Below are 144,179 nucleotides of genomic sequence, written 5' to 3'. Positions count from 1 at the left end.
GTTTGTACCAGACCCCCATACAGAATTGTGGGAGTGGACTGCCAAGCGGGAGGTAACAATGAGGAAAAGGTTGAGGAATCAAGGAAGGGATAACGTTCTACGAGTCGGGGCGTGGAATGTCAGAAGCTTGAACGTGGTAGGGAAACTACAAAATCTCTCAAGGGAAATGCAAAGGCTCAAGCTAGATATAGTAGGGGTCTGTTAAGTGAAGTGGAAAGAAGACAATGATTTCAGGTCAGATGAGTGTAGGATAATTTCAACAGCAGCAGAAAATATTATAACTGGAGTAGAATTCCTTACGAACAGCAAGGTAGGGTAGAAAGTGAGTTGCGAGTTTAACACTTCAATAACAGGGTTGTTCTTATCAGAATCGACAGCAAACCAACACCGACAACGATAATTCAGGTATACATGCCGACGTTGCAACCTGAAGATGAAGAAATAGGGAAAGTGTGTTAGAATATTGAAAGGATAGTACCGTATGTAAAGGGGGATGAGAATCTAATAGTAATGAGGGACTGGAATGCAGTTGTAAGGGAAGGAGTAGGAGAAAAGGTTACAGGAGAATGTGAGCGTGGGACTAGGAATGAGAGAGTAACTGAGTTCTGTAACAAGTTTCTCCTAGTAATAGCGAATACTCTGTTCAAGAATCACAAGAGAAGGAGGTATACTTGGAAAAGACCGGGTGATACGGGAAGATTTCAGTTAGATTAAATCGTGGTCAGACAGAGATTTCGAAATCAGATACGGTATTGTAAGGTGTGCCCAGGAGCTGATATAGACACAGACTGTTTAACCTTTATGCACAGGTGCGCATCTTAACGGCAATTCAGCTTTCAAATTAGAAGTTACATTATTTGTTTTGATTAATTGAATCGCTCTTGTGATTAATTGTGCTTATATAGTTTTCCTGTGTTGCAAAAGGGCATTTAATAAGACAGGCTGTGTCCAGAACGTTAGTAAACACCGTTGTTTCACCTGATAACGGGTCGGGCTGCAGGTTCTTCCGTCTTATAATCATTGTCATAGTGTCTGCTGTTTTGCAATACAGCATTTCAGATCTCTTTCGCAAAGATTAAAATCTTACTCAACTTAAGGTTTAGGGTCAAAAGCATTTTGTAAATTTGTTCATTTTGTTAAAGAAAATTTTATGGTTATATATTATTAAGAGAAACTGATTGTGTGAAAAGAAAGTTATACTGGTTGGTCCTCCCTTCCAAGTTTTTCCTTAATTCCAGTAAGTACCACGTCTCACTGTCCCTTCTTCTTGTGTTTTCCACGTATTTGTATTCCTGTTCTGCGAAGAACTTCATTATTCACTACCTTAACAGTCCACTTAATTTCCAACATTCGTACGTGGCAACACATCTCAAATGCTTCGATTCTCTTCTGTCCTGCGTTTCCCATAGTCCATGTTTCACTCCCAAAGAATGCTGTCCTCAAAACGTTCATTCTCAGAAAATTCTTCCTCAAATTAAGGCATATGTTTGATACCAGTAGACTTCTCTTCGCCAGGAATGCCCTTTTTCGGCGGTACTAGACCGCTGTTGATTTACTTTCAATCCGTACGCTGTACAGATTAAACTGTTCATTCCCTTCAGGAGATCTGAATGGAGAACTATTCCGGAATCTTTTGCCAATGGAGATTTCCTCATGACAGTTTCTCAGTTACAGGCCACATGTGCTGTGGATACGCATTATGTGATTTTAATGCAGTGGTTTCCATTGCCTTCTGCATCCTCATGCCGTTGATCATTTTTCATTTCTCCACCTTTGGGGCAGTTTCACATCTCAAGGACAAGAGAGTGCCCTGAACCTACGTCTACCCCTCCGCCCTCTTTGACAAGGCCGTTGGTTGAATGAAGGTGACTTCTTACGCCGGAAGTCTTCGGGCGCCAATTCCGATCAATAACGGAACCTGGGACCGAAGACGTCTTGATCACTAATCTAATACGCTGTCACTAGACCACGGGACCCACAAAACCAAATACGATAAAATCCCCGTATGAAGCAAAACGAACAAAAACTTTCTTTAGGAATCACTTTGTTAGATTAATTACAATGTAAAATATGTTCTTTTTTTACAGTTTTGAAATAAACAAAAGCCTCTGACGAGGGAGCAGAGGTGCTGAAACATGTTTGGATAGAAAGAAAGAACAATATGCTTACGAAAAGGCGGAACTTGTATCCTACAATTTAACTGCAAACTCGGAAAGAAAGACAAGAGCTGCAGATCTAAGAGATGAATTTATGAAGACCTGTATTATTTATTGCAGTACGAAACTTCGAGAGGACTTCTGTGCAAGATTGTATTAATTGTTTCCACAACGAAACTCTGTCTCGGATTCCGTCAGAAAATCGAAGAGATTCTGGGCGCGTGTTAAGCAAACTAGCGGCCGTATACCTTCAAGATTCATTACGCTACAAAATGGCAGTGTTAACGTAGAGAATTCCACTATAGTTTAATTAATGAAGGTTTTCCGAAATTCCTTCAACAAAGAAGACGAAGCAAATAGTCCAGAATTCGAATGAAAAGCGGCTGATAGCATTAGGAAAGTAGAAATTGATATCCTAGATGTAACGAAGCAGCTTAAATTACTAAACAAAAGACCTCCGGTCCAGACTGTATACCATTCAAGTTCCTTCCAGAGTATGCTGATATAAAAAGTAACGCACATGGCTTAGGAATCAGAAATAATCTGCTGAATTACACACCCATATCATTGAGTCCGATATGCCGTAGGATTCTGGTACGTATCGGTTTTTAAAACATTAGCAATGACCTCGAAGAAAACAAATGATATATTGATACATAGTCATCACGGATTCATAAAATACCGTTCTTGTGAAACACAACAAGCTCACTATCCACACGTAATGCGTCCTACCCACAGTCCTCTTAGACTGCTTGCACTACGCTTTTCCATCCTCTCCTAGAGATCTGCTGTGCGGTATGGCATCACTATCACGTGGGATTCACGGAGGGTATCGAAGTCCATTCAAGATCATACCGTTTTGTATCGTCACAAATTTGAGGAAAGAGTGTCCCGGATATGATATATGAGTTGGGGTAGCAATCAATAAAACAAAGGCGCTTCAGTCTGGAACCGCGCGACCGCTACGGTCGCAGGTTCGAATCCTGCCTCGGGTATGGGTGTGTGTGATGTCCTTTGGTTTAAGTAGTTCTAAGTTCTAGGTGACTGACGACCTGAGATGTTAAGTGCCATAGTGCTCAGAGCCATTTGAACCATTTGAAAGGCGTATTTAGTTGTCGTGAGATGTCTTCACGAAATTTCAGTCGCCCACTTTCTCCACTGACTGATAAAAATTTTTGTTGGAGCTCACCTAAGTAGGGAGAGAGGATCATTGTAATGAAACAAGAGAAATCAGAGCTCGCACGGAGAGATTTAAGAGTTCGTGTTTCCTGCATACTGTTCAGGAGTGGAACAGCAGGGAAATAGTTTGAAGGTGGTTCGATGTCAGGCACTTGCTAGTTAATTGCAGATTAATGGTGTAGATATAGATGCAGGTGTCTTCTGCTTCAACACCCAGTCTTCTGCGGCAACACCCATACTTACCACACATGTCTGATCAAATTTGTAAAGCCCTAACATTAGATACAACGGAAGAAATTAATAAATAGAAATTTACGTTACTCTTTTATAAGATTCCCGCATCTAAAATAAATCGTGTTTGTGTGAGAGGAAAAATACACATCTTACACTATTTTACCTTACGTAGCACTACACTAATGTAAACACACTTATATTTGTAACAAGAGACGTCTGAATGTTGCTTCGAATCTCATCTTTGCGTAGTTATTTTCATCATCAAAATTGACAACCATATCGTGGGAGCAGTGTTGCCAAGGTTAGACTAGTTACAGCGCGTACAGCGAAGTTTAAGCTAATATGAGACGTGATTCGGAACTATTTCTGTCTGTTAGTGACACTATTTTGGTGGTCTTGGATGTTGAGTGTAGCTTAGACAACGTACGGCATAGCGCAGTTCAAGAGATAAGTTCATGGTCTGTAGATGTTAAATCACAGTAAGGTTCAGTTTTTACATTTTATAATACACTTTTCAACTAAAAATGACATTCTGACTGGGCAGAGCGGGCGTATAATTAGTGAGTCTGAATTAGGTGTTCAGATAGACAGTAGGCTGTCAGGGAGAGCCCAAGTTCACGATCTTGTTAAAAAACCAGATGCTGGAATATTTTATTTTAGAACAATACTTGCAATGAATGATAGTCCAGTAATAAAATTAATCTACTTTGCTCATATACGAGGGCGGTTCAGAAAGTAACCTCCGATTGGTCACAGTGCGGGTTGTGGGGGGAGTAGCGACGCCATCTGTGCGTTCACGCACTCAACAGGTCAGTCGGCATCAAGCCGTGGTCGAGTGAACGTCGAACCTGCGCTAGTTTAGTTTTTGTGGCAGTTTGAAATGTGTGCTGCAATAGAAAACCCCGCCAAATGTGATGTGCGTGCTGTCATAAGGTTTTTTACAGCCAAAGGATATTCTGCAGCAGCTATTCATCGTGAGCTTTGTGCCGTGTACGGACCAAGAGTTATGAGTGAAGGAGTTGTCTGTGAATGGGTATGTTTAATTAAAAGTGGACGAGAAAACGTTCATGATGAAGAGAGGAGTGGTAGACCATCATTGGAGACTGACGAACTCGTTCAGACAGTTGATGCAAAAGTTCCTGAAAATCGACGTTTCTCAATGTCGGAGTTGTCTACTGGTTTTCCACAGATTTCTAAGACTCTCTTGTACGAGATAGTGACAGCAAGATTGGGTTACCGTAAGTTCTGTGCACGATGGGTGCCCAAAATTCTTACCGACCACCACAAAACTCAAAGAATGGCCTCTGCATTACTTTCTGTCACGTTATGAGGACGAAGGAGAACCATTGTTAAACAGAATCGTGACCGGTGACGAAACCTGGATTAAGTACGTGAACCCTGAGACAAAAGACCAATCAAAGATGTGGGCACATTCAAATTCGCCTACCAAACCAAGAAAAGCCTCGCAAGATTTTTCTGCCAGAAAACTGATGGCAATGGTGTTTTGGGATGCCAAAGGGGTGTTGTTGGTTGAATTCATGGAACGTGGTACGACCATTAATCAAGACGTGTACTGTGAAACAATAAAAAAGTTACGACGGGCTATACAGAACAAACGCCGTGGTATGCTGACTTCCGGTATCGTTTTTTGCACGATAACGCCCGTCGTCACTCTGCTCGCAGCACAACGGCCCTTCTTGAGTCCTTCAAGTGGGACGTTATCAACCATCCACCTTACAGCCCAGACCTGGCGCCAAGTGATTATCACCTCTTCATGCATTTGAAGAAATGGCTCGGGTCACAGCGGTTTGATGACGACGAAGAGCTCAAAGATGCGGTCACAGGCTGGCTCCAGGCACAAGCGGGTGATTTTTATGCAGAAGGAATTTAAAAGCTTGTGAAGAGATACGATAAGTGCCTCAATCGCTATGGAGACTATGTAGAAAAATAGTGCAAAGATGTAGTTGTAAGATGTATATATTAAAATATTTTTATTTAACTTGGTGTATTTTTTAAAATCAACCGGAGGTTACTTTCTGAACGGCCCTCATATTTTCGCTTATGACACATGGCAGTATATTCCGCTGTTACTCTTCCGAGTCGCAAAGGGCATTTATGGCCCAAAAACGGGCATTTGGTGTGATATGTGGTGTAACGTCCTGAAACCATTGTCGACCCCTCTCCTGGACTCTGTGAATTATGGCACTGTCATCTTAATATGTATTTTGTTTAATGTCGTTTTTTATTATCAGTATGGATCTCTTCCCAAGTATCAGTAGCTTCCACTCAGTTAATACTAGAAAGAGATCCGACCCTCATTTAGAGCGGATCTATTTGACCCTTGTGCCAAAAGGCCTGCAGTATTCTGTTGCATCCATTTGCAGTAAGTCACCAGAGCTCTTTTAAAAAAAAGCTAGCAGTCATTGTCGCACTTTCAAGTCCAAACTGACGATTTTCCTCATTGCTACCTCCTATTCTGTCGTTGAGTTTCTCGACAAGAAATTAAGCTAAATCCTGTGCTATATTGTTGACTGTGGTAATGGATACGCTGCAGCTTGTCTGCTGCATAGGATTCGTTCGAATTTTATTTTGTCTATGAGTAGCTTTCTGATGTCAAATCCAAGCGCTGCGTCGTTCCATGAGCATGTACAGTAGATTTGCTCGTCACTGCTGTCCTATATATGAATAAAACGGACAGAATTCCAAGTAAATGACACAAGAGGAAGCACCCTCTGTTATACATTTCACAATGGTCCGCGGTGAACAGATAGAGATGAAAGCTAACCCAGTAGGTACACTGTGTTATGAAATACTACGAGTAGCAACGTAGGCCAGGAATACTAAGCATGATTTCAGCTTCTTGGAAAAATAGTGCTTTTTGGATTTCAGTTGGTTCCTGTAAACACGGCCTAGTTTCCATATTTTGTCTTCTACTCTAAATGAGAGCTGTCGTCTTAAAGTGGGTAGTGAGGCACGGTAAGATTTATGCCATGGCCTGTATTACTTTTTCAGGTGTCCATCATGCCTTTTGTTTCAGTTTTATTTTGTAGTCAAGCTGGTTCATGACAGCATAATATAATTTCAATTTTTTCCGTGAAGTCTAAATAAGTTTGAAAATACACGTATTTAGCACATTCGATATCTGGTTTTATTATTTCAAATTGACCACTTTCGACGAATTGCCGCTTAGCATCGTATCGTTCCTTCTTGTTAATAGTAATCAGTCTCATCAGACCAATGTCACTTCGTCCCGACTGATAAATACGTCCAGCTTGGATAGCTAGGTAATCCCCTCTAGGGTTCCATATCTCAGTTTGTAACAACGAAGCACGTACAAGATCCCTTTGTTCTCTGTCTGTGTGTCCAACTGTTACGACAGGAACGAGTAGTGGTATGAAGTCAAAATTTATGTCAAATTCTACAGTCTACAGTAGTTTGGGGGTATAAAAATTTAAACATCTAAGTTTATTCAATCACATATTTTGATACTCGCAGACAAAGTCAAAAAAACCTATGGAGGAACTGTCTGTATGTATGATTAAATCCGTAAGAAACCCTCAGATACCGACTCCTATAAGCACTCGTCCAATTTTTGTTCAAGAAAAGATCAAAAATACATAAGCCATTAGCTGCAACGCATACTGTCTATGTTGATACATCAGTTCTGGTATTGTCTTCAACTCTGAACGGGTCTTGGAAGGCCCAGCGTTACCAATGGACTGCCATGTCATCCTCAGCCAATAGGATACTGATGCGGTTATGACAGGGCATGTGGTCAGCAAACCGCTCTCCCAGCAATCGTTAGTTTTTGTGACAGGAGCCACTACATCCCAATCAAGCTGCTCCTCAATTGGCCTCGCAAGAGCTTCGTGCACCCCACATACCAACAATGTTCTGCAGACATGGACAGTCACCAGGTGCTAGCCCACCCCATCAGCGCCTAACTTCGGTGTTCTGAAAGGAACCAGTGTTAGAGTCCGCATACAATGCCGTGTTCGGCAGAGGCCCAGACGGCAGGGCATGCGTGGAGAGAGCGGCAGTGGTGGGGGTTGCGGGAAGGCAATGTAGGGCAAATACCAACAGCTGGCAGGAAAGTGCCATTCTAAACGGAAGCCTACATTCACCTATTTGTAAATATTTAGATACGTCCCTCTCGCCCACACTTTCATGGGACCATTCAAAAAAAATTTGTCCCTTCTGCTTAATTTAGTATTTAAAAATAAATTCAGCCGGAAATGCAGCGATTTCATTTTGCCTTGATTGTTAACCATTTGTAACTTTCAAACAAGCGTTATTAGTGCGAATTGCGAGTACATCCAACACATTTCTATTGTTACCATGTTAAAATTTGCTTCTTTAGCCAAAACAATGTGGAATTACACAACCTCACCTCACTAACAGATTGTGCAGAAGCAATTGCGAGAGAGTTCTGAAACAGCGACTTATTAAGTTTATCGAGAGAGAAACTGAGGTAAAGTAAGGTCAGTAGCTTAAGAAAAATCACATGCTCAGTATAAAGTAGATCTGTAATGTATTTACTTAAGTTGTTTCTAAGTCATAGCAAATCTCGCTTTACCAGCTATCGACAGCCTTTAAAAATTACATTCTATCCTCGAAAAAGTATGTCGTCACTGGAATAACACAGCAGATAATGAAGTTATAATCATATGTCAAAATACTCTCCTCTTTGTGTGCTACCACTTGCCAAAATCTCATTTCGTTACCTCAAACCGTTTATGAAATGTAAGGATTGTTGTGGATATTTCACTCTGGCTTTATCGTTGGTGCTGCGCGATCTCAAAAAGGGTGCTACGCCAGATCAATTTTCTCACGATTGGTTACAGATAAAGACCTCCAACCAAGTCTAAATTCAGTATGTTACGTAAATTTCATATGCACCAAACGCAAAATCATAAAGACCCCTACATTTGGCTGAAAACTTTTTCGAATTTCACGTGTGTCTTACTTCAAGGTAAATATCACAATAACGCTGACCTTTAACAAAATGATGGGCACATCATCGTGAATCTGACATATAAAGATACAAGTACAGCAAAATCTATTTTTTTTTTCTACAGTAGTTTCTGTAAAATCGTTTGACGAAGACTGTAGGGCATGCCCCTCGATTTTGTCATCACCCATCGACGGGTGCTGCCGCCCTCCCTTTCCGAGCAAACGAGTAAACTTGCCCAGGCTTTGGACTAAAATTGCTCACTGCGCATTGGTCAAATGATCCTGCCAGGACTCTACCACTGTGACAAGGCCGGCGCCAATACAATTTTAGGTGGTGATGAAAACACCAATTATCATATCGAATCTGGCCCTGGAACGCACCTAGACAGCGTGTAGAGACGTGACAACTGCGGAGACAATGCGTGAGTCTCCAGACGGTGTCTCAGCACGGAGAGAGACGTGCGGCCCTGGGCGGCGAGTCGGCAGCTGGTTCGATGCTCGTGTGAGCGCCGCAGATTGCGTCACCGGGATGGGCGCTCCCCTTGTTTACAAACTCCACGTGGCGGCCGGTTGCGCGGGTGTGGGCACCGTGGGACGGGTCGGTCGGGCGATACCGGCACACCTGGGGAAGGAGACAAATGCCGTCTGCCGCTGCGTCGGCCGAATACGTTTCGTCACCGCGTGGGGAAAGGGCTATAGAGGACGGGAGTGGCCTTGTGCGCTGGTCAAAAAACAATCGCTCTGAGCACTATGGGACTTAACATCTGAGGCCATCAGTCCCCTAGATCTTAGAACTAATTAAACCTAACTAACCTAAGGACATCACACATATCCATGCCCGAGGCAGGATTCGAACCTGCGACCGTAGCGGTCGCGCGGTTACAGACTGAAACGCCTAGAACCGCTCGGCCACACCGGCCAGCCTGCGCTGGTCAGTATATTGTTATGTTTAAACACTATACTACGACGCATTAAGAACTGAATCGGACGGAATTGTTTGTCATCAGAAGTTTTAAGAAATATGCTTATTTTGGTAGGTATATAACAATTCGAGATTCTCGTTTTATTAGACTGCACTCTGTACCACTTTACGAACAAACGTTCTGCATGCAGACAAACATGAAGCCACTTGTTTGAGCTACATCTCAGTGAGGTAGGAAACGACGGCTGTCGGTCAAGAGTATTATACTCTATATGATCGAAACTATGACATCTATTTGTCCAGATCGCAAGATTACAAGTTGACGTCATCTGGTTCGATTGTGCTAGCAACCAACTTCAGATCTAAAATGGACACAAGAAGTTTTTGTTGTCGTTGTGGTTTTCAGTCCAGAGACTGGTTTGACTCAGCTCTCCATCCTATTCTATCCTGTGCAAGTTTCTTCATCTCCAAGTACCTACAGCAATCTACATCGTTCTGAATCTGCTTAGTGTATTCATCTCTTGGTCTCCCCCTATGATGTTCACCCTCCTCGCTGCCCTCCAATACTAAACTGGTGATCCCTTGATGCCTCATAACATGTCCTACAAACCGATCCCTCCTTCCAGTTGTGCCACAAATTTCTCTTCTCTCCAATTCTATTCAGTATCTCTTCATTGGTTAGGTGATCTACGCATCTAATCTTCAGCATTCTTCTGTAGCACCAAATTTCGAAAGCTTCTATTCTCTTCTTGTCCAAACTGTTTATCGTCCAAGTTTCACTTCCATACATGGCTACACTCCATACAAATAATTTCAGAAACGACTTCCTGACCATTGCTAGTCTACATTTTATATCCTCTGTATTTCGACCATCATCAGTTATTTTGCTCCACAAACAGCAAAATTCATTTACTATCTTAAGTGTCTCATTTCCTAATCTAATTCCTTCTGCATCACCTGATTTAATTCGACTACATTCCATTATCCTCGATTTGCTTTTCTTGATGTTCATTTTATATCCTCCTTTCAAGACACTGTCCATACCGTTCAACTGCTCTTCCAGATCCTTTGCTGTCTCTGACAGATTTACAATGTCGTCGGCGAATCTGAAAGTTCTTATTTCTTCTCCCTGGATTTTAATTCCTACTTGGAATTTTTCTTTTGTTTCCTTTACTGCTTGCTCAATATACACATTGAATAACATTCAGGATAGACTAGAACCCTGTTTCACTCCCTTCCCAACCACTGCTTCAGTTTCATACACCTCGACTCTTATAACCGCCATCTGGTTTCTGTATAAATTGTAAATAGCCTTTCGCGCCCTGTATTTTGCCCCCGCCACCTTCGGAATTTGAGAGTATTACAGTCAATATTGTCAAACGCTTTCTCTAAGTCTGCAAATGCTAGAAACGCAGGTTTGCCTTTCCTTAATCTATCTTCTAAGATAAGTTGCAGGGTCAGTATTGCCTCACGTGTTGCTAAATTTTATGGAATCCAAACTGATCTTCCCCGATGTCGGCTTCTACCAGTTTTTCCCTTCGTCTGTAAAGAATTTGTGATAATATTTGGCACCGGTGACTCATTCAAGTGATAGTTACATAATTTTCAGATCTGTCAACATCTGCTTTCTTTGGGATTGGAATTATTATATTGTTCTTGAAGTACGAGGGTATTTCGCCTGTCTTATATATCTTGCTCACCAGATGGTAGAGTTTTCTCAGGGTTGGCTCTCCCAAGGCTATCAGTAGTTCTAATGGAATGTTGTCTACTCTCGGGGCCTTGTTTCGATTTAGATCTTACAGTGCTCTGTCAACTCTTCACGCAGTATCATATCTACCACTTCATCTTCCATTTATATAATATTATCCTCAAATACATCGCCCTCTCTATACTCCTCCTACCTTTCTGCTTTTCCTTCTTTGCTTAGAACTGGGTTTCCATCTGAGCTCTTGATATTCATACACGTGGTTCTCTTTTCTCCAAAGTTCTCTATAATTTTTTTGTAGGCAGTATCTATCTTATCCCTAGTGAGTTATACCTCTACATCCTTACATTTGTCCTCTAGCCATCCCTGCTTAGCCATTTCGCACTTCCTGTCGATCTCATTTTGAGACGTTTTTATTCCATTTTGCCTGCTTCATTTATTGCATTTTTATATTTTCTCCTTTCATCAATTAAATTCAGTTTCTTCAGTTACCCAAGGATTTCTACTGGCCCACGTCTTTTTATCTACTTGATCCTCTGCTGCATTCACTATTTCATCTCTGAAAGCTACCTATTCTTCATCTACTGTCTTTCCCCCATTCATGTCAATCGTTCCCTCATTCTATCCTTCAAACCCTCCACAAACTCTGGTTCTGTCAGTTTATCCAGGTCCCATCTCCCACTTTGTTCACGAAACGTTCTATCTACTTACAATGTTCATACAAGTTATAAAAATATATATGTACGTATATGTTAAATTGGCTATATATTTTCAGTGGTTTGGAAAGGAAACTAAATCCCAGAAGTCCGGGAATCATCATCCCTCTGTTCAAAAAAGGCAATCGACGAAATTGTGGAAATTACAGAGACATCACGCTGCTGTCACACATCTTGAAGCTGCTAGAAAAGATTATAGAAATGAGAATTAGAAAGTTAGTGGAACCTTCGCTTGAGGAAGAACAACATGGATTCAGAAAAGACCGAGGTCCTATCTATTTTATTTTCGCATTAAGCATGTTGATGGAAAAGTACTGGAAATATGGAAGAAATCTTCCGACTGGATACACATCAGAAAAAGTTTTGCATCATCTCGGTTCTGAGAGTTCCAGAACTTGTGCAGAAAATTGGAATAGAGATCAACATAAAAAATAATTTCTGCCCTATTTATTGCTCATGAAAACCACACATTGGATATTGTACCACCATACAGCGAGACTTTTAGAGGTGGTGTTGCAGATTGCTGTACACCATGGTACCTCTAATACCCAGGAGCAACTCCTATTGCATAGGTGCATGCCTTTATTCGTCGTGGCATACTATCCACAAGTTCGTCATGGCAATGTTGGTCCAGATTGTCCCAATCCTCAACGGCGATTCGGCTTAGATCCTCCAGAGTGGTTGGTGGGTCACGTCGTCCATAAACAGCCCTTTTCAGTCTACCCCAGGCGTCTTCGAGAGGGTTCACAAGATGTGCGCGATTGGAACGCCAATTGTCGTCCATGAAGACGAATGCCTCGCCAATATGCTGCCGGAATGGTAGCACAATCAGTCGGAGGATGGCATTCACGTATCGTACACACATAACGGCGCCTTCCTTGACCACCAGCGGCGTACGTCTGCTCCACATAATGCCACCACAAAACAGCAGGATACTGCTACCTTGCAGCACTCACTAGTATGTGTGTCTAAGCCATTCGTCCTGACCGGGTTGCCTCCAAACACGTATTCGACGATTGTCTCGTTGAAGGCATATGCTCATCGGTGAAGAGAACGTGATGGCAATCCCGAGCGGTCCATTCGGCATGTTGTTGGACCCATCTGTACCGGTACCGCGCTGCATAGTGTCGTGGTTGCAAATATGGACCTCGCCATGGACGTCGGGAGTGAAGTTGTGCCTCATGAAGCCTATTGCGCACAGTTTGAGACGTAGCAGGACGTCTTGTGGCTGGACGGAAACCATTATTCAATATAGTGGGGTTTCTGTCAGGGTGCCTCCGAACCATAATCCATAGGTAGCGGTCTTCCACAACAGTAGTAGCCCTTGGGCGGCCCGAGCGAGACATGTCATCGACAGATCCTGTCTCTCTGTATCTCTTCCATGTGAGAACAACACCGCTTAATTCACTCAGAGACGCTTGGACACTTCCCTTGTTGAGGGCCTTTCCTGGCACAAAGTAACAATGCGGACCTGATCGAACAGCGGTATTGATCGTCTAGGCATAGTTGATCTACAGACAACATGAGCTGTGTACCTCCTCCCTTGTGGAATGACTCGAAATGGTCGGCTGTCAGACCCCCTCCGTGCACAGGCTCTGCTTATGCATGGTTGTTTACATCTTTGGGAGGGTTAGTGACATCTCTGAATAGTCAAAGGGACTGTGTCCGAGATACAATATCCACAGTCAACGTTTATCTTCAGGAGTTCTTGGAACCGGAGTTGATGCAAAACTTTTTTTGATGTATGTATTTGCAAACAATGAAAAAACGTATGACAGTGATCCTCGAAACAAGATATGGGAATGTCTGGAAGACTTAAAGGTGCCAAAATACCTAATTGACAAAATCAAGATACTATACCAGAAGTGTTACAGCTGTGTCCAGTTAGGCTACGGACGATCATAATGGTTTGAAACACAGAAAGGTGTCCAACAAAGAAGTGCTCTGTCACCACTCCTGTTTGAAATAGAAATGGACGAGTTCATGAAAACTATCAAACAAATAGACAGCAAACCAAATTCCCTGGTTTTTGCTGATGATTTGATACTATGGGGAGAGACAGAAGCAGAAACACAGAAGAAGATAAATGATTGACACAACACATTCAAAAATTTCTGACTACAAATGAGTAAAACAAAGACAGTAGAAATGACTATCAATAGGCAATGAACAACCTCAAATATATGTCTGGTAGGAGTCAAAGTAGAATCGGTTTCAGATTTCAAGTACCTAGAAAGTATGATTTCGAAAGACAACATCATTAAGCAGGAAATACTCAGAGGAACACGGAAACATCCAGTTTTTACAGTAAGAACAGGAATCTTCTCTGGGATGATAAAATGCCACAAAATGCAAAAGCAACCATATACAACACCTTTTTTGTACCAGTCCTAACATATGGTTTAGAAAGTTGTACCCTACTAAACAATGATCTCAACAGAATTCAGGCAAAGTAAATGAGAAAGGACAAAATTAGGAATCAGGTGAACAGAAAAGTAGCTGGTATTGAGGTTACTGTTACCATTGTCATAAAGAAACGCAGGCTTCAGTGGTATGGGCACATAATGAGAATCAACAACCAAAGACCTGCCAAAAGATATTTCAATCTGAGCCTCTCAGGAAGAAGACTATGGGGAAGACCAAGAGAACACTGGATGGAGACTGAAATATCAGATGTAGAGGAGAAAGGACACAAATGGGAAGGTGTCGTGGCACAGAAGATGTGTGAAGACAGAACGATATGGCGAGCGCATGTACACCACACCAGGGAAACTGGAGCTGGAAAACAATGATTATGATGTGTGGAACACATCTCCTCCCAAACTAAAGACGATTTCAGCCAGACTTCGTTCCTATATCATATTTTTCCTGGGAAGATACGCTTGGGGGTAGATAAGTGGGAGGTTGGGGGGAGAGGGAATGAGGAACACCACCCTATTAAAGGGGTGCTGGAGAAAAAAACAGGGAAGACGAAGGCCAGCGAACACGCTTACTTTAGTCATCCAGTATTAGACAACGAGAGAACTTAGTGACTTACGACAAACTTTACAAGTAATTTCAACCTTCTATGAAATTGTTTTTGCTGACAACCCAACAAAATGACGAAATGAAACAAAGTTCATCGCTTACTACAATTTCGCCGTTCATGCAATAAAACTGCCCCACTGGCATGGTCTTTTATTACTTCTTTACTGCTAACTGTACTCACGGAGATTTTACAGACAGCATTCACACGTATCACTAAATGTATTAGCGAAATAATATTATTGTACGACACAAAGCTCAGAAAATATGACGTCGTAAACCAAGAGATGACTGGGAAACAGCCGCAGAATGCCTCACGTTTTAATATATTACTTCTTTTCCATTGCATGTACCCGCAAAATTTTACGGTTGTATGACGCACAGTTTGCGAGATACGACATCATAAAAACTGAGCTGTGTGGAAACAAAACTACTTGGCGAAAGTTGCTAGAGGTACATATCAAATACGTGTGCACATGCATGTGGAATATGTTAAATATACCAGAAAAATGTTTTACATTTGTGTGTGTGTATGCGGGCAAAACCACGAATAAATGGCTCATCAGATGTTCAAATGTTGGTGAATTCCTAAGGGACCAAACTACTGAGGTCCTCGGTCCCTAGACTTTCACACTAACTCAACTAACTTATACTAATAACAACACACACACCCATACCCGAGGGAGGACTCGAAACTCCGGCTGGAGACACCGCGCAATCCGTAACATGGCACCTTCAAACGCGCGGTCACTCCGTACGGTAAATGGCTCATCCTAAACCAGTGGAACGATATATAATTTGGTGCACATACGTTCTGGAAGGAAGTGCTGTTGGGGGTAATAACCTCCAGCTGGGGTGAGGAAGAGAATGTGAATAAAGGAGGGGGAGGAGGAGATTGACTGACAGAGAGAGGGAAGGAGGGGAGGGCCTAGATAGCGGGAGGAGGAAATGCAGGAGATGTGGGAGGTGGAACTGGACAAAGAGATGCAAAAGGAGGAGATGGAAAGGAAAGAGAAAGAAAAGGACAGAGAGGGAGAAAGAGAGAGGCAGTGAGAGGGAGGTGAAGGAGATGAACAGAGAGAGGGGCAGAAGGAAATGGACAGAGATGAAAAAGGGGGAGGTAGACAGGTAGGCGAGGAGATGGAAAGTGGGAAAAAATAGGTGGAGATTGATAGGAAGAGGGTTGAGGAGGAGACAGACAGAGGTTAGGGAGGGAGGAGATCGACCGAGAAAGGGGCAATAGGAGATCGAGAGTGTAGGAAGGGTGGAAGAAGTGTAGAGAGAGGGAATGAGTAGCAGATGGAGACTGAGAGGGTGGTGAAAGAGGAGACGGACAGAGAGAAGAGTAGGAGGGGATGGACTAATAGAGACTTGAACATATGCAGTAGATAACTGGGCAAGGGCGGGTACTCATCTGGCGTTCAATATAAGAAACGAAAGTGATGAAGAACGTATCATATAACATTGTGAGACACCACATGTTCTGTAATCAAGTACTGAGCCATTAAAACTTTGTGCGTTTCGTGATTTTACTATTAGAGCCTAAAGATAGAAAGAGTACTGCTTTCTATAGAGGGCACCACACTATGCCAAATTACAAAATATAATTAATCATAATGAAACAAAGGTGAACAAAATAAAAAGAAGTATTGGCTAGGTAGCTTATCTTAATGGAAAACTTCAAGACGATAAAAAAAATAATTCTAATGAGCATTCTGCTAATTGATAAGGAAGACGCTCATTAGTTGCGAATTAATTTACAAATAAAGTGCAAGGCACAAAAAGGAATGCTATAACTTCAAAAATTTCAGTTCACATCAGTAAATTCCGAAATAATTTAAGAAATAAAAAGTAAAAAACAAAAAGGCCGAAAGGGAACATTGCTTCACTGATAAATTTATTGCAGCATTCGCTTCCTTCACGCGTTCTAAGTCGTTGTCGCCGCCAATTCCCATATACTGTGCACGAGTGCAAAAGAGACCACTCTGGTTTTTGCATATCTCTGTATCACAATTTAGCACATTGGTACACGCATCGCCAAAAATAAAACGTCTGCAATGAACATAGGACGGGGGTGTTGTGTGCTGTCCTTAGGTTAGTTAGGTTTAAGTAGTTCTAAGTTCTAGGGAACTGATGACCATAGATGTTGAGTCCCATAGTGCTCAGAGCCATTTGAACCATTTGAACATAGGACGGAGCAGATTAAAGTTGTATTATCTACAGCAACTAAAGATGACTACTCAGTGTGCTCTAGGAAATTGCAATAATTAGTTGCAAAAAGTGTTATTCAGTCTCCGGAACAGATTTTAAATGAACAGTACGAATTTAGCCAGAACCAGTAGTTTCACATTTTTGAGGAGACGCTTTAGTGGTGCGATACTTTGACATGGTGTGTTAAATTAATGCAGGGATATACAGAAAACAATGAGTTATTATAGAGCATACCACCTCGTGTGAAGAAGAGAAGACGGTCGTATCGTTTCATAAACTCGCGATCTAGACAAATAAACAATGATATCGTTGTTCACGTTCTCGACCATGTGCAGACTTACAAAAATTTGACCAGACTATGGGTAGGCCTCTGTGTAATGCGGAAATAACCACTAGATGTCACTAGAGGCGGGGTGACAGTACAACATTTACCTGTTGAGGAACAGTAACAGCGATATGGCTCGGTCAGGTGAGCATAGAGGCTTCGAACGTGAACTAGTCATTGGATGTCAACTGAGAAACAAATCCATCAGCGACATTTCAACCCTTCTAATGCTGCACAAGTCGACTGTTTGAAACGTCACTGTAAATTGGAGACTCGAAGGAACAACCACAGCGAAACGAAAACCTGGCGGACATCATGTACTGGCGGTCGGGGACAGTCGTGCATTGCGTAAGGTGGCCGTAACAAACTGCATGAAATCAGCGGAAAGAAAACTCGCGAGTTCTGACGTTCTATTACCAGCCCATGTAGCAGAATGCGTTTGCGTAGGGAAAATAAAGGAATGCATTAGAGTAGTCGAACAGCGCCTCGAAAACCATACATTTCTGTGCTCAGTGCTAAGCGACGCTTGAGATGGTGGGAAGAGCAACACCAGTGGACAATGGATGACTGCAAACAAGTGTTTAGGAGCGATACTTGCGCTATATCCTGTGGGTATCCAATAGAGGAGTCGATGACTGAACCAGCATGACAATACACTTCGTCATAAACATTATCTGTGAGGGAATAGTTTGTGGGCAAGAACATTCCTGAGATGGACTGACCTGCCAGTTGTCTCGACCTGTTGCCTAGGGAACACTTTTGAAATGAGTTAGAACTTCGGTTTCGCTCCAGACATTAGCATCCAAAATCACTACCTTATTTGGCTTCAGCTCCTGAGTAATAACGGTTGTCATTCCTTCACAGACATTCAGACGCATCATTTAAAGCGTCGCAGGCAGAGGTTAAAACATCGTAATGGAATAGGGTGAACACATGCCACATTAACGTCCACTTACAAATGCCCGGATGCTTTCGATCATGTAATGTAAGTGGCTTGTGTTTACATTGTGTAAACAAAATTTTTTAGCCTGATTGTTGTTGTAAAAATGTTACTCAATCTGAAAACTGTGCGCATTATAATAAAACGAATCCCTTACAATAGTGGTCTATGATACATGCACAACCTCGTAGCTGGAAGCGTCTAAGACTACCTTTCGGAAATGTAAAATAATTGTGAATGCGGCGGTAAAAAATAACGACTTGTTTACAATTTATTAACGATGCAGGCTCCAGAGTGCAGAGGTCATACACATCTGATATTTCTAGAACCTGCTGACCACATTCTTGAGTCTCTTTTCCCTGCCACTAGCAGCCCAGCAATTCCTGGATACCACGGCTAGTTACCTACAAGCTTTCCAGTCAAATAGAAAAAGAAGTCCACGAAGAAACCAGCCTGGAAGAGCTTCTTTATTCCTTAATTCACTCGTTCGTGAAATACTTCCGCGAATCTATGACAATTTCGGGGATACCTTACCAGTATAATTATTTAAAGTTATAACGCGCTTCTACGGCGGAAACTTGTAGAAACCTTTGGAAGCATTTCTTCTCGCTGTCTGTTGATAAACGCAGACATTAATTCAGCAGTTTCCTTGGCGTCTGCTTGAGCACATCATTTCACGTTTAACGGCATTTTGCATTCAAGGTGTAATAGAACCCTGAGATTGCATCGCTTCCTCTTCTAGATTTATCATATCTCAACTCTCCGATGACTCGGGCGGTCTGGCCTTACAGACATTTATATAATAGAGTGTCCTGCGAAAGGGGCACTGTGTCATGGGAGTTGCAGTCACTCACTTGGCAACTAAATGCATTACGTGGACACGGTTACAAGTTAGGACACTGTATCTAATCTTCACTTTGCTCGTACATTTAATTACTTACTTAGAGATAATTACGAGGGTGGAATGAAAAGTAATGCTTCCACCTTCGTTAATTGGGTTTGGATGGGAATATTTTAATAAATCAAACACAGAAATGATCCTTAGAATGTGAACTTTAATTACTAATATTCAGTTTTCCACATAATCACCAGCCAATTGGATACATTTCTGCCAATGATGAACAAGTTTTCTGAAGCCGTCACGGAAGAAGTCGACACTCTGTTTCCGCAACCACAGTCCCACAGTTCTCTCAACGCCTTCATCAGAAGCATAATGATGTCCCTGCAGATCATCTTTCATTATCGGCAACAGATGGAAGTCAGACGGTGCTAAATCTGGACTGTATGGAGGATGCTGTACGGTGGTGAGATACAGTCTCTGAAGTTCTGCATCCTGGGTACCCATCTTTCACGGATCTTCCGATAGCTAAGCTAAGCAATAATGTGCCCCTCTCGTTCTTGTGAAATGTCGAATGTGCTTGCAATATCCCTCTGAGTGATACGACGATCGTCCTGAATCAATCTGTCAACATTTTGCTTGTGAAACTCGGTGGTTGCTGTCACAGGACGTCCAATTCTTTGTTTGTCACGCAGCTTTGATTTTCCCGCCTCAACGACGCACACAACTCACATCAACACAATCATCGTAAACTACTTCGATTCTCTGATGAGACACCTTCTGGTGCCAAGTATTCAATGACTGCACGTTGCTCAAATCGCACTGACCAACCGTCTGCGCAGGATTCCATACTTCACACCGCAACAACCCAACCGTTCACTGCTAAGGCTTCCCACCAACTGGAGTTGTAGAGAAGAGGCTACGGAACAAGCCAGTACCTGCCGCATACAATGCTGTCAACTGTTGAAGAGTTACGAAGGTGGAGGTATTACTTTTCAGTTAACCCTCGTACATTTTCCGTAAATCATTTGACCGATTCTTTTATACAAATGATGTTGAACGAATCGGTTTACATGATGTATATGCAAGATTAGATGTTTTACATTAACAAAAACATTATTTTTTAGTTCTTTCCATGCAACTAAATTTGAGGAAATGCAAAGTTTGATTTTAGACTTGCTTAGCCATCGGGCATACATTTTATCAAAATGATCAAACGCATTCTGAGCCACTACGGTTTTAACAATGGGCAATTAAAGTCATTTCTCCCTGTAGCCTTGTAGTTATTGACATCGCATTTCTTCTCAAATTTTGGTAGAGTTTCTTATGACGAATTTCATTAGTGAATATATGCATTGTGACGCTGCAAGACTTACTCCTTGAAGAGCGAACAAAACGACTGCGGGTGGGCAACACATATGCCTACTGCTTACTTTTATGCACTTCTAAGTGGCGATCTACCCAAGGAAATTATTCCATAAGACATCATTCAGCGGAAATATGCAAAATATGTCACGAGGTTGATTTGTTTGTTTACACAGTTAGCGGTTATACGAAAGCAGAAGTAGTTGAACTCAACTGTTTGAGAAGTTCGGTAAATCGCTCCTTCCACATCAAGTTTCATTAAAAAGTACACTAGAGGTTTCTATCATACCGCTAAGTTCACTGATTCCTGTTTATATGCTACATCAATCATTGGTACGACTCTATTCGGTGTATAGAAGTGAATATAGTGTGTTTTCTCGAAATTTAGGTCTATTTTCAGAGAACCACTTAATAATCCTTCGAAAAGCGTCATCAGCAATACGTTGTATGGCTTTGTCTCTAAAGGGTTTAATTATTACGCTAGTGTCGTCTGCAAAAATGATCAATTCTGTATGTTGGATGTTAAGTGGTAGGTCATTCACCTATGAAAGGTATCTGAATGGACCCAAAATTGAACCCTGTTGGACTCCCCTTGTGATTTCACCCAAGTCGCTGATATTTAAACATGATTCAAACTGAAACTTTCTGGCAGATTAAAACTGTGTGCCTGACAGAGGCTCGAACTCGGGACCTTTGTCTTTCGCGGGCAAGTGCTCTACCATCTGAGCTACCCAAGCACGACTAACGCCCCGTCCTCACAGCTTCACGTCTGCCAGTATCCCGTCTCCTGCCTTCCAAACTTTACAGAAGCTCTTACTTTAGTATAAGTTCTTACTAGGGTTTACATCACCGCAACTGAAACCATTCGCGAAAAATGAAGTAATCTAGCCAGAGGAGATAATACGTTAGTTTGTTCGACGTCATTAACTCTCGGCAATTGTGCACACATCAAGTTCAGAGCACTGTATACCTTAAATTGACAAATCGGGCAGCTGCCTTTAGCTTCTGCTATGTCAACTATAATATGAAAATAAAAAATATCACAGTTCAATGCCGAAGATGTGTGTTAACCAAGTTTCAATTTAAAAGTTGACATTAGATGATATTCAATGGCCACGATTTCGATTCACTGCGCACGACTTCAGTACAAGCAAACACATAAGCGCGGAGGCTGTTTCACGACTCTCAACATTTCATCCCGCGACAGGATAATTGGACTTTCTTCGGGGCTATAGCGTGATGGTAGGTCGTTATTAAGTGACCACGTCAACGAGTGGCATTCTACGTGGAGATTCACGTCGGCAACGCAACCGGCACACTTGGCTGTAGTAGCGTTGGAAAGTTTCATTAAATGGCACGCGAACCGACAGCGGATGCCCTTGGCGTTACATCTCACGGTAATTTAGAAATGAAATGCAAAATCACCAATAACTGTGTGCTGCAACCGCCGCCAACACGTTGTTACTAAGGTCGTAGTAGGAGTACAAATAAGGCCTCGCAGTATCTCGTATATCTCTAATTTAGAAAATGGCAGGTGTTTGTACCTGTTGGTGATAAAGGAATGAAATAGTGGATAATGGGCACCTTGCTGTTTCTACGTAAGTGAGGCAATACACGATTTGTCACAGCAAACGCCAATATGTTATTGAGTTTTATAACTCAATAGATGACATTTTTATGGACACAAAATTTATTAAGTGATTACGGTCCACACCCTGTCTTTTAAAGAATTCTTGTGAAGAATATCATGTATTTATGAACTAATTTCCAACGTTTTTCCTCATGGATGAGTTGATTTTATTTCAGAAGATTAGCATTTTACCGTCCAAATTACAATCCGTTGCTGTAAATTCCTAATCCCAGAAAACTAACTTCACTCCATGTAGTGGAATATATCATTAATAAGGACACAAAGTTCTACTGAAATAAGAATTTAGATGTGTAGGACATGCGTCTAATAAACTCTGCGTTAAAGCAAATGTAGTCCATAAATGAACACTACACTGATATTTTACTCGAGTCACTGTTGTTACAATCTCTACTTATTAGATATCATCAAAAGCTTTCCTTTTTCGTTCCCATACGGAATTTCCCGTCAGGTCACATACGCTGTTTCTTCTGAACTTCAGTTTACTTGCTTCGCGCGACTGCTACGGTCACAGGTTCGAATCCTGCCTCGGGCATGGATGTGTGTGATGTCCTTAGGTTAGTTAGGTTTAAGTAGTTCTAAGTTCTAGGGGACTGATGACCACAGCTGTTAAGTCCCATAGTACTCAGAGCCATTTGAACCATTTTTTTACTTGCTTCGTACCATTGGGCAATCTTTACTTGCTTCATACCACTGGGCAATCCCTTTTACTACTTACCATCAAATAATGTAATTCATGTATTCCGAGGGCCCATTTAGCCAATGGAGGTTAGTGTCGGTCTCTGTGCTAAATAACAAGTTACTGAGGTCACTGACAGCATCGGCTGCAAACAATGTAAGAAGGCTGGTCAGATTATCTCCTAAATCACTTATGTAGATTAGGAACAGCAGGGGTTCTTCTTGTACCGAATAATGTGACTAAGTTTGTTCCCATGGCTATGTGTAATATCTGTTTGATACATGACTGGAATGCACACATATGTACATCGGTAGCTTAGTGCATCCGTACTGAGAAAAACTTTCTATTATTAATATCTTCTTTCAATGATAAAAATGCCAAGTTACGTTGCATCGTGTTTTGCAGTACATGGTGAATTGTAGATTCCCTTTTATCTGGTTGTATAAATCGTTGCAGTGTTGAAAGTAGGTTAAGGGTACACCACTGTAGTGTTGAAACCAAACTTAAGGTTCAACACACCTTTATATGTATTACAGCGTAACAGGTGCAACACAAAAATGCTTCACAGACTTAAGTTTCACTTCCGACGCAGCCGAATTCAACTGATTCTGTTCTTGACAGTCCTTCCCCGTCTCGCAGTTAACATGCAAAAGTACTCCACGTAAGTAGTCAAAGATGAAAGTGCAGCCTATAGAAACTCTGAATCCGCAGCCCTTTCCTTCATTTTTTCCAAGATACAATGTGATATATGTACCTCACTGACATAATTACGCAATTTGCTTGTTTTTGCCGTGCTGCAAAATGAGTGAAAAAAGGTAGAACTCAATTGCTGACGACTAACAGCAACAGTTCTTAAATTTAAAGAAAGCCTAAAACGTTTGTGGAATTCAGCTGGACGTCCAAAGTCATCCTTCTCTCTCTCAGTCAATATGCTCCTCCTCTCTCTGTCCATTTGCTCCTTCCCTCTCCATCCATCTTCTTCTCTCCATCATTAACAACACCTCCTCCTCCTCCACCTCTCTTTGTCCACCTCCTCCTCTGATTCCGTGTCCTCCTCTCCCATCTAGCTGCCAAGCGCCTCTTCGCCCCCCCTTCTGTCTATCTCTTCTCCGAAATCTCTCTGTCCATCTATTCTTTCTCCCTACCTCTATTTCCTCCTCTTTCCTTACTCTGCCAATCTCCTCCACTCTCTCTCTTCTCCTTCCCTCCCTTCTCCTCCTTACTCCTAGTCTGTGTTCATCTGCTATTTCCCCCTCGTTGTATGTATATCTCATCCTCCCCTCTCTGTTCATGTCGTCACCCTCCTAACCAATAGGAGGCAAATTGTTCTTATACCCACAGTATTTATTTCTACAGCGTAACCAATATGTATACTAAATTTGGTGGTTGTTCTTCCATAGCTGTAGGATGAGCTTCTTAACCGTGTATTTGCACCCTAAGCACTCCTCAGATGTATTTCACGTTTGTTTCACATACTTCACAAGTATTTACAGTATATATAGCGAATTTCACCCCACATTTTATTTCCATGGAGCCCTAAGTTAAAGATGTATCTTCTGAACTCTGTGTCATACATATACACTCCTGGAAATTGAAATAAGAACACCGTGAATTCATTGTCCCAGGAAGGGGAAACTTTATTGACACATTCCTGGGGTCAGATACATCACATGATCACACTGACAGAACCACAGGCACATAGACACAGGCAACAGAGCATGCACAATGTCGGCACTAGTACAGTGTATATCCACCTTTCGCAGCAATGCAGGCTGCTATTCTCCCATGGAGACGATCGTAGAGATGCTGGATGTAGTCCTGTGGAACGGCTTGCCATGCCATTTCCACCTGGCGCCTCAGTTGGACCAGCGTTCGTGCTGGACGTGCAGACCGCGTGAGACGACGCTTCATCCAGTCCCAAACATGCTCAATGGGGGACAGATCCGGAGATCTTGCTGGCCAGGGTAGTTGACTTACACCTTCTAGAGCACGTTGGGTGGCACGGGATACATGCGGACGTGCATTGTCCTGTTGGAACAGCAAGTTCCCTTGCCGGTCTAGGAATGGTAGAACGATGGGTTCGATGATGGTTTGGATGTACCGTGCACTATTCAGTGTCCCCTCGACGATCACCAGTGGTGTACGGCCAGTGTAGGAGATCGCTCCCCACACCATGATGCCGGGTGTTGGCCCTGTGTGCCTCGGTCGTATGCAGTCCTGATTGTGGCGCTCACCTGCACGGCGCCAAACACGCATACGACCATCATTGGCACCAAGGCAGAAGCGACTCACATCGCTGAAGACGACACGTCTCCATTCGTCCCTCCATTCACGCCTGTTGCGACACCACTGGAGGCGGGCTGCACGATGTTGGGGCGTGAGCGGAAGACGGCCTAACGGTGTGCGGGACCGTAGCCCAGCTTCATGGAGACGGTTGCGAATGGTCCTCGCCGATACCCCAGGAGCAACAGCGTCCCTAATTTGCTGGGAAGTGGCGGTGCGGTCCCCTACGGCACTGCGTAGGATCCTACGGTGTTGGCGTGCATCCGTGCGTCGCTGCGGTCCGGTCCCAGGTCGACGGGCACGTGCACCTTCCGCCGACCACTGGCGACAACATCGATGTACTGTGGAGACCTCACGCCCCACGTGTTGAGCAATTCGGCGGTACGTCCACCCGGCCTCCCGCATGCCCACTATACGCCCTCGCTCAAAGTCCGTCAACTGCACATACGGTTCACGTCCACGCTGTCGCGGCATGCTACCAGTGTTAAAGACTGCGATGGAGCTCCGTATGCCACGGCAAACTGGCTGACACTGACGGCGGCGGTGCACAAATGCTGCGCAGCTAGCGCCATTCGACGGCCAACACCGCGGGTCCTGGTGTGTCCGCTGTGCCGTGCGTGTGATCATTGCTTGTACAGCCCTCTCGCAGTGTCCGGAGCAAGTATGGTGGGTCTGACACACCGGTGTCAATGTGTTGTTTTTTCCATTTCCAGGAGTGTAATTGAGTAGGTTTCTGGGACCAGAGTCAGTTGACATAAATGGACTCTGCTTACCGTAACGTGTCATAGTGAAAAACATTGTACTGGTGACACGTTACAGTGGCCTTCTTCTGGGTCTTCTGAGGTGTTTTAGCCATATGGAGTTGCTTATACTTTGTTATTGCTACTCACTGAGCATGACGTTATACATCATAATCTTAAAAGGTCATCAGTAGAGGCGGAATTATAATAGGTTGTGAGCCATGCTGCAGCTTGCATTGGTGCCGTATGTAGGTTTGTACCAGACAGTATTGTTTAGTTGGCATGGTTGCGTTGTGTGTCTTCTTCTCGTGTTCACTGGCGCCACTCGGTTTCGTAAGCGTTGCCTGTCTGATTGTGGCAGCAACGGCGCTTAACGGAATGTAGTTCTGTTGCCCTATCCTTGGGGTGACCTGGTGCTTCTTCCCTGTGGTGTGAGAGTGGCAGTTCATTTGGGGACGCAGGAGCAGCGAGGTCCGCGCAGAGCGACAACACGCCGGAACTGCTGGCGGCGCGTATGGACTGCCGGATCGAAGGGCGGTGGTCACGAGGGAGGCCGACCTCGACGAAACCGGATCATTCATGTTTAAGTTGAGTGCATTGCAATTCGCGTAGAGAAACCTCCACCACTATGAAAGCTCGCTATTCTCCAGTGATTTAGGTTTGTGTTGCTGTTCGTAGTGTCGCCCAGGGGAAAAGCAGTGACTGGAGTACCTGGGGATGGCGGATCTCATTAACATTTCTGAGCTTCTAATTGCTATTTCTATTTGCAGCTTCTTACATTTTTAAATTCAACCAGCGGTATTTTTCTGTGTTGTGGCGCTAACGCCCCAGTTACCTGCCCTGGGGGTCAGTGTGTGTAACGGCAGTGTACATTTCCTCGCCTTGCCGCCGCTTTCCGGTGAGGCGTGTGAAAATTTGACAGCTTCTTGATTGTATGTTGGTTGGCGTTCTTCTACCTTCCTTCTTGTTCCAGGTGCTCTAAGCACAGTGTTCTGTGGGCGGCGCCCAGAGCACCAGTTCCTGCTTTACCGTAATTTTACATCTTGCATTTGTTTAGTTGGATGTCAGGTAGCCTCACCAAGATTATCATCACTCGCTCGTTAGACTGCCACTAGTCCATCTTATGACCTGAAGTGCTACTCTTGGCTGCCTTTCTCTTCACTCGCGAAACTGTTTATGATGTGACCGACTCAGAGGTCGATTCATGGAGCACCGTCTTTTACTGGCCCCCTGTGTGTTATTATTGTGTTAGTATTTTGTTATTGTATTATGAAGTTACCATCATTTGTCTTGCCTGTTTGGTGATCTGTTGTTTGCTTTTCTTTAAATTAACTTTTGCTATTCCATTTGTCATTTGGCACCATACTTGTGAAATTTTTTTAATAATTGCCATTTTGGGCGTTAAAGGCCTTCAGCTGTGATTGTGGTTACTTGCCTTAAAATTCTATTTACTATCTGTATTTTATGTATGTTTCTTTGGTTTTTTTATAACTGTCATTTGGGTGTTAAAGGCCTTCACCGGTGATTTGCGTTACTTGCTTTAAAATTCTGGTTGCGACCACATTGGTTTGTTTACAAAAATTGCCGGCCAGTGTGGCCGATCGGTTCTAGGCGCTTCAGCCTGGAACCGCGCAACCGCTACGGTCGCAGTTTCGAATCCTGCCTCGGGCATGGACGTGTGTGGTGTCCTTAGCATACTTAGGTTTAAATAGTTCTAAGTTCTAGGGGACTGATGACCTCAGATGTTAAGTCCCATAGTGCTCAGAGACATTTGAACCATTTACAGAAATTATTTGCTCTCTGTATTTTATGTATGTTTATTAAAAATTTTAATAATTGCCATTTTTGGGGGTTACAGGCTTTTAGCCGTGATTGTGGTTACTTGCCTTAAAATTCTGATTGCGATCACATTGGCTTGTCTTCAAAATTATTTGCTGTCTGTATTTTATGTATGTTTGTTTAATTTTTTTATAATTGCCATTTTGGGCGTTAAAGGCTTTCAGCTGTGATTTGCGTTACTTGCTTTAAATTTCTGGTTGCGACCACACTGGTTTGTTTACAAAAATTATCTGCTGTCTGTATTTTATGTATTTGTTTCATTTTAAATAATTGCCATTTTTTGCGTTAAAGGCCTTAAGCCGTGATTCTGCTTACTTGCCTTTAAAGTCTGATTGCGACCTCGCTGGCTTGTTTCCAAAAATCATTTATGAAAATAAATTAGTGAAATTGCTAAGGAAACCAATAGTAATTGATTGAAGCCCCGTCCACAATCATAACCCAATCCTGCCTACCTTAGTTTCCAGGTTGCCATGGTTACGAGAGTGGGAATCTGCTGTTTTCTATTGTTTCTCGCGTTGTTTGTTAAGATAAGCGCTCGTCGGCGAATGAGTCGTGTGTTCTTGTTTTCCTCCTGCTGGCCGCCCACAGCGCGGCTGCAGGTACTGGCCTCTAGCGCTCACGTCACGTGTTGTTGGGCCGCGCAGGATTAGCCGAGCGGTCTGGGCGCTGCAGTCATGGACTGTGCGGCTGGTCCCGGCGGAGGTTCGAGTCCTCCCTTGGGCATGGGTGTGTGTGTTTGTCCTTAGCTTAATTTAGGTTAAATAGTGTGTAAGCTTAGGGACTGATGACCTTAGCAGTTAAGTCCCATAAGATTTCAAACACACACGTGTTGTTGGTTCGGCCTGTTGGGCCAGGATGGGGCAAGCCTGCGTCCATCGTCTCTGTCCATATTGTTAGGATGTTTTATTATTTCTACGCTTCTCTGATCTTCCGTTTAGTCAAAGCTGGATACTTAACCAGTACACGGGTTTCGTTAAAATTTATTTCCTTGCCACAGTCTTGTCGATATTCAGCCACTGCACACTAGCTTTGCTGCCTCATACGTGTTCTCGCATACACTTTGGTATACGCCTACCGCCACACTGACATTCCACCTTGCAGTGTGCAAAGTATTCATTTTATTCTCTGCGGTGCACAACGCATCTGTATATAATTGTACTGTCGTACAATTATATAATTTTGGGGGCGCATCCAGTTATATATGGCTAATGCTGGCGAAACGTGATGAGAATTGAGTTAGTAGGAAAGAAGTAACAAACTGAACCGACGTGCAGGATGCGAAAGTTTTTCACGAATGTTTGTGTTTGTGTCGTCTCATCTTTTGAAATACTTGTCGTACTATGATATTATTTAGCTAGTACATTGAGTGGCATATGTTAACCAGTAAAATTCTGTCGCAAATACAGTTAGCAGTACAGAAGTAATAAAATATCCTGCATTATGCAACATTTTGGAAAAATGTACTAAACGATAAACTCCTTTCATTTGAGCATTTTGCCAGGGCTGACAGAGAGAGGAAGATTCGTAAAGGTTTTCAATTATGTGTGAAGTTCGTTGTAAATTACTACGTGCTCTCTTCTCAAATGCTGGATCACTAAAGCAAGGTATTGGCGAGTCGTGAGCTACACTGCTTTCGCTACACAACCCCCACCTCTCTGATATGTAGCTGATTCTTACCTCCACAATGATTCTTTCCAGCGATATGTTCAATAAGATTGGGTGACGTTTGTGGTTCTTACCTACACAACGACTCTTTCGAGACAGCAAGTGATATGTGCAACAGGGTTGGTTGCAGTAGGACCACTGATTTTGGAGAAGATACGGAATGTACATATGTGTGTGTGTGTGTGTGTGTGTGTGTGTGTGTGTGTGTGTGTGTGTGTGTGTGCGTGTAGTACGAATGGATTCTAAAAAATGTGAGAGTATTTCTTAGGGATCTCCAATAGGAAAGTCATGGGATAAATCAGGAAATGAACGAATCCCTAATTACTGTAGCTCCCTTAGCTCACTGTGGCGGTGAGCCATGAATCTGTAATTCGCGGAACATTTAGATTCCTGATCTGCCTAGTAGACCATTTTAGACGTGCAATAAGACTAGTTGGCACTTGGCTAGGGGGCATGTTAGCGGCATTTGCGGTCATTCTGGAACAGCTACATGCCTTTATGGAACAGTATCACACGAAAGTTGGCAGACACTTGTTATGTAACGAAAACCACGTCTTGATTTCAAAATCGTTCAAATGGCCCTGAGCACAATGGGACTTAACATCTGAGGTCATCAGCCCCTAGAACTTAGAACTACCTTAACCTAACTAACCTAAGGACATCACACACATCCATGCCAGAGGCAGGATTCGATCCTGCGACCGTAGCGGTCGCGTGGAACCAGACTCAAGCGCCTATAACCGCTCGGCCACTCCGGCCGGCCGTCTTGATTTCAGTTAGATAACTTTTAGACCTCAAGAAAAAGGGCGCATCGCAGAAAGCTGGGTGTAGTGACAGAGTTGGCCACTCGAGCCGCACTGTGGCATGGGCAGTGGAGTAGTAGTCTGGCAGCTTCAAGTATATCGTAGTAGTATATCGGCTCAGACTCCGCTTTGAGGTGGACACTGGACAAATAGTCTGGCAGTTTGGACTGCGCTTTCAGTTGCGCAGTGTAGTAGTATTCTGGTGGTTCGGACTGCACTTTGAGGTGGACAGCAGAGTAGTAGTTTGGCAGTATGGACTGCAATTTGAGGTGGACAGTGGAGTAGTAGTCCAGCGGTTTGGACTGTGCTTCGAGGTGGACAGCGGAGTAGTAGTATGGTCGTTTGGACTGTGCTTTGAGGTGGACAGCACAGTAGTAGGGTGGATAGCGGAGCACACAAATGCGAAGGAGCGGGTACAGGCAGATTATGGTGAGATCAGTTGCTGGACAACCAGGAACAAAGCAGTGTCTGCAGTGCCAAGTACAGTAAGCCCCTACAATCTGGTACACTGAAGATTTTAGGTAGGATGTCACTGAGAGTGTGGACACAAGAACCTGGGAAAGTGTTTAGTGGCTTTTCCTGGGCGAGAAGAGGGCAATACCATTATAGATGCAGATGGGGGCTCCTGTGTGTCAAGAGCAGAACTACCTGCGTGTTTTAATAGCTGGTTGCATCCTATTGGCTGAGTATTCAGTATAGTGTGCCAGCAGTCAGTTTGTTAGCAAGCAGTATTAAGCACAGGACTCCATGCTTATCGTAGCACCTGTTTTGACTTTTGTATAATGATACTCTGTGCATTCATATGTTTTCTCTGAAAGTGAGAAACATTTTCATTTTGCTTAATTTCACGCCATAAGCCGAACTGATTTGTATTATAAAGGAAGTGATCGTCTTTGTATGAAGTCTATCCTGAAAGTAAGTCCGATCTGTCGCAAAATGGAAACCAGTATGAAAGTAAAAAAGAAATGAATAAATAATCTGCTACACTTAGCTACACCTTCCAGCTACATCTTTACACCGTCTCCGCTCTGACTCAGACATATGTACCAATTTTCCAATAATTACGTCTTAGAAGGCAGCCGACTGCGGTTTCCACCAATTCCCTACTCTAATCGGCTGCTTTTTGTCTGTGCCAAAATGGTCATGGACTGTGTGGCTGGTCCCGGCGGAGGTTCGAGTCCTCCCTCGGGAATGGGTGTGTGTGTTTGACCTTAGGATAATTTAGGTTAAGTAGTGTGTAAGCTTAGGGACTGATGACCTTAGCAGTTAAGTCCCATAAGATTTCATACACATTTGAAGACTTTTTGTGCCAAAATGATATCTCCATACTTGGAGAAATGCTTGATACACACTGTCCTGTCTTACTTTACATTCAGTAACTACTAATCAACCATGAATGCAGTAATTGTCACCACCTGCTCTGTGATAGCAGATTCCGCAATATGGATATGATTCTCCTAACGCGTTACGTCAACACTTACCTAGCGTCAAAACTTAATTATTTTGTGCACATTCTTCCGCTAACAGTCACCATGGCCCACAGTTTCCAGGCGGCTTACGAACAATTCGTGAGGGCAGGCCATATACACTCCTGGAAATGGAAAAAAGAACACATTGACACCGGTGTGTCAGACCCACCATACTTGCTCCGGACACAGCGAGAGGGCTGTACAAGCAATTATCACACGCACGGCGCAGCGGACACACCAGGAACCGCGGTGTTGGCCGTCGAATGGCGCTAGCTGCGCAGCATTTGTGCACCGCCGCCGTCAGTGTCAGCCAGTTTGCCGTGGCATACGGAGCTCCATCGCAGTCTTTAACACTAGTAGCATGCCGCGACAGCGTGGACGTGAACCGTATGTGCAGTTGACGGACTTTGAGCGAGGGCGTATAGTGGGCATGCGGGAGGCCGGGTGGACGTACCGCTGAATTGCTCAACACGTGGGGCGTGAGGTCTCCACAGTACATCGATGTTGTCGCCAGTGGTCGGCGGAAGGTGCACGTGCCCGTCGACCTGGGACCGGACCGCAGCGACGCACGGATGCACGCCAAGACCGTAGGATCCTACGCAGTGCCGTAGGGGCCCGCACCGCCACTTCCCAGCAAATTAGGGACACTGTTGCTCCTGGGGTATCGGCGAGGACCATTCGCAACCGTCTCCATGAAGCTGGGCTACGATCCCGCACACCGTTAGGCCGTCTTCCGCTCACGCCCCAACTTCGTGCAGCCCGCCTCCAGTGGTGTCGCGACAGGCGTGAATGGAGGGACGAATGGAGTGTCGTCTTCAGCGATGAGAGTCGCTTCTGCCTTGGTGCCAATGATGGTCGTATGCGTGTTTGGTGCCGTGCAGGTGAGCGCCACAATCAGGACTGCATACGACCGAGGCACACAGGGCCAACACCCGGCATCATGGTGTGGGGAGCGATCTCCTACACTGGCCGTACACCACTGGTGATCGTCGAGGGGACACTGAATAGTGCACGGTACATCCAAACCGTCATCGAACCCATCGTTCTACCATTCCTAGACCGGCAAGGGAACTTGCTGTTCCAACAGGACAATGCACGTCCGCATGTATCCCGTGCCACCCAACGTGCTCTAGAAGGTGTAAGTCAACTACCCTGGCGAGCAAGATCTCCGGATCTGTCCCCCATTGAGCATGTTTGGGACTGGATGAAGCGTCGTCTCACGCGGTCTGCACGTCCAGCACGAACGCTGGTCCAACTGAGGCGCCAGGTGGAAATGGCATGGCAAGCCGTTCCACAGGACTACATCCAGCATCTCTACGATCGTCTCCATGGGAGAATAGCAGCCTGCATTGCTGCGAAAGGTGGATATACACTGTACTAGTGCCGACATTGTGCATGCTCTGTTGCCTGTGTCTATGTGCCTGTGGTTCTGTCAGTGTGATCATGTGATGTATCTGACCACAGGAATGTGTCAATAAAGTTTCCCCTTCCTGGGACAATGAATTCACGGTGTTCTTATTTCAATTTCCAGGAGTGTATTAGCTACACTACTTTAACGAGGCCTCCACTGACAGGGGGCCCGGGGTTGAGTCACGTACACAAACGAGCGGGGGCGTTATACCTACGGACAATGTGGCTCGCTGGACCGCTGCCAACAACAACTTGACGGAGACGTTGCTGCAGATCGTCGTGCCTCGAGATCTTCGTCCACCGGGCGCCGTCGACCACACGGCTCCGTCTCTTGTCCACATCCGCGATTTCCTGGCCGAATTGAGCTACAATACCAAGGAACTACCGGCGACGAGGGCGCCGAGCTCGAGAGATTACTACCGCATCTATCAGGCAAGACAACCCCGTAACAATGTCGAACAACAAAAAACGAAGCATCCACTGGACCAGGATGTGGCGAGCCGTCCACACCGCATAAATGCCCACGTACGCTCTTTCCTTGAGGTATGTGCTGGTGAAAGGCAAATTAGCCACACGCCAGCCCTCCGCCTTTTGTGTCCGTATTGCGGAGTCGTCGATTCGGATGCGCACCGCTTGACATGTGCTTTGACAGGCCGCTGCTGGGATCTAGCACAACGTATGCTGGCGCTCCTGTTGCGACGACAGCCAAATCAATCTATCACGCCGGATGGACTCCTACAGCCAGATATCGTTTACTTTCCCATTACCACAACGAACGCCATCAACTGGCTGAAGGCCATGGTGCTGTATTACATTTTGCAAGCCGAGCCCGAAAACGCTCTTGACTAGTGGGTCCGCCTGATGATGACTCTAGAGGTGTCCGCCACCATGCACTGTACTACACACGACTATCGAATTACTTGGGTGCATTATTCGAGTATCCTCCTGCCCATTGGGGCGTTCCGATTACTAGAAGATACACTTGAAAATGATTCACGGCACAGGATTAATCCTCTCAGAAAACGGTGTAAAGGGAGTCCCCTTCCATTCATTACGCGAAGACGACTCGTTAGCTTGCGGTGTCGGTTGTAGCATCCAGTTAAAGGTAACAAAAACCAGAATAAACAAATATAAAAATAAATACATGGAGACTATATATACATATACACATAAATAAATGTGTACGATCCAAAAAAGGGTAGCATCTTTGATTCATAACAAAACTATCCTCTCTCCTGGGTTCGAAGCCCGGCACCACTTACATTTTGTTTAATAATAAACATTGGTGGACGATGGTTTATGGTATAAGACGTCATTAAAGAGGGCGGAGGAGCGGACAGAGGTTCAGGGTACTCTCTTGCCCTTGGAGTGGGAATCTGCCCCTAAAGGTAGACTAATCAGCAATGATCAAGGGCATGAGGATGCACAAGGCAATGGAAACCACTACACTAAAGACACGTAACGAATATCCACAGGAAATGTGGCCTGTAAATGAAAAATTGTCATGATGATCTCTCTATCACCAAAGGATTACGGAATAGTCCCCCATTCGGATCTCCGGGAGTGGAATGGCAAGGCGGATGTCACCATGAGAGAAAGACTGAATAATCAACGATAGGATAACGTTCTACGAGTAGGGACGTGGAATATCAGAAGCTTGAATGTGGTAGGGAAGCTAGAAAATCTGAATAGGGAAATGCAAATGCTCAATCTAGATATAGTAGGGGTAGGTGAAGTGAAATGGAAAGAAGACAAGAGTTTCTGGTCAGATGGGTGTAGGGTAATATCAACAGCTGCAGGAATTTGTATAACTGGAGTAGAATTCGTTATGAATAGGAAGGTAGGGCAGAGAGAGTGTTACTCTGAGCAGTTCAGTGATATGGTTACTCTTATCAAAATCGACGGCAAACCAACACCGACAGCGATAGTTCAGGTATACGTGCCGACGTAGCAAGCTGAAGATGAAGAGAGAGGGGAAGTATAAGAGGATAATGAAAGGGTAATACAATACCCAAAGGGTGAATAAAATCTAACAGTCAAGCGGGACTGGAATGCCGTTGTAGGGGAAGGAGTAGTAGGAAAGATTACAGTAAATATGGGCTTGGGACCAGGAATGAGAGAGGAGAGAGATTAATTGAGTCCAGTGATAAATTTCGGCTAGTAATATCTAATACTCTGTTCAAGAATCACAAGAGGAGGAGGTATATTTGGAAAAGGCCGGGTGATACCTAAGATTTCAGTTAGATTACACCATAGCGAGACATTTATTCCGAAATCAGATTCTGGATTGTAAGCCGTACACAGGAGCAGATGTAGACTCAGTTCACAATGTAGTAGTGATGAAGAGTAGGCTGAAGTTTAAGGTATTAGTCAGGAAGAATCAATACGAAAGAAGTGGGATACGGAAGTACTAAGGAATGACTAGATACACTTGTATTTCTCTAAGGCTGTAGGTACAGCAATAAATAGTAGTCATGTAGGCTGTACAGTTGAAGAAAAATGGACATCCCTAAACAGAAGCCTGAAAGAAATACTACAGTACATAGCAGAAATGACAACAGCGAAAAACTTAACATAACGATTGATGGTCACGAAGTAGATGAAGTTAAGGAATTCTGCTACCTAAGTAGCAAAATAACCAATGGCGGACAGAGCAAGGCGGACATTAAAAGCAGAATAGCACTGGCAAAAAGGGCATTCGTGGCCAAGAGAAGTCTACTAGTATTAAACACACGCCTTAATTTGAGGAAGAAATCTCTCAGAATGTACGTCATGAGTGCAGAATTGAATGGTAGTGAAAGATGGACAGTGGGAAAACCGGAACAGAACAGAATCGAAGCGTTTGAGATGTGGTGCTATAGACGAATGTTTAAAATTAGGTGTACTGATAAGGTAAAGAATGATGAAGTTCTACGCAGAATCGGAGAGGAAAGAGATATGTGTAAAACACTAATAAGCAGACGGGACAAGATGATAGGATATCTGTTAAGACGTAAGGGACTGACTTCCATGGTACCAGAGGGAGCTGTAGAGGGCAAAAACTGTAGAGGAAGACAGACACTGGAATACATCCAGCAAATAATTGAGGACGTACGTTGCAAATGTTACTCTGAGATGAAGAGGTTGGCACAAGAGAGAAGTGCGTGGTGGGCCGCATCAAACCAGTCAGAAGACTGATGAGTGGCTGCTGTAGTGGCAGTGCGGTTCTAGGCGCTACAGTCTGGAACCAAGCGACCGCTACGGTCGCAGGTTCGAATCCTGCCTCGGGCATGGATGTGTGTGATGTCCTTAGGCTAGTAAGGTTTCATTAGTTCTAAGTTGTAGGCGACTGATGACCTCAGAAGTTAAGTCGCATAGTGCTCAGAGAGAGCCAGGAATGGCTGCAAATGGTCTCCAACTAGCGGAACTTAGCAATCAGCTCATACCAACTGAAATCGGGACTCACCTGATCAGGCCACTTTTTCCAGTCGTCTAGGCACCAACCGATATGGTCACGATCCGAGCCTCTGCAATAGACATCGTGCTGTTAGCAAAGGTACTCACATCGGTTGCCTGCTGCCACAGCCAATAACGCCAAATTTCGCCGCACTGTCCCAACACGTACGTTCGTCGTACATCCCACATCGCTATCTGTGTTTATTTCGCGCACTGTTAATTGTCTGTCAGCACTGACAACTTTGCGCTTTTCTCGGTTGTTAAGTGAGGCCACTGCATTGTCTGAGGTCGGAGTTAATGCCCGAAATTTGGTATTCTCGATACACTCTTGAGACTGTGGATCTCGGAATTCTGATTTTCCTAACGATTTCTGAAATGGAATGTCTCATGAGTCTAGCTGCAGCTGCCATTCCATGTTCAAAGTCTGTTAAATCCCATCAGAAACCTTTTCACACGGATCACTTGAGTACCAGTGACAGCTCCGCCAATTCTCCGCCCTTTTATACCTTGTGTACACTATACTACTGTCATCTGCATATGTGTATCCCACGACGTTCACCCAGAGAACGGGTCCAGCTGGAATTTTGACGTGAAACGCCGGCGTCTTGCGGCAGCGTCGGGTTGATTTGTTAGGATTATACGAAAGCAGTTCAATAAGTAATGCAACACATTTTTTTTCTCGGCCAATTTTGGTTGAAAAAACCGGAAATTTCTTGTGGAATATTTTCAAACATTCCCGCTTCGTCTCGTATAGTTTCATTGACTTCCGACAGGTGGCAGCGCTGTACGGAGCTGTTAAAATTGCGTCTGTAACGGATGTGCGTTGCAAACAACGGGCAGTGATCGAGTTTCTTTTGGCGGAAAACCAGGGCATCTCAGATATTCATAGGCGCTTGCAGAATGTCTACGGTGATCTGGCAGTGGACAAAAGCACGGTGAATCATTGGGCAAAGCGTGTGTCATCATCGCCGCAAGGTCAAGCAAGACTGTCTGATCTCCCGCGTGCGGGCCGGCCGTGCACAGCTGTGACTCCTGCAATGGCGGAGCGTGAGAACACACTCGTTCGAGATGATCGACGGATCACCATCAAACAACTCAGTGCTCAACTTGACATCTCTGTTGGTAGTGCTGTCACAATTGTTCACCAGTTGGGATACTCAAAGGTTTGTTCCCGCTGGGTCCCTCGTTGTCTAACCGAACACCATAAAGAGCAAAGGAGAACCATCTGTGCGGAATTGCTTGCTCGTCATGTGGCGGAGGGTGACTATTTCTTGTCAAAGATTGTTACAGGCGATGAAACATGGGTTCATCACTTCGAACCTGAAACAAAACGGCAATCAATGGAGTGGCGCCACACCCACTCCCCTACCAAGAAAAAGTTTAAAGCCATACCCTCAGCCGGTAAAGTCATGGTTCAGTCTTCTGGGACGCTGAAGGGGTTATTCTGTTCGATGTCCTTCCCCATGGTCAAACGATCAACTCTGAAGTGTATTGTGCTACTCTTCAGAAATTGAAGAAACGACTTCAGCGTGTTCGTAGGCACAAAAATCTGAACGAACTTCTCCTTCTTCATGACAACGCAAGACCTCACAAGTCTTCGCACCCGAGAGGAGCTCACAAAACTTCAGTGGACTGTTCTTCCTCATGCACCCTACAGCCCTGATCTCGCACCGTCGGATTTCCATATGTTTGACCCAATGAAGGACGCAATCCGTGGGAGGCACTACGCGGATGATCAAGATGTTATTGGTGCAGTACGACGTTGGCTCCGACATCGACCAGTGGAATGGTACCGTGCAGGCATACAGGCCCTCATTTCAAGGTGGCGTAAGGCCGTAGCATTGAATGGAGATTACGTTGAAAAATAGTGTTGTGTAGCTAAAAGATTGGGAAATAACCTGGTGTATTTCAATGCTGAATAAAACAACCCCTGTTTCAAAAAAAAAAAAAATGTTGCATTACTTATTGAACTGCCCTCGTAAGCATTTTCTGGTGAACTGCAGACAATTTGTTTTTATGTGCAAGCACGTTTCGGAATCTTTTTTGGCTTGTTCAAAACGGGTAGAGTTTCATATATTTTCGGACTAGGCACAACGTTTCCAGGACTTTATTGTCATGTAACTTTGAACAACGAACACACGCTGCTCCTTTGTGAGTACCATCGTCCCTTTCGAACTGCTCTACCCACATTGACTCAGCGCGCACTAGGCTCAGAACTAGACCACGGGGCGGACGTATACGTGGTGCACGCGTCACGGGGTGTGCCTATATGCATACATTCACTCCGATCGTATTCACTCGTCCGGGCCATTTTTATATGCCCCACCCTGTAGTATCTAACCTCGTTACTTACGTGGTTGCGCTGAAAAAAGCTAATCGTTTGCGTATTCGATCTTGTGTTACACTTCGTGCCAGTTTCTCCATTTTTGCATTTCATATATATGGCGTCGCTGTTTTAAAGTCCTACAGTGTACTTCTTAAACACTGAAGTCAATTTTGGCGTAACGGCTGAAGTGTAACCCGTGCCGCTTCGAAGCGAGCTAGTCTGGTGCGGCGAGCACGTGAGCAGAAGGCTGGAGGCAAGGGTCTCGTGAGTGTGGTGGCCCAACGCCAGCCAGCAATTGACGGGTCCGGCTGGCATTTTGGGGAAATGCGTGCTGCACCGGCGCTCTCGCCTCTCGCCGTGACATTAAGCGAGTCGTCCCTCGTCCCGGCAGACAATTACGGAACATCGCCTTCTGCCTGACCTTGGTCTACAAATGCCGAGCCGCTCATACCGATCCACGCTGAAATGACGCCCGGGCCTGTGTACAGCGTAGCAAGTGAATCAACCGTTCCTTCCTCCTCCCCCCCCCCCCCCGTCCTCATCCCAACTACTAGCACTGTGTGCAGCTAGGAATCGAACGGTTTGTCGGCGCGGTAATGTGTTGCACGTACTCAAGACGATCCGAGATTATCTGTAATAACGATTAACTTCCAGCCGACGGTTCCGACGATCATCAGGAGGTAACTGCCTTGTTAACTTGTAAGTCACAAAACTGATGTGCTGGTTAGAGCACGAACTGACTGTAATAAAGTCATTAAAACGTTACTAAAGGTATTCCAGCAGTCACGATAGTGTTTACGAAAATACTGTTATTAGCTGCTTCACGACACCACTGTCTGCATTTGAATAGTACCCAGTTACTGCATAAATGAACAAAATGAGATGTATCATTACGAAAACACACATTCGCCCACGCCTCGGTCTTCCCTATTTACATCTGCACACTCTTATCTGACAAATGAAACACGACACAGATTTCGCTAATAAATAAAGGAAAACCGAGCAACCAACCAAAACTTCGGGAGGGTGCTGTATCTTGGTACACTTTCCAGAATTTAGCATGTAGCCAACTGTGTTCAGAATTTTAAAATTTTTTTTATTCCATTTTTAAATAACTGGCATTCACTTCTTATGTGCTGCAGTTTCTTATGAAATTACAGATATTACGGCTGAAAATCTACGTTTAAATCATGTTCCAAGCTAAAACATGGTCATATCTTTAGGAACAAGCATTCTACTGAAATTTAAAAGCACTGCATTCGAGAAAATCTTGTCACTATCTTATTTAGTAGTTTGTCTTTTATATTATACATAGTAGGAAACTAATGCAAATTTCAATTTTCAATACTACTACATCTCTTATTACATTAACGAAACTCATTTCACTTGCAAGTGTCATACGTTCCACGATACAAACACTTTTTCTGTTTCAACGTAAAAGGTGGTGCACAACCGACGAACTATGGCTGACCTACATGAAATGTACTCGCAGTTGCGAGTATAGACTACCATCAGCTGTATAATGGAATGACGACAGTAAAAATTTGAGGTATACGGGGACTAGTTCCCACATTTCCCGCTTACCCCAAGTGGTCGCGTTATCATTTGGCTATTCGAGCAAAACTCACAGCAAGACCCAAACTGCCATATGTCGTCAACCATGCGTCTACATCCCATAATTCTACACCATCAGGTATATTCCCGTACAGGGTATGCATGCAGGCATGGCCGAAGGGCTTTTCATTGTAATTCGGAGTAACACAGGCGCTGCAGTATCGTATTTATTCGCTGACACAGGGCAAGCGACTTCGAAGGAAAATCTCTCCCCTGTACGGGAATATACGTAATAGGTGTACAAGATGTAGGCACATGATTGTCGACATACGGAAGTTGGGGTCTCACCGGGAGTCGCTCGACCGCTAGCGATAAGGTGGAGATTAGGGTTCGAGATCCGGTCAAGCACAAATTGTCATTGTCGTCATTCCATTATACAGCTCATGGTAGTCTATATTCGCAACTCCAATTACGTTTCATTTATTTCATGATGGCCTAGTCACCGGAATGCCTGTTCCTTCTTACATGCATGCATGTCCGAAGGAAAATTACGCCACAATTCGGAATAAGAATGGCACTGCAATATCGTATGGCCTAACTGTTCACAGGTTAGTTAAAATACATAGCATTTTACTCACCATAAAAATCGGAAGACGTAACAATATATTTGAAATAGCTTACACCCCCATGCATGTATAGAACGCGAAATAGTAATGATGCATGATGCACAATGTCATGTCTAACAAGAAGAAGAAGTGGTGGCCCCTAGTGCCCATTTCTTCATGTGATTTGAAAATCAATCACTAGGACGAAATTTTTTTTTTTGGTCATCAGTCTACTGACTGGTTTGATGCGTGCCGCCACGAATTCCTTTCGTGTGCTAACCTCTTCATCTCAGAGTAGCACTTGCAACCTACGTCCTCAATTATTTGCTTGACGTATTCCAATCTCTGTCTTCCTCTACAGTTTTTGCCCTCTACAGCTCCCTCTAGTACCATGGAAGTCATTCCCTCATGTCTTAGCAGATGTCCTATCATCCTGTCCCTTCTCCTTAGCAGTGTTTTCCACATATTCCTTTCCTCTCCGATTCTGCGTAGAGCCTCCTCTTTCACTACCTTATCAGTCCAACTAATTTTCAACTTTCGCATGTAGCACCACATCTCAAATGCTTCGATTCTCTTCTGTTCCGGTTTTCCCACAGTCCATGTTTCACTACCATACAATTCTGTACTCCAGACGTACATCCTCAGAAATTTCTTCCTCAAATTAAGGCTGGTATTTGATATTAGTAGACTTCTCTTGGCCAGAAATGCCTTTTTTGCCATAGCGAGTCTGCTTTTGATGTCCTCCTTGCTCCGTCCGTCATTGGTTATTTTACTGCCTAGGTAGCAGAATTCCTTAATTTCACTGACTTCGTGACCTTCAATCCTGATGTTAAGTTTCTCGCTGTTCTCATTTCTACTACTTCTCATTACCTTCGTCTTTCTCCGATTTACTCTCAAACCATACTGTGTACTCATTAGACTGTTCATTCCGTTCAGCAGATCATTTAATTCTTCTTCACTTTCACTCAGGATAGCAATGTCATCAGCGAATCGTATCATTGATATCCTTTCACCTTGTATTCTAATTCCACCCCTGAACCTTTCTTTCATTTCCATCATTGCTTCCTCGATGTACAGATTGAAGAGTAGGGGCGAAAGGCTACAACCTTGTCTTACACCCTTCTTAATACGAGCACTTCGTTCTTGGTCGTCCACTCTTATCATTCCCTCTTGGTTGTTATACATATTGTATATGACCCGTCTCTCCCTATAGCTTACCCCTACTTATTTCAGAATCTCGAACAGCTTGCACCATTTTATATTGTCGAACGCTTTTTCCAGGTCGACAAATCCTATGAAAGTGTCTTGATTTTTCTTTAGCCTTGCTTCCATTATTAGCCGTAACGTCAGAATTGCCTCTCTCGTCCCTTTACTTTTCCTAAAGCCCAACTCATCGCCACCTAGCGCATTCGCAATTTTCTTTTCCATTCTTCTGTATATTATTCTTGTAAGCAGCTTCGATGCATGAGCTGTTAAGCTGATTGTGCGATAATTCTCGCACTTGTCAGCTCTTGTCGTCTTCGGAATTGTGTGGATGATGCTTTTCCGAAAGTCAGATGGTATGTCGCCAGACTCATATATTCTACACACCAACGTGAATAGTCGTTTTGTTGCCACTTCCTCCAATGATTTTAGAAATTCTGATGGAATGTTATCTATCCCTTCTGCCTTATTTTACCGTACGTCCTCCAAAGCTCTTTTAAATTCCGATTCTAGTACTGGATCCCCTATCTCTTCTAAATCGACTCCTGTTTCTTCTTCTATCATATCAGACAAATCTTCACCCTCATAGAGGCTTTCAATGTATTCTTTCCACCTATATGCTCTCTCCTCTACATTTAACAGTGGAATTCCCGTTGCACTCTTAATGTTACCACCGTTGCTTTTAATGTCACCAAAGTTTGTTTTGACTTTCCTATATGCTGAGTCTGTCCTTCAGACAATCATATCTTTTTCGATGTCATCACATTTTTCCTGCAGCCATTTCGTCTTAGCTTCCCTGCATTTCCTGTTTATTTCATTCCTCAGCAACTTGTAATTCTGTGTTCCTGATTTTCCCGGAACATGTTTGTACTTCCTCCTTTCATCAATTAACTGAAGTATTTCTTCTGTTAGCCATGGTTTCTTCGCAGCTACCTTCTTTGTACCTATGTTTTCCTTCCCAACATCTGTGATGGCCCTTTTTAGAGATGTCCATTCCTCTTCAACTGTACTGCCTACTGCTCTATTCCTTATTGCTGTATCTATAGCGTTAGAGAACTTCAAACGTATCTCGTCATTCGTTAGTACTTCCGTATCCCACTTCTTTGCGTATTGATTCTTCCTGACTAATGTCTTGAACTTCAGCCTACTCTTCATCACTACTGTATTGTGATCTCAGTCTATATCTGCTCCTGGGTACGCCTTACAATCCAGTATCTGATTTCGGAATCTCTGTCTGACCATGGTGTTATCTAATTGAAATCTTCCCGTATGTCCCGGCCTTTTCCAAGTATACCTCCTCCACTTGTGATTCTTGAACAAGGTTTCGCTATTACTAGCTGAAACTTGTTACAGAACTCAATTAGTCTTTCTCCTCTTTCATTCCTTGTCCCAAGCCCATATTCGTCTGTAACCTCTTCTTCTCCTCCTTCCCCTACAACTGCATTCCAGTCGCCCATGACTATTAGATTTTCGTCCCCCTTTACATACTGCATTACCCTTTCAATATCCTCATACACTTTCTCTATCTGTTCATCTTCAGCTTGCGACGTCGGTATGTATACCTGAACTATCGTTGTCGTTGTACGTCTGCTTTCGATTCTCATTAGAACAACCCGGTCACTGAATTGTTCACAGTAACACACCCTCTGCCCTACCTTTCATAACGAATCCTACATCTGTTATACCATTTTCTGCTGCTGTTGATATTACCCGATACTCACCTGACCAGAAATCCTTGTCTTCCTTCCACTTCACGTCACTGACCCCTACTATATCTAGATTGAGCCTTTGCATTTCCCTTTTCAGATTTTCTAGTTTCCCTACCACGTTCAAGCTTCTGACATTCCACGCCCCGACTCGTAGAACGTTATCCTTTCGTTGATTATTCAATCTTTTTCTCATGGTAACCTCCCCCTTGGCAGTCCCCTCCCAGACATCCGAATGGGGGACTATTCCATTTTTGCCAATGGAGAGATCATCATGACACTTCTTCAATTACAGGCCACATGTCCTGTGGATACACGTTACGTGTTTTTAATGCAGTGGTTTCCATTGCCTTCTGCATCCTCATGTCGTTGATCATTGCTGATTCTTCCGCCTTTAGGGGCAATTTCCCACCCCTAGGACAAGAGAGTGCCCTGAACCTCTATCCGCTCCTCCGCCCTCTTTGACAAGGCCGTTGGCAGAATGAGGCTGACTTCTTATGCCGCAAGTCTTCGGCCGCCAATGCTGATTATTTATCAAAACCCGGGACCGAAGACGTTTTCGATTATGAATCAAAGACGCTACCCCTAGACCACGGGTCATCAGTCAGACTGAAATACCGACCATAAAACATCACGCATTTCTAGGTATCCCATCCTCAAGGTCAGTGGTTCGCAATATGGTGGTAATTACTCACTGAGGGGACTATGCTATTTTATGAGGTGTACAAACGAAGTGGCGTCATGGAGCTAAATTAGCTTTAAACAATTACAGTATTATCACTACTTCGTGACTGCAGTACGGATTACGTAAGTTAACAATATTACATTTTGTTTTCAAATGATAGCATTACCACGTGACTCGGTGTGGTGGACCATGTAGATTATGAAACGAATGTGTCAACATCTTTCTCTCACAAATCACCCACTATAAAACAGACTTTGTGTTTCGTACCCTGCTCCGATGAAAATAAAATTCAGACATATACATGACACATGTTGAAATATCTAATGAAAATACGTTATCTGAATCGGATGTACTTCGTGCAATAGACCAGGTATACCTTCACTATTCAATTCGCAACAGATAGCGAACTAAGTGACAACACAACAGTAAATTTTTATTGGTATACACTGCTGTCGGGCCTACGTTTTATTATTATGATTATTATTAGTGGCTGTGGTCAGACACAATGAACTCGAAGCTTGACCTCATCCAAATTCTGGTAGTTTACAAGTAATGACTTCCTTAATCGAGTGACTTACAAACAGTATCCCGTTGATTTTACTTTTTTATTTCTCTCTTTCAGTCCTCTGTATTCTGGAAGGTCTGATGCGGCCCGCCACGAATTCCTCTCCTGTGGCAACCTACAGAGCGAATTTTTTTCCGCAGGATATATTCCAACCTCTGTCTTCGTCTACACTTTTTACCCTCTACAGCTCCCTATAGTATTATGGAATTCTTCCCTCGTGTCTTAGCAGATGTACTATCATCTTGTCCATATCCTTAGTCACTGTTTTCCAAATATTCCTTTCCTTGACGATTCTGTGGAGTACCTCCTCTTCCGAAACCTTAACAGTCCACCTAACTTTCAACATTACTTTGTAGCACCACGTCTCATACGCTGAAATCCTCTTACGTTCCGCATTTCCCACTGTGCATGTTTCACGACCATACATTGCTGGGCTCCACATTTACTCACTAAACTATTCATTCCATTCAACAGATCCAGTAAATCACCTCCACGTTCACAGCGGATAGTAATGTCATCAACGAATCTTATCATTGACATCCTTTTAGCTTGAATTGTATTTCTACTCTGGAACTTGCCTTTCATTTCCATCATAGATGGAAAAGTAGAGGCGTCCCGGTCTTAGAATTTTTCTGATATGATAGCATCATTCTTCGCTTTTCACTCCTATTACTCCCACTAAGTTTATGTATATATCGTATATTACCCGTCCTTCCCTAAAGCTGACCCCCGTTTTTCTAAGATTTTTCCAATATTTTGCGTCTTTTGACATTATCGTACGAATTTTTCAGGTCGACAGATGCTATTAACGTGTCATGATTTTTCTTTAGTCTTACACCGTCAGAAGTGCCTCTCTGGTGCCTTTACGTTTCGTAAAGCCAGATTGATCGTCATGTAACAGATCGATAATTATGTATTCAGTTCTTCTGTGTATTATTCTTGTCAGTAACCTGGACGCATGAGCTGTTAAGTTGACTGTGCGATATTTCTCGTACTTACATGCTCTTGAAATCTTCGAGACTGTGTGGATGACGTTTTCCACAAAGTTTGATGTCTCCAGGCTCATAAATTCGAAGCTCCAACCTGAATAGTCGCTTGATTATTACTTCCTCTACAGAGTTTAGGAATTTTAGTGGGATGCTGCCTATCCTTTCTGCCTTATTTGATCTTGTCTTCCAAGGCTCTTTTAAATTCTGATTCAAATACTGGATACCATATTTCCTCCGTATCGACTCCTGTTTCTTCTATTACGGCATCCGTGTAGCGCACACATTTTAATTTGTTTAATTTTAAGTCGAGGTGAGGAGTGTGGATAGAGTAAGTGTCTCTAGGGAGAGAAGGAGTGCAGAGGAAGCAAGTTTTGTAACATGTGTTTTTGAATGTGGATAGTGAGGTTTCATTTCTGAGCTGTTATACGTAGCATAACCAATAATTTCATTGCCTCATTAGTTAGCGTTTTACTAAAACACCTAGCAAAAATTAGCATCATTTATCGTCCATCATTTTAAAAATGAACGCATTAAAATAAAATTATTTTTCCATGTAAAATTTAATTCGGTGTTAATGTTGATAATCGTGGGGGGGAGAGGTTGCTACATATTTGATTGTAGTAAGGGAGAAAAAGAATTCTTGAACTATGTACAACACTCTCCTCTTCGGATTATGAATTTATCATTTATTTTTGCGACTAACTTAGTAAAGTTCCTGTCAGATATTCTCTGTCGATTTTCGGCCAAGGTTTGTTTAGTGATTTATCTATTTACCAGCAGCAGTGGAGAGCAAATCTTTGACAATGCCAGCCGCTGGTATTGGTGAAACATCAGACAAATCATAAAACAACCGTCGCCAGAAGGTGCGGAGACGAAAATCAACAGTCAATACTTTTTTTAAATGTTCTAAGTTTTGATGTAATGATGGCAGTACTGTCGCCCAATCATGTCGAAAAAGATCCTAATAACCAGGGACTCACGCCAGCTGTTTGTTTGCCGTGTACTGCTTTTATTGACAGAATAGAATTACATGGTTATAAAAGCTTTCGGCGTTCCAAATGACTTACTCTTTTATTCTGTGTTTGAGAAACTGTCTAAATAATAAATAGAGTTGTAGGTATAGTCTATTAGACATCATACTGAAACTCAGTGCTTGTGTTAAGAAATCATAATATAATATGTTAAAAATATATTTTGATTGTGCAGTCACCGAGTGTGGTGGTACAGGGATGTAATAGGACACACCTCTTTTGGGTTCCACGGACATAACTTCGACTGCACTCTTTACTTAGTTCACCTACTCAGTATTTTTCATCAAAAATATTTCTGGAATCATTTAAAGTAGTACAATTCTATTCTCACCACAAAGAATTGTTAGAAAGAGCGTATAGTCTACATAAAGAGTAATGATGTTACTACCTTAACAGAACATAGTGCGCTGTTTTTTCTTCACTTATAGACGTTTCGGTGATGTTACACCACCAACAGTGTTACCTATATTGCACGCCGAGGGAATGTTGTTTTTCATGTAACTGTAGGTTGTCTGGAATGCAGCTACCCCGTATGTTTCGATAGAATTTGTACTCTGTTACTTTGTATTCGCAACACACGCTTTTTATATCTTTAGTTCTCGTCAAAGTTACATTAAGAACAGATATATTGCTATCAGCTTGGTATTTTCAAACGATTCAATAGCGATTTCCGCTGTTAGTATGCTATACCTCAAAACACATCGATTGTATACACTTCTTATGCCTCGGAGGTTGAGTGGGTACCAAGAGACGAAAAATTTTATGATCCTAGCTTCAATACCCTACTACGCATGTCTCTCTATATATGGTTAGGTAAGTAGTTAAAAGGTCACAGAAAGGCAAGAGCATGAGCATACAACCTGCAATAGATCCATGCTTCGTTGAACACTAAGGTCTCCATTCCATCCTTTGTTCTAAGGTCAGAGTCACCTTCATATACACTAACATCGGCGAGCATCCTTGTATTTTACGCTTGCATAATTATAATTCTGCGCTTGAAGACTAAGTTTACTTAGGGATAACACGTTAAGAGTACAGTTACACCGACAATGAAACGGAATACCCGCTTGCTCGCTCCAGTGTATTGAACGTCTCACATTCAAATGCGACGTGCAGCAAAAACTTACATTCACAAATAAAGAACGCTTGCCACAGCATCCATAATATTAAGGTTGGGACGTTATGAAAGCTACGTGATCAATTGTCTCTACTTTTCTAGAAGTTTAATAAACGTATTGTGATGAGACACAGCTACTATTAACCTCCAGGATCCTGATATAGGTATGAGGCAGCAATTTTTGTTAACGAGTAGAACAAAAACCAGTCTAAAGTCGCAAATTTTAGATCTTTTATTCACTCGATTACCGACAAAACTGCTATTCCCGAAGATGTGAAAAGTGTGCCAGAAATTTGCAACAGTTACCTGTATGACGTGGTGTAACGATTAGGAGCCCAGAAAATATGTTTGCGACGTTCACAGTACTCATATTTCCGAAGGCAGTACTACCCTTCCCCTCTTCCTGATTCTTACTTGTCAGAGAGCGAAAGAGAGTTCATTTCGTGTGAGTCTAACACGTATTGAACTTATTATTGATCTACCCAATTATGCTCCCTCTTGGCGGACTTGTGCTATACCACTCTAACGCGGCTATTAGAACAGAAATCTGTGACGGCGTTTTGACAATTCATCTGTTGGTTGGTTGGTTGTTTTTGGGGAGGAGACCAGACAGTGAGGTCATCGGTCTCATCGGATTAGGAAAGGACGGGGAAGGAAGTCGGCCGTGCCCTTTGAAAGGAACCATCCCGGCACATTTCATATGTAATGTGCTACGTGTTATACGTTGAATCAAAGTTCTCATTTATCTGTAATCTTACTTTTGTCCTAAGACTTCCGAGTGCTTTGATGCTGCCCGCCACAATGTCCTTTCCTGGGCCAATCTGTTAATCTCAGAATAGCACTTGGATTATACATCCTCAGTTATTTGTTGGATATAGTTTAGTTCCTGTTTCCCCGCTACAGGTTGTACTGTCTACAGCTCCATAAAGTACCATCGAAGCTATATTAAAATGCTTCTATACATGTCCTGTCATGCTGTATATTTGTATCACTGCAGTTCTTTCCTCGCTGACTCTGCGGAGAACCTGCTTATGTTTTATCTTTCAGTTTACCTAATTTTTAACAGCCTTCTATAGCACCATATTTGAAACGTTTCCTCTTTACTGATTTTCCAATAGTCCGCAATTAACTTCCGTGCGGAGATGTCCTCCAAATTTACTTTGCCACAAATCTCAAATTAACGCTTATGTTTGACATTTATACTTTTTGCCAGAAATACTCTCTTACCGCGTACTGATCTGCCCTTTATATCCTCCTTACTTCGCCGGTCATATGTTATTTTCCTTCCTAGATAGCAGAATTCTTTCAATTCGCATTTAAAGGCCTCGTTATCGACAAGGCGTAAAAATATACTCTCCCCATTTTATTCCATTTCGTTTATTGCTTGGTCCTCAGTTTTTGTCTTAGACTTATCGGTAATGTCTTTCGTAGATGTTCAATTGGCTTTCAGCCCATATGCAGTGCTCACACTGGTCACCCAGTCTGTGGATCCTGTACTTCTCTCTCTTTGTGTAACGGAGGTTAAATGATGACTAACTGAAAACCTTAGCTGCCGACAGGTGTTGTTGATATACCTCGATGTGGACAGCTGAAAATGTGTGCCCCGACCGGGACTCGAACTCGGGATCTCCTGCTTACATGGCAGACGCTCTACCCATCTTTTTTTTTTTTTTTTTGTTAAACAAACGGAAAAATGGAGGCGGTACAATTGGAGAGCGATCCGCCTTCACCAACATGCATAAGCAATTCATTAATAGTATATATATATATATATATATATATATATATATATATATATATATATATATATATATGAATTACCAAAATCTAATAATAAAAAAAATGTTGCATGGCGTGAGATTCGATCCGGCGACCTTCGGATTACGAACCCGAGCGCTTACTGCTGCGCCATGACGCTGTAGAAAGCTATTTTTTTTTTTACTGTTTTTTTTTTATTTTTATTTTTTTTTTTATATATATATACAGGCGACGGTGGGGGCGCGGGGGGGGCAAAGTGGGCAGGGGTCGAAACCTGAGGCCTGGCCACAGTGTCCCCCCCACCACCACCGAGCCTGTGGTGTTTAGGGAAATAGGAGACACAGGAATCAACAGTAGTGGAAGGCGTTGTTATTTATTTATTTGCATGTGTTTTTGTAAGATTCACTAATATCATGAAATTATGGGAACACATCGGCGAAAAGGAAAAGAAATAGAAATTCTGGTTAAAGAAAAAGAAAGGAAAAAGGAAAAGCAAAAAGAAATAAAATCCGCGCAATCTGCGACGCGCTCTCCCATCCGCGGAGGTCAGAAGTAGAATAGATCGTAGGCGGTTGAAACTCAGACACCGCCGGGGGAGGAGCCAGGCACCCCCCAACTCAGTGGAGGTCTAACAAAGACCGCTCGAAGATAGTTAGCAAATAATGTTCGGTATCGTGGCGAGTTTTCGAGAGCTGCATGGGCTGTTCGTAAATAGGTCCAAAAGTCGAGGCGGGATTTAGGTCCCTCATGAAAGAGATAAGCGACCGCCCATCCTTTGACCCACGTAATAGCATGATATTTGGCGGCGGGAAAATGTCGGTCCTCCGGGTATAGAAACATTCGAGGTTCGATTGTGTCGGGTGGCATCCGGAGATAGCAGGCAATGATTTGCTTCACGAAGCGCCATACATCTTGCGACGAGGCGCATGTCAGACGGTGTTCGTCAGTGTCCAGTTGCTGGCAAAGGAGACAAAGAGGGGATTCTGACAAGCCAATGTTGTGCAGGCGCTGCTTCGTGGCAAATTTCCTGTTGACTATGTGATACCACAGTGCCCGGACGTTCGTAGGGAGGAAGGGCTGGTGGACGGTAGTCCACACTATGGGCCATTGGATGGAGGGATGTTTGGTCTCCATCACATTCCGGGGAACACAGCGCAGCAACAGGCTGTAAAAATCCTTAGTCCTAGGTGGGCGTGTATCTGGGAGATTGGTATGTATGTAACTGTAGTCGACGAAAAAGGTCGAAATATGGGACAAATAAGGCGCGATATGGCCGACAGACACCGGTGGTGAGGTGGAAGCAGGTAGGAGGACGTCAAGCAGGCTGCGTGTTAGAGATGTACCCTGGCCCATCCACTGTTTTCTCATGGTACTCATGTACAAGGCTGCAGCTCGCATACGGACATTGACGAGCCCGACGCCACCATACCGTGAGGGCAGGGTAAGTGTCTCATAACGGACTTTAAACATCGAACCAGCCGTGAGATAATAGCCAAAAGCCGCCTGAAGGTTGCGCCCAATTGCAGTTGGCAGAGGGAGAACTTGCGCGATGTGAACCAATTTTGATGCCACATAAAGATTAATAAACTCAACCCGTTGAAGTGTGTCCTGGCGGCGCAAGAGGTTCTGGCGGACGTCGTTGCGGATGACGTGTAACAGGCGACGGAAATTCGTTGCCGCTGTGCGTGTTACCGTGGGGGTAAAGGTAATGCCCAAGTACCGGAAAGTCCGCACAAGCGGCAGGGGTGCAACCTCACCCTCCTGGAGGCCTCGTCCAATGTGCATTGCCGAAGATTTGGCGACATTCATGGCACTGCCAGCGACAGCCCCATAACGGGTAATCAATTCGAGGACTTCCCGAATCTCAGAGCCGGAGCGAATGAGGAGGAGGAGGTCATCAGCATATGCCCTACAGCGAAAAGTGTGTTGGCGTAGGGTGAGGCCAGAGAGCTTGGCCGTCAAGCCACCAAGAAGGGGCTCAAGGGCAATGGCATACAGGAGGGTAGAGAGGGGGCACCCCTGCCGTATCGAACGGCAGATAGGTACCGGCCCTGCTAAACGTCCATTGACTTGGACACGGGAACTGGCACTGTCGTAAAGACGCCGGATGACGTCGAGAAACGGAGGGGGGATGCCCATTCGGGCTGCCACCGAAAACAGGAAACGATGACGCACTTTATCGAAGGCGCTGTCGAAGTCTATAGCGACAACCGCTGCCCGGAGTCTGCAGGCCGCCGCTATCGCAATTAAGTCGCGGCATTCCCCTGTGGCAGTCTGTATGTTAACCTGTCCGCCAGGCGTCGTTTGCTCTGGCGAGAGGATATGAGGGAGTGTAGTTCGGAGCCGCATTGCCAGTAAGCGCGCGAAAATCTTGTAATCGGCATTGAGTAGGGTGAGCGGTCTGTAACTCGTGACCATCGAACCTCGGGCTGGTTTGTGGACCGGTATAATGATGCCCTCAGCAAAGGCGGGTGGGATTGCTTGGTCAGATGTCATCAGTTCTTGGTACATAGTCGTCCACCGTGGTGCCATGAGGTCCCGAAAGGTACGGTAAAACTCAATCGGTAAGCCGTCAAAGCCGGGCGATCTGTTGACTGCACCCTTGGCGATGGCATGGTTGACTTCGTCTAGCGTGACCGGCACTGTCAAAGCATCCGCCTCCGTGTGGGGGAGGGTACGCGTGACGTAATGCAAAATGGAGTCGTCTGCTGCAGTTCCAGCGTCTTCATCACTATAAGTACGACGGTAGTGCTCGACGAATGCGTGGACGATGTCATTCTGAGTGGTCACCTGCGTTCCATGAGGCGTGGTCAGAGTGCTGATGATCTGCCGACGACGCCTTCGTTTGTCGGACACTATATCATGCATGGATGGAATTTCTAAATCCGCGTGATCGTGGCGCCGCGTCCTTATCACGACCCCTTGCAGTTTCCGGCGTGCCAGCGCAATTATCTTCGCCTTAGTTCGTTGCCGTTCCAACTGGTTGTCCGGGGTTGGCGGTTGAGCATCCAGATCTCGGAGAATCGCGTAATAGAAGTCAACAGTGGTGCGATGCCAGTCGGCCATGTCCTTCCCGTATCTCATCAGTGTCCTCCGGATCGCCGGCTTGGCACAATCCAACCACCACGTCAATGTCGAGTGGTAGCGGGGAAGGCGTCGTTCGCAGGCTGTCCACGTTTCAGTGACTTGTTGGCGACACGCCAGGTCATGCAAGTGTGAGGTATTGAGTTTCCATGGCGCACGGCTGCGCCATACTGATTGCGGCGGAAGGAGGACCGTACAGATGTAAGCGCAATGGTCGGAAAACGCCAGCGGCCATCGTTCGGCGCCCCGTATCGCAGATCTAAGAGTTTGTGAGACATATATCCTGTCTAGTCGACTTGCGGAATGACTGGTAAGAAAGGTATGCCCAGAAAGGTCGCCGTGTTGAACTTCCCAGGTATCGTGAAGCAGGAGGTCTCGCACCACTATACGTAGTTCCTGGCATGTAGTATAGTGGGGAATCCGATCTTTAGGATGCAGAACGCAGTTAAAATCACCTCCTAGTAGGCAATGGTCATACCGCCCTAAAAACAGGGGAGCGATTTCCTCGGTATAAAACTGGGCCCTTTCATGCCGTCGGTCGGTGCCTGAGGGAGCGTAGACATTAATGATGCGTGTCCCCATGGCAGTAAGTGCCATGCCCCGAGCTGATGGGAGGAAGGCGACATCGGTCACAGAAATCCCGTGGCGGACGTAGATGGCCACTCCGCGGCCCATAGGATCACTCGCGGAGGCGTGGGCGGTATAGCCATTGATATCCGGGAGACTAGCCAAGTGAACTTCCTGCAGAAGGGCGAAATCAAATCCGAAGCCCAGAACATCTCCTGCATAAGGCGGATTTTCACCCTGGAACGGATGTTGTTGGTGTTGATGGTTGCTATCCGGTAGGCCTGGTGTCGGATTGCTGGAGGCTGGTCCACTCCGCTGTCCGCGCAAGGGTGTGGGCGTCGCAGCGGAACGTTATCCCGCTGGGCCGCAGGGGAGTCTGGGGAGAGTATGATTAGAGGTGCGGCCGTGACGGCGCAGGGTCCCGTAACGGCTCCTGCTCCGTGACCTCCTCCTCGTGCCACGCCGTGGAAGCGGAAACCGGTGTATCGTCCATTTTGTCTGCCGAAGATGTTGTAATTGTGCGTGGTGGAGTGTCGCCTGTGATACGTTCATGATTTAGTTCAGCGTCAGCACGGGGCGCAGGCACACCGATAGATGTCTCCGCGCTCATAACGTCTTCGTCAGCAGTAGCGGGTTCTGAGGCCTCGTGCTGGTCGACGGTTACGTCCTCCTCGACTTGTAACGTCTCCTCTTGGCCGGAAACGGTGCGACGTCTTCGCTTGCGACGTTTCGGGGAACGTTGTTTCCTTGTGCGACCCTCCGTGTCAGACGACGCAAGGGAGTCGCGTCGTTCTGGCAGAAAGGCCGCTGTAGGAACGATGAGCGAGTCGATCTCCATCGTGTTTTCGAGGCCAGGGTCAGCGTCTGGTTGCGCCGGCATCTTCGGAGCGGCGTCGACGGCCGGCCGAGGCGGCGGGTCGTCCGAGGCGCTCTCCGTCGGTGTCGGGTCGGGCTCGTTGGTGGCGTCGTTTGTGGTGACCGGGCGACGTTGCAAAGCGGTAGGAGAAGCTAGAGCAGCGGCATAGGTCACCGGTAGCACCGTAGGTTGCGACGTGGGTGGTTCTTCTGCAGCTGGAAGTTGCGTAATACGCCGTTGTAGGCATTCGGATCTAAGGTGGCCTTCTTTACCGCACCCGGAACAGGTCCGAGGCTGGCCGTCGTATATAATTATTGCACGGCATCCGCCAATCTGTAAATAGGACGGGACGTGGCTTCGGAGATCTATGGTGACCTGTCGGACCCCGTTGAGGACAGGATACGTCCGAAACTGTGTCCACTTCTCCGCAGTGTGGCCATGGACTGTGCCGTATGGGCGTAGTGCCGCGACGACTTCCTCAGCAGGAAGTTCGAATGGCAGTTCGAAAATGCGTATCGTTCGCATACCTAAGCCTGCGTGGTCGACGGTTACCTCCCCCACATTGCCATCAGCGTGACAGAAGCGGAGCCCCTGTTTGGTCTCACGTAGTATGCGTTCGCACGCCGCGTCGTTAATGATTTTCACATAGACCGTGCTGCTCACGATGGACAAATGTATGCCGATAATATCGGTCGCCGGGATCTTCACTTCCTCTCGCAGAAAACGCTCCACATCGAGTGCTTTGGGTCGGGCATAATCTTTGCAGAAAGTAAATCGAAGTGTTGATTTACGGTAACGGTTCGCCATGGATCGTACAAGGTAAGCCGGCACTTAAGCAACGGCCGTCAGAAAGTAAACAAGGCGAGCTCGCGCGCCACACGAAGTCAACACGTACGCGTCCGCTCTGTTGCCCTGCCGAAGGCAGACTGATCTGAGCCACCGAGGACACAGATGAATAGCGCGACTGCAGGGACTTATCCCTTGCACGCTTCCCGTGAGACTCACATTCCCAACTGCCCACAATTCTATATATGTAATGTAACTTATAGACATTTGCCCATTCACTCATTACTCGCGCACGCTTTGGCGATTCCCGTAAGAGTTTTGGACAACCTGTGCGCATTCGCACAGACGAAGGTCAATGGCTGGGTAGCCTTTAACTATATATATGAAGACAGTAACTGTTCTCGAAAGAACAGAATACTGTTGATGACCGTGCAGCTTTTCCCTGGAATAAATGATGACTAAATGAAACCCTTAGCTGCCGACAGGTGTTGTTGATATACCTCGATGTGGGCAGTTGGGAATGTGAGTCTCACGGGAAGCGTGCAAGGGATAAGTCCCTGCAGTCGCGCTATTCATCTGTGTCCTCGGTGGCTCAGATGGGCAGTCGGCTCTCAGCCATGGCAGCTTGCGGACGGCCCCGCGCGCCGGCCAGTGCTCCGCTGCAGGCGTTGTTTACTTCCGCGTCGTAGCTTTAAGGCTTGTGTCCGTCCACCGTGAACAACATGTCGAGCGCTTACCGTCGTGCGACCCTTAAAGTTTCCTTCCCAGCTGAACATGCGCGACCTCGTGCACATGAAGTTGAAACGTTCATACGTGAAGAAGTTCGTTTAGATCCTAACCACGTTATCGGAATCCATTTTTCGATCACGAGTAGTGTCGTTCATATTAAAATGACAAAACACCGAGGTGTATGATGATGTTTTTCGCCGCCATGCCAATGGACTTAAGTTCAAATACTCTGATGGTCACGTCGGAGCTGTAACACTTGAACTCGCAGAGTACGGTCAACGCACGATTAGGGTGTTTGAACTACCTTATGAAGTGCCGAAGGACGAAGTTGTCTCTGCGTTACAACCATACGGTAACGTCATCGGTTACGTAGAGGAAAAATGGCAAACCTTCTCGACCTACCATATCCTTAATGGTGTGCGTCAGGTCAAAATTGAACTGAAAAAACATATACCATCAAACCTGACCATTGGCGGGGTGCGAGCCATTGTCATGTACGACGGCCAACCCCGAACATGTGCGGGTTGTGGACAAGAAGGCCACGTCAGATCCGCCTGCATGCGACGCCGCCTGATCCAGACGCCGGTCGGCGAGGAAGCGTCCCCAGCGGTGATGACTCAGATCCCTGTCACATATGCCAAGGTTGCCCAGGAAGGTAGCACCTCTACACAGGGTCTTCCTGCTCCGTTGACGTCGTCTGATCAGGTAGATGCAACCGCTCCTGAGATTCCTTCTGAGGTGCCACAGACGCCAGATCCGGACCTGCCGAATCACCGGAGCACTGTGACTGCTACTAAGATGTACGTTGATCCGGGAGTGGTACCTACTTCTGCTTTCCTTCAGACTGGTCCGGAGTCAGACGAAAGCCACCCGCAATCGGACTCTGAATGACCTGTTCGAAAACAAGGGTCGACACGAAAGAGAAAGAAACGTAGCCGTACACCACCCTGATGAATCCATTCTACGGATGGATACCAGGGATGCAGACCCGAAGATGGACGACAAACCGCTCTTTGATGACCAAAAGTCTGATGCGAAAGACCCGCCACATGCGACCACTGGCAACGAACACCCCTCCTTACTGGCGCCGTCGCCCCCACAGGTCGACGTTGAAGATAGCCTATCCGATGAGGCGAAAACTACGTCTCCTCTCCACGTGGATGATGTGCACAGCCGATGCCCTACCGCAGTATCAGTCTCCTGGGCAGACGACGTGGACATCGAAGGGACTGGGGTGGACGGTGCTGATGATGGGGCACCCCCATCGGTTGCGCCCGCGCCCGCAAACTCTCCACAATAGCAGCCTCTTCAGCGGACCGGCAAGATCGACGACCTCTCGCTCCTGAAGAAGAAGCCCCACCTGTGCCTGTGGGACTCCAACACCAGCATTATCGTGTCGCAACGATTAACCTCGCGGCCATTCGTGCGCCCCACAAACTAGCGCTGCTCAGCGATATGATTTATGATGCGGACATAGATATTACGCTTTTTCAGGAAGTGCATGTCGCCGAATTTTCACCACCACATGGCTTCACGGTGCATCTTTCTCCCGCTTCGGACACCGGTAGTGGTGTTGCCATCATCTTAAGCGAAGATCTTCCTGCCGAAGATGTCCTATACCTCCCCAACGGCAGAGGTATGGCCCTTACTCTCTTTGGTGTACGCATCGTCAACATTTATGCGCCGTCGGGCTCCAGCTACCGTCGTGAACGCAATGCCTTTTTCGCGAATGAAGTCACACCCCTTTTTATGGGACCACACGATGACTGGGTCATGGGTGGAGACTTCAACTGCACCCAGCGACCTCAGGATCAATTGCCGCGTCACTCACCATGCGCAGCTCTGGAAACAGTCGTCACGCGGCTACAATTTGTCGACACGTGGAGACATGTTCACGGCGATCTTTTGGGCTTTACGTACTACACTGCACACTCCTCTAGCCAACTGGATCGCATCTACATCTCGCGATCCCTAATTCAACACACTCGACAGGCTGAAATCTGGCCTGTTGCGTTCTCAGATCATGAGGCTTACTTCTGTGATGTGGTTCTGACACGACAGGCAGTATGGCACGGACGTGGTTCATGGAAACTGAACACGGCACTTCTTGATTCACCTGACTGTCGACTTCTAATAGAAGACACTTGGATCACATGTAATAGACGCCGACCCACGTATCCGTCTACCATATCCTGGTGGATCCAATGTGCAAAACCTGCTCTTCGAAAAACTTTAATCCGGTATGGCAAAGATGTTGTCGCCTGGAGGAAGAGCACTATGGACTTTTACTACAGGATCCTACGAGAATGCTCCACGATGCTAGCCCCTGAGCGTCATACAAGGATGAACCAAGCTAAGGCCCAAATCTCCAATCTCAAGCGAAGGCATTTGGAAGGAGCGATAGTACGATCTCGTACTGCTGATCGCATGCCTCATGAACATCCGTCGATGTACCATATCATCCAAGAACGACAAAATCGACGCCGAAAATTGATTAACGTCCTAACAGATCAAGAAGGGCGTCGCTACGTAACCCAATCTGCAATAGGGAATGTACTTCACGCCCACTACCGGCAGCTCTACGCCGCAATTCCACATTCCCCAGAGTTGATCGAGGAAGTCTCACAGCTCAACTTCGGTGGTATCCCAGGAGATGCGGCGATTGACTTGATGTCAGAGGTGACTGATGAGGAAGTCCGCAATGCGATCCGGGCAGGAACCATCAATCGCTCCCCAGGACCCGACGGTCTTCCCCTCGAATTTTATCGCACCTTCCGTGATTTGTTAGAGTCCACCTTCACCTCCATCTGTCGGGAACAGATTTCTCCGGAAGTACCTGTGCCGGACGCTTTCATGGAAGGAATTATTATTCCTGTACATAAACCGCATGGTGGCAACAATATCAGTGATTATCGGCCCCTCACCCTCCTTAACAGTGATATGAAAATCTTCACTCGCCTTTTGGCAGCACGACTTAAAAACGTTGCTCGATATGTTGTGTCGCCAGGACAAGCATCTTTGGGAGGGGATAATAATATCCGTACGGCTTTATGCCGCTACAGGGACATGATCACCGTTACCCAGGCACAACGCCTCTCTGGGGCACTTGCGTCTTTGGACTTTAGTAAAGCTTTTGATAGGGTTGACCATTCGTTCCTTACGGCCGTTCTCCACCATATGGGTTTCCCAGTCGCCGTTATCACGGTAGTGATGCGCCTTCTGCGGGGTGCCTCATCCAGGATTATGTACAATGGCAGACTCACTCCACCGATAATAATAGGTCAATCCGTACGTCAAGGTTGCCCTCTATCAGCAATTTTGTACGCCTTTTCCTTGGAATCCTTGCTATGTGGACTAAGACAACGTTTGGTAGGGTTGTCCATAGATCGCTACCGATTCTGTTGCACGGCCTATGCTGACGATGTAGTCATCTGTTTACGTAATGCCGACGAGGTTCGAGCTGTTTTGACGTGGGTAGCGACTTATGGTGGGGCGTCGGGTAGCTCTTTAGACGTACTTAAGTCACATGTTATGTTCATTGGCACGGGACTTGCCGTGGAGTGCGTTACACCTCTCACCACCGTTGATACCAATCGTTGTTTGGGAATAGATTTTTCATCTGATCTCCGGCGTTCAGCCACCATCAACTGCTGACGCCTCCTTTTAATGATCAGAGCAGGTCTTATGGACCATCGCCTTCGATCCCTAGATATTCTCCAACGAGCTCGGTATGTCAATATATATATCGCATCCCGAGTTCCCCATGTAGCACAAGTTCTACCTTTCCCGCTTACTGTGGCACGTCGCATGTTGGCAGCGATGGCATCTTTCGTCAGCTCTGGGCTGTTGTTCAAAGTTAACTATGCAACCCTTACTCTTCCCCGTGAACGATGTGGGATAGGCCTGTTTCACGTGCCGGATAGAGCTCGCGCCCTGTTTGTCAGCTCCAAGATGACGGTATGGACACGTTGCCCAACGAGCCTCACTGGTCTCCTCCTGTCGGCATATTCGCCGGTCTCACTGTCAGCCCCAGTGACGATCTCGGATGTTCCGGCCCAGTTCCATTATATACGGTACTTCTTTCTGGAACTCAGTTATCTACGCCTCACCTTACCGAGACAGCTTTTACTCAAGACAAAGGCAGTATACAATGTCCTCCAATTAGGTCGTCCACCTAACCAGATTGAACAAAAGTTCCCCCAGGTTGACTGGCGTCATGTATGGCGCGCGGTGTTCGCCTGTTACCTTGACACGAATGTTCAATCTGTCTGGTACCTAACTGTCAATGGTAAGTAAATCAACCAATTTCGTCTTCATCGTATCCACCTCGCCCAATCACCTCTATGTTCCACGTGTGGAGTGCCAGACAATGATGAACATCGGTTTGTTTGCGGACCGGCGGCGGAGGTTTGGCGCTTGGTTCGACGTATTGTGGCTTTTCTAACGCGGGACATTCCGGATCGGATTACTCCCCTTTCATTATTATTTCCGGAACATGACTATTTTCCTCGGACAAAGACCAATGCTGTGAACTGGATTTGCGGACATACCATTCACTACTTATTTGGGCAAACTGTAAACTCTGTACTCGAATTTTGGACGTACCTCAATGACCGTCATTATGTCGTTGACCGTCACCCAAAATACAGACAATTTTTCTCGACCTTCCTTGGGAGTGCTTTCCACGAGCCGCCTCGCAGCTGGAATGTGTGAACCCAAGAGAGAAGAAGGTTTCCTGTTTGAACCAATGAACATTTCTGAACAATTGAACGGAACACATCAATTTCGAGAAGACGTGACTCAACATATTACCAGCGGGGCGCAGAAGGCCTCTGATCAGTTACACAACAAAACTAAACAAAACAAAAAAATAAATAAAATAACATAAAAACAATAAAAATAAAATTCAGAAAAAGGAAGATATTGTTTTGTTTGTAAGGATAGCCCTAACCTTGATTTCCCATATTTCCCCTGGTATATAGGCAGCTCTCTGGGGTAGGTTTAGTCAGGAGCCAACGCCTGAAGTGGACCAGATTTTTTTGTTATAGGATGAAAAGTGGCGGTGGCACTTGTTCTTTTTAAGTTCCATTTTATTAAAGGGTTTTCAAAAAGAAAAAAAAGAAAAAAATAGAAAAAACAAAAAATAAACAAAAAAGGAAAAAGTGGTAATCATAAAAAAATTAAAATAAAAGAAAAAAAGAAAAAAAAGATGGATAGAGCGTCTGCCATGTAAGCAGGAGATCCCGGGTTCGAGTCCCGGTCGGGGCACACATTTTCAGCTGTCCACATCGAGGTATATCAACAACACCTGTCGGCAGCTAAGGGTTTCAGTTAATCATCATTTATTCCAGGTTAAAGCTGCACGGTCATCAACAGTATTCTGTTCTTTCGAGAACAGTTACTGTCTTCATATATAACGGAGGTTAGATAGCTCATTAGTCGGTCTTATCATTGATATTCTTTCACCCTGAATTTCAATTCCACATTTGAAGGAGTTTATTTCTGTCATTGCCTCCTCAATTGAACCATTTCTTAGTAGGGATGAAAGCATACATCTCTGGCTAACATCTTTTGGAATCCCTTTTCTTCTCCTTCAAAAATCAATTTTTACGTATATTTCAGTAGTTTTTCATTGATACAGAGGAGAAAAGTTGACCGTACAAGGAATGGTTGTATATTCATTTCCCTTGCTTAGCAAGAAATTGTAAACCACCTCAACAATATCTCCGAGTGTTGTAATACGTTATATCCGTCTTGGAGGAACGTATATGTGAAACACAAGGACGAAATAGAAGGCCAGAACAATAAAGAAATCGTTATGTAGTTGGCACAGTGACATCGATCAAATGGTAAGTTCTAGACGAAACTTTGCGTATAAGGAATAAAGGAAGAGCACATACGATGCTGTAGCTGTAGTACCCACGGGGAAAGAGGAGAAAATGTGATGATCATCACAACGATACTCATTTGAGCTAATGCAGACAAAACTTGGAAACATGACTCTCATGGAAAAGCGATAACATCGTTCAGAAAACACAATGTCTAATCGTATCCCCACGTGAATTACGGTCTCTTCGAAGTATTTCTCTAGGGCAGCCTAGGAAACTTCCTTTAGCCAACGTGTAATAATGATACAAGAAAGTTCATTGATATGAAAAGTTAGACTTTTTTTGGCAATATTTTTGTTGAATCAACTCTGCAGTGTGTGGGTAACTACGCTAATTATTCTCAGAGTGGCCTTGGCACCATAGTTAAGGTACGTTATTGAACGGAGACACATCTTTATCAATCAGAAATTACCAAACGTTCGAGTCACAATTTGTGGTCCATAAAGTCTTTAATTAACAACAAACTCCAGTTCCGAATAACGATGTGGTAGTAAGATAAATTACACTGTTACTCTGTCTTCTCTACTTATGAAAATAAGTCTAAACAAGAATATCTTAGTTAGTGGTAAGGATCCCTGATAGAAGTGATTTACTAATGACAATAAATCCTAGCAGGTGATCGCGCCTACATTCCGTCGTCGTCTTGGCCTCTAAGCCTGCAAATTCTTTAAACTTGTGTCGTACTTCATTCCATTACCTCCTAGTTTTTTTTCATTTTAATTCTCCGTCCTGTGTTCTGTCCCTAACACTGAAAATTTCCTTTTACTTTCTTACGGTACTATGCACATTTTTTAAAATCCTGCCACAAACCGTAACAAGGTAATCTCTGTAGTATTATCCTTTTGCCTGAACCGTTTATCGTCCTATACTCGCTGACATATGTTAACACGAGGACGGTCTTCAACTAATAGAAATTTATTTGGGTCGATTCCTGTGTATGTCCCTCATTTCCCGCTAATTGTACCCCATTTCCTTTTTAGTAATCTCCATTCTCTCACTGCAAGATTCTTTGGACTTTTTCTAATTGAAACGATAATTTTTTCTACATTTTTCTTAGGTGTAACTATTATATTTTAGTTTACACGTGTCGCTTCGATTTGATACTGGTGTAGGGGCTGCACCGGCGACTACTGTCGCACGCGCCTCGGGCATTCTGAGGCTTACATAGGGGCTATGTCAGCAGGTCACATTCCACAGTCCAGCAACGCTGCACTCGTGTCCGTCAGTACAGCAGTGAGTCAAAGAGACAGCTCTGAGGATATTATCCCTGGCACAGAAAAGGCATCCTGCAACGTCTGATATGTTGTCTTGATATTTAAATTAGGTTGTGTAGGTTCTAGAAGATATGTGTTCAAGATGAAGGAAAGGCCATTCTTCGTCAGAAACAGCTATTATTGGCAACAGCATGAAAGTGGTTCAGCTGGGGTGCCGCAAGAATAGGCATTGTGACCTGCGCTGTACTCTACCTACAAAAACGACATATATAAGCACGTGGGAGGGGTAATTGTCTGCATCCTGACAACACTGCGTTATTAAAGTGCTGACACAACCTAAGGTATATTGTTAGGCACCTGCAGACACATCTGCACGGAGTCATTGCTGCACTGCCCGGAAATAGAAAATGAAACCTATCATGAGCCAAGCAATTCTTTTTACTAACAAGTTCAGACACCCCCCCCAACTCATAATTGGTAGCTAGAAAGTAACTTGGTACGATTAGATACCTCGAACTTACTACAGACAATAGGTTGTCTTGAAGATAGCAGATAACCGTTATCTTCAAAAAGGGAAGCGGCCTATTTTCTTAGATGTATCCGCTCTTTAAGAATTACGTACTATCAGACGCAAAACCTCGTGTCACCATATTTCCGGCTGAAATGAATGGCTCAAAACTGCTGTCAATGGCCGCAGAAATTAAGGGAAATTCAGTTAATTTTCGTATGAAAACTCACTTTTCACCCCATATCCTCATATATTCATTGAGTCAATAACGTGAAAATTTACTTCGGGAAGATGACACTCACTTTAGATTTTAGGAACTGATACACGTTTAGAGGCCACAAAAAGACTAACACCAGATACAGATCAAACTTGCTCAATTTTCTAGTCGTCCATAACACAGTCAAAAGTCAGTAGGGCAGTGAAAGCTGTGGAACTTTTGATTGTGTGAAACCAAGCTCGCTTTGTTCGTCCAAGAGATACAGATGACGGTATATATCGTCGCCCAGCTAGATGCCGTGTTCGTTTACTTCCGTTCTGCCGTCTATTGTACACAATATGAGCGTACGGAATATCAAACCAATTGTGCGACTCGATTTATGAGTTTATAGCACAGCTAGCATGCCACTGTCAATGGTCCGAAGTCTTCCAACGCAAAAGCAATTTCGCGCGTGCCCAAGCGATTGTTATTTGCGCAACATATATATAAATGACATAGTAAACAATGTCGATACATCGATGGGGCTTCTCACTGATGATGCTGTTTTATACAGAGAATTCGCCACACTAGAAAACTAGCGAAATGCCGGTAGACCTGCAGGGGCTCGAAGCTTGGTGCAGAGAGGGGCAATTGACTCTCAGCAGAGACATATGTAACGTATTGCGAGTATGCAGAGAGATCAATTATCGTTTGATTACAATGATATATGCTTGTATACCACGTTCTAATAATGTACTCACGATGATTTCTGCTATGAGATAATAGAAATAATGATTAAATTGTGTCAGTTACTAAGTTCAATGGCATAACGCCTTGGATTTATGACCTTCAGTCTACTTGACTGGTTATGAACAACGTAAAATTATTTTATCTAGACGATGTGTACGGATGTTTTAAGTTAAAAAATTTAATTATGTGTTGAGTCGTAATGGCAGTTACGCTAATCAGTTATGTTTTCATGATCTGAAGAAGGCCTCCAGTGTAGATGAAAGTAGTAATCAAAATATAAAAAACATTATTTCTGATCTTGATTTTAGGATTTTCAGTACTTAAAATAAAATAGGAACTATTTAAATTTAATGAACCATAAAAACCAAATGTGAAGGACAGCAGATGGCGGACTAAAGTTCATTGAAAGAATTCATCAAGAAATGAAGTATCTTACAAAACATCCGCTTGACCTACACTTGGTGGTTGCTCGACAGTATGGGATCCGTACCAGATGGGTCTGATAGAGGAAACAGAGAAGATTCAAGGCTGAGTAGTGCGTTTCGTTACAGGTTAATTTAACAAGCACGTAAGCGTCACGGGGACGACAACCAACTCCATTGGCAGATGCCGCAAGGGAGGCATTCTGCATCACAGTGTCGTTTACTGTTAAAGTTTCGAGAGCTGACGTTGCTATTAGAGTCAACAGTGCACTGCTTCCTCCCATGTACATCTACGTATCAGCCGATGGCCAAGTGGAAAGCCTAAATATTGCATCCGTTGATTTTAGGATCCGGGTGAAAACCCGACACATTCCATGAATTACTGAGGTTGGGAATCCCCCGCGGTCACAACTACTTTCCACATTGCAGCAGGTTCAGAAGCGGTTCTCACGTGCCGGCAGAGGCTGTCGGCGGCGGCAGACTTGCAAGTATCGGGCTGTTAGAGGCGGCAGGGGCGGGTCGAGTCCCCATGACCTCAGGGCCTGCCCTCCTGCCCTTTCCTTCCCTTACCCCTCCCCCTCCCCCCCTTCAACCCTCCCACTTGACTGGGAGTGCCGCTTCCAGGATGTCAGCCAAGGTCTGAGTTCGCAGACACTTGTAATCTCATCTTCAATGACTGCTGCACACGCGAACAAGTAGGCAAATTCGCAAACATCAGGATTGTCTTTCTAATGAAATAGTAAACGTCAAATCAGTTGGAAAATGGAAGAGTTATTAAAACCCCTTCACTGTGGTTCAAACGTTTATAAAGACGCTTTCTCCAGAAGGGAGTAGTAACAACATAAACAAATTAAAAGTGAAAACACCGTGCGAAGAAAAACTGGCGAACTCGGACTTCGCAGAGCGGTTCTTCACATACAAACAGTGCAAAAAAGTCTGTCGCAAAATTTTGTCCGCAGCATATTTCGGACAGTAAATGGACCTTAAAGACTGGCATTTTGGCAACACTGTAATCACATGTTCACTAGCTCCTGTACATGTAGCAGTGCTGAGCAGTTGGTGCAGTGAGTAGCGTTTTTGGTTACGATATAGAAGGTCGAGGGGTCGATCCAAGGTCGAGGCTTATTAGTTTTTATTTGTTAAAAGTAGTCTACGAGTTATGGTATCTGGTGTCTTAATCGTCATACAGCGATTACAGTGGTCCTTCTACAGAACATTTACAGTTACGTGCTACAAACATAGAAATGGAAATACAGTTATTCTCATTGGTCACCTATTAAAGAAACCTTTTGCACGATGTGGACACGGATTGTTTCGCACCACTGAATCTACTAGATTTCAAACTTGTTTTGTGTGTACCCTCCCCCAACGGTCCCAGCGATTAATACCAACTATTATTCTGGCCACTTTCAGATCCATTATCTTCCGTTAGCGCCTTACTTCAGCAGTAGGGCTAGCAACGTGAATTGCAAATAATTTCGATGGGACCATTGGGGGATGGTACACTGAAAACACATCTGGAATCTAGAAGATGCAGTGCTGCTAAACAATTCGCGTTCATCATAAGCAAAAGGCTTCCTTAAAAGCTGACCGATGGAAACGATAAGTGTAAATGTCGTGTGACTAGTGCCTCCCGTCTGGTGGACCGCTCACCGGATGCAAGTCTTTCGATTTGACACAACTGCGGCAACTTACGAGTCGATGGGGACGAAATGATAATTAAAACAACACAACACGCAGTCCCTGAGCGGAGAAAATCTCCGACCCAGGCGGGAATCGAACCTGGTCACTTAGGATTGACATTCTGTCGTGCCGACAACTTTTTTCTTTTTTGTTCGATATAGTTCGTTGCGTTTGGTCTGCGTGGTGCGCGGACGTCACAAGACATCCGTCCAAGTTGATCGTCGATTCCTTGACTCAGTTTTTTTATTACAGAGAGCCCTCTGACCAAACATGCTGAGCTATCGGGGACGGTACTTCCATTTCGGTGTTTGTATTACATAACTGCAAATGACTGCACAAGAACCACTGTAATGTCTGTAGGACTATTAAGACGCCAGGTACCTTACGCTGCAGACCACGTTTAGCAAGTACAAACAAATAAGCCTCGACCCACAATCGCGGACTCGATTCCTGCAAGCTAACCAAAACACCATCCACTGCACCAACTGCACAGGGCTGCTAGATCTGCTGAGAAAGGTAGTTACGATACATGTGATTACATTTGTGCCATATTGTCAGTCTTTAACGTCCATTTACCGCCTGAAGTACACGTAGGACGAAATTTTGTGACAGACATTTTTGTGTAGCCTATATGTGAGTAAGGCGAAGTCCGAGTATGCGAATATTTTTTTTCCTTTACTGTCATTTCATTCTCTTGCCCCATGGGGGCTGCGGTGAACCAAGAGATTACATAAAATACCACAGGATAACATTACATATACAAAATATGGGGACAAAAAGTGAAATTTACACATGAGAAGGGGGAAATAATTGGAGTTAAAAATTACAAAAAAGGGGTACTTGGTTGAGGCATGTTTGCATAAAATCCACATACAGTTAAAATGGCACTCGATGAAGATGTAGCACATTAACACTGATGGCACGAACAGCACAATTCAAAACGGCGTTCAGTATGGGCCGGTGACACTGAACGCACACTGTACTGATGTTACATGACGGGTGAGCACCAAAACAGAAGAAAGCAATTGCAGTAAAATTTGAAGGGCCTGCCTTGAGAGAGGAGGTTAGAGGAGAGGGAGAGGAAAGAGATAGGGAAGGGGGTCAGGAAGGTGTTTAGGGGTGGAGTCAATAGCACACCAAGACGCATGTGCTGGGAGCGCAAGGATTGGGAAAGGAGAGGTGATGAGGACAATGGGGAGGAGGGAGAAAGCTGCAAAGAGGGGAAGGGGAAGATGAGAGTCAGAGTTGGAAGGAATGATAAATATCAGGGCTAAGCACATCATCCAGGATGGGGAGACAGTGTAAATCCCTCTGAGAGGGCAAGTGGAGAGTGTGGAGACAGAGGGGGGGGGGGGGGGGCACATCTGTAAAGGCACAGCAGCAGGCAGGCAGTGGAGAGGAATGGGGACTCCAGGGGGTGAGGTGGATTGAGGCGGTAGTTAGTGTAGAGGATACGGATGAGTTCGAGGAAAAGGAGGAGGTGTGGGAAGGGGATGATATCATAAAGGATCCTCATGGGAGATGGGAGATGGGAGATGGATATGGAAAGTGAGATGGTGTATATGGCACTCGAGGATCTGGAGGGCTTTATAGAATTTAGGAGGAGTCCCAGGCAATACTGGTGTTACAGAGGGTGGGACAGATCAAGGATCTGTAGGTATGATGGATGGTTATTGGGGTAAAAACAAATTATATAAATCTGTGAATAGTGCAAACAGAAACAACAGCAAAAGATCCAGGATGGAGAACATGGAGGGCAATGAGGAAAAGGGGATGAGAATTGGGAGCAGAGGGAAAGTACGGGAGGGAAGGGAAGGAGAGATAGAGATAGTGGTGATGGGCAGTGGGGAGGTAGTAATACGCATGTAACTCTCAAATACAACATATCTGAAGATCCAGCCGTCTCGTATATTCTACATACACTGATAACCTGTTAATGTTGTCAGAATTTCCTTCAGAAGAATATAACAGTACTTTGCGGGCAGGCGTGTCAATTAGCATCATATTAATTAAAATTGAGGATAAATAGACTTTATTTTGGAAGAATTAAAAAGGGGAAAGTAATACGAAACTTTAATAACTACACAGTATTACTTAGAAGCAATATAATGAAAAGTAATAAAAAGCAAAGTAGCAAAGACCAAGCGGGACAGATAGATATAGGGGCGCATTTGTTTTTTAATACATATAAAAGAACATGTAACACATTATTGAGCTCTCTACCTTTAGTTACCGCGATCGGGCTAGTCGAGGAAAAAGTGCTACGCGACTGCGAAATGCGTTATGGAGATTATTTAAAGACTCTTCAAGCACGTTTAACATACATTACGTGTGACGAAATGATCAGAGATGTTTATTGTCGGGTGAAGTGAAAATGATTCCGACAACATAATTCGAACTTTGTGTTAGCTGGGAAAAATACTCTTGGGAAACTATTATGGTTGTGGAACCCACGAAAGTTGTACGCAACGGAAAGCTATAATTTACGTAATTCTGCATTTTATAAAATTGTGAAACACGCGTGCGCGGAACATTAAGAGAATCTTATCCTTGGACGGTTGCGGGGCTAACTGATACAAACAACGCGCCAGCATAAAAATAGTTTCCTTATTAACTACCAGATATTAATTAACGGGGACCTAAAATACTAAAAACAGTGCATACACCGTTAAATTGAACCGTGCGTGTGAAAGACGATCACATCGAACATTTCGAGAGCGAAGAATAGACATTTAAGTGCCGAATTGAGAGCCTGGGTCGTGTCGATATTTGGACATTATGTGACACGCGTTATTCTGAACACGATATCGACCATTCTAATACTGAAAAGAAGGATAGGATCATCAGCTCCAATCCCGATTCTTATTTCATATTTAGTTAGTGAAAAGAAAAGTGTTAATAAACAAACTACATTTCACTTGTATCCCCAATTTTGGCTTCATTACGTAGTCTTGACTACATGATAAACAATATCTGTGGAAGTTGTATACAACGTATCGTCATAATATTTAGCCAACCATTATTGTGGGACACCAAAAATGTAAATGCATGTTCTTACAGCGGATGTATAATGTGGGAGTGCGACGAACTATATTGAGAAACTGAACATCCATTACGGACTTGCTTGTTTATCTGCGAAAATGGTCCTTGTCGGTACATAAGCATAGGGTTCGAATACAATCGCTGTAACATTGCAAACCATTCAGATTAATGGAACATCTAAATATGCATAATGCTGGTATCACCAGGATGTGTTCTTTCTCCTCACCCCCGTGGCAGTAATTGAATTAAGAGTCAGCCGGGAATAACATTTGAATCAACTGACGACCATTGAGCTAGCGTCACGAATTTTCAAACGTCCACTGCCATGTATGAAGGCGAGTGACTGCACGAGTGCTAACGTCGATCGATGGGTGTCGTCGTGATCGTATTGAATGACATTGGGCGGTCACAAGAAGACGTTTTAGAAAATGTAGAACCCAGGGTAAAGGGGTTTTAATAAACCTTTCAGCTGGCAACTGTTTGGCTTTTCCATCCATGTACAAAGTTTCAAAATCAGCATATGTTCTTTACTGGCCTCTTGGTCATTAGTGGCCTAATACTTCTGAAGTTGTCATCCCAAAACTGGATTTCGAGGTTTGATACTATCAGCATCTTAGTTGTACCTTGAGTAGATATGACAGAGGACTTGAAAGATCAGTTGAACGGAATAGATAGTCTTGAAACATGATTATAAGAGGGTTATTGACAGCAATGGTGCCTGGACAGTTGAGTGTAACTGATTTAAGAGTGAAAGTAACAGTTATGAAGTGCCTGAACACTGACATTATGGCACGTAGGAGCAAAAGAGTAGAGAACAAACCGCTTCTAGACATACATCTATATTCGTATATGTAGTTGCTTCTAAGGCTACACCAACATCTACGTAGATACTAGGCCAGCCACCGTACGGTGCGCGGCAGAGGGTACTCTGTACCTCTACCTGTTATTTCCCTTCCTGTTCCATTCGCAAGCAGAGCGAGCTGAAAACGACTACCTGTGTGCCTCCACAAAAGCCAAAACTTCTCGTATTCTATCTTCGCCCTCCTGACGCGCTATGTATGTTGGCGGCAATAGAATCGTTACGCAGTCAGCTTAAAATAGCTGTTCTCTAAATTTTCTCAACAGTGTTTGCCGAAGAGAGCGTCGTATTCCCTCCAGGGATTCCTATTTGAGGTCTGTAACACTTGTGTGTTTCTCGATCCAATCGGTAACAAATCTAGCAGCCCGTTCTGAATTCCTTCGATATCTTCATTCAATCTGACCTTCAACGGGTCTCAAACACTCGAGTAGTACTCAAGAATAGGTCGCACCGGAGTCATATATGCGGTCTCCTTTACATGTGAACCACTGTTTCCTAAAATTCTCCCAATAAACAGAAATTGCTTTGATTTTACACGATGTACAAGTAGAAAAGCCTCACAAAAATGTGCGTAAATTAATTGACAACGCAGCGGTCTTTATCCAACCAGTGATATGTTTAATGAGTAATAGGAAAAATGCAGGTTCCAAGACAACTGCAGTAGAATTTTACTGTTCGATTCAGACGCAGTGTTGAAACCACTTGTTTCCGTACTCTGTTTCAGTTTTCTTATCACCCTGTTCTGTACCAGACATTATCCCAATAATTGTCTAGAGGTGAGTAAATCCAGATTTTCGGTTACTGATGTTGCGAAATGGACAGCTCTGACGAGGATTTTCTTTTGAACATGCAATACGCAGACACCCTTAACTGTGTTTATGATTCACAACCTTCATTTTCAGATGCTGTTTTAAATAATTACGAATTACGCCAGTGCCTTAGCTTCTTCTTTCAACAAACAAGCTCATACAATAATTATAGCAGCAAGTACTAACTTTTTTTCCTTTTAATAAATTCATTCTCGTGAAAATTACAGTAAGATACAGGAAGTTGATTTTAACTGATAGTTTATTCGTTGGCTAACTATGAAGCAGGTGAATTGTTTGAAACGAAACAGAATTCCATTCTTTATCCCAAGTAAGTTGCGCGTTATATGCTTAAAACATGTTCCTAGTAAATTAATTGTACGAGGGCGTTCCGAAGAGTAGTGTCTCCGAAATTTTTATGTGTATTACTCTGTCGACTTTCCGACTTCGCTGACAAGTTGCAATCCTCTGTCGCTAGAGGAGTCAGAATTGTAGCGTATAACATGTCAATATGTAAAGAACCCTACGTCCGTGCTTCAGAATCATCGTGTTGTAATCCCTCAGCAAACTGAAAGCATCAATTCGAAGAGTTCGTCTACAGGTGAACCATCCTCTCCTTCAACACTCTAATGCCAGACCACACACGAATGCTGCGACATCTGCAACAATGCCATACCTTGGGTTCATCGTCATCGATCACACAGCGTACAGTTCCGAATTGGTCCAATCCAATTTTAATATGTTTCCAAAATTTACAGAAACCATGCAAGGACTTCATTTTGACAGTGATGTAGCAGTGCAAGCAGAGGTGAGGTTGTGGCTCCATCAACAGTGTCAAACATTCTACAGTGATGGTGTCAACAAACTGATCCCTCTTTGGAAGAAATGCGTTCGTCGCCAGACTTACATGTTGAGAAATAAAGATTTTCTGTTTAAAAAGCTGTAAGAGTTTTCACATTAAAAAATCGGAGCCATTATTTTTAAGACGCCCTCGTATAACATGGAACATGCTTCGCTCACAAGCTCATTACGTCGGCGAGTGTGTATTCTCGTTTTCCTTGATTTGGTTCTTCCCACCTTTAGCACGTGCAGAGGAAATCTGTCCGAGCTAAGATGCTCCCCGCCTCTCTCTTGTACTTTCAGGATACCGTTATTAGATATACCAACTCCAACTATTCGAACCTCAACAATCTCTCTTGACACGGACCCTGGAATTCATTCTGTATGGTCTCCCATGACAGCGCAACATTTTAAATACCGGTTTACACAACAATTAAGTAATTTAAACATCGATTACCTACGTTAATTATATCGCTTTACTGAAGTCGTAATTACGCTACATACTCCAGTAAGCACCCTCATCAATTTGTTTCTTTTGCCGTCTCTCCTGACAATTACCAACACATTAATCGCTCAGCGACCTACAGGATTTGTTTACTTACCGCATTAAAAGTGCGTTTCTCACTGAGCAACGGAATCAAATTTGCAGCACTGAAAATTGCTCGCTTATTGTACAGTACATTAGAATTAGTAGTAAAATTGCTAAACAAAAATATCTAATGCATTGAAACAACTGGTATATAAAAGTAAAGTTTTTCTGCAAAACAGTAACACACATTAATCCAATCGGCTAATAGGCCTATAGCTTAAAATGATTTGCTTACCCACTGATCGCGCCTAGTACTAACCAACTAACCATCACAGTAAGTTGAACTCGTCTGAAACGCAATGTATATAAATTTAATCTATCATCAAGCTAATGCTGAAACATCTAGGATAGACCAACAGAAGTAACGCATGATCGTCTTTTATAACGCCATACATTGACAGCGCTTCCGAAACCATCAGCTTTATGCATCACACCTGACCCGAAACAACATATTTACCCACACAGCTGTGCTAGCACGATTATTAAGCACTTAAACTCTCGTCAGCACAGAAATTACAGAACGTCACCAACATATTTTGCAGTGATTTCTCATCAAAAAATAAAACAAAAGTAGTTTTAGACATTCAATCAACTTTGCTGACAAATTAAACTATTTATTTTAGAAAATCTTAATCCAGCACCCTTCTTCAGCAGTGATAAATTTCAACTTCCCTCTTACGTTTTAGGAGCTGTTTCTTGCGTAAGGATAAATTATTGAAGCCACCATTTGTTTCAGGCTTCTACTTTAACGGTTCAGTTTTGTCAGCAAAATGAGTGGGCAAGTATTTGTTTCAAACCTGTTACCCTACCATAGAAACTGTTGCTGTCCATGATATCAGCTATTAAATTTTCAGTCTACCTGCACTTATATATACTAATGTGTTCATACTTTTAACCTCAGATCCATGAACGATTCATGGTCTCCATTGAAACATTCTGCTCAGACCAGGTTTTAGAGCTGCTCTTTATGACCGCTTCATCTAAATTAGTCCACGTGTGCTGTCCTTTCCAGTGTGCTGTACTATTTGCATTGATTTGAAACCTCCTGGAATATTAAAACTACGTTCCCGTACGCGTTTCAAATGTGAGACCTTCACATTTCACATGCAGCTAATCTATAGACTTAGCTGTCCAAGCGTTTATTATTCCCTATGATACCACATACGTCATCAGATCAAAATAAAACATGTAGAATGAATCAAATGCATCATATCAAAATCAGGGCGAGTCTGTGACATACAAGCGTAAGCTACAGTACAGTTATTGACGGGATATATTGAGTCCTTGTTTAACGTTTAATTTTGAACTAGTGAAGTTTATGGCCGAAATACTTCACAAGAGCCAATAAACAGATTACAATCTAGATGGTGTTTGTGCAGCTGTATGAGATGTGTCATACATAGCCGGCCGGAGTGGCCGAGCCGTTCTAGGCACTACAGTCTGGAACCGTGCAACCGCTACGGTCGCAGGTTCGAATCCTTCCTCGGGCAAGGATGTGTGTGATGTCCTTAGGTTAGTTAGGTTTAAATAGTTTGAAGTTCTATGGGACTGATGACCTCAGAAGTTAGGTCCCACAGTGCTCAGAGCCATATGAAACATTTTTTTGTCATACATTGGTAAGGTGCTGAGAAATTTAGAGTATTATGCAAAAGAAATGACATTACATTTGCAGCTGTTGTGTTGCAACTGACAACTGAAAAGCAGTCAGTCATATTTACTTACCGTTCAGTCACATCGAAAGCTCAGTTTCGAAAACCCTATTTAGAATCCCAGAAACACTCTGCGTTCTTTAAGTATCATGTGAGCTCCCGTGGCCCACAGCACGGCGTCCATGGAGACGAGGCGCAAGCCAGAGCTTAAGTCTTGGTGTTGACTTAGTACTTATGGACCGTATTTTTAAAATGTGACTACGCCTATTCAGGCTTTTTTATTTCTAGACCATGTCCTCTTAGACATATTATAGATTCAAGTACATCTTCTGAAGAAGGCTCAACTACTTGAGCTGAAACGTAGATAAAGGTTGATTTAATTACCGCAATCGAGGCTGATAGTTTCTTATATATTATATTATCACGATTGCTGACAGTGCTGCAATGTTGAAAATACAAAAAAAAAAAAGAATCAACACCTTTCTCAACACGTAATTTCCATACAATATTTGCGATTTCCCTCTATAGTTTCAACGAAATAATCCGTTGCTCTGTATCCACTTCTAAAACATTCTGTTCCTTTGTCTGGTTAAAATCTATGCTGTTCGTGATAATTTTTGTGAATATCTTGTTCTCTCCGAAGAGATGCAGACAGCCAACAGGAGACCAGCTACATACGTACTATGGAACAACGGCGATGGGAAGTAGGAGATCTTCCTCGCACAGTTACCCAAAATTCTACTCTGCGCTACTCAATTAAGGGACCACCTATTCGATAGCCCGTAATCGTCTCCCCTAACGACGCATATGTTTGAAATTTGGCTCGAAAGTGCATGTAACCTTCCTCTGGAAAGGTGCAAAAGCGTGGCACCCCATGGTGACACATCTAACGCGAAGTGTCGACGAATGCGAAAAACAGACCAGAGCTCATAAATTCGTGAAACTGTAAGGTAATTTAATAATATCGCATTGGCACCATTTTCATTGTTCTGCCCAACGACGTCGTGCACATGGGAAGGCTGTCACACCTCTTCTTAAACATATATCAGTTATTCTTTTGACGCGTCTGCGATGGAGGTCAGACCCGTAATCAACAGCGTTGAAATCAGGCTGTTTTCTTATAGGTTGCCGAGTATATCATCTCAGACACAACGCCGCTTACGATGGACACGAAAAAGCCTCAAGGGCTGACTTGAGGGGCGACAATGAAACCATACCTTTCGTTATACATATGAGATGGATGTGAGTATTCAGAGGCTATTGTAGCAATCCATCTTCGTGTTACAACAGTTGTTTATAATAATCACATTGCACGTAGCACTAACATTATTTGCTATTGTTAGCAACATTTGCACATGAGTTGGTTTGTGGAAAAAATAAATTATTCAGTGTAGCAGAATGAGTCTGCCACCAATAAATACTTTACTCTGCTCTTAAACTGATGTCCATCAGTAGTTAAACAATTCACGGCAAGCCATTGAAATTGTATGTTCCTCAATAACGGACACCTTTTTTACACGGTTTTCGAATCGGAAAATTTTGTTTGATTTGATCAGTAATCCAAAAGGACAATCCCGTGTGATAACATGAAATAACAGTAGTCAATGCACGCTACCTTTCCATTTTTATATCTCCTATGTCTTACAACATGAGCATTACAAACAGACATTTGTTTAGGGGCTTCGGCAGTTGTGTGGTAATGTCCTCCAAAATGAATTTGTTATCAAGCTGTAATCTGAATATAAAACACTTTCTTCTGTATGATTGGACTCCTAAATTTGGCATATACTGGCAGGAAACCTCTTACAAGTTCTGAATAGTATCACTTAAAAGTCGCATCGCAAATATTGAGGAAATAGAAAGTGCTTTCATGCACAGTTGGAAGAGACAAGGATGTCTGGTAAGACGAGTGTAGGGTAATATCTAGAGCAGCAGAAAATGGTATAACGGGAGTAGGATACGTTATGAACAGGAAGATAGGGCAATGAGTCTCTTATTGTGAACAGTTCAGTGATAGGGTTGTTTTTATCAGAATCGATGCAAACCAACACCGACTACGATAGTTCAGGTACACATGTAGACGTCGCAAGCTTAAGATGGGGAGATAGAGAAAGTTAAGACGATAGTGAAAGGGTAATGCAGTATGTAAAGGGATATGAAAATCTAGTAGTCATGGGAGACTGAAATGCAGTTGTAGGGGACGGAGTGGAAGAGATGGTTACAGGAGAATATGGGTTTAGAATAAGGAATGAGAGAAGAGAAAAGCTAATAGATTTCTGTAAAAAAATTCAGTTAGTAATAGCGAATACTCTGTTCAAGAATCACAAGAGGAGGAGGTATACTTGGAAAAGGCCGGGTTATACCGGAATATTTCAGTTATATTACATCGTGGTCAGAGAGAGATTCCGAAATCAGATACTGGATCGTAAGGCGTACCCACGAACAGATATACACTCAGATGACAGTATATTAGTGGTGAAGAGTAGGCTGAAGTTTAAGAGATTAGTCAGGAAGAATCCATACGCAAAGAAGTGGGGTACGGAAGTACAAAGGAATGACGATATGCGCTTGAAGCTCTCTAAGGCTGTAGATACAGCAATAAGGGATAGCTCAGTAGGCAGTAAATTTGAAGAGGAATGGACAACTCTAAAAAGTATATTAGTGATGAAGAGTAGGCTGAAGTTTAAGAGATTAGTCAGGAAACATCCATAAGCAAAGAAGTGGGGTACGGAAGTACAAAGGAATGACGATATGTGCTTGAAGTTCTCTAAGGCTGTAGATACAGCAATAAGGAATAGCTAAGTAGGCAGTAAATTTGAAGGGGAATGGACATGACTAAAAAGGGCTATCACCGAAGTTGGGAAGGAAAACATAGATACTAAAAAGGGTGACTATTAAGAAACCATGGGTAACAAAAGAAATTCTTCAATTGATCGATGAAAGGAGTAAGTATAAAAATGTTCGGGAAACTCATAAAAAAACGGAAATACAAGTCTCTGAGGAATGAAATAAATAGGAATTGCAGGGAAGCTAAGACGAAATGGCTGCAGGAAAGGTGTGAAGACACCGAAAAAGACTTTATTGTCGGAAGGACAGCTCAGCATACAGTTAAGTCAAGACAACCTTCGGTGACATTAAAAGCAGGTGTGATAACATCAAGAGTGCAACAGGAATTTCACTGTTAAATGCAAAGTAGAGAGCAGATAGGTGAAAAGAATATATTGAAAATCTCTATGAGAGATCCGATAGAAGATGAAAGAGGAGTCGATATAGAAGGGATGGGGGATCCAGTATAGCAGTCAGAATTTAAAAGAGTTTTGGAAGACTTAAGATCAAATAAGGCAGAAGGGATAGATAACATTCAGTCAGAATTTCTAAAATCATTGGGTGAAGTGACAACAAAACGACTATTCACGTTGGTGTGTAGAATGCATGAGTCGGGCGAAATACCATCTGACTTTCGGAAAAGCATCACCGGCACAATTTCGAAGACAGCAAGAGCTGACAAATGTGAGAATTGTAGCACAATCAGCTTACCAGCTCATGCATCCAAGTTGCTGACAAGAATAATATACAGAAGAATGGAGAAGAAAGGGGGAGGCAATTTCGTCATTTCAGTTAATAATGAAAGCAAGACTACAGAAAAATCAAGCTACGTTCATAGGAGTTGTGGACTGGGAAAAGCCTTTGACAATGTAAAATGGTGCAAGGTGTTCGAAATTCTAAAAAAAGTGGGGATAAGCTTCAGGGAGAGACGGGTCATATAAAATATGTACAACTGCAGTGAGGGAATTATAAGAGTGGACGACCAAGAACGAAGTGCTCGTATTAAAAAGGGTGTAAGACAAGGGCGTACCCTTTCGCCCCTACTGCTCAATCTGTACATCGAGGCAGCAATGATGGAAATAAAGGAAAGGTTCAGGAATAGAATTGAAATTCAAGGTGAAAGGATATCTGTGGTACGATTCGCTGATGACATTGCTTTCCTGAGTAAAAGTGAAAGGATATCAGTGATAGGGTTCGCTGATGGCATTGCTATCCTGAGTAAAATTGAAGAAGAATTACATGCTCCGCTGAACAGAATGAACAGTCTAATGAGTACAGAGTATGGACTGAGAGTAAATCGAAGGAGGACGTAGGTAATGAGAAGTAGTAGAAATGAGAACAGCGTAAAAATTAACATCTGGCTTGCTGGTCACGATGTAAATGAAGTTAAGGGTTTCTGCTACCTAGGCAGTAAAATAACCAATGACGGACGGAGCAAGGAGGACATCGAACGCAGATAGCAATGGCAAAAAGGGCATTTCTGTCCAAGAGAAGTCTACTAGTATGAAATATCGGCCTTAACGTGAGGAATAATTTTCTGAGAATGTACGTCTGGAGTACTGCATTGTTTCGTAGTGAAACATGGACTGTGGAAAAACCGGAACAGAAGAGAATCGAAGCAGTTGAGATACGGTGCTACAGACGGATGTTGAAAATTAAGTGGGCTCATAAGGTAAGAATCGGAGAGGAAAGGAATATGTTGAAAACACTGACAAGGAGAAGGGAGAGGATGTTATGACATCTGTTAAGGCATAGGGGAATGACTTCCATGGTACTAGAGGGAGCTGCAAAGGGCAAAAGCAGTAGATGAAGGCAGAGATGGAATACCTCGAGAAAATAAATGATGACGTAGGTTGCAAGTACTACTCTGAGGTGAAGAGGTTAGCACAGGATAAGAATTCGTGTTCGTGGCGGGCCGCATCAAAGCAGTCAGAAGACTGATGACCAAAAAAGAAAATCACAGAACGAGTTGGTAGTCAGAGACTGGTATTGTTGGGCAATACACAAGTTATAGTAATACAAAAAACTATATTTTAGTTCAGATATACATTTTTTGAATTGAACGTTCCCTGATGATATTAACAGTGTAAAAACATCGTAAATCAGAATATCTATGGTGTTTGTTACAGCAGTCTAGTGAGAGTGACTTATGAGATATCGTATTTTGAGAAGTTCCCATGTTTTTATATCTGCCTACATTGTGCTTGTGTGTTGCTTGACTACGTTGCTTCTTGCTATCAGTGAGTGACAGACCCAGTTTTAGGTCTCGAGTCTACGATGGGGTTTACCAATACAGAACAAGTCGATGTGCTCATGGTGTATGGGGAGTGTAGGAAGAATCCAGTTCCTCTTTGTATAGTGTACGCGGCAAGATACCCCAATAGACGTTAAACATCTCGGCTGTTATCTGTCAACCTCTTCAACCAGTTACGTGAAGCTGTTAGTCTAATACCTAGACAACGTAACAGAAAGATACAAGTGACGACAGAAGAGGGCGAAATTCGTGTTCTTTCTGCTGTTGCACTTGATCCGCACATTAGCTCCCTCGTAGCCGCACGAGGAAGTTACATGAGTCATGAAAGTGACCTCTGCAGTCTCAATCGACATAGTTCCCATCTCTATCACCTCTTTCTATCAAGAGCTGCACGGCAAATATTATGAGAATCTTCTTATCTTCTGTACATGGGCATTAAGACTGGATACTCCAGATGTATCATTATGTTGTTTAGTGATGAAACCCCAATTTACCAATAATTGCTAGGTAAACCACCGAAACATGCACTTTCGGTTTGTTAATAGCCCCCGTCGGCTTCGTCAGGTGGAACGTCAGCATCCATGGAGTGTAAACGTGTGGTAGGGGATAGTGAACCATCAGCTCACAGGCCTGTTTGTCAAAGACGGAACACTGAACGCACAGTGTTGTTGAAACCTCCAAAGAGACCCTCTTTCTCTGGGAAAAGCTGAAACACGCTGTCTACAAGGGCAGACCAACAACACCCGATGATATGTGATAACGTATAACTGTAGCCTGCTCGCACATCTCCGCTGAAATGCTACCACGTGTGCGAAAGTCGTTCCCTACCAGACTGGAAGCGTGTAATGCCGCCGTCTGCGGTCATTTTGAACAGAAGCTGTGATGGTCAGTTATCTCGTTACTTGTGGGAGTCCACATAAGTAGCGTATGCACTTGTATAGTTCTTTAGTGTGCGATACCACAGGTATTGCACGATATCTCGTAATCGGCTCGTCCCTAGAATCTTGCAACGAACACCACTGACATCCTGATTTACATACTTTTAGACTGTTATTTTCAATAGTCACTGTTCCATTTAAAACAGTGTATGTTGGCACAAAAATACACTTCAAAAAATGGCTCTGAGCACTATGGGACTCAACTTCTGAGGTCATTAGTCCCGTAGAACTTAGAACTAGTTAAACCTAACAATCCTAAGGACATCACACACATCAATGCCAGAGGCAGGATTCAAACCTGCGACCGTAGCGGTCTCGTGGTTCCAGACTGCAGCACCTAGAACCGCTCGGCCACTTCGGCCGGCAAATTACACTTCCTACGTATTTTTAAGACCTATTGATAGGCTAACAGTGCGAACTCCTGACTACCAGTCTATCTTGTGAAAACCACACATCAACAGCACTTTCCATTTCTGTAGCGTTTGGAGGCAACTCTGTAGTGTGTTATTTCTAAGTGTTGCGACAAGGAATTGACTGGGGACCATTTACTAATGTCCACGAAAATTTCATTAACCGATCTCTAAAACTATACTTGATTTATTATATATCGCAATATTTGTATGATCTGCCAACAAAACTAACTTGCCATCTGGCAATGTTACTGACGAAAGGTCATTGTTGTACAGAAGAAAAAAGTATGGGCTCTAAGATGGTACCCTGTGGAACATTAAATGTAGCTAGTTCTCAATGGGAAGATGCCTGATGGTTTTATATACGTCTCTTTCCTACTGACACTCATTGTTTCCTGTTAGGGGTATAGAGTCTGTAGCATTTTGAAGTATTTCTTGCTACACAGTAATATTTGAATTTACTTAAAAGCGTTGTGATTTACGAAGTGAAATGTATTTGACAGAGAATAAAATATACCAGTAGCTCGTAATTTATTGTCTAATGAATTAGGTACATTCACGTCTATGTGTAGATAATCTTGTTGCAGTCGGAATCATTTACAAATCCGAACTGTGGCTTTGACAATATAGTATTTGTTTACGTGAAATATATTCGCACCTGTGAATATTGACAACCATCAGCTGTATAATGGAATGAGGACAATGGAAATTTTCATTGGCACCAATACATTGTGCAGCCATAGTTTAATAACATGCACAAATGTGAATATGAATTTCGTATTTCATACGGCTGTCGATCACTGTAATGCCCGTTCCTTCAGACATTGTAAAAATTATTAAAACAACACAGCCATTGCAACATAGAATGCCATGACATGCTTGTTAAAAATATTTTTACACTGCATTAATCTCTTACTAATGTTTCGCTTACTCTTAATGCCTTCTGCTCGTCTTCTGGTTGTCAGTTTCCTCTTTCATTATATTCCTTACTGTAATTGTTTTGTGATCCAGTGTGATTATGTTCTTCTCGTCGTGGATTTGGTTCGATATCCGTATTACTATCGATAATACTTTGCAGTATGTCTCGTAATAAGCTATAACATCAACATAGGAGCAGTTTCTATCGGACTGAGACATTTTTTCATTTTACAAGATACCTTTACTCCTTCAGTACTCATCACTTCTTAGAACACTTTGATCCAATCTTGCCCAGTTTAGAAAAGAAAACAGTTTTCAAATTAGGTAAGGATATTATTAATGACAATGTATTTTTCGTTGATGCCATGAGCACTGTATACACCACTTTAGTTCAGGTCTTTGTGGATCGTCCTAAAACAGTCAATTTTAGACTTAGTGCCTACCTTCTGGAACTCGAGTTATGTATCCTACTCCGTATTAACAGTTAACAAAAGGAACTCCATGCCATGGTCTGGTAGGTGATTCATTGGTTATTGTTTTTCTAATATAATTATCTTCATTAGACCTTTCCACAAAGACGTTATCAACGGTTGGTTTTGAGCAGTTAGCTGCTACAGTATAAGAAGTTTACAGTAGGAATTAAGTTGAATGATAGTATTACTGACTGTAATACACTCCTGGAAATTGAAATAAGAACACCGTGAATTCATTGTCCCAGGAAGGGGAAACTTTATTGACACATTCCTGGGGTCAGATACATCACATGATCACACCGACAGAACCACAGGCACATAGACACAGGCAACAGAGCATGCACAATGTCGGCACTAGTACAGTGTATAGCCACCTTTCGCAGCAATGCAGGCTGCTATTCTCCCATGGAGACGATCGTAGAGATGCTGGATGTAGTCCTGTGGAACGGCTTGCCATGCCATTTCCACCTGGCGCCTCAGTTGGACCAGCGTTCGTGCTGGACGTGCAGACCGCGTGAGACGACGCTTCATCCAGTCCCAAACATGCTCAATGGGGGACAGATCCGGAGATCTTGCTGGCCAGGGTAGTTGACTTACACCTTCTAGAGCACGTTGGGTGGCACGGGATACATGCGGACGTGCATTGTCCTGTTGGAACAGCAAGTTCCCTTGCCGGTCTAGGAATGGTAGAACGATGGGTTCGATGACGGTTTGGACGTACCGTGCACTATTCAGTGTCCCCTCGACGATCACCAGTGGTGTACGGCCAGTGTAGGAGATCGCTCCCCACACCATGATGCCGGGTGTTGGCCCTGTGTGCCTCGGTATGCCAAACACGCATACGACCATCATTGGCACCAAGGCAGAAGCGACTCTCATCGCTGAAGACGACACGTCTCCATTCGTCCCTCCATTCACGCCTGTCGCGACACCAGTGGAGGCGGGCTGCACGATGTTGGGGCGTGAGCGGAAGACGGCCTAACGGTGTGCGGGACCGTAGCCCAGCTTCATGGAGACGGTTGCGAATGGTCCTCGCCGATACCCCAGGAGCAACAGTGTCCCTAATTTGCTGGGAAGTGGCGGTGCGGTCCCCTACGGCACTGCGTAGGATCCTACGGTCTTGGCGTGCATCCGTGCGTCGCTGCGGTCCGGTCCCAGGTCGACGGGCACGTGCACCTTCCGCCGACCACTGGCGACAACATCGATGTACTGTGGAGACCTCACGCCCCACGTGTTGAGCGATTCAGCGGTACGTCCACCTGGCCTCCCGCATGCCCACTATACGCCCTCGCTCAAAGTCCGTCAACTGCACATATGGTTCACGTCCACGCTGTCGCGGCATGCTACCAGTGTTAAAGACTGCGATGGAGCTCCGTATGCCACGGCAAACTGGCTGACGGCGGCGGTGCACAAATGCTGCGCAGCTAGCGCCATTCGACGGCCAACACCGCGGTTCCTGGTGTGTCCGCTGTGCCGTGCGTGTGATCATTGCTTGTACAGCCCTCTCGCAGTGTCCGGAGCAAGTATGGTGGGTCTGACACACCGGTGTCAATGTGTTCTATATTCTTACAGGCAGAGTTTTCAGATATTTACATTAAAATTTCCAGCAACGGGTGTTTTTTGTGTAGAGATTGAAATTACCTACATCTGCTCGATAAACACTTACTATTATTAAGGCTTTATTATGAATTATAATTTCTGTCGCACGTGTTACCATATGCCAATCTAGGCATTATTCATGAAATGTACGTTCTTAAACTTATAGTTCCTGATGAAATTGGCGGATCCTCCTTTCTTCAGTTCTGCCCTGCAGAAGTGAGATGCTAACCTAAATCCTGTAATACTTAACACGACTGTACAAGTCGTGACACGATGTTAAGAGAGGTAGGTTATTTCAACTTGGTTTGACGACTGTAATTCACCAAAGGAGATAACAAATAAATTAATTTTACTTCTTAGTCCTCGAACGCAGTTTTTGTCCAGTTTTGGAGCGGCAAACATGTGATACAGTATACATATCCACAAATGCAAAGCTAAATATAGTTAAGTAGATAGCGAGAACTGCTAGAGTAAGCATGCCGTATGGTTCCAGTTACAGGAACATGGCTTTGCTTATGAAAGAGGACGAGAAATGAGTTTATGAGATACACCTGTCGTTTGGGCGCATGGAAGAAACATCTTTAGAGCTAGAATTAAAATTTTTGAGATGAAGGTGATGAAAGTGGCATAATACTAAGATTACAACAACAGTTAGATTATTAAAATGACGGAGAGAGAGAGAAAAACGAAAAACATGTAGCTTCTCAGATCTAAAACTTACAATGGAAAACATAAATTGTATGGAAATATTTAAAACAGTTTAATTTATAGCAGTAGCTGACTGAACACTGGAACAATGCAGCCACTCTGTGACTTTGACAGATATTAAAATCCCCAGCCAAAATCTTAGGACTAACGCCTGACGGTAGACAAATTTTACCAGACGCGTCTCCTTTTTCACTGAAAGAGAGGGAGATCTCCACTTCAATTTGCTTCTGCTCACCCATCATATTACATGGACCAGTCGCATTAATGTGACCAGCGTATACGTTTGATGTCAGCATGTAGTAACTACTCACAGATGACATGTGGCAGCTCTAAGAGCAGCGGTACGTAAAGCGAGTCACACAACAGTACAGTCGTTGTCGTAATGCCGAAACGGAGCAATTTATCTAACGTCCAGAAGTGCATGATAATTGGCCTATGGGGCAAGTGTGGAAGAATTTCCGAAACGGTTATGCCCGTAAAGCGTTCGCCTGCCACCGTGGCAAAAAGGCACTATCCAAAAGCGGCGAAGAGCATCTCTAGTGTACGATGGGACGTATATGATAGAGGTGAATGGCGGCTATCGAGATGTGTACGAGCGACAAGACGTGCAACTGTTGAACAACTGACTGCCCTGATGAACCAAAGGGTTGCCAACAGTGTCTCCCCAATAACTGTTCAACGATCCTTGGTATGTATGTGTCTCTGCAACAGACGCCTAGTTCATGTACCCATACTGACTGCAGTTCATTGGAGCTGAAGATCGGAATTTGCAAGCCAGTAGCGCAACTGGACGTCCTGTGGGTGGCGAATGGTTGACTTTTCAGATGAATCACGCTTTATGCTCCATCGGACAGATGGCCGTTGGTGTGTACGAACCTGCACCAATGTTTGGCAGGGTCCGGGCCGGACGAGCGAGCGTTACGGTCTGGCGAATGTTTTCCTGGTATTCCCTGGTTGATCTCTTCATTCTGCAAGGCGCATTGTATCAACACAAGTATGTTTTAGTCCTTAATTCCATGTCCACTCCTACATGCAGTTTGCTTTTCCTCAGCACGATGGCATCTGGAAGCAAGACAATACAAGGTCGAAGTGTACTTGCGTGATTCTAAAAGCACCAAGACGAGTTTGCCGTACTCCTCTGGCCACCAGACCCGCCATATTTAATCCCAACGAAAATCTGCGGGAAGTCCTCGGTCGGTCTGTTAGCGCCGATGATCCTCAACCGTGAAAACCAGAGCCGCTCGCAACGGGTCTGCAGTCGGTATGGCGTGACATACCAGTCGATATCTTCCATAAACTCACTGACTTCCTGCACATGTCGGAGCAGTCCGCATTTAAAATGGTAGTTATTCAGGCTTTTCGTGGTCACGTTTGTGTGACAGGACAGTACATAAAAATAATAAGACGTTTAGTATAGTGATATGCACGCCAGAGGCATCATGGACTGGGGTTGGAGGCACTCACACCTGAGTATGGAGCCCACAGTGCCCATCTCGGAGATGGGTCAGGGTTACTTCATCCCAATGGAGTGACCGATGCGAGGCACGTCTTGAGGATAGTCGACTTCACCGACCCATCTCATTGACCTTCACTGACAGCCACTCATCCGAACAACCGCTCTCTCAAGCCGAAATGACAGGCTGCAGGGGAACGGCTTGCGGAACAGTCGCATACTTCGCTGCTAAAATATAACACCTAGCCCCTGTTCAGAACTGTAAAAGCCTAATCACTAGCGCAAATTCATTTCTAAGTTTAGAAAAGAATTTATGAATTTACCTGCATTAAGTAAATCTTGGGCGCAGTTTCATTTTGTTTCGTCAGGAAATTTATAATCGTGTGCATTGCTAGATAGTTAAATTCACAGTTTCCATGATTATCTTCTGAAGGTAAAGTAATCAGATTGTCTGTGAAGCCAGCTCTGCTGCAACGTCTGACAACATCACAGCACTTTTGTAGTTAGGGAAATAACTAAGAACCAATGCGTTTCACATAACACAAGCCTTATAAACAAAAGAGTATTCACATTTTGTGTTCACATTCTGCCTCATCTCAGCAGTTCTTTTGTATGAAAGTAAGGAGTGTGTTACGGAAATCTTCTGGGCATCAGTTTTACGGGTGGGCAGAGCTAAATCGAAACTGGTGAAGAGAAACTACTAATCGAGGAAACTGCCGCATAAGATCCAAAATGCCGAAGACTCAGGGTAGAACAGTTGTAATAACTTTCTTATCTAGGAAACATAATGGAAGAAGAAAACGATACGTCCGTCGCAGATTAGCAGAGACGAAGGAAGTTTTCTTGATCGATCGATCTTTATAGCGTTAAAATATATGCATCGGCTTGTGGACGATATTCCGGATATGTACGCTAGGAGCAAAACGTTGGATTAATATCAAACGTATGTATGGGGTATAAGGAGGCTAAGAATTTTATACATTTCAGAATGTTCTGTTGCGTAAGTGCACCAATATTTTACACATAGCTGAAGTACGAAACGCAAGAAAATATTCAACAATGAACGTCCACGGAAATTACTAACCAGAATAAAGTATCTATTACTGAGGTTTTGTTGTTTATCAATAGATGTTTTTACACTACTTCGAAAAGTAGATGATAATTAAGAGGGAACACGGAAATAAAATTGTCATTGTTGCTGAGCGTAATATTTATTTAGAAAAGCAACAGTTAACGTAAGGCTACGAAGAGAAGTTCAGTATGGCGCCAGTTTAAATACTGTATTGGAAATACTGAAAAAAAACTATTATTTACCGCATACATAATTTGTTTCTTTTATCTTAAATATTGCACCGACTGTGTCGAAGACACTACTAATTCGCTATTGAGCAGTGCTGTAAATCACTCGAGCTAGCATCTACAGAATGCATATGCGTGGCGAGGCAGCTTGTACGACACGAGTGTAGCGGGACTGGTAACATAGCTTGCCGCCTCATTGTAATTCATGAGATTGCGTCATTTGCGCAGGTGATGACTGACTCCTACTCACGCACCTACTATATTCTCGGCAGCAGATACATCTGTATATCTGCAGACTGCACTGACACGGGAACACTTGCTCACCCCATCTGCAGTAGCAAATCGTTCTACCGTAACTGTTTTGCTCGTATAAGTCTCGCTTCAGCATAGCTTGTGACGCTGCTGTGTCGGCGCTTCAGATATTGGCGAATTATGACTTCAAACGTATCACAATGTCCATCAGCGTAATTCTTGAATAAATTGTTTGATTTGCTCACAGAATTTCAAGATTACTGGGAGGAATTAGAATGTCTACATGTCTTCACAAACATTCGTCCACATGTTGTTGTTGTTGTAGTCTTCAGTCCTGAGACTGGTTTGATGCAGCTCTCCATGCTACTCTATCCTGTGCAAGCTTCTTCATCTCCCAGTACCTATTGCAACCTACATCCTTGTGAATCTGCTTAGTGTATTCATCTCTTGGTCTCCCTCTACGATTTTTACCCTCCACGCTGCCCTCCAATGCTAAATTTGTGATCCCTTGATGCCTCAAAACATGTCCTACCAACCGATCCCTTCTTCTAGTCAAGTTGTGCCACAAACTTCTCTTCTCCCCAATCCTATTCAATACCTCCTCATTAGTTACGTGATCTACCCACCTTATCTTCAGCATTCTTCTGTAGCACCACATTTCGAAAGCTTCTATTCTCTTCTTGTCCAAACTGGTTATCGTCCATGTTTCACTTCCATACATGGCTACACTCCATACAAATACTTTCAGAAACGACTTCCTGACACTTAAATCTATACTCGATGTTAACAAATTTCTCTTCTTCAGAAACGATTTCCTTGCCATTGCCAGTCTACATTTTATATCCTCTCTACTTCGACCATCATCAGTTATTTTACTCCCTAAATAGCAAAACTCCTTTACTACTTTAAGTGTCTCACTTCCTAATCTAATCCCCTCAGCGTCACCCGATTTAATTAGACTACATTCCATTATCCTCGTTTTGCTTTTGTTGATGTTCATCTTATATCCTCCTTTCAAGACACTGTCCATTCCGATCAACTGCTCTTCCAAGTCCTTTGCTGTCTCTGACAGAATTACAATGTCATCGGCGAACCTCAAAGTTTTTACTTCTTCTCCATGAATTTTAATACCTACTTCGAATTTTTCTTTTGTTTCCTTTACTGCTTGCTCAATATACAGATTGAATAACATCGGGGAGAGGCTACAACCCTGTCTCACTCCTTTCCCAACCACTGCTTCCCTTTCATGCCCCTCGACTCTTATAACTGCCATCTGGTTTCTGTACAAATTGTAAATAGCCTTTCGCTCCCTGTATTTTACCCCTGCCACCTTCAGAATTTGAAAGAGAGTATTCCAGTTAACGTTGTCAAAAGCTTTGTCTAAGTCTACAAATGCTAGAAACGTAGGTTTGCCTTTTCTTAATCTTTCTTCTAAGATAAGTCGTAAGGTTAGTATTGCCTCACGTGTTCCAACATTTCTACGGAATCCAAACTGATCTTCCCCGAGGTCCGCTTCTACCAGTTTTTCAATTCGTCTGTAAAGAATTCGCGTTAGTATTTTGCAGCTGTGACTTATTAAACTGATAGTTCGGTAATTTTCACATCTGTCAACACCTGCTTTCTTTGGTATTGGAATTATTATATTCTTCTTGAAGTCTGTGGGTATTTCGCCTGTCTCATACATCTTGCTCACCAGATGGTAGAGATTTGTCCTGACTGGCTCTCCCAAGGCCATCAGTAGTTCTAATGGAATGTTGTCTACTCCCGGGGCCTTGTTTCGACTCAGGTCTTTCAGTGCTCTGTCAAACTCTTCACGCAGTATCTTATCTCCCATTTCATCTTCATGTACATCCTCTTCCATTTCCATAATATTGTCCTCAAGTATATCGCCCTTGTATAAACCCTCTATATACTCCTTCCACCTTTCTGCCTTTCTTTGCTTAGAACTGGGTTGCCATCTGAGCTCTTGATATTCATACAAGTGGTTCTCTTCTCTCCAAAGGTTTCTTTAATTTTCCTGTAGGCAGTATCTATCTTACCCCTAGTGAGACAAGCCTCTACATCCTTACATTTGTCCTCTAGCCATCCCTGCTTAGCCATTTTGCACTTTCTGTCGATCTCATTTTTGAGACGTTTGTATTCCTTTTTGCCTGCTTCATTTACTGCATTTTTATATTTTCTCCTTTCATCAATTAAATTCAATATTTCTTCTGTTACGCAAGGATTTCTATTAGCCCTCGTCTTTTTACCTACTTGATCCTCTGCTGCCTTCACTACTTCATCCCTCAGAGCTACCCATTCTTCTTCTACTGTATTTCTTTCCCCCATTCCTGTCAATTGTTCCCTTATGCTCTCCCTGAAACTCTCTACAACCTCTGGTTCTTTCAGTTTATCCAGGTCCCATCTCCTTAAAATCCCACCTTTTTGCAGTTTCTTCAGTTTCAATCTGCAGTTCATAACCAATAGATTGTGGTCAGAATCCACATCTGCCCCTGGAAATGTCTTACAATTTAAAACCTGGTTCCTAAATCTCTGTCTTACCATTATATAATCTATCTGATACCTATTAGTATCTCCAGGATTCTTCCAGGTATACAACCTTCTTTTATGATTCTTGAACCAAGTGTTAGCTATGATTAAGTTATGCTCTGTGCAAAATTCTACAAGGCGGCTTCCTCTTTCATTTCTTCCCCCCAATCCATATTCACCTACTATGTTTCCTTCTCTCCCTTTTCCTACTGACGAATTCCAGTCACCCATGACTATTAAATTTTCGTCTCCCTTCACTACCTGAATAATTTCTTTTATCTCGTCATACATTTCATCAATTTCTTCATCATCTGCAGAGCTAGTTGGCATATAAACTTGTACTACTGTAGGCATGGGCTTTGTGTCTATCTTGGCCACAATAATGCGTTCACTATGCTGTTTGTAGTAGCTAACCCGCACTCCTATTTTTTTATTCATTATTAAACCTACTCCTGCATTACCCCTATTTGATTTTGTATTTATAACCCTGTAATCACCTGACCAAAAGTCTTGTTCCTCCTGCCACCGAACTTCACTAATTCCCACTATATCTAACTTTAACCTATCCATTTCCCTTTTTAAATTTTCTAACCTACCTGCCCGATTAAGGGATCTGACATTCCACGCTCCGATCCGTAGAATGCCAGTTTTCTTTCTCCTGATAACGACGTCCTCTTGAGTAGTCCCCGCCCGGAGATCCGAATGGGGGACTATTTTACCTCCGGAATATTTTACCCAAGAGGACGCCATCATCATTTAATCATACAGTAAAGCTGCATGTCCTCGGGAAAAATTACGGCTGTAGTTTCCCCTTGCTTTCAGCCGTTCGCAGTACCAGCACAGCAAGGCCGTTTTGGTTAATGTTACAAGGCCAGATCAGTCAATCATCCAGACTGTTGTCCCTGCAACTACTGAAAAGGCTGCTGCCCCTCTTCAGGAACCACATGTTTGTCTGGCCTCTCAACAGATACCCCTCCGTTGTGGTAGCACCTACGGTACGGCCATCTGTATCGCTGAGGCACGCAAGCCTCCCCACCAACGGCAAGGTCCACGGTTCACATATCTTTAACATAATATTTGTCACGTCATCTTAATACGAAGAGACAAGCAGTTAAAAACGTAACTTATTCGTACATAATGATATATTATTACAGACACGTTTAGATGACACGTGATGTATGTGTCGTGTGGTGTTTGTTCATAGATTTTTCCAAATATTGTAACTTACTGATATTTCGTGGTATGGGGAAACGTAACCAAAAGGTAAGGTAAGCAGAGCTCAAAGGCTGCAGGGAGTGAAAGCGTAGACTCAAATGAGGTTACAGTTCAAACACAATTTAATTTTATTAAACATTAAAAAACACTTGTTCACTGGTATATATATATATATATATATATATATATATATATATATATATATATATATATCATACAATTTTTTAAACTCCAGGCCTGAAGGGCCGCTGAACATTCACAACTGTAATGTCACAATGATAACCTTAAGATTCAACACAAGGAGGTAATCACCGCCTGAAGGACCCAACACCTTTGATTAATTATTGACCAATACAATAAGTTACTGAAAGGAATGACTTTAATCATTTGGCCAGAAGGGCCAATCAAATATAACCACAAATGCCGTTTTGATAATGCTACCAGAATGCAGAACCAACAGTTAATTTAATTCGTCCAAAGGAGCAGTAAACACCAAACGACAAATTCATATACCATAGGTTTTTTTTAATGAAATAAGCTAACAAGATAAAATTAATAACCAAAAATCGGGATTTCTGGCACGCCTGAGACAACTAAACTGGCGAACCGAAACACCATGGCACACGACCTTAGAGCAAAACACATCCGACGACACGGGCACGAATTGAGTGAGACAAATCAAGTCAAGAAATTCTCACCGTTAGTCCTGAAGGGCCTGAATATCAGTAGTAATAAATATTTGAGAATGGTTGAAGTTAGTGATTTGGCACTTAAAGCCAGCCGGTGTTCCTCACCAATAGGAAAAATTTACAATCGGCTGTGCTAGGACTGCCTGCTTTAGCAATATGGCACAGACCAGCAGAACAACTAGAAATTTCACCAACGTGGCGAATCGTCCACATAGGGCATGACAGCAACTCACTGTAACACATAAAATAAAATTACTAAACATTGAAACACATGGTTCAAAACATAACGCCTATCTAGGCAGGACTGTTAATGACGCCCACTGGCCTTCGTAAATCTTCGACTTAGTAAATGTGACGGCCAGTACTAAATAATAATACCACTCAACAAATTGTAAAATACAAGATCGTTATTGCACTTGGGTCAGAATAAAATTTCAACCATAGATAATATTGTAGATTCAGTTATTAAGGCACAGAACGTTAACACTCTTTTCTAGTGATAGTTACACTTGTCAATATAACAGCAGATCATTGAATCGGGATTTCGGGCTCGCCTGAGACAACTAAAATGGCGAACCGAAACACCATGGCACACGACCTTAGAGCAAAACACACCCGACGACACGGGCAGGAATTGAGTGAGACAGATCAAGTCAAGAAATTCTCACCGTTAGTCCAGAAGGCAGACAAGCATTCGGCGACAGGTTGCAACCACCGCCAACTCGACTTATGTCAATCGCCCCAGTTCCGCCATAGCAACGCGGACACGCCGCGTCAACAGTTGCCACGCCGAGCTTCCTTACCACACAGCCCGTCCAGAACGACTGCCGGCGTCCCGAGTACACACGCTCGTAGCAATCACGTGCGTTCACAGGAAGTTATACCACCTTTCCCGCAACATTGCGCTGCCACACAACCGGAAACTAAACTCCCCGTCTCACTCCGGTAGCAGCACTCGATACTCTCGTCGTCAGCAGGTCTCTCCACAGAACGCAGCGCCCTCCGAAATTTAAAAGCAAACGGACCAATCGCGGCAGAGCAAAGCCAAGGCTCCGGAAGACGACATACCACACCTAGGAAAAGATGAAGAAGATACGGTTCACTTACAATAGCAAAAATGCTGGTGTAATATTTGTTCATATTGACAAATTGATACTGCTTACACTTCGCTAATTTCACATGCGCGAGTGCATACACTCTCTCACTCTCTCTCTCTCTCTCTCTCTCTCTCTCTCTCTCTCTCTCTCTCACACACACACACACACACACACACACACACACACACACACACACACACAGCCGGCCGGAGTGGCCGAGCGGTTCTAAGCGCACAGTCTGGAGCCGCGTGACCGGTACGGTCGCTGGTTCGAATCCTGCCTCGGGCATTGATGTGTGTGATGTCCTTAGGTTGGTTAGGTTTAAGTAGTTCTAAGTTCTAGGGGACTGATGACCTCAGATGTTAAGTCCCATAGTGCTCAGAGCCATTTTTGAACACACTCACACACACACAAATGGCTCAAATGGCTCTAAGCACTATGCGACTTGACATCTGGGGTCATCAGTCCCCTAGATTAAGAAGTACTTAAACCTAACCAACCTAAGGACAGCACACTCGTCCTGCAACTCTAATCTTTCTACGATCGTAGCTATTGTAAGAATTTTGATGTATTTTTCACTTATATTAGGCGTTATCTGTTATGATTATGGAAAGCAGTGGTTGTCTACGAGTCAGCTATTGTCTTGTTTCTCGTCCTCAGTTACTCACACCCGCGCAGATTTTCTCTCAGCCTTGTTTTAAAAAATCTGCTACAAATTATAACCGCCTCTGACGAGAACTGATCGTACCCTCTATGGCACATCGCCGAGTACGCACAAGAACAAGTATTATCGATCATTGATCTGGGTAGAGAATAGCGATATGTTGTGATGATTTTTGACACAATCACCGGATATTTTCTGCTTCTTAGTGGCTTTAGAACAAGTTATAAACCTTTACTTCCGTGTTATGATAGATAGCGTAACGAGAGCTGTTATTATGTCTTCGTTTGGTAGGAATGACACATTAAGCTGTATTTTATAAGTCTTATTTTATTTGAAATCTTTCGGTGTTACATTACATTTTCTTTCGACACTTCTTTCATGCAGGGTGACTATTATTGAACTATGTGAAATAAAATCGTCATCACGTCCAGTCTGCATGGTTGGCCGTCGGGCATGTTGGGAATTAGTTGTTGTTGTTGTGGTCTTCAGTCCTGAGACTGGTTTGATGCAGCTCTCCATGCTACTCTATCCTGTGCAAGCTTGTTCATCTCCCAATACCTACTGCAACCTACATCCTTCTGAATCTGTTTAGTTTATTCATCTCTTGGTCTCCCTCTACGATGTTTACCCTCCACGCTGCCCCCCAATACTAAATTGGTGGATCCCTTGATGCCTCAGAACATGTCCTACCAACCGATCCCTTCGTCTGGTCAAGTTGTGCCACAAACTCCTCTTCTCCCCAATCCTATTCAGTACCTCCTCATTAGTTGTGTGATCTACCCATCTAATCTTCAGCATTCTTCTGTAGCACCACATTTCGAAAGCTTCTATTCTCTTCTTGTCCAAACTATTTACCGTCCATGTTTCACTTCCATACATGGCTACACTCCATACAAATACTTTCAGAAATGACTTCCTGACACTTAAATCTATACTCGATGTTAATGGGAATTAGTATGGGCGTGAAAATATCACAGTGCATCGTGCTTGAGCGTATACGCTTGCGAAGGCGTTCTATGCGAGCAGTAACAGCCCAGCTGCGGTTCAAAGGAAGTTTGCGATTCAAGCTGAAGACAACCGGTCCAAATACACTAACAATCAAGAATTTATTTGCAAGTTTGAGAGAATAGGTGGTGTTCGTGATGTGTTGGCACTGTCGGTCTTCCAAACAGGGTGATAGCGCCTGATAACATCGAGAAGACAAGCGTAGTTTTTCAAACCACCCGCAGGAAATCCATAAGACGAGCTGCTCAACAGGTGGGAATCAACCGGGAGATGATGCGACAAACTGTTGTTGAAGATCTGCATCTCTGCCCATACAAAAGTCAAACCCATCAGCCATTAAACATGAAGGCCATGGAACAGCTATTGTGTTTTATCCACACAATTGTCCAAAACTTTGACCAACAGGACTTTAATGTGAGTATGGATTGTTTACTGACAGAGCCCACTTACATTTGGATGGGTTCGTCAATGAGCAAAATTGAAACATTTAGGGACTGAGAAACCGCATTTCGCGATCGAGAGAACTTTTCACCCTCAACAGATGATTGTGCTGTGTGCAGCGTCCAGTCACGGAATAATCTGTACGATATTCTTTGACGGCACGGTAACTACCGAACGGTGTGTGAAGGTTTTAGAAGATGATTTCATCCCCATTACCCAAAGTGACCCTGATTTCGACATGATGTAGTTCATGCAATACGGAACTCGACCCCATCGAAGCATGAGAGTCTTTGATGTCCTTCAGGAGCACCTTGAGGACCACATTCTGGCTCTGGGGTACCCAGAGGCCTCCATTGGCCGCCACAGTCTCCAGATCTGACCACATGCGACTCTTTCTTTGTAAGGTTACTTTAAAGACAAGGTGTACAGCAGCAACCCCAAAAGCATTGCTGAACTGAAAACAGCCATTCAGGAGTTCATCGAAAGCATCGATGTTCCGACATTTCAGTGCGTCAGGCAGATTTCCGATATTCGTCTGCGGCACATTATCGCCAATGATACCAGGCATATAGAACATTTCATAACCATATCCGAATATTTGTAGTTACGTTTGGATGTTGAATAAAGTGTGTTCGCGCTGTAGTTTGTAACTAATTTACGTGTTTTTTTCATATAGTTCAACAACCATCAGCCTATAGCAGATGAGCATGTGGATATTCGGTATCGTCGTACTGTGTCTCATAAAATCACAAAAACTCAATATCCACTATACTGAACATTTGAAAATGTGTGTGAAATCCTATGGAACTCAACTGCTAAAGTCATCAGTCCCTAAGCTTACACACCACTTAACCTAAATTATCCTAAGGACAAACACACACACCCATGCCCGGGGGAGGACTCGAACCAACCGCCGGGACCAGCCGCACAGTCCATGACTGCAGCGCCTTAGGCCGCTCGGCTAAGCCCGCGCGGCGCTGAACATTTATTCCCAATTAATGTGCAGATAGCATACACATTGATGTACTACGGGTTGTCGAGCAATAAATAACCGGCATAAAGGTTGTTCAAAATCTAATACTGACATTTAACTCACTAGGAAGTCAGCGTTATGTGACGTTTGGTGTCGACACACCAAACAGTACCTATGACGTACTCATGATGTCACTTTCATATTGCGTGCCTCTACGAAGATTCATATTTGAGAGAAGAGTCAAAGCTTTTGAACCGTGCCAGTTTACTTTCGCTTTGTGACTAATACGTGTAGTTGGAATAACCGTAGGCGTAGGTGAATTAATGAGATTGTAGTAAAAGTGTTTCAATTCAAGCGATATCACATTTGGCTGATTGGAAAAAAGTTTACTTGACACTGTCCTTCATTATTATTCAATACGATTGCACAACAACTCGCCAAACATGGAGTCAACCAAATCCAAAGTACGTCATTTTCGGTCCATAAACGCTGCAAGGCACACGGTGTAGGAAACTAAACAGTACGGTTATGTCACGGGGGACAAACCCACAGCAGTTTGAGGTTTAGTGCAAATAAGTATTAGTTCCAAGCAGCATTTCCCTTTGCAGAAATCCGCCTGATAAATCCTACAGCTTATCACTGCAACCTAAAGGTTAAATGATAGAGTTGTGACTGATCACAGAGCTAGCTCGCAATGTGTTTCTGAATTCGAGGTTCTTGGAAATACCACCATAACATGCAGTGCAAACCTCGGTCTATATGCAACAGATGTGCAAATGCAGTGTCTACTCACATTAATGTGGCCACCTATCAAGAGCTTGAATATCCACTTTTCTCAGCGCGAACCGTTACGAGATGTGCAGGAAGTGAATCAGTGAATTTCTAGAACGTGTCGACAGGGATATGGAACAATGTCAACTACAGTGCAATGGCTAACTGCGACAGGTTTCTTGATTGAATATTCATGGCACGAACAGCCCAATCGAGGTGGTCCCACAGAATCTCGACTAGGTGTAAACCTTGGAGCGTGGTGGCCATGAGAGTACGGTAAACTAATCCTGGTACGCTACCAACAACGCAAGTTCACTGCGATGTATGACACGTCGCACTGTCCTGCTGGTAGTTGTAATCGTGCCGACGAAAATACAAATCATGTAGGCCTGTAAATAGTCTCCAAGGATAGAGGTATACTTGTATTGATCCACTGTGCCTTCCAGCACGACGAGATTCACCGAGGAATGCCACGAAAACATTCTCCAGGTCACAATGCCCATTCCTCCTGTCTTGTCCTTCCGACGATTGTACGAAGGTCACTCCAAAAGAAATGCACACTATTTTTGTAAAAGTACAGTTTCCATTCTGCATGTGTGTGTAGATAAACCTTTCCCGCTTGTTTTCAAACTTAGTTCAAACTGTTCCCGTGAGTGGCGCCGTCACAGCATGTCTTCAAGGTGGCTGATACACTTGACGTCCGTCAGAAGCAACGTGCTGTCATAGGATTCCTGTGCTGTGAAAACGAGACAGTGGGAAACATCCTCAAGAGGTTGGAAAAAGCTGTATGGAGATGCTGCTGTCGATCGCAGTACAGTTAGTCGGTGGGGAAGCAGGTTAAATAATGAAAGCGGGCACGGCAGTGTTGAGCATTGTCCTCTCAACGGCAGACGTCGTACTGCACACACTCCAGACAACGTGCAGAGAGTTAACAAATTGGTGACTGCTGACATATGCATCACAGTGAAAGAATTGTCACGCTACGTTGGGATAGGGGAAGGAAGTGTTTGCAGAATGCTGAAAGTGTTGGCGTTAAAAAAGGTTTGTGCCCGGTGGGTTCCCAGGATGTTGACAGTGGCTCACAGAAAAACAAGAAAATCGTTATGCAGCGAACTTTTGGAACAGTACGAGAATGGTGGAGATGAATTTCTTGGAAGAATTGTGACAGGTGATTAAACATGGCTCCATCATTTTTCACCAGAGGCGAAGAGGCCATCAATGGAGTGGCATCATGCAAAGTCACCCAAGAAAAGAAATTCAAAACCACACCTTCTGGGCCGGCCTGTGTGGCCGAGCGGTTCTAGGCGCTTCAGTCTGGAACCGCGCCACCGCTACGGTCACAGGTTCGAATCCTGCCTCGGACATGGATGTGTGTGATGTCCTTAGGTTAGTTAGATTTAAGTAGTTCTAAGTTCTAGGGGACTGATTACCTCAGATGTTAAGTCCCATAGTGCTCAGAGCCGTTTGAGCCACACCTTCTGCTGGAAAAGTTATGGCTACGGTGTTATTTCGATTCCGAAGGACTCTTGCTTGTGGTCTTAATGCCAAGTGGAACCGCCATAAATTATGATGCATATGTGACGACACTGAAAAAACTTCAAGCTCGACTGAGTCGTGTTCTACCACATCGGCAAAAGCAGGATGTTTTACTGTTGCACGACAATGCACGGCCACATGTCACTCAAAAAACCATGGAAGCGATCACAAAATTCGGATGGACAACGCTGAAACACGCTCCTTACAGTCCTGACCTGGCTCCGTGTGACTATCATCTCTTTGGGAAACTGAAAGGCTCTCTTCGTGGAACAAAGTTTGAAGATGATGACTCCCTTGTGCACGCTTCCAAACCGTGGCTCCAACAGGTTGGTCCAGAATTTTGCCGTGCGGGTATACAGGTGCTGGTTCCAAGATGGCGTAAGGCTGTTGAGAGGGATGGAGACTGTGTGGGGAAATGAAAATATTGTTCCTAAAGGATGTACCTACATACTGTAAAACTTTCAAACAAGTGGAATAAAAGATAGATTTAAAAAAATAGTGTGCACTTCTTTTGGAATGACCCTCGTAGCAGGCTGTTTGCTGTCAGACTTTTCAGGCAGATGGAGCATAAATGCCAACTGTTGCAAGGCTAACTGTGGCCTCACAGAGGAATTCCAGTTGTGGTCCTGGCGTGCATATTCCTGCCTTCTTCGCTGATGAGTCAGGCGCCTTGTGCTGGGGCCGATACGCAGCAACGGTAGTTTAGGAGATACTGTTGGTAACATCTTGGTTCACCTGGACGCTCAATTGCTCAACAGTTGCTCCTCTATTTACCTGTACACCTCACTGCAACCATCGTCCACCACTGTCATCTAGGGCCCGCGGTGCACCTCATTTGCCTCGGTGCCAGTTTTGGGTAGCGCCATTTTGTCATGCACGGTATACTTTAACCACGGCGGCACTGGAAAAGTTTATAATATTAGTCGTTTGGAAATGCCTCCACTGTCGGCGCTGAAGCCAGTAATGACGTCCAGCCGGCCAGAGTGGCCGAGCAGTTCTAGGCGCTACAGTCTTGAACCGCGCGACCGCTACGGTCGCAGGTTCGAATCCTGCCTCGGGCTTGGATGTGTGTGATGTCCTTAGGTTAGTTAGGTTTAAGTAGTTCTAAGTTCTAGGGGACTGATGACCTCAAAAGTTGAGTCCAATAGTGCTCAGAGCCAGTAATGACGTCCGTTTGAATGTCAGACAAATCGGTCCGTTTGCGCGTTGCGAAAACGGCTACTTTCGCGTTAATCCGACACACTCTAAATACCCTCCATTGGCAGTGCTGCCACCTGCAGTCTGTGAGTGGTTATTGCACGTTGACTTCGAAGATAGAAGGCGTCACGTTAGTGTGGCTGGTTGAAGTAGTACAAAAATGGCTCTAAGCCCTATGGGACTTAATATCTGAGGTCATCAGTCCCCTAGTCTTAGAACTAATTAAACCTAACTAACATAAGGACATCACAGACATCCATGCCCGAGGCAGGATTCGAACCTGCGACCATTGCAGCAAAGCGGTTCCGGACTGAAGCCCCTAGAGCCGCTCTGTCACAGCGGCCGGCTCAAGTAGGACAATTGGCGCATATTCTGCATGGTTCACAAAAGGCATAATTATATCAAAAGCCCCATAACAAAATGGACAATTTGTTATAGTAAGGCTAGAGCACGTTGTGAACTATCAGCAGAATTTTTCACCTCCTCTGTAAGTTTGCCGAGAGCCAGGAGAGAAACGACTTTTTTCATAAAGAGATCTGGAAATGATACCACATTCTGCGTACAGTTTCAGATACACCGGATAATAATTGTCTGTGTGGTACTTTAGATACGCAAGAGCACGTTGTACTCAGTTGCAGAGAAGAGAACACCAGTAGCCAAGCTACCAGTTTTCAAGATGTGTCTATTATCCATAAATCGATTACTGGCAGAAATTCATACTCTAAGCCTGAGAAATGCTGAAAGATCAAAGAGAATAGATGATAATAGTAATATCAAAGTCTAAATCTAAGACAGAAAAAGGAAAAAGGAGAGTTCGTTATATACCGTAATCGTACAGGCTCACGACTTTCCCCAATTTCTTCTCTCTCGCGACAAAAATTTATTTATTTACGATTGCTCCAAGGTAGTATTTTAACATATTTAAAAATGTAAATCAAACAAATGTTAAACTCTACTTTATTAACTCTCTCTCTTCTGTTATTGGCTCGCTATCTGGTCCAGTTCCACTTCTCTCTCAACAAAAATTCATTTATTTACGCATAGTAAAAGACAGTAGTTTAACATTAACGTTCAAAAAAGCAAATCAGACAACTTAAATACGTGTTTCTCTGTCTCGAACTGTTTCGCCTATTAAGATACTGAAATTAGTAAACGGCAAGCATTGAACACTTCCAACGTCACACCAGGCACGAAACGACAAATATCTCTATATGCGGAAAATGGTGTTCAACAAAAGTTCTCATAAAGAACGATTTTATAATTTGTGATGTGAAGGGTATGACATTAATTTGCTCGTGCGATGGACGTAGTATGACGACCTACTGACATCGTAACACAGGCCAGTTCACGGATGATGGTCCGTGTCACTGGCCAAGGCCAGACGAATACTACTTAATCTCAAGCGGTATTCAGCAAACGACCGTGAAAGGTTGTGGTGCGAAAGTGTGTGAAACGTTCCGTAAAATGAGGTGCAGTGCAACGCTGTTCTGAAAGTGTTTCTTGTTTCGCTCACAACGATGCATAGTCGTAGTACAAATCACTGGATTTGTTAACACTTAACGGGCAGCTTGTGATGTCGCTTCTGTCCATAGTTATTGACAGATTAGGTATGTTATACATTAGCCACACGTTTTGACAGAATTCTCCGGTTTCCTTCTTTCCGTTTTAAGTTTAAGTGAGAAGGGGGCGGAGGCAAAGAGGGGAGAATGTCGCAGGAAAGCACTTCCTTAGTTATTCTACTGGTTGTTATGGACTCTTAGAGACAGAAGAGACAGGGAAAAGATGGCTAGTAAGAAGACATAAATTATTTGATTTTTATTAGCCATATTTTCCGGAATCTGTATTGCAATATGCGGGAATATTCTTTGTAGAAATTGTTAAAACAATTGTAATCACTCTTGTATGTACTTTTTTGAAACAGACTACTATATTTTTAGAGTACAATCGGCTTTTGGTAAAACAGTTTAGTGGTTGTTATTAATAATTTGGTTTCAATTAAATCAACAACTTTTTCTACATTAATGTCTTTTGCTGTACTGCATAATTATGTGACACACCTTTATCTGTGTGACATTTTCGGTCAAGTGTTTTCACAAGTTTCTTTGGAAAAGATACATGTATGTATTTAAGTTGCAAAAAAAAAAAAAAAAAAACCGACGTGAAATCACAGAAATCGGTACGGATTTTCGTCTCACTTTTGCAGCATTTTACTCATCTTTCTCAGACATATCGCTTTTTGTTCCATGTCCTATTGCTGACATCTTCCATTACAACAAAAGTCGTTTCAACTCCCTTGTGTTCTCTGTCAGTATGATCATAACGTCTACATGTTGGCTATATGGTTTAGGTTATTGTCACACAAAGACTGTTTGAATGAGTACGTTCTATACCTTTCTGTCTCCACATCATCTGGATACACCACAGAGAACGAATATCTGTCACTTGACCCCTTTTGGAGCAAAACATATGTTATCCCATATTAAATGTAGGTTAGAGGTTGCATTTGGAAATAATATTTATTGACAGTATCCGTAATTTAACGTTCATTTGAATGCACTAATTAAAAGAAGACGACTTTTTAAGGTTTCCTTCTGCAGTTCCCACTCCTCTATGCTTAAAACACATTGCAAGTTTCTCACACCTTCATCCCTCGCCTTCTCCGGAGACTCTTTGGTAAATGGTGCTGCGTATTCTAACATAATAGTCCTACTATATAAGATTATGTTTCATTTATCATCATTGACTAAGGCGCTTTCAGTCTCATGATGCTGTGTGCTTACTAATTTACTTATGAGAGCAGTCGCTGTTAGAATGGTCACTCGATATGTTCAACATCAGAATATGAAGAGGAACACCGCCACGCACCACATGTGTACAGATGCAAATATTTGGATAAATTAGCAGTTATGATGCAGTACTACGCAAACATAATGCAAACAAAAATCCTACTTAGATTGTCTAATCGAGGGAGCTGTTAGCATCAAGCCAAGCGATAACCAATTTGACTGAGATTGCGACTATAGGGCCTACTAATAGTGGGACATGGTGGCCGACACTATATGCTGAAACGCTACAAAGAGCTATGCCAAGGCGTTTACATTCCAACGTCATCGCTGACGCCACTAATCCATCTCAGTCACAGAGTCTTGGGTAACCTCAAATGGCGTACATAAATTCATAGCTGTTTTCATAATGAATGACACTGATATCCAACCAGTTTTTACATTTAAACCTTTACGACAAGTAATTGAGCTGACTGTCGTTATTTTCTAACGCGCAACTGAAGGTAATTTCTTCATGAAAACTATTAAAAACATCGAACAAATGCTTAATTCTTCCGACGAACCTCTGAATATAATCAAAACGTCATCTACGAACCGAGCATAAGACAAAATACCAAGTTCAGCACCAGAAAAAATATTGCATAATTTCTCTTCCAGCGAATTAATGAAAATATCGGCCAAAATACCTGCCTGTGGGTTACCCATTGCCAGGCCGTCAGGGTGATGGTATAAATTGCCATTTAAAACAAAATGGTTGTTTTATATTACTAGTAAACCTTACTAACTTGTGATATGCACTGCTCATACTGTCCACAACTGGATGTAGCGGATGGTGAATTCCATGTACATTAAACTGGGAATGAATTTTTGGGGCCTGTGGATTCATATTAATACGATATTTTTTATAGAACGGTTTAAGCAAATGCGTAACGCTGTTAATGCCAAGCGTTATTTCTTTTTGTATCATGGGGGGTCGGATCCTCATTTAGCTCCGAAACATTATTCTCTTCAACAAATGGTGATGTTTTTGACACAAATTCGTTCTGAGTAGCAATGATTACAGCATTCCCTTAGAGAGGCATCGTTATAAGGACATTATTTTCTTTTAGCTTGACATTAACATTTTTAATCAATTTCTTCTCAGAATCATATTGACCGGAGTTTTGAACTCCATGTTTCTCAGAAATACTACATACATCATGAGCTTCCCTCGTTTGTCGAGAAGCGCTTATTTTGACGCTGTCATTGCCCACTGTAAGATATACATTCACACTTTTTACGACATTTTTGTCTGACCGGTTAGGCGTTACAATATATTTAAGCCCTTTTTCCCACAAAGCGGTTTATTCTGGTGTAAAATCTATTTCTGCCGTATTCATAAATCTGTTGAAAAATTTATGCCCGGACCTTTGAAAACTACTAACAACAGGCTTCTTTACAGGTAAAACGCTCTTAAGAATCTTCAACTCCTTTTCTTGTCGCTCAGAAATACAGTTCTCGTAGTTAGTGATCACGTCATTAATAAAATACCAAAATGTATCAGTATTATAATTAAAATGTCAGCGAAAAATTTTACTGAGCTCAAGATACAAAACAGAGACCTCTTCATTTGATCTCTCCTTTTTCTTGTATAAAGCATTAATTTTGTCGGAAATAGTTTTTTGTAGTAGGCAATAAAATGTTTGATGATATTTCATGCACTCTCTGTCGTTAAAATAGCGTTTAACGTAAAAGTCAATTTTTTGCCAATGCTTATTAAAATTACTAGCCATACCTGTGTTGAACAATTTTCTTCTTATACCCGGACCAGTGGAAATATTACAGTTTTAAACATGGCTGTTTCTCAGCAAACTTTACATGTTTCAACATAGGAATCAACCGGTTGCATATAGAGGTGTTGAAACTTAGGCCAATGCACCAAACAGTTATTTGCTACCGGTTTGCTGTGTGATTCATATGCTGAAATATTTTTCTAGCACCACAAACTGACAGCTTGTGGATCATAAATCGTATTTTATCACCAGAAACTGATAGTGTGAATGAGCCGTGAGTGTTTGCTACTGGATCCAAAATCTGTACTGAATCACCAGAAGGGACAGTGCGTATTTGCAGTGGATATGAGGTGTTCCTTCTTTTTTTTTTTCATCAGTCTTCTGACAGGTTTGATGCAACCCGCCATGATATCCTCTCCTGTGCTAACCTCTTCATCTCAGAGTAGCACTTGCAACCTACGTCCACAATAATTTGCTGGATGTATTCCAGTCTCTATCTTCCTTTACAGTTCTTGCACACTACAGCTCATTCTAATACTATGGAAGTCATTACCGCATGTCTTATCAGATCACATATCATCCTATCTCTTCTCCTCATTAGTGTTATCTAGATACTTCTTTCCTCTCCGACTCTGCGTAGAACCTCCTCATTCCTTACCTTATCAGTCCACCTAATTTTCAACATTCATCTCTAGCACCACATCTCAAATGCTTCGATTCTCTTCTGTTCCGGTCTTCCCACAGTCCATGTTGCAGTACAATACGGTGCTGTACTCCATACGCACATTCTCAGAAATTTCTACCTGAAATTAAGGCTGATATTTCATATTAATAGATTCTCCTGTACAGGAATACCTTTTTTTGCCATAGCTAATCTGGTAGAGGCGGACCTCGGGGAAGATCAGTTTGGATTCCGTAGAAATGTTGGAACACGTGAGGCAATACTACCCTTACGACTTATCTTAGAAGAAAGATTAAGAAAAGGCAAACCTACGTTTCTAGCATTTGTAGACTTAGACAAAGCTTTTGACAACGTTAACTGGAATACTCTCTTTCAAATTCTGAAGGTGGCAGGGGTAAAATACAAGGAGCGAAAGGCTATTTACAATTTGTACAGAAACCAGATGGCAGTTATAACAGTCGAGGGGCATGAAAGGGAAGCAGTGGTTGGGAAAGGAGTGAGACAGGGTTGTACCCTCTCCCCGATGTTATTCAATCTGTATATTGAGCAAGCAGTAAAGAAAACAAAAGAAAAATTCGGAGTAGGTATTAAAATTCATGGAGAAGAAGTAAAAACTTTGAGGTTCGCCGATGACATTGTAATTCTGTCAGAGACACCAAAGGACTTGGAAGAGCAGTTGAACGGAATGGACAGTGTCTTGAAAGGAGGATATAAGATGAACATCAACAAAAGCAAAACGAGGATAATGGAATGTAGTCAAATTAAATCGGGTGATGCTGAGGGGACTAGATTAGGAAATGAGACACTTAAAGTAGTAAAGGAGTTTTGCTGTATAGGGAGTAAAATAACTGATGATGGTCGAAGTAGAGAGGATATAAAATGTAGACTGGCAATGGCAAGGAAATCGTTTCTGAAGAAGAGAAATTTGTTAACATCTAGTATAGATTTAAGTGTCAGGAAGTCGTTTCAGAAAGTATTTGTATGGAGTGTAGCCATGTATGGAAGTGAAACATGGACGATAACCAGTTTGGACAAGAAGAGAATAGAAGCTTTCGAAATTTGGTGCTACAGAAGAATGCTGAAGATAAGGTGGGTAGATCACGTAACTAATGAGGAGGTATTGAATAGGATTGGGGAGAAGAGAAGTTTGTGGCACAACTTGACTAGAAGAAGGGATCGGTTGGTAGGACATGTTTTGAGGCATCAAGGGATCACAAATTTAGCATTGGAGGGCAGCGTGGAGGGTAAAAATCGTAGAGGGAGACCAAGAGATCAATACACTAAGCAGATTCAGAAGGATGTAGGTTGCAGTAGGTACTGGGAGATGAAGAAGCTTGCACAGGATAGAGTAGCATGGAGAGCTGCATCAAACCAGTCTCAGGACTGAAGACCACAACAACAACAACAATCTGCTTTGATGTCCTCCTTGCTCCATCCGTCATTGGTTATTTTACTGCCGAGGTAGCAGAATTCCTTAACTTTATCAGCTTCGTGACCATCAATCCTGATGTTAAGATTCTCACAGTTCTCATTTCTACAACTTCTTATTACCTTCGTCTTTCTTCGATTTACTCTCAATCCATACTCTGTACTCATTATACTGTTCATTCCGTTTAGCAGAGCATGTAATTCTTCTTCACTTTCACTCAGGATAGCATTATCGTCAGCGAATCGTATCACTAATATCCTTTCACCTTGAATTTTAATTCCACTCCTGAACCTTTCTTTTACTTCCATCACTGCTTCCTCGATGTACAGATTGAACAGTAGGGGCGAAAATTTACGTCCTTGTCTTACGCCCTTAGTAATACGAGCACAATGATCTTGGTCGTCCACTCTTATTATTTCCTGTGTGCTGTTGTACATCTTGTATATGAGTCGATTCTCCCTGTAGCTTACCCCAACTTTTTTTCAGAATTTCGAACATCTCTCACCATTTTACGTTGTCGAGCCCTTTGTACAGGTCGACAAATCCTATAAACTTGTATTAATGCTTCTTTAGTCTTGCTTCCATTACTAACCGCAACGTCAGAATTGCCTCTCTCGTCCCTTTACTTTTCCTAAAGACCAACTGATCGTGATCTAGCGCAACCCCAGTTTTCGTTTCCATTCTTCTGTATATTATTCTTGTAAGCAACTTGGATGCATGAGCTGTTAAGCTGAATGTGCGATAATTCTCGCACTTGTGAGCTCTTGCTGTCTTCGGAACAGTATGGATGAAACTTTTACGAAAGTCAGATGGTATGTCGCCAGACTCATCCATTCTTCACACCAACGTGAACAGTTGTTTTGTTGTCACTTCCTCCAATGATTTTAGAAATTCTGATGGAATATTATATATTCCTTCTGTCTTATTTGATCTTAAGTCCTCCAAATATCTTTTAAATTCTGATTCTAATACTGGATCCCCTATCTATTCGAAATCAACTACTGTTTCTTCTTATATCACATCAGACAAATCTACCCTCTCATAGAGGCTTTCAATGAATTGTTTCCACCTATCCGATCTTTCCTCTGCATTTAACAGTGGAATACCCGTTGCACTCTTAATGTTACCACCTTTGTTTTTAAAGTCACCGAAGGTTGTTTTGACTTTCCTGTTCGCTGAGTCTGTCCTTCCGACAATTATTTCTTTTCCGATTTCTTCACATTTTTCCTGCAACCATTTTGTCTTAGCTTCCCTCCACTTCTCATTTTTTTTTATTTCTCAGCGACTTGTATTTCATTATTTATGTTTCCCGGAACATTAATGTACTTCCTCCTTTCGGCGATCAATTGAAGTATTTATTCTGTTACCAGTGTTTCTTCGTGGTTAGCTTATTTGTACCTATGTTTCCCTTCCCAACTTCTTTGGTGGCCCTTTTGACATATGTCCATTCCTCTTAAGAGTACTGCCTACTCGGCTATTCCTTATCGCTGTATCTGTAGCATTAGAGAACTTCAAGCGTATCTCGTCATTTCTTAGTACTTCCGTATCCCACGTCTTTGCGTATTGATTCATCCTGACTAATGTCTCAAACTTTAGCCTACTCTTTATCACTACTAAATTGTGTTCTGGGTGTATATCTGCTCCTGGCTACGCCATACAATCCAGTATCTGATTTCGGAATCTCTGTCAGACCATGATGGAATTTAACCGAAATATTTTCCAAGTATACCTCCTCCTCTTGTGATTCGTGAACAGATTATTCGCTATTACTAGCTGAAACTCAATTAGTCATTCACCTCTCTCATTCCTTGTCTCAAGCCCTTATTCTCCTGTAATCTTTTCTTCTGCTCCTTACACTAGAACTGCATTCTGGTCCCAGATGACTATTAGATTTTCATCCCCTTTTTACATACTGTTTTACTGTTTCAATATCCTCATATACTTTCTCTATCTTTCCATCTTCAGATTGCGACGTCAGCACGTATAACTGAACTATCGTTGTCGGTGTTGGTTTGCTGTCGATTCAGATAAGATTAACGATATCACTGACCTTTTCACAGTAACACACTCTTCGCTCTGCCCTACCTTCCTGTTCATAACGAATCCTTTCCCCATTATATAATTTTCTGCTGCTCTTGATGTTACCCTATACTCATCTGACCAAAAATCCTTGTCTACTTTCCATTTCACTCAACTGACGCCGGCCGAAGTGCCCGAGCGGCCGTAGGCGCTTCAGTCTGGAACCGCGCGACCGCTACGGTAGCAGGTTCGAATCCTGCCTCGGGCATGGATGTGTGTGATGTCCTTGGGTTAGTTAGGTTTAAGTAGTTGTAAGTTCTAGGGGACTGATGACCTAAGATGTTAAGTCCCATAGTGCTCAGAGCCATTTGAACCATTTGAACTCAACTGACGTCTGCTATATCTAGCCTGAGCCTTTGCATTTCTGGTTTCCCTTCCACATTAAAGCTTCTCACTTTCCATGCCCCGACTAGTAGAACGTTGCCCTTTCGTTGACTTTTCAGTACATTTCTCCTTGTCACCTCCTCCTTGGCAGTCTTCTTCCAGAGATCCAAATGTGGGACTATTCCGGAATCTTTTGACAAAGGAATTACAGTCCACATGTCATGTGGATACACGATATGTGTCTTTAATGCAGTGGTTTACATTGCCTTCTGTATCCTCATGCAGTTGACCATTCCTGATTCTTCTGCCTTTAGAAGCAAGTTTCCACCCCAATACTCGAGAGTGCCCTGAACCTTTGTCGCTCCTCCGTCCTCTTTGCAAAGCAGTTGGCAGAATGAGGTTGACTTCTCGTGCCAGAAGTCTTCGGCCGTCATTGCTGACTCTTAATCGAAACTTAAGCAGTGGTGGGATTCCAACCCGGGACCAATTACGTTTTGATTACTATCCATAGGCCACGGTTGCTATATTAGGGAGAGATGTGCAATTCCCGGCAGAATGCCGCAGCAGCCCATCCATGTGCAGCAGGTGTCAACGTTTTCGACACAGCAGGAATTACTGTTCACTGCCTTTAACATGTATTAATAGGAGCCGACATGCATGCGTCAGACGAATGAGACCCCCGGCCTCCGAGAAACCCACATGCCCCCATCGTCTGGCCTCCTGGAAGGATTGTCCTATCTAATAGAGAGTGATGAAGTCTCCCAGCCGGGCCAAGGACGCACAAATAACCCCCCACATCAGAACTGCACCCATTTTCCCGTCCTACTTGGCAAACCCAACGGCAATAAAACCACAAATGCTCAGGCACCTGATGCATCTGCTACAGAGGCTCACCTCTGGATCCATCCCCTAGGACCACCTTTGCTCCAGCTGCTCAGTCCACTCCTGCTCGTCCGCGTCCTCTTGTGAATACCCATCAAACAGAAATGCTGTCTGCAGCCTCCTCACGTCCACCTGTTGATGTGCCCCAAGCCCCCACCAGTCACCACACCCACCCCTGCTCATCGAAAGATCAAGCAGCCCACCAGGGATATTCCCCCAGTGTCGGAGGCAGTTGCTTCGTTTCAGGGCAACATGCAAGAGTTCCTCCAGCTGATCTCTCTGTTCATGCAGCTCCAAAGCAGGGCCGTCATTCTTTTTTTTTTTTTTTTTTTTTTGTCATCAGTCTACTGACTGGTTTGATGCGGCCCGCCACGAATTCCTTTCCTGTGCTAACCTCTTCATCTCAGAGTAGCACTTGCAACCTACGTCCTCAATTATTTGCTTGACGTATTCCAATCTCTGTCTTCCTCTACAGTTTTTGCCCTCTACAGCTCCCTCTAGTACCATGGAAGTCATTCCCTCATGTCTTAGCAGATATCCTATCATCCTGTCCCTTCTCCTTATCAGTGTTTTCCACATATTCTTTCCTCTCCGATTCTGCGTAGAACCTCCTCATTCCTTACCTTGTCAGTCCACCTAACTTTCAACATTCGTCTATAGCACTACATCTCAAATGCTTCGCCGGCCGCGGTGGTCTCGCGGTTCTAGGCGCGCAGTCCGGAACCGTGCGACTGCTACGGTCGCAGGTTCGAATCCTGCCTCGGGCATGGATGTGTGTGATGTCCTTAGGTTAGTTAGGTTTAAGTAGTTCTAAGTTCTAGGGGACTAATGACCACAGAAGTTGAGTCCCATAGTGCTCAGAGCCATTTGAACTCAAATGCTTCGATTCTCTTCTGTTCCGGTTTTCCCACAGTCCATGTTTCACTACCATACAATGCTGTACTCCAGACGTACATCTTCAGAAATTTCTTCCTCAAATTAAGGCCGATATTTTATATTAGTAGACTTTTCTTGGCCAGAAATGCCTTTTTTGCCATAGCGAGTCTGCTTTTGATGTCCTCCTTGCTCCATCCGTCATTGGTTATTTTACTGCCTAGGTAGCAGAATTCCTTAATTTCATTGACCTCGTGACCATCAATCCTGATGTTAAGTTTCTCGCTTTTCTCATTTCTACTACTTCTCATTACCTTCGTCTTTCTCCGATTTACTCTCAAACCATACTGTGCACTCATTAGACTGTTCATTCCGTTCAGCAGATCATTTAATTCTTCTTCACTTTCACTCAGGATAGCAATGTCATCAGCGAATCGTATCATTGATATCCTTTCACCTTGTATTCTAATTCCACTCCTGAACCTTTCTTTTATTTCCATCATTGCTTCCTCGATGTACAGATTGAAGAGTAGGGGCGAAAGGCTACAGCCTTGTCTTACACCCTTCATAATACGAGCACTTCGTTCTTGATCGTTCACTCTTATTATTCCCTCTTGGTTGTTCTACACATTGTATATGACCCGTCTCTCCCTATAGCTTACCCCTACATTTTTCACAATCTCGAACAGCTTGCACCATTTTATATTGTCGAACGCCTTTTCCAGGTCGACAAATCCTATGAAAGTGTCTTGATTTTTCTTTAGCCTTGCTTCCATTATTAGCCGTAACGTCAGAATTGCCTCTCTCGTCCCTTCACTTTTCCTAAAGCCAAACTGATAGTCACCTAGCGCATTCTCAATTTTCTTTTCCATTCTTCTGTATATTATTATTGTAAGCAGCTTAGATGCATGAACTGTTAAGCTGATTGTGCGATAATTCTCGCACTTGTCAGCTCTTGCCGTCTTCGGAATTGTGTGGATGATGCTTTTCCGAAAGTCAGATGGTATGTCGCCAGACTCATTCATTAAACTGCTCTAAAGATATGTCGGTCGGAGGATGAGCTTATAAAGGTCATTGCCCTGGTTGAAGAGGTCAGCTAGGTTTTGTTATAACGGCGAATTGGCCACCGCACAATCATCAGCCCCCTCAGGATCTCGTCATCTGTATAATTAATATTACTGGCATTAAACAAATGACGAGATCTGTCTTTAAGCGTCTGTTGCACCTGTACCATCATGGACTGGGACCAATTTTCCAACAATACTAGCCACCACAACCTCAAACCTTACAATGCCCGCCAGTCTGGTTTGCAATGTTGATTACTTAACCACGAAAACCCAGAGGGCAACGACCATCATGTGAACATTTTACTTGTCTGAGAAACTCAACTCAAACCAGCAGAAGATTTTCGTTTACACAACGTGATTTACAAACACACAGACTAAATCCATCGCTGAGGTGGGGGCACAGCAATGATCCTACATAAATCATTAGTCTATAATAACGAGGTTCTCCATCCACTAGAACATAAAGAGGCCACAGCCTTGCTACTATTACTTTCTCTCTGTCGTATTTGAGCCCCTATCTACCACTTCCTGAAGCAGACCTACACACATTTATATCATTTGAGAAACTCATCGTTGGGGCAGATTTCAACGCCAAGAATCTGGCTTCACTTTCTCGCTTCACTAATCCTACTAATCCCAAGGGCAGATTCCTCCTCCAGCAAGGAGATACTGTGGTATCATCACACTGTAGCCCCCCACACACCCGTTGATATATCAGTACACTCCAACTGCCGGACAGACATTCTGGATGTAGCCATTTCCAAGAACACTGTGGTACAGTTTTCGTTGGAAACACCCTACAAACAGGCATGTAACAACGATCTGGTGCTCCTGCACCTTACAAATGTCGCATTGTCTTTAGACGTCTGTTCTACCTTGACCATAATGGATTGGGACAAATTTTCCAACAACACGATCCACCAAAACCTCAAACCTTACAACGCCTGCCAGTCTGGTTTGCAGTGTTTATTACCTAACCATGAAAATCCAGAGGGCAATGAATGTCTCTACTTTCACTGTCCCTAGGTCTCTGACCTCACTGTGTGACTTGCCCTCCCTACTGCATGTATTACAAATCCAGGAGAACCATACTGCAGGTGGTGGAAGCAGTTTCATGACGCTCGGGATAAGCATCGAGTAAGATGCCTCCAAAGTGAATTCGGCCGACTTTCTCCTTCAGCGTAAATCAGAATACGCTGTTGTTGGAGCCCTATGGCACTTCACACAGTGGGTGGCTTAACTTATGATGCCCTGTGTGTGGTGGAAACTCTGTCCGGTATATTTGATGCACAGAATCCACTGATCGTCCAGGATCTTATGACTGATGAATTCCAAGAGGAACGCAGTATATTGCGGCTATTACAGCTTTCAGATAAAAATCAATCCTTTACTTTCCGTCATCATATGTCACTGGCAGGAGCCCAGTGGATCCTACCACTCACCCCTGTCGGCTGAACTGATCGCAGAACATGTCAACAAGGGTTTTAATTCCATCATGTCGACTAGAGCCGTTTCCTTGTACATGCAAAATGCGTACAAAGAGATGTGGCAGGGCAACGTCTTGTACAAAATGCTGACACAGACGGCCATCCCAGACATTTACAGAAAGATCGTGGATTATTTTCTCCACGATAGAACGTTCTTCGTTACTCACCAAGGAAACCGCTTGAACTCACGTCACATGATATACGAGTCATCCCACAGTGACACCTAGTGACGTACACTGACAAGAGGCGCTCTATACGATTGGTCGCAGCACCTACTGGCACATATCTCCAGAGGCAGGTGGAATCAACAATTATCTTCTATCACTCAAACAAGATTGCCCTCATGTGATACGTAGGCTTTCCCGGCGTAATAAGTCTTGAATGTCCCTTCGGGTTTGCTGCCGGATCCTAAAATCAACTTGACTCGATATTTCGGCGATCCAATTGGTCGCCATCTTCAGGAAAATGCTGCTTCTGCTGATGAGTCGCGCTGACTCATCAGCAGAAGCAGCATTTTCCTGAAGATGGCGACCAATTGGATCGCCGAAATATCGAGTCAAGTTGATTTTCGGATCCGGCAGCAAACCCGAAGAGACTTTCAAGATTACCTTCAATGTCACTGCAACTACAGCTATATACTTGACCAATTGGCTCTGTGTCATTCGCCATAAGAACACTATTGCTGGCGTATGGGTCCCATGGTAACCGTATGCTCTTCCATTGAAAGCTGAATACATCACTCAAAAAGAACAGAAGCTGATAAGAGCATTGTACCCGCTCTTCAACAACACATAACTGAATTTAAACGCCAAGCTCCGCCTGTACCAGATGGTTGTCCACCCTTCATTCACACATGGCTCCAAAGTGTGGGCCATGATTAGTGCCTCCTGGATGCAGAACCTCCAGCGCCTGTAGAATAAGCTGCTTCGTTATAGCCTGCATGCCCCTACACTCGCAAGGATTGTTTCTCTACACGAGGAGACCAACATGTTCCCTTGTATCTCACAATCGGCGGACGATGGTTGAAGTGATCGTTATAGCAGGCAGAAATATTGTTAATACGAGTACTGCTGGCCCCTGTTTCGGCTAGAACTGAGGCAGAACCTGCCTACACGTTGGTCAGGGGCCTGAAGATTGCGTAGTAAATCGTCGAAATAGGTAAAATAAGTTTGTAAACTAGACGGGTGAAAGGTGTTTCATTTGACATCCGGTATCGAATAGCCGAGTCCCGCAACCATCTCTGAAAAGTCACCCAATCTGGAGAAGGCAAGGCGCCTCTACGATAAAGTGGACGCCCTGCGCGACACGGTCAATTGATTGCAACACTTTAACACCACGCCTCCCCGGCAGTGGCACTGCCATCCTTTTCTTCTTACCGTACTCGATGACTCGGATTCGGACCATCACTAGCGATAGCTCTGGTACGATCACTATTAATGCGTGTTTTCAAAATGGTTCAAATGGCTCTGAGCACTATGGGACTTAACATCTGAGGTCATCAGTCTCCTAGAACTTAGAAGTACTTAAACCTAACTAACCTAAGGACATCTCACACATCCATGCCCAAGGCAGGATTCGAACCTGCGACCGTAGCGGTCGTGCTGTTCCAGACTCTAGTGCCTAGAAGTGCTCGGCCACGCCGGCCGGCAATGTGGGTTTCATACGGTCACTTATTCCATGCAGATCTTGGTACGACCACCAGTATAACTACTCTGTCATTGTGTCACGTCTTACCTTATACCATTAGAGGGTGGTACGGAACTTCAAGTCAAACCTTCAACGTGCAGTACAATGATGTCGTGGCGGTGCCGTCATTGTAAGACAGACAAACATTACTCCGCCACCAAGGCAATTTTTTTTGTGTTAAATCTTATCATTCTCTCCAGCACTTTAGATAAGTCATTGCTTTACGTATGTAGAGAATAGGAAAACAAGTAATTCTTGACTTTATTACAACTTCTATTCGTATCATTTCTACTGAGAACCCTATCTGGTCCCTATTATTCATCCAAGAAATTTGAATTCAGTATAGTATATGAACGCTCCCAGGTCTTTTATTTCATTTCTGTACACGAAATCAGATGGTAAATCGTATGATGCCTTCTTGTTTCCACCTGCTACCGAATGCCTCCTTTGTCTCTTCAGTGATTAATCATTATACGATTAAACAAACAGTTCAGTCGCAAACAGCTCTTCCACTTCAAAATATCTGACAACTTCTTGTATGCTTTCCAGGCAAAGAATGACAGATTGGGAGGCGGTTTCGGGAATGGAGGTTGGTGTGGCATACTTTGCACTTTGAATATTCATATAACAACATCGTATTTTGTGTAGCATATAGTAGTGATAACCCCACTTCTTCAGTAGTTGATGCAGTTTTTGTCGTTGAAGTTCGATATAATTCAATTGCTTTGATTAGCTGTTTCAGTAACAGGTCGTTTTCGAATCCAAGTTTCGTAACGATAGTCTTCATCGCACAATATTTCGGTATAAGCTGAACATAATTTTGGTAGAATTTTATAAGTGGTTACCTACGCTACGCATATCCATTTTCCATTGCCCAGATTTACGTAAGTTTGTGTTACTGTCGCTTGGAAATTGAATATTGCATCATGAAAACTCTGTATAAGAGTATAGCTTTATAGATCAATGTATGTGTTACTGCCCACTATAGTACATCAATTTCTTAACAAAATGTACATATCATACAACCTTTTACGTAATTTTGTAGATAAATAGTTTTGAACGTGGCTCAGGATGTTCTGATCGTACGGACGCTTTTGACTACAGCCTAGGTAGCCACTCTGGAACTACGTTTTAATAGACAACTTCATTTTAATGCTCTCTAAAATACCAAGCTAATATTAGCTGGACAGAGGAGTGAGAAAAGAAAGATGTGGAGGGTAATGATTACGTCATTGAAAAAGATCGTGTCGTGTCACGTGATGATGATGACGTCTTTGATAAGGAAGATGACGGCGTGATGAAGATGGCCTGGCTTATGACACCACAAATATAAACATACGCATTGCGTATTAGTTTGCGGTCGTTAGTTAATTAATTTGATGCGGCCATGGTGACCCCACTTATCGCAAGTAAGAGAAGAGTGAGGACGACCATGTGACAGTGACCAGTGACGCCATCGCTTCCTTTTTGTGTGTCGGCGTGGGCTCACCTCTTTACAAATCTCTCCCGTATGCTGCCTGTCTCTCGAGGGTCTGTCTAGACATAGTTGACCAACGTGTGATATCTTCCACAGTGTTTTAAAATTACGGAGTTGGTGTTTAATTTAAGGAAAATATAAGAGTGGAGCAGTCACCAACTGGGAACCATTCTAGCGACGGCACGTGCACGAAGTGTAAGAAACTAAATAGCACACATTTTGAACGTAGGACTATGCAGCAGACAAACACCTATGTGTTCTCAAAGTGTTGTTACGACTGAAGTGGGCCAAGTATCATGGAGATTGGACCATGGATCAATGGAGACGTGTGGTCTGACCGAACGAACCACGTCTCTTGTTATACAAAGTCGATGGTCGTGTCCAGATAGTCCATCATTCAGGTGAATGGCTACTCACAGCATGCTCCTCGCCACGGACACAAGGCGGTGGGGGCAATATTGTGCTTTGGACAGATTAACCTGGGATTTCATGTCACACGTGGCAATCTACGCCACTATGATATCCGTGAACTAAGTGAACAGTTTTGTATACCGCCACGTCCCATAACGCTCAATGTTTTCCTCTAAGGCGCAGGCATATTCCAATATCAAAAAGCCAGAAGAGCATAACAGTGAATTCACGTTGATTTCCTGGCTGAAATTTAATTTCAACCCGATGGAATACCTCCACGACACTGTCTGTTGACGGCTCCACGCTCTGGAACTAGCGACCTGTAATCCGCGCGTAAACGTATGATGTTACACACTACCATTTGCCTTGAAAATGGCGGGGTGTTCTCCCACCGAAATATCGGCAGTCGCTGATAGTGTTACCTGGCTGAATTCCTGGAAGTTATTTGAAAGTTGTATACGCCAGGAGAAACTCAGGTCTCACATTGTTTACCTCTACGTGGAGGAAATGTATGTGTTTACGTAAGTTGGATAAACTTCGTAGCTGTCGAGTTAGACAGCAATGTGCTTTGTCGTTTTTATTAAGGTGTCGTGATGAAAATCATGTCCCAACATTATCCAAGGTTGTGCACCTTATTAATTCTCTCGCGCTAATCGCATCAAGCAACGTGCTGGCTTGGCTCTTGTTCGAGAAAGGATTCGCTTTACTCGTCGACGATTCGATTCTCCTTCCAAAGAATAGTATCGTTTTCATTTAATGGTTACATCGGAATTATCTGATTTCACTTGGGATTGATTGGACAATGCCTTATGGACTGAAGCTGACTGGGAATATAATTCCGTTACTGCCCGGCATTTGGCAAAGTTTGAACGTTTTCGTCTCACGGAGTCTGATGTTATATCTTGACGTTCTGTGATAAATCTCACAGAGAAATCTTTTGACGGCGCAACCTTATCCGTGCTTGGGAACGGTTTAAATTCTGCACCCACTCCGAAGACTTTAGGTGTAATTGATTTCATTAGTTCAGTTGAACAGACAGTTTGCAAACTACCTCCTGGCGCTGCAGAGGAGGTTGTTGTTGTTGTTGTGGTCTTCAGTCCTGAGACTGGTTTGATGCAGCTCTCCATGCTACTCTATCCTGTGCAAGCTTCTTCGCCGGCCGGTGTGGCCAAGCGGTTAAAGGCGCTACAGTCTGGAACCGCGTGACCGCTACGGTCGCAGGTTCGAATCCTGCCTCGGGCATGGATGTGTGTGATGTCCTTAGGTTAGTTAGGTTTAAGTAGTTCTAAGTTCTAGGGGACTGATGACCTTAGAAGTTAAGTCCCATAGTGCTCAGAGCCATTTGAACCATTTGCAAGCTTCTTCATCTCCCAGTACCTACTGCAACCTACATCCTTCTGAATCTGCTTAGTGTATTGATCTCTTGGTCTCCCTCTACGATTTTTACCCTCCACGCTGCCCTCCAATGCTAAATTTGTGATCCCTTGATGCCTCAAAACAGGTCCTACCAACCGATCCCTTCTTCTAGTCAAGTTGTGCCACAAACTTCTCTTCTCCCCAATCCTATTCAATACCTCCTCATTAGTTATGTGATCTACCCACCTTATCTTCAGCATTCTTGTGTAGCACCACATTTCGAAAGCTTCTATTCTCTTCTTGTCCAAACTGGTTATCGTCCATGTTTCACTTCCATACATGGCTACACTCCATACAAATACTTTCAGAAACGACTTCCTGACACTTAAATCTATACTCGATGTTAACAAGTTTCTCTTCTTCAGAAACGCTTTCCTTGCCATTGCCAGTCTACATTTTATATCCTCTCTACTTCGACCATCATCAGTTATTTTACTCCCTAAATAGCAAAACTCCTTTACTACTTTAAGTTTCTCATTTCCTAATCTAATCCCCTCAGCATCACCCGATTTAATTTGACTACATTCCATTATCCTCGTTTTGCTTTTGTTGATGTTCATCTTATATCCTCCTTTCAAGACACTGTCCATTCCGTTCAACTGCTCTTCCAAGTCCTTTGCTGTCTCTGACAGAATTACAATGTCATCGGCGAACCTCAAAGTTTTTACTTCTTCTCCATGAATTTTAATACCTACTCCGAATTTTTCTTTTGTTTCCTTTACTGCTTGCTCAATATACAGATTGAATAACATCGGGGAGAGGCTACAACCCTGTCTCACTCCTTTCCCAACCACTGCTTCCCTTTCATGCCCCTCGACTCTTATAACTGCCGTCTGGTTTCTGTACAAATTGTAAATAGCCTTTCGCTCCCTGTATTTCACCCCTGCCACCTTCAGAATTTGAAAGAGATTATTCCAGTTAACGTTGTCAAAAGCTTTGTCTAAGTCTACAAATGCTAGAAACGTAGGTTTGCCTTTTCTTAATCTTTCTTCTAAGATAAGTCGTACGGTTAGTATTGCCTCACGTGTTCCAACATTTCTACGGAATCCAAACTGATCTTCCCCGAGGTCCGCTTCTACCAGTTTTTCCATTCGTCTGTAAAGAATTCGTGTTAGTATTTTGCAGCTGTGACTTATTAAACTGATAGTTCGGTAATTTTCACATCTGTCAACACCTGCTTTCTTTGGTATTGGAATTATTATATTCTTCTTGAAGTCTGTGGGTATTTCGCCTGTCTCATACATCTTGCTCACCAGATGGTAGAGTTTTGTCATGACTGGCTCTCCCAAGGCCATCAGTAGTTCTAATGGAATGTTGTCTACTCCCGGGGCCTTGTTTCGACTCAGGTCTTTCAGTGCTCTGTCAAACTCTTCACGCAGTATCTTATCTCCTATTTCATCTTCATCTACATCCTCTTCCATTTCCATAATACTGTCCTCAAGTACATCGCCCTTGTATAAACCCTCTATATACTCCTTCCACCTTTCTGCCTTCCCTTCTTTGCTTAGAACTGGGTTGCCATTTGAGCTCTTGATATTCATACAAGTGGTTCTCTTCTCTCCAAAGGTCTCTTTAATTTTCCTGTAGGCAGTATCTATCTTACCCCTAGTGAGACAAGCCTCTACATCCTTACATTTGTCCTCTAGCCATCCCTGCTTAGCCATTTTGCACTTTCTGTCGATCTCATTTTTGAGACGTTTGTATTCCTTTTTGCCTGCTTCATTTACTGCATTTTTATATTTTCTCCTTTCATCAATTAAATTCAATATTTCTTCTGTTACGCAAGGATTCCTATTAGCCCTCGTCTTTTTACCTACTTGATCCTCTGCTGCCTTCACTACTTCATCCCTCAGAGCTACCCATTCTTCTTCTACTGTATTTCTTTCCCCCATTCCTGTCAACTGTTCCCTTATGCTCTCCCTGAAACTCTCTACAACCTCTGGTTCTTTCAGTTTATCCAGGTCCCATCTCCTTAAATTCCCACCTTTTTGCAGTTTCTTCAGTTTCAATCTGCAGTTCATAACCAATAGATTGTGGTCAGAATCCACATCTGCCCCTGGAAATGTCTTACAATTTAAAACCTGGTTCCTAAATCTCTGTCTTACCATTATATAATCTATCTGATACCTATTAGTATCTCCAGGATTCTTCCAGGTATACAACCTTCTTTTATGATTCTTGAACCAAGTGTTAGCTATGATTAAGTTATGCTCTGTGCAAAATTCTACAAGGCGGCTTCCTCTTTCATTTCTTCCCCCCAATCCATATTCACCTACTATGTTTCCTTCTCTCCCTTTTCCTACTGACGAATTCCAGTCACCCATGACTATTAAATTTTCGTCTCCCTTCACTACCTGAATAATTTCTTTTATCTCGTCATACATTTCATCAATTTCTTCATCATCTGCAGAGCTAGTTGGCATATAAACTTGTACTACTGTAGTAGGCATGGGCTTTGTGTCTATCTTGGCCGCAATAATGCGTTCACTATGCTGTTTGTAGTAGCTAACCCGCACTCCTTTTTTTTTATTCATTATTAATCCTACTCCTGCATTACCCCTATTTGATTTTGTATTTATAACCCTGTAATCACCTGACCAAAAGTCTTGTTCCTCCTGCCACCGAACTTCACTAATTCCCACTAAATCTAACTTTAACCTATCCATTTCCCTTTTTAAAATTTCTAACCTACCTGCGCGATTAAGGGATCTGACATTCCACGCTCCGATCCGTAGAATGCCAGTTTTCTTTCTCCTGATAACGACGTCCTCTTGAGTAGTCCCCGCCCGGAGATCCGAATGGGGGACTATTTTACCTCCGGAATATTTTACCCAAGAGGACGCCATCATCATTTAATCATACAGTAAAGCTGCATGTCCTCGGGAAAAATTACGGCTGTAGTTTCCCCTTGCTTTCAGCCGTTCGCAGTACCAGCACAGCAAGGCCGTTTTGGTTAATGTTACAAGGCCAGATCAGTCAATCATCCAGACTGTTGCCCCTGCAACAACTGAAAAGGCTGCTGCCCCTCTTCAGGAACCACATGTTTGTCTGGCCTCTCAACAGATACCCCTCCGTTGTGGTTGCACCTACGGTACGGCCATCTGTATCGCTGAGGCACGCAAGCCTCCCCACCAACGGCAAGGTCCATGGTTCATGGGGGAAGCAGAGGAGGTTAGGATGGAGGTATGCCGTTTGTTGACTTGTGCTCGTCCACCCAAGAGTAATGTAACAGCAGCAGAGAGGGCTGCTTTACGCTCTCTCGCAGTTGATCCTGATATTGTTATTTTACCTGCGGACAAAGGCAGTGCCACCGTCGCTTTAAATAAAGAGGATTATGTACAAAAGATGCAACATTTACTATCTGATTCAGCGTATCGCAGAATCTATGTTGACCACACAGAGCCGTGCTAAAAATTGCTGTTTTGAAGAGCGCGCCGCAGCGCGTAGTGCGAAGCAGTCGCCCTCCGTTTCTGGTGGTGGCACCGCTGTGGCAATCGCAGCTTTGGTGTCTCCCTCTGGTGGGAAAGGGAAAAGGTTGCCTGTTCACGTGCATTTAAGGGGCGCTATGAGCTTGCCAGTCGGTCAGTCTGGGTCAGTCTCTCGTCCCCAGCTTGCTAGTCTGTCTCTCGTCCGCATTTGTTAGGCAGTTAGTGTCTGTCTGTCGCTCGGAGTGCTAGTATGTCTGTCGTTCGAATCAACCTTTCAAGCCGGCGAAATGAGAGTCTTTCCACTCGGCCAGTAAGAGAACTCAGCGAGTGGTCGCCCGGCCGGGGCTTAGTTCCTGCATCTGAGTCTGCGCGTTAGGCCGCAAGTGTGCTCGAGTTTGCTCAGGCAATGGTCATTGACGGTTGGATCGATCGGCTGGTCGGTCGCATGTGAGGTCGCCACGTGAGTCCAGTGGGCCGCGGCGTATAGGGAGGGGTAGTGACTTCGCGGTCGACACGAGAGCAACAGGAGTAAACCACATCAGTCTGGCCGGTACGAGCTGCGACGCTGTGAGACGAGAGATCGGTGCGACTTCCTGCGTCCGTTGAAGCGGCTGGCAGCGGACGGTTCGGAAGAGCGATTTGGGGGTGCTGCGCCAGGTCTTATCGAGAAATCGCAGTTTATTAGAAGTTAAGTGATTGGTGATATTTTGTTTTATTTACTCTTGATAAATTCTACTTGTTTCCTTGGCGAGGTCACAAGCCGTTTTTCTTTGGGTTCGTCCCACCATTCTTCTCCGTTGGCCCACCCGCGGGAAGGTGGTTGCTTATAAACTGAGAGGTCCGTTTTTCCCATGTGGAGTAGCGGCGGTTAGAGCAACCTGCGGTTCGGGTTGTTCGGTAATCTCCCTATTAATCTACCGTACGTTAGTAGCTTCCTCATTCATGTTTGTCGGATTTGGTGTGTTAACGAATTTATTGCTTGGAGTGTAACGGCCTTATACCTGAAATATGTTTGATCTTTGGAAACTTTGCTATTATTGCATATGATCTTTAGAGGCGGTATCTGTGAACTTTAGAGCATCTTAACTATTGTTTGGCTAACCTTGTAAAATTTTATATAAGATTGCATTTCATGGGCTTTTATTTAAATGATCATTTTAGTATTTAAAGTTGCCACCCTTTCACCATAAGACTTTTATTAGAAGTTAAAATCAAGTTGCACCTTTGGTGGCAAGGTTAATATTTTAATTGATAGTTTTTTTTACCATTTCCATCCCTCCTACGGGGGGTGCATAGTTTGTGTGCTTGTGTAAATGGTTAAAACTCTTAGTTTAAAGTTATCTGGTGTGTTGCAGATTTGCACCAGTGTAGTCTCTCAGAGGTTGTTGTGAGCGGTCGTAACTACGGCTGTGTCAAAAGGGAGCCTCAAGATTCTCCGCCCGAAAGCACATACAGTCAAAACTTGTTTCTTTCTGCCTCTGAATAAATTGTAACTTTGATATTTAGAGGGTGCTTTCTGATTATAATTTTACATCTGTTTCTTTAAAAAAATGCTTTTAGGCATTATTAAACTGAATAAATTCCCATTATTTAAAGGGAATTTGGTTATGATTTCATCAGTTACTCCCTGGCAACTACTTCCATGCTTTCATAGTGTGATTAAATGTGTTAATGTCATTGATGAATCACTAATAAATAAAATAAATTCTTAAGAATATTTTTTGAAAATAAATCACGGTTGTTGTTGTTGTTGTGGTCTTCAGTCCTGAGACTGGTTTGATGCAGCTCTCCATGCTACTCTATCCTGTGCAAGCTTCTTCATCTCCCAGTACCTACTGCAACCTACATCCTTCTGAATCTGCTTAGTGTATTGATCTCTTGGTCTCCCTCTACGATTTTTACCCTCCACGCTGCCCTCCAATGCTAAATTTGTGATCCCTTGATGCCTCAAAACAGGTCCTACCAACCGATCCCTTCTTCTAGTAAAGTTGTGCCACAAACTTCTCTTCTCCCCAATCCTATTCAAGACCTCCTCATTAGTTACGTGATCTACCCACCTTCTCTTCAGCATTCTTCTGTAGCACCAAATTTCGAAAGCTTCTATTCTCTTCTTGTCCAAACTGGTTATCGTCCATGTTTCACTTCCATACATGGCTACACTCCATACAAATACTTTCTAAAACGACTTCCTGACACTTAAATCTATACTAGATGTTAACAAATTTCTCTTCTTCAGAAACGATTTCCTTGCCATTGCCAGTCTACATTTTATACCCTCTCTACTTCGACCATTATCAGTTATTTTACTCCCTAAATAGCAAAACTCTTTTACTACTTTAAGTGTCTCATTTCCTAATCTAATCCCCTCAGCATCACCCGATTTAATTTGACTACATTCCATTATCCTCGTTTTGCTTTTGTTGATGTTCATCTTATATCCTCCTTTCAAGACACTGTCCATTCCGTTCAACTCCTCTTCCAAGTCCTTTGCTGTCTCTGACAGAATTACAATGTCATCGGCGAACCTCAAAGTTTTTACTTCTTCTCCATGAATTTTAATACCTACTCCGAATTTTTCTTTTGTTTCCTTTACTGCTTGCTCAATATACAGATTGAATAACGTCGGGGAGAGGCTACAACCCTGTCTCACTCCTTTCCCAACCACTGCTTCCCTTTCATGCCCCTCGACTCTTATAACTGCCATCTGGTTTCTGTACAAATTGTAAATAGCCTTTCGCTCCTTGTATTTTACCCCTGCCACCTTCAGAATTTGAAAGAGAGTATTCCAGTTAACGTTGTCAAAAGCTTTGTCTAAGTCTACAAATGCTAGAAACGTAGGTTTGCCTTTTCTTAATCTTTCTTCTAAGATAAGTCGTAAGGTTAGTATTGCCTCACGTGTACCAACATTTCTACGGAATCCAAACTGATCTTCCCCGAGGTCCGCTTCTACCAGTTTTTCCATTCGTCTGTAAAGAATTCGTGTTAGTATTTTGCAGCTGTGACTTATTAAACTGATAGTTCGGTAATTTTCACATCTGTCAACACCTGCTTTCTTTGGTATTGGAATTATTATATTCTTCTTGAAGTCTGTGGGTATTTCGCCTGTCTCATACATCTTGCTCACCAGATGGTAGAGTTTTGTCATGACTGGCTCTCCCAAGGCCATCGGTAGTTCTAATGGAATGTTGTCTACTCCTGGGGCCTTGTTTCGACTCAGGTCTTTCAGTGCTCTGTCAAAGTCTTCACGCAGTATCTTATTTCCCATTTGATCTTCATCTACATCCTCTTCCATTTCCATAATATTGTCCTCAAGTACATCGACCTTGTATAAACCCTCTATATACTCCTTCCACCTTTCTGCCTTCCCTTCTTTGCTTAGAACTGGGTTGCCATCGGAGCTCTTGATATTCATACAAGTGGTTCTCTTCTCTCCAAAGGTCTCTTTAATTTTCCTGTAGGCAGTATCTATCTTACCCCTAGTGAGACAAGCCTCTACATCCTTACATTTGTCCTCTAGCTATCACTGCTTAGCCATTTTGCACTTCCTGTCGATCTCATTTTTGAGACGTTTGTATTCCTTTTTGCCTGCTTCATTTACTGCATTTTTATATTTTCTCCTTTCATCAATTAAATTCAATATTTCTTCTGTTACGCAAGGATTTCTATTAGCCCTCGTCTTTTTACCTACATGATCCTCTGCTGCCTTCACTACTTCATCCCTCAGAGATACCCATTCTTCTTCTACTGTATTTCTTTCGCCCATTCCTGTCAATTGTTCCCTTATGCTCTCCCTGAAACTCTCTACAACCTCTGGTTCTTTCAGTTTATCCAGGTCCCATCTCCTTAAATTCCCACCTTTTTGCAGTTTCTTCAGTTTCAATCTGCAGTTCATAACCAATAGATTGTGGTCAGAATCCACATCTGCCCCTGGAAATGTCTTACAATTTAAAACCTGGTTCCTAAATCTCTGTCTTACCATTATATAATCTATCTGATACCTTTTAGTATCTCCAGGATTCTTCCAGGTATACAACCTTCTTTTATGACTCTTGAACCAAGTGTTAGCTATGATTAAGTTATGCTCTGTGCAAAATTCTACAAGGCGGCTTCCTCATTCATTTCTTCCCCCCAATCCATATTCACCTACTATGTTTCCTTCTCTCCCTTTTCCTACTGACGAATTCCAGTCACCTATGACTATTAAATTTTCGTCTTCCTTCACTACCTGAAAAATTTCTTTTATCTCGTCATACATTTCATCAATTTCTTCATCATCTGCAGAGCTAGTTGGCATATAAACTTGTACTACTGTAGTAGGCATGGGCTTTGTGTCTATCTTGGCCACAATAATGCGTTCACTATGCTGTTTGTAGTAGCTAATCCGCACTACTATTTTTTTATTCATTATGAAACCTACTCCTGCATTACCTCTATTTGATTTTGTATTTATAACCCTGTATTCACCTGACCAAAAGTCTTGTTCCTCCTGCCACCGAACTTCACTAATTCCCACTAAATCTAACTTTAACCTATCCATTTCCCTTTTTAAAATTTCTAACCTACCTGCCCGATTAAGGGATCTGACATTCCACGCTCCGATCCGTAGAATGCCAGTTTTCTATCTCTTGATCACGACGTCCTCTTGAGTAGTCCCCGCCCGGAGATCAGAATGGGGGACTATTTTACCTCCGGAATATTTTACCCAAGAGGACGCCATCATCATTTAATCATACAGTAAAGCTGCATGTCCTCGGGAAAAATTACGGCTGTAGTTTCCCCTTGCTTTCAGCCGTTCGCAGTACCAGCACAGCAAGGCCGTTTTGGTTAATGTTACAAGGCCAGGTCAGTCAATCATCCAGACTGTTGCCCCTGCAACTACTGAAAAGGCTGCTGCCCCTCTTCAGGAACCACATGTTTGTCTGGCCTCTGAACAGATACCCCTCCGTTGTTGTTGCACCTACGGTACGGCCATCTGTATCGCTGAGGCACGCAAGCCTCCCCACCAACGGCAAGGTCCATGGTTCACACACAAAAAGTGTTGCGAGAAAAACCAACAGCCTCCTGAAGAAAAGTGGTATGTCGCAGGACACGATCAAGAATATTAACACCTATAGTGTTGTTCCACCTAGGTTATATGGCCTTCCGAAGGTTCAGAAGGAAGGAGTTCCTTTCCGTCCTATAGTGAGTAACATCGGCGCTCCGACATATCGTGTAGCCCAGCATCTTCCTTCTCTGTTGAGGCCACAAGTAGGTCGGAGTGAACATTATATCGGAAACTCAGCTGATTTTTTTACGTCGCTTGGAGGGACTGCGGTTGAATGAGTCTGATACTTTAGTGAGTTTCGATGTGGTCTCTCTCTTCACTTGTGTTCCTCTGTCTGATTCGTTGCCGTTAATTGAGGCTAGGTTTGGTGCTGAATTAACTAATCTCTTTCGGCATGTGTTGACGTCCACTTCATTTTTATTCAGTGACCAGTATTACGAGCAGACTGATGGAGTGCGATGGGTGTCCGTTGTCTCCTGTGAACGCAAATTTGTTTATGAAAGAGTTCGAGGAACGTGCATTGGTAGGGAAGATTTGAATGCCTTTCTAGAACATCTGAACTCGATCAACCCGAACATTCGTTTTACGATGGAGATGGAAGAGGATGGTTGCCTTCTCTTTCATGACGTGTTGGTTAGGAGAAAGGATGATGGATCATTGGGACATGCAGTCTACAGGAAACGTACTCACACCGACATGTACTTACAGGCTAATAGTTGTTACCACCCGGCTCAGCGTGAAGGGGTACTTCGTACCTTGGTACACAGGGCACTTGTCGTTTCTGACGCTGAGACTTTGCCAGCTGAGCTGTCGCATCTTGAAGTAACGTTTCGTCAAAATGGTTATAGTGGTATACAAATGGCACGTGCGTTGCGCTATCGACCAACTGTACATCGGGTGATTGATGATAATTCTGAATCGACACCTAAGTCTACTGCCTCTTTGCCTTACGTAGGAAAAACTTCCAACAAGACTGGAAGGTCGTATTTTACGGAAATTCGATGTGAAATGTGTTTTTCGACCTCCATCTAAAATTAGAGTGCTTTTGAGTTCTGTTAAGGATGATCTTGGTCTGCGTATGGCCGGTGTATATCGCATTCCTTGTAGCTGCTGCATGGCATATATTGGTCAAACTATCAGGACCGTGGAGGACCGATGTACTGAGCATTAACGGCACACACGATTACAGCAGCCAAGTAGATCTGCTATTGCCGAACACTGCTTGGATACTTGTCACCCCATGTTATATAATAACACAGAGATGTTGGCATGCGTGTCTAGCTATTGGGACAGTGTTATTAAGGAGGCAGGTGAGATTAAATTAGCGAGCAACCTCGTTAATAGGGATGGAGGTTTTTGTTTGAACTCTGTTTGGAATCCGGCTCTCTCCCTTGGCAAAAACAGAGCGACAGATTCAATGCTGCCTCACCTGCAAGTTCGTAGTCTCAATACCGATAGCTCTGACTTTGGTCATCTTTGGTGGCACTAGTGTTTAGTGTGTGTGTTACCTTTCCTGCATCAGTCCGAGAACCGAGGTTTTAAATTTGCGTGTACGTCGCCTGTCTGTCGCAGATTGCCATGAAAATGGCGGGGTGTTCTCCCGCCGAAATATCGGCGGTCGCTGAAAGTGTTACCTGGCTGAATTCCCGGAAGTTATTTGAAAGGTGTATACGCCAGGAGAAGCTTAGGTGTGATATACGTATTTGTTGGTGAAATTGCGAAGTACATAATAAATAGAGTAGAATTGTCGAAGGGGCCAGAGAATCGTTAATGTGAAGTTTTACGACGCTGTCTTGTCTCTCTCTTGTTGCAGACGGTTCCTTTTTCTGGCCCCAGGGGATGTTTGAAGGGGTCAAAACTCTTGATTTGTATGTAAATGGAGCTGAATGTTATATAAATTACAAAAGAAAAATGTGGTATGAAGTATAGAAAAGTTGGTGTATTAATGAATTATTACGAATAATAATACAAAACAATTTTCAAGTCAGGAAGATTTAGAAATGAGAATGTTCGATTCACCTCCATTACGAGTACCCGAGAATAAGTGCTGAAAATTGAAAAAAAGGAGATACAAGGTAGATGCTCGAACTTTATAATATGTATGAATATAGGATCAGGTGAGTGCGTTAGGATCTAATGTACAGATCTCCTCAACATAGACGACTTACCAACACATTTGCATAATACTCCGTAAAATGTTTACATTAGTCGTAAGTAATTAATAATTTACTTACATTTATATTTTTACCAGTTGCGATCGCCACACAGATTATATTATTAATATACAGTATTATTATACTTCCGAACACCTACAAAGTAGGAATCCATGTCACGCAGAATCGCTGCTTTATTTCATTCTAGAGGTGGACAAACATATTATTAAGCAGTTTATCATTATATTTTCGCTAATCAGTGCATTTTCGCAGCTAAATGTGAGTCATGCCACCCATTTTGAAAATTTATACGAACTGTTTGTACAGACCCATTCTGATGAAAGCCAGTGGTAGTCGATACCGGTTGGAGGCATAAAAATTTTTCCATACATACATTCAAAATACATATATTATGTGCACACATAAAAATAGACATTATTTTTTTAAATTGTTATGGAAGAATGGATTCATTGAGCAACGAAATCTTATTTCACATATAGTCTACTAAGCGTGGAATATGGATTGAAAGTAAACCACAGACAGTCAAAACTACAAGCAACAGAAAATGCGATCAATGACAAACTTTTCAATATTGGGGCCACAACGTAGATACGTAGAGGGGTTCTTCTATCTCTAAATCAAAATGACATCAAGCAGACATAAGAATACGAACATGATAAGCGTTTTAGCACTAGGATGGGACCACTTCTCGCGATACGTTCCTGTGGAGCACAGGAGAGTGAATCATAGGCAGTGACAAAATCGGAGCATAAGAGAACTGAAGCGTTTGAGGTGTGGTGTTACAGAAGGATGCTGAAAATGAAGTGCAAATAAAATAGAGGCATCTAAATGCCAAATCGGCAGGATAGACGCACGTGGAAGTCATTAACTACATGAAGAAACAGGATGTCAGGGAATAACTACCCTGGCATTAGAGGGAACAGTAGAGGGCACAAATTTTAGGAGACGAGAAGACGATCCCGAATAGATAGAACAAATAACTGGGAACAAATGGTGCAATTGCTTTAATATATCGGAAGAGGTGAGATAATCATGGCGTGTGTCATCAAACCACTAAGAAGACTGATAAACCCCAAAAAAATGTATCAATAGTGCTCCATTCTCCTAGATTAAATCGGAAACTCTCTGCTGTTTCTCATGGTGTGAGACAGTATTTTACTGGTAATGTGGATATACATTAGAGAGATAAAGTATTTGGAAGGAGACGGGACTCCACATTTTATTATATTTTTATATTGAAACCCCCATTTGTAAGATTTCTAGTAAAGTACCACAATACAGGCACACCTGTGAAGTTATCCACATATGCCAAATATCGCAAACCAATTTGGAAATCATTGAAATTAAGAACCTTCACATTCAAGTTATCCCCGCAATGTCGAATAGGTCTTCAGAGAACCGACGACTCTCATTTCTTTCCTTCTATGTTCTCATTTATTTTACTAATTTGGATATACATCCTCTATTTGTGACTTCTGTAAGGTAGTGGTTTATTTTCGATGTTCATCATTTCCCCGATTTGTCCACCTCGGCCCATCAGGACTGTCTCTTGTGTCAACCTATTCGTGCCACAGTAGCACTTAATCTCAAAATCCTCAATTATTTTTCGAATTTATTGCAAACTCTCTTCTCCCCTACAATTTTTTTATGCTCTGAATACCGATCTAGTATCAAAGAAATTATTTTCTGATACTGTAAGACATGTCCCGTCACCCTATCTCTACTTCTTCTCGACGTTTTTCACATGTTCCTTTCTTTGCCTATTTTGCAGATGATCTTCTCAATCCTTATCTTATGTCCAACTATTTTTCATCATTTTTCTATGGCACCACATCACAAACGCATCAATATCTTTCTTCTGCTGTTTTCCCAGTGTCCATGTTTCACCACCATACGATGTTGTACTCTAAATATGTATTCTCTGAAATTTCTTCCTCATCTGAAGGGTGGTGTTTGATACTAGCAGAATATTGTAGGCCAGGTATGCCCTTTTTGGTTATGAGAATCTGATTTTTTATATTCTCCCTGCTTCTTTCGTTACATGTTCATCGTCTTTCGAGGTAGCAGATTTCGTCAATTTCTTCCACTTCGTGGTCCCCTATATTGATGTTAAGTTTATCGCTAATCCCGTTTCTGACCATCGTCTTTCTTCGGCTTACTGTCACTCCCTATGCTATACTCATAGCATTGTTCATGTCATCACTTGAACCTTTCTTTTCTTTCCGTAATTTTTGCATAGACTGGACAGCAGGGTGAGAGATTAAATCCGTGTCTTCCATCCTTCTTGATCTAAGCACTTCTTTGCCTTCCGCTTTCTATTGTTCCTTGACGGTGAACCGTTGCACGATCTATACGTCGGGCCACGGTCCCTAGTAGAAGATCTTTGTCTTAGAAGGACGTTCGCGCAGAGATCGGAAGGGAGCAACGGTGAGACCGGGAAGGTGAAAACTGGACACTCATGGCAAGGCGGCCTAGTTGGAACATGGCAGCGAGGCGAATAGTGTGCCGGTACTTGATGGCTAATAGACGTTCGGCGGTTAACATTCACCAGCTCTGAGGGTACCAGGAAGAGACAGTGAGGCGGGTTGCAGGACTGCGAACCATCATTATCTCGGCTGTGGCCGGCTGCAAACGTTTGTACGTGTGGGAAGTGACCCGAGGGAAGGAGTGTGATGTTTCCAGAATGAGATTTTCACTCTGCAGCGGAGTGCGCGCTGATATGAAACTTCCTCGCAGATTAAACTGTGTACCGGGCCGATACTCGAGCTCGGGACCTTTAGCCTTTCGCGGGCATGTGCTCTACCACTGAGCTACCCAAGCACGACTCACACCCCGTCCTCACAGCTTTACTTCTGCCAGTACCTCGTCTCCTACCTTCCAAACTTAACAGAAGCTCTTCTGCGAACCTTGCAGAACTAGCAGTCCAGAAACAAAGGATATTGCGGAGACATGGCATAGCCTCAGCCTGGGGGATGTTTCCAGAATGAGATTATCACTCTGCAGCGGAGTGTGCGCTGATATGAAACTCCCTGGCAGATAAAAATTGTGTGCCGGGCCCAGACTCGAACTCGGGACCTTTGCCTTTCGCGGGCAAATGCTCTACCAACTGAACTGTTGGGTGTCCGAAAGAACAGATACCATCTTAGTAAATATATAGTTAAGGCACACCGGCCACTTGACCATCTTCTTCTTATGTGCGAATGCACAAACAGTGCCCGAACTCTTACGGGAATCGGCAACGCGCCGCGAGTAACGAGTATAATGGGCGGGGACACAACGAATGTAGTGCGGGACCATACGTTGAGAATGTGGGTTTCGCGGGAGGCGTGCCAGAGATAAATTCCTGCAGTCGCACTATCGTGTCCTCGGTGGTTCAATGGAGCCAGCACGGTAGCTCAGCGTGTTCGGTCAGAGGGTTAGCTGTACTCTGTAATAAAAAAAAAAAAAAACTGAGTTCACCGATCAACAACGAACTAAAACGGATGTCATACGGTGTCCGCCCCGAGCCAATGCAACGAACGAAAGCGAACAAAATGAGATTAAAAAAAATAAGATGGAGAGAGCGTCTGCCATGTAAGCAGGAGATCCCGGGCTCGAGTCCCGGTCGGGGCACACATTTTCATCTGTCCCCGTTGACGTATGTCAACGCCTGCAAGCAGCTAAGGATGTTCATTTCATTGGAAGATAGTTTTGACATCTCTGTACACTGAATCATTTCTTTCGATGACCATTTCTTTTTCTATTTCTTTTCATTGTATCCTGCAGCCATTGCGTCTTTGTTTCCTTGCACTGCATATTTATTCCATCAATAAGTGAATTATATTTCAGCATTCCCGAATGCACCTGACCAGGTTTTGTACTTCCTTCTTTCGTCGACCAGTTGAACTATTTCTTCTGCTAGCTACAGTTTCCTCGCATTTACGTTCCTTGTGCATATCGCCTGTTATCGTTCGTTTCATAGGTGTCCATTCCTCTTCAACTGAACAGCCTACTGTGGCATTATTATCGCTGTATCCGTATTCAGGCCCATCTATCAGAATCCCACTTTCGTACCCACTGATTCATCTGTATGTGGTTGTCACACGTCATCTTCGTGGTGTAGCAATTTTAATGGCCAGTAGTGTTTTATTAGTATTTAGATTAAGTTAGATTCTTCCTTCAGAAAAGTTGTACACTTTCCTCCTATTAACCGGTATTATTTTCCTTCAGTAGCGATGGTCTTACTCACTTCGAAAATTAATTAGGCATATCTGATCACGGTCATTTGTATCGCAATCCAATAGATCGATTAGGAAGGGGGGAGGTTACAATCTCTTAACCTGAAAGTCTTGGCCGTCGTTGTTGATAATTTTTATTCAATCCTTAAATGGTTCAAATGGCTCTGAGCACTATGGGACTCAACTGCTGAGGTCATAAGTCCCCTAGAACTTAGAGCTACTTAAACCTAACTAACCTAAGGACAACACACACATCCATGCCCGAGGCAGGATTCGAACCTGCGACCGTAGCGGTCGCGCGCCTCCAGACTGTAGCGCCAGAACCGCTCGGCCACCAGCGGCCGGCTTCAATCCTTATACCGTGATTAAGTTCAAACATGGTACCGCTTTGGTAAATATTGAAAGGAACTGTCCTTACATCAGTATAATGACAAACACATACATCTCTTAGAATGTGGTGATATGAAGGCAACTTATAGGTAATTTGTATTTACCATTCGTAATGGCTGTACTAAAGTACGAACCCATAGGATGACCCGCACCCTCACACACACACACACACACACACACACACACACTTTTTCCGAACAAGGCAGTAATGTGACGAATCTCTGCTATCGGAGACAGCTTAAACGTATTGTGCAGATGTTATTCATATTCGCTAAACTGCAGTTTCTGCGCAGAAGTGACTTGTTCGTCCTCGTCCACGTTTCTTATTACTACTCCCTGACTATAACTTCGCATTACATCACGCCTCACTACTCGTAGGTCAAGTAAATTGCCTCTCAACCAAGACGGCATTCTTGTTTTGCTGTATTACCTCAAGGAGCTTGCACGGCCCAAGCTAGTGAACTCTTAGAAGCTGCACAGGAACTCATATAAATCTGCAGGTTCCCGTTACCATCGTCATTAATGATGAAATCTGCTGAGCCGTAAGCAGCACCATACTCCTCCGCAAACTTCTTCATTGATCGACGTTTCGATCCCTCTCCTGGGATATTTTTCAGGATCCATTGGTGGCCGGAGTGGCTGAAAACTGACGAAGATAGTGTTCCATTCACTTATAAAAGACTAGTTTTCCGTGTTTTTACAGAAAAGTGAAGATACTGAGTAAAAATCTTCAGGCTTCTATTACGGGCCTTCGTCATTGGATAAATACTGAAAGCAGATACAGAAAGAGAGCCGTAATCCAAAATACTCTTCTGTCGTTTCGACTATACTTGGTACCTTTTGATGTTCCTCGCTAGCCTTGGCTGGCTGTTTACTTCCGTGATAGCGTATGGTCATGAATTTTCTGCAAAATTGCTTTCTCAGGCTAGTGCATGAACGCTCTTAAAATATATAAACTGGTCATATACTTCTAGGTGAGTCGCTATTGCTTACACTTTGTCTTAAGCGTGCATGGCTGGTTCAAATGGCTCTGAGCACTATGGGACTTAACTTCTGAGGTCATCAGTCCCCTAGAGCTTAGAACTACTTAACCCTAACTATCTAAGCAGACCACACACATCAATGCCCGAGGCAGGATTCGAATCTGCGAGCGTAGCAGTAGCGCGGCTCCAGACTGTAGCGCCTAGAACCGCTCGGCAACTCCGGGCGGCAAGCGTGCATAATGTTCATGCTCTTTAACGCGTTCATTTATTCTGTTTCTGGTTTCGTAGATTTATAGTTTACCACAACCACACCTCACTTCATACACTTCCGCGGAATTGATGAATCTCGTCCTTTTCAAGTTGTAAGACATCATTTACCTTGTGTTGCCAGCAAAATATAGTGTTCTCGACTGTCGGTTCCTATATTCAAAAATGATAACCTTACAGAACGTGCAGAGTACTCCCTCGTTCTCCTTCTGTATATTATTATTATTACCCCTTAGTTTGAACGCCCTATTTGTCGTTATAGCCGTTGGTCATCAACTTTTCTGTAGGTATAATTAACTAGGTATAATTAAGCTATGATCGCAAACGCCTACTGTTACATTCGGCTGTTTTCAGCTTTTCACAGACATCACTCGATTCCTGAAGCAGGTTCCAGTTGAAGAATCGAAAAGTCAATGATCGAAGATTTTTGAAGAAATATGTGACTGGCGCAACTATTCAGATTTTATCACGAAACAAGAACTCACTTGCAGAATTGGTCGAAGAGAGCTCTATGATAAAGCTTCATATAAATGGCCAAGTTATCGCTGGTGGTCATCAAGAGAAAAAATTACCTAGCCTGATAAATTTATAGCTGATTGCTGAATCAGTAGGTCAGATGCCGATACCACTGCCGTACCGAGCTTAAAACAGCAGCCAGCAACACATAGCTTTGTGAAAAAACGATTTAGGTTTATTTACAGCTCACTACACGCTATCCTTACACATTTGCAACCAGACCTAATACCAAAGACTTGGTACAAGTAGTTATCTTCAGACTTAGTCGTATGGAGTGAGAGAAAATGACAAAGTTGATGATAACCCGCACCTTAGACGAGAATGTTAAAGTCTCTCTAATTCTTCCTTGTACGCCATGCTCATCAAAGTGATCCACACGACAGTAAATACGAGGGTAAGTCCATGATTATCCGCAAAGTAGTTATAAAATTTTATTGTAATCAAATAGGAAACTTACAAGAATATCATTTTTCGACATAGTCTCCTTGCGTTTCGACGCACTTGGTCCATCGTTGTACAAGCTTCCTAAAGCCCTCTTAAAAAATGGTTCTCGGTTGAGCTGCGAGCCAGGAATGCACCGCTTCTTTCACTGCTTCGTCTGAGGCAAATCGACAGCTCCCTAATGCCTGTTTGAGTGGACCAAACAAGTGATAATCAGAAGGGGCAAGTTCGGGACTACATGGCGGATGATACAGTACTTTAAATACGAGATTCTGGAGCGTTTCAGCAGTGTGGGCAGCAGTATGCGGACGGTCATTGTCTTGCAACAACACATTTTTGACAGCAATCCTCGGCGTTTGCTTCGAATTGCAGGCTTTACACTGGCAGTAAGCATCTCACTGTAACGTACACTGTTTATTGTCGTGCCCATTTCCCCATAATGTTCCGTAGTGGACCTTGTGCGTCCCAAAAAACCGTAAGCATCAGTTTTCCTGCGGACGGTTGGGTCTTGAACTTTTTCTTGCATGGCGAGTTTGGTTGTTTCCATTCGACACTCTGCCGTTTACTCTCCGGCTCGTAATGATAGATCCATGTTTCGTCATCTGTAACTATCCTGTCTAATAATCTGTCCCTTTCGTTACCACACCGAACCAAATGTTTTTTGCAGATGTCCAAGCGCGTCTGTTTATCCAGCTGTCTGAGATGTTTTGGGACCCATTTTTCACAGACTTTATGAAACCCAAGTCTGTTTGTGGATGATTTCGTAGATAGAACCGTGACTAATTTGCAGACGATGTGCCACTTCGTCAACAGTTAATTGTCGGTCTAAGAGAATCGTCTCACGTGAACGCTCGATGGTTTCTTCATTTCTGGCGGTAATCGGTCGTCTGGCTCCTTCATTGTGCGTGGCACTTGTCCGACCATTTAGGAATTTTTCAGTCCATTCGTAGACACTCTGTTGTGGCAAAACACAGTTCCCGTACTGTACCGAAAGTCTTCGATGAGTTTCTGCCCCTGCTACGTCTTCCGACCACAAAAAATGGATCACTGGACACTGCTCTTCTTTGGTGCAAATAGACAGAGGAACAGCCATGATTAACAGCACGGAAGCGATAACGAAACTAACCTAGCAGCTTGAAAATTGCAAACAATAGATAAACAAACCCTTCGCCATTAACGTTATGCTAACGTACTACCAAAATAAACAAAAGTATAACTAAATAGCGGATAATAATTGACTTACCCTCGTAGCTACATGCATTACAATCACAGCTCCATTTATTACACAGATACGACGCTGGACGACAGTACTGACAGAAACCTGAGATAATGTTTATGCATTGCTTCAGTATTAGTTTTTACTTCGTTCTAAATGGTTCAAATGGCTCTAAACAATATGGGACTTAACATCTGAGGTCATCAGTCCATTAGAACTTAGAACTACGTAAACCTAACTAACCTAAGGACATCACACACATCCATGCCCGAGGCAGGATTCGAACCTGCGACAGTAGCAGCCGCTCGGTTATGGACTGAAGTGCCTAGAACCGCTCGAGCACAGCGGCCGGCTCTTCGTTCTCTCATACAACTAGGGATTGTGCTCGTTCCGAGAACCCTACTGGAGTTGGCGGGTATTCGCGCATAGCTGGGAGCAGCTTTGACAAGACGTGGTAGGGAGGGCTCCCGTTGAGAAAGCGACGCCGAACATGCCAGCCATTGATGTAGTCTGTAGAGAATTCCGGTCTAGCACTGTATTCTTGAGGTGACTACGCTTACGCTACTGGCGGTAAGGATAAATAGAATAGCAAAGTAATTCTGAACACATTGACCCGACTCTCAGGTACCCACATCTGGGGCTGTTTGACGAGGAAGTTTGTGTTTAGCGAAAGGCCAGCAGGCTAGCCTGGCCCCAGACTTCTACTGAATAGGTTTGAGGCATTGCCTTGAGCCCCAGACTTCTACTGACCAGGTTTGAGGCACTGCCTTGACCCACGGCCTCTGCTCTTTCGTGATCAGGGCACCGACACAGCGGATAGAATGGACTGTGAGTGGTAGACAGTTCCAATGTTAACTACGTGATGTATTCACCAAGTGGGAGAGGCCACCTCTGGAACACTTCAGAGTACGACCTACAGCCAGCTGCACACAGTCGGTTGCGTCGAAAACGGTATCAATCTAGTGGAAAACAATTTCTCAGTCCTTTCTGAAGACTGATGGTGGTGATGAAGACAGCTAACACAACTCATGAAGTCTGTATAACTATCGATTTGCTGTGTAAAGCCCAGACTCACGTGGATCATATGTCGGGTAAGGGGACGTAGATAGAGAATTCGTTGGTTCTGTGACATTTACTGTAACCTGCTCGACTTACAGTAGCAGAGATTTGAAATCCTCTGGTCTCTTCACGTATTTTGCGCCGTCAAACAAGCCCAAGCTGCATTTAAAAAATCTGAATTGGCATACATGCAAATTTATATCATTTTGCGTTATACACTGTCATGCGATGTTGGTGATCGGATGGTATGTACCGGCAAGTACATGGTCGGGAGTAGGATACATACGTATCATAATTCATTTGACGTTGAAGACGAGCAGGACATTTAGGCTGTGGGGAAGGCAACTGCACACAATAGCAGCGAACAGGTCAAAGGTGGAGGGAACATCCAGTCACTGATAATTGCGGACAGAGTCCCGACCAGCGGCTGGCGGCTTTCTCTTTTGATGTCGGGATCTCAGGGGGTTGAGCGATGGACACTCGCCATTTTTAAAATGGTTGTTGGCAGTTTTCTCGCGAAAGCGTCATGTCTCGGACAGACACGTGCCAGTTCGGCGCCTCAACTGTGCTATTATTTGGGACATTTCGGAGGAACTGTCACATTGCTCTTAGGGATAGCTTACAGAATGGCACCACGTGCAGCACCAGAATTATCATATTCCACTGGCACCCATCGCCGAAACGCTTCCCGCGCAAAGTCCTGGAAAAGATTGTGATAGGCTGCTAAACAACTACGTTAGCACAAGTTGTATACACCATCGGGAAATCGCGGGGAGGAATGGTAGGGGGAGCCAAGACAAATTTTTTGTAAGGTCATGACTGGCGAAAGTTTTTCTCGTGAACGACGACTGGCGAGTTCTGGCACAGCAGAGCGGCCGCTCTCTGGGCATGGGGCGGAAGTGAATTCACGGAATTGGTTCCTGCCCTCGTATTTCGATTAGTTTCCAAGTTGGAGCCCAGCTCCATGCTGAGGATACGACAATGGAGGCGACAATGACTAGCAGCACACCATCTTGTGCAGTACTATCGGTAATATATGCAGTTCGGGCGTCTAGGGTTTGAATTTATTTTTCAGCTGCCTCAAATTCCAAATCCAAGATTCTCATCAGTAGCATCCGGAGAACTACTTTGTCTCCTTCGGTGATATTGTGGTAGAGCATCCGATTACCATCAGCTTATCGATATTATACATTTCAGCACTTGTCTTTGCCGCCCCCCCCCCCTAATCCCCCCCTCCCCTTCGCCGCCGCCAGTCGTAGCACACAAGCTCAGTAGAGTCTACGCAGTGTCGTTTGTCCTAGGTTCTTGACAACACCTGTATAAGATGAGGTCTATTTACATGTATAGTTTACGACCATTTACATGACCCTTGTGCAAATTCACGATCAATTTTTGTCTTACATTTCAAGAAAAGGGTGGCATTTATCTGTTAAACAGTCACGTTCACAAAAATCCTTTCTCCTTGTCAGTTTTGGAGTGGAATTTGACGATTTAATTTAATGAACAAATTATACGAGAAGCAAATCACCCATGTAGGGTTTAAATCAGGGACATAATAAGAGTACCTTACAGAACGTGTGCAGTAGATTCAGTGTAAACCCACTTGCGTTTGAATTGTATGGCGTAGTGATTCTGTACCCTAATTTGCATATCAATTAAGGGTGCCAAAACATCTAACATGCGGTCAGTGTCCATACATCATTATCTACAATATTACTATCAAATTAGCAGTTGTCTAGCAGAGGGATTATCGAACCACCTTCAAGCTATTCCTGTACCGTTCTGCTCTCCTCTACATCTACGTCTACGTGGATAATCTGCAAATCACTTGTAAGTGCCTGACAAAGAGTTCATCGAACCACCTTCAGAGTAATTCTCTATTATTCCAATCTCGAACAGCGCGCGGAAAAAACAAACATCCATATCTTTCCGTGCGAACTCTGATTCCCCTTATTTTAATATGATGATCGTTCCTCCCTATGTGCGCAGTAAAATATTTTCGCATTCGTGGGACAAAGCTGGTGAATGAAATTTCGTCAGAAAATTCTACCGCAATAAAGAAAGCCTTTGTTTTAATGATGTCCACTCCAAATCCTGCATCATGTCCATGACACTCTCTCCCCTATTTCGCGATAATACGAAACTTGCTGATCTTCTTTGTTCTCTATGTACACCGTTAATCCTACCTGGTAAGGATCCCAGACCGCGCAGCAGTTCTCCTATAGAGGACGGACTAGCGTAGTGTAGATAGACTTTTTAATAGATTTCTTACATTTCCTTACAGTTCCGCCAATAAAACGTAGTTTTCAGTTTGCCCTCCCCACAACATATTTTATGTGTTGTTTCAAATTTAAGTAGTTCGTAATCGTAATTTCTAGATATTTAGTTGAATCTGACTGATTTATCGTGTAAGCGAAGTTAAACGGATTCCTTTTAGCACTCATGTAGATGACTTTATACTTCTCATTATTTAGCGTCGACCGTCACTTTTAGCACCATACAAATGTCTTTTCTAAATCTATTGTAATTTGTTTTGTTCTTCTGATTATTTTAATAGACGATAAACGGCAGCATTACCCTCAAGCAACCTACGACATCTGTTCAGGTTGTCTCCTAAATAGCATACACATATAACAAATAGTAGATGATCCTTAAAATTACGCCAGCCGCTGTGGCCAGGTGGTTGTAGGCGCTTCAGTCCGGAACCGCGCTGCTGCTACAATCGCAGGTTCGAATTCTGCCTCGGGCATGGATGTGTGTGATGTCCTTAGGTTAGTTAGGTTTAATTAGTTCTAAGTTCTAGGCGACCCAGAAGTTAAGTCGCATAGTGCTCAGAGCTATTTTGTTAAGTTCCATAATGCTTAGAGCCATTTGAACCATTTGAACCTTTAAAAATACCTTGGGGAAAGCCAGAAATCACTGCTGTTTCCTTTCCATCAATTACTTCGAACGAACTGCGACGTCTCTGACAGGAAATCAGTAATCCAGTCACGTTACTGATACGATATTCCATAAGCACGCTATTTCATTACAAGCCGCTTGTGTGGTGCAGTGTCAAAAGCCTTCTGGAAATCTAGAAATATGTAATAAATCTGAAATCCCTTGTCAAGAGCACTCAGTAATTCCTATGATTACAGAGTCAGTTGTGTTTTACAAGAACGATGTTTTCTAAAGCAGTGTTGACTGTGTGTCACTAGACCGTTCTCTTCGAAGTAATTCATAATGTTCGAACACAATATGTTTTCCAGAATCCTGCTATATATCGATGTTAACGACATGGACCTGTAATTTAGAGCAATACTCCTACTATCTTTCTTGAATACTGGTGTGGCCTGTGCAACTTTCCAGTCTTTGGTTACGGACCTTCGTCGAGCCAGTGATTCTATGTGATTGTTAAGTATTAACCTATTGCATGAGCATACTCTGAAAGGAACTTAACTAGTATTCAGTCTGGACCGGGAGAATGCTTTTATTAAGTGATTTAAGTTGATTCACAACTCCGAGAATATCTACTTCTAAATCGTTCATGGTGACAGCTCTTCCTGATTCGATTTCTGGAGTATTTATTTCGTCTTCCTAGGTGAAGAAATTTCGGAAGTAACTCTGCTTTGGAAACAATGTCATCGATAGGATTTCCATCGCTAACGGGCAGAGGAGACACTGAAAGTGCCGTGCAACTAACCTACTTTACGTATGACCAGAAACTCTGGCTTTTCTGCCAAGTTTCGAGACAAAGTTTCGTTATGGAAACTAGTATAAGCATATCGCATGAAAGGTCGCCAATCTTATAGATTTTGCGTTCGTTTATCTTTGGCATGCATTTTTCATAGCTTCTGCAACAGTGTTCTGACACGTTTTGTGCTCCAAGTGGGATCAGCACCGCTGTTTATTAATTTATTTGATATCAATCTTTCAATTGATGTTGATACTAATTCTTTGAATTTAAGTCTCATCTGGTCTTCACTTAAATTGCTTATTTGGAATGTGTGGAGATTGTCTTTATGGAAGGCGACAGGTGAATTTTTATCTGTTTTGCTGAATGGTTATACTTTTCGTTCATTTTTGGAGGATTTGGTAGTTACTATATTCAGTCCCGTTTCGACCACCCTATGTTCACTAATCCCTGTATCCGTTTTGATGCTTGTTATTAGCTCAGGACTATTTGTTGGTAAGAGGTCAAGAGTGTTTTCACAGCCGTTTACTATTCGCGTTGGCTCATGAACTATCTGCTCGAAACAATTTTCAGAGAATGCGTTTAGCACAATTTCGTATGATGTTTTATAGGTACCTCCACATTTAAACACGTATTTTCGCCAACATATCAAGGGTAAAATAGAGTCACTACCAACTATAATTATATGAATCGAGCACGTGTTGGAAATTAAACTCAAGTTTTCTTTGAAACCTTCAGCAATTGTATCATTTGAGTAGGGAGGTAGGTAAAAGGATCCAATTATTATTTTATTCCGTTTGTCAAAAGTGACCTCTGCCCATACTAACTCACTGAAAGTATGTACTTTAATTTCACTACAAGATAAACTACTTTTAACAGCAACAGACATGCTACCGCCAACTGTGTTTAGCCTAACCTTACTGAACACCTTTACGTTCTTGGCAAAAATTTCGGCTTAACTTATCTCCGGCTTTAGGCAGCTTTCAGTGCCTATGACGATTTGAGCATAAATCCTTTTTATTAGCCCTTGGAGCTATAGTACTTTCCAAGCACAGCTACGACAATCTACAACTGATATACTGATGGTTCCTGTATCTACGTTCTTCCTATGTTTGACGTGCACTTTTTGAGACTGAAGCCCTTTTTGTATTTTCCCAAGACTCTCAAACACAGAAAAACCACCCAGTCCATGTTACACAGCCCCTCCTGTCCGTGTAGGCGCCTCCTGCGTGTGGTGGACTCCTGACTTATTCAGCGAAACCCGAAACCCAACCACCCTATGGCGCAGGTCGAGGAATCTGTAGCCTACACTGACGCAGCACCATCTGTTCCTCTGATTCACTCTCCACCCGGCTCTCTACGAGAGCTCCGCATTTGATCCTGTCGACGATGCTGCAAATGGTGAGCTCTCTTTTAATCTCATAATCAAGGCTGGCAGTCTATACCACGTCTGTTAGCCGCTCGAAACCAGAGAGAAGCTCTTTCGATAAAAGCAACACACGTCATTGATACCGACGTGAGCCACGACGTTCAATTGGCTGCACCCTCTGATTCTTTATGGCTTCTGGAAGGACCCGTTCCATATCTGTAATTACTCCTTTTCGGTGTGCATACGGAGTGCACAATGGCTTCTTTCCCTCCTTGGCAGTTATGTCACTTAGGAGCCCCATAATGTGATTAACACTAGCACTCCCATCAACCAATAATATCACTCTCTGTGATTGCCAGGATCTTGCAGGCTTGACCTCTGAAACAGTGCAAGCGACTTCAGGTAGCTGAGCGACAGTGTCTGCCACAGAGAGCAGCTGGAACCTGTTTGTCAGACAAACCAGGGAGGCCGTATGTACGGCCCCTTCGGAATTTTTTTGTCGACTTCACTGTTTACAACCCCTGTTGACGTATCATATCTGTGGCACTCTCTCCTCTACCTATTTTGAACTATTTCACCGCTTTCCATCAATCCTATCCGATATGGATCCCACACGCACATCACTACTCCAGAAGAGGACACACCAGTTAATTTAAGTTCCCTCTTTAGTAGACGTGTTGCATTTTCTAACTGTTCTGACAGTAAAAAACCGTCTGTAGTTTGCTTTACCCACAAGAGTATCTATGCTGCCGTTACAGTTTAAGTTATTCGTAATTGTAGTCCTTAAGTATATAGCTGAATTTACAGCCTTTAGATTTAGCGATTCATTTTAGTTCTCATGTCGATGACTTCACACTTTACATTGTTGTTGTTGTTGTTGTTTTCTTCAGTCCAGAGACTGCTACTCTATCCTGTCCGAGCTTCTTCATCTCCGAGTAACTACTGGAATCTGCATCCTTCTGAATCTGCTTAGTGCATTCATCTCTCCAATCCAAGATTGGTGACCCCTTGATGACTTAGAACGTGCCCTACCAACCGATCCCTTTTTTTAGCCAGGTTGTGCCACAAATTCCTCTTCTCCCTAGTGATATTCAGCACGTCCTCGTTACTTACGTGATATACCCACCTAATCTTCAGCATTCTTCTGCAGCACAACATTTTGAAAATTTCTGTTCTCCTCTTGTCTAAACTATTTATCGTACATGTTTCGCTTCCATACATGTCCATACTACCTATAAATA

The sequence above is a fragment of the Schistocerca nitens genome, chromosome 9, assembly GCF_023898315.1.
Source record: "Schistocerca nitens isolate TAMUIC-IGC-003100 chromosome 9, iqSchNite1.1, whole genome shotgun sequence".
NCBI lineage: Eukaryota > Metazoa > Arthropoda > Insecta > Orthoptera > Acrididae > Schistocerca > Schistocerca nitens.
The sequence above is the reverse complement of the archived record's forward strand: the minus strand, read 5'-3'. Positions refer to the sequence as shown.